The sequence below is a fragment of the Meriones unguiculatus genome, chromosome 20, assembly GCF_030254825.1.
Source record: "Meriones unguiculatus strain TT.TT164.6M chromosome 20, Bangor_MerUng_6.1, whole genome shotgun sequence".
Lineage (NCBI taxonomy): Eukaryota > Metazoa > Chordata > Mammalia > Rodentia > Muridae > Meriones > Meriones unguiculatus.
This window is the reverse complement of record NC_083367.1, coordinates 38,820,259-38,946,743: the sequence shown is the minus strand read 5'-3', so window position 1 is coordinate 38,946,743 and position 126,485 is coordinate 38,820,259. Positions and strand designations below refer to the sequence as shown.

Sequence of the window (126,485 nt, the reverse complement as noted above, 5' to 3'; positions counted from 1 at the left end):
TGCTCAACCAAACTCAAAGTTCTCATAAAACTCAAGCTCAAAGATGATTTTTGGTAAAATTGTACTAAAAATAGAAAACTAATTTCCTGGCTGGTTAGGTTTGGTCAACTGGACACAAACCGGAGTCATCTGGGAAGAGGAAATCACAGTCTATGAGCATGGTCTGTCGGCACTTATTTAATTGATAATTTATGGAGGAGGTCTCAGCCCACTGTGGGATGTACCATTGAACATCAGGAAGGCCTGGGCTGTGTAAGAAAATTAGCCAAGCAAGCCAAAGAAAGCAAACCAGCAAACCAGCAAGCAGTTTTGCTTTAGGGTCTCAGCCTCAGTTTCCGCATCAAGCTACTGCCTGGGATCCTGTCAATGACAGACTGTATGCATAAAGCAAATAAACCCTTTCCTCCACACCCAGCTTTTAGTTGGCATGATTTATCACAGCAGCAGAGAAGTAAATGAGGCCAGCTATAAACGGGTATAAAGCACTTTGGACTGATTCTGAAGATGAGTTGTTCAGTTCAGACATTTTAAAAAAAATGATGATAAAGTTTATATTAACAACTTCACGTGACTTACAGTTTCATCACCATTTAGCATTCCTATAATCTGACACAATAAAATTTTTCTCATTTCTATAAATTTCATAGAGATTTGCCTCCAAAGGTAGAAAACCAGAAGCTTTAGGTTGTAATTTGCCCTGCTAAGAACATATGGTAGAATGAGCTCAAACCTTGAAAGCTGAAAGATTGAAGTCACTTTTCCCCACTCAGCTATTCAACAGGGAGTGAGTTATGTTAACTCCTTGAGCAATATTTTTCTCATCTGTAATAATCAAGACACTAATATTTCTAATTGTGTATCATGTTAGACAAGCTAATAGATTTATAATGTCCCTTTATTATAGTAGACAATAATTACTTCCTTACCTTCCTTTGAAGACCAAAGCGAAGAATGTTTAATTCCAAAGTTAAAATCCACAGCTAGCTAAATAATTGTCCAGTAAAATTTCTCAAATAAGTTAAATATATTCCCAACACAAATGTTTTTATTTTTTGTAATAGGACATTATTTAGCTATTGTCTTCTTAGAATGAAAACCTGTTACTGAATTAAGCATGAAGGAAGCTTGATATTATATTAATTATTTCAGAAACTCATTAAGCACAATGTCCTTTTTTTCTCTCTTTGTTTTTGGTGCTGGAAGTTGAATCCAGCACTCTACCACTGAGCTACACCCCAGTCCTGTACATACTATCTTGACTCCCACAGTTTCTATGCTCATAATAGTTTACTTTTGGACCAGGGTCAAAACTATTTGCCATTATTTAGATTATACTACTACCACATAAAGGTTTTCTTCTGTTCAAGAACACACATAATAAAAATAACTATTCCTTTTTCTAAAGACTATGAATTTTACCATAAGCATCTGTTTCTGCAGGATAAAGCTCTTGAAGGAAATTATGATATAAGATTTAATGGTGACAGTATCTTGATCATTCCTTTAATCTGAAGATTATCTATTTCTTTGTGCCAATTCTTATGTGAAGATTAACCACTAATAATACTTAAAGAGAATAGTTTAGAAATGACATAATTACCCAAGTTACCCTCATAAAGGCACCACCGCCTGATCTACAATTATAATGAGGAATAGAAATCAATGATTAAAGATGCTTTATTCTAACATGATTTTGTAGCATTGGCAGTTGGATCACTTTTTTGATGATGAAATGATGAAACACTGTGGAACACCAAGTCAGACTCAAAATGGGACTCTGGGTCCAGAGCCACAGAATACAACATCAGCACTTGATATGGCTTCTGCAAATGTGACCCCGGGCACCTATGTTCCTTTAGCACTTGCTTTCCATCTCAACAGTCGGCTTCCCACTCACCCTCCTCAGCCAAATACTTCCCTTTAGTTTTTATATGAACAATCACATCAGAGCAAATTGTTTTCACAGCTACTTGCAATTTCAAAAACATTTTACTAATTTCAATATGTCTTTAAAGTATACAATTAAAGCACTATCATTTTAGTTATCTCCAAGAGTGGTTGGGAGAGGTAAACATAGCAAGGCTCATGAAGAGTACAGGGAACCATCTGGTCTACCACATACAGACTCGGACAGACAAAACAGATTTGAGAGCTACCTTAGAAGGAGAGAAGCCAATGTTAAGTGGTAGATGCCGGGATCTAAAGCCTAGAACAATAACCAGAACTTATGAATGAGTTCTCACTTACTGTTTTGATTATCAATCTACTTCATTTTTTTTTTGGAGGGGGGGCTGCACACACACAACACTTAGCCTAACGAAACAGGTATTCAAAATGCAACATTACAACTACGCTTTTTATTTGACCAACAATAAATGTGAATGTATTTTTTCCCGCCTGAGATAGGCTTTTTATCCCACAGTAATCTCCATTATGGAGTCAAAACAGAAACTATTTCTCTGTTAACAGCATAACTTTTAGTGGTAAACAATGAATGCCACAATTGGGCATTTTCAACATGGATTTCTTGTGCAAATGTTTTAAAAGCTTAGTTCATTCTCCTATTATTTATTTAAAGTTTTTTTTATGTGTTCATTGCCTCTTTTTGAAGATAGTTCATTACATCTAAAAATAAAATTATGAGTTTGGTTGTACAGTTAAATATGTTAGAATTGTATGACTCTTATCATCTTAAAAAGTTATAAATGAACTTATATTAAGCTAATTGAAACCAAGGTTTTTCACTAGATGTGGTCACCTGTTGTTACTATTGCTGCTGTGATCACTCATAAAAATAAAACTATCAATTCATATTGCATAATATTGGGCTCTAGAATGAAATCAGTTCCCTATGAATCACAAAGTTCAGTGAAGTCTCTACTGGAGGGAAAGTGACAAGGCAAAGACTTAAGTCCCTAAGTAGTTCAGTTATACATATAGGTAAGAAATTTATTTCATTATATTAGATATCAAATATGCAAAAGAACAATAATAGTCCTTAACAAGCTTATAAAATAGTTTAGTCAGATGTTGGTCTTTTAGAATTCTCTCCCAATCAGGTTTCTGTTCTACTGGCTTGGAGACCACTTACTTCAGTATTTTATCATCGTACCATACCATACTAGATAAACATTTTTTCTCTAACTTAGGGCACTGTTGTAGGTCTCTGAATGGAATTCATGAAAGCCAGTGAATCTCTTGAAGTTGTAAAATAAACAAACAAAAACATTTTGAGTAGATGACCATATGAAGAGAGTCAGATTATCCAAAAGGTTCTGTTAATCTACCCATAAAGAAACACTATAAACTAGAGCAAGTTTGAACCTTGCTTCTCAGGAAACACAATAATGTTTTTGTTTCTGTTGTTGCTGTTTGTTTTGTTTTGGAGACAAGGTTTCCTTATATAACCCCCCTGGCTGTTCTGGAACTGGCTTTGTAGACCAGGCTGGCCTTGAACTCACAGAGATTGGCCTGCCTCTGTCTTTTGAATGCTGGAATTAAAGATGTGTACCACCATGCCTAGCTCAGAAATGTTTTTTTTTTTTTGAGATAATGATTGTGCCTTTGTTGTCAGATATTCGTAAAGCAAAGAACCCTCACTAGTCTTCCATTAATTTATCATGTGCTTGATACACATAACTGCTTAGCATTAGTCAAAAGATTTTTAGTGAAATATTATAGCTCACAAATTGTTTATCATTCCTTTTATAGTATAACACAGCTTAGGTCACTACCTATGAGGTTAAGCCTACCTACTTTTGCACTAAAAGAAGTACAGAATGCTATGTGTGTGTGTGTGTGTGTGTGTGTGTATTGCTAAAGTTAAGCAGCTATACAGTATATAATGCTTATTAGTTCAGGTCTGTCCATATGTTTATTTTTCCAAGCAATTTCTATCCTTTATATTAATTTCTACCAGTAATACAAAATGCTAACTGTTATTTGGCTATAATTTGTATGTATATTGTGTAACACACACAAACACACATATGCATATACACACATATACATGTACAGTACACATGCATACCATAAGAGGAGAGCTTTAATATTTTGGGGGGACCATTTACCCCTATTCTTGACCTCAGGAATGATGTAGCTGCTCCTCATCTTCTCCTTTAATTTGATTACAGCTCCAGTCACAAATACTATTTCACCAACTTAGTACTACTATAAAACAGGCAATGAAATAAAAAGTTCCAAAGCATCAAACCATTATCTATGTCAGCATCCAGTCATTGCCTCACATTCTTTTTGGTGCTAGATCTCTTACATTTTGAACTGTATTTTCAGTGGACTCATTAGCAAGGCAGAAAGTTTTAGTCTTTGTTTATAATCAACTGGCTAAGTTTGAAAGCTTTTTAAAACTGAATTACTTTTTTTGTGTATGAGTATTTTGCTTACATCTCTCTCTCTCTCTCTCTCTGTGTGTGTGTGTGTGTGTGTGTGTGTGTGTGAATCATGTATGGTGCTTGTGGAGATCAGAAAAGAGCATTGGGTTCCCTGGGACTGGAATTACAGACAGTTGTGTGCTGCCATGTAGGTGCTGAAACTTCTGGAAGAATAGCAAGGGTCCTTAATTGCTGAGCCACCTCTCCAATCTTCAGAAACTTCTTTAGCTATTAAACTCATTTATAAAATGAATGAAAAACAAACCTGTGAATCATTACTTTATTGCTGGTACAGAAATTTGTAGATGGGATAAATGCCACATTTTTCAATCAATGTTTGATGTGTGTAGGAATTGTTGAAGTTTACATTGCTCTTTTTCTACATGATAGTGTAGAATTTATAAAATACAATCACTTCAGGAATATCAAACCCTTCTATCTCTGTGTTCTCATAATGCCCTAATAGAACAGTTTGTACTATGTACTAACTTAGTACATAGTACATAGTACAGAGGCTTAAATTGGGGAGACACTTATTTCTTATGACCCAGATACCTCAAAGTTGAAAAAGCATCAAGTATTCTTTTTATCTGAAGAGTATTTTCAGCCATTTAAGAAAAAAAATCTGGTTTCCTGATGACTTTCTTAGTAAACTTACTCAATGTTCACAGTACTTATCAAAATCCACTACCCTTAGGTGTACTCTGTTGTCCTTCTCCCCCATTTTGTTGTAAAGCTCTGTAAGAACAGAACTCATGGCTGGATATACATTCACTAGAATACTTTCAGTATCTTATGAAGAGCGTATGCACAGCGGATACTTACCAATTAGTATTGGGTCAGTAAGAAGAGCACATAAATTGGAAACTAGAACTTACACTGTTCTTCCTGGCTAGGTGGAGAGAGAGCACTAGAAAAACCACAAAACCCGGAAGAACGCTGAAGGATGAGGGATGGTGCAGACCCCTGACAAGCTAAAAGTAGAAACTTCAGGTTTGCATCGGCTTCCTCCTGTTTGTGATTTCAGAAAAGAGGTTTGTTTGGGGAGCATCAGTAGCACCTGCCTCCATTTCTATTCATGCTCTGTGTTCTCCTAAGAGGAAAGAAACAAAGACCACACCTGGGTGAGGTAAGCCCCACATTCTGCCCACTGCTGGCTTGCTATTTGTTTTCAACGGACATGTTCCAAAAGTTCACAGTGTATGTGCCATGTTTGTGTTTTAAGTATAAATAACCATTCATATGTGCCACATAAGCAGCTCTTTGGCTCAGGCCAATAGCAAAGCATGGCCACATCTGATAACAAGTAACTAGACAGCAAAGGCAGAGACTCTGTTCCAGGAGAAGGCTGTAAGACTATGTTCAGAGGCTGGGGTTGTAGCTTCGCTGGTAGAGTGCTTGCCTGGTGTGTATGAAGCCCTAGTACTGATTCCTTCAACAGAGACACAGGGTGTGAAGGTGCCTGCCTGCAATCCCAGCATTTAGAGGCAAGGACATAAGCTTCCTAAGGCCTTGGCTGTCTACTAAGCGTTTTCAAGGCTAGTCTGGTTCTGTCAAAAAAAAAAGTAATTTTGTTCAGAAATAAAGGTAGTTATATTATGTTTCTTTATTACTACAAATCAAATAAGACCTTAGAAATTTTGAGTAGACAGTGAGATAATGTTTAGTAAAAGAAAAAAAAAATCAAATGGTGTCCTCTAAAAACACTAAATAAATGTCAAATATATTTTTAATTTTTCCATAGAGACTATAAAGCTGCTGTTATTATATTTGCTTTATAGTGTGTAAAAATAAAATCAAGAATATAGCAGATAGATAGTTTAGAGAGATAAATTTTCTTATGATTGCTATGTAGAGTTCTGGTTGGTTAGATTCTTTAACAGATAAATAGTTTAACTCATCATCAATTTGTCTTTACATTGTGTGTGTTTCTTTAAACATACACAGTAAAAATATGAAATTTGGAAATGAGTGAGTTGTCACTATTCTTGTTTTTTTTTTTTAAATAACATGAGCTCATTCTTTTTTCTTTTTTAAATCGTTATTATTATTATTATTATTTTACAATTTACTCACTCTGCATTCCTGCTGTAGCCCTCTCCCTCATCTTCTCTGGGTCCCACACTTCATCCCTCTTCTCCCCCTTTCCTCTTCCCTAGTCCTGATAGGGGAAGTCCTTCTAACAACCTATTGTTGCTTTGCACAATCTGAGAGCAAGACCCTATTACTAAAACAACACCTACACAACTCGTAGAACAAGGAGGCGTTGAGGTGATGCCTGCATAGTGTCTTCACCTCTATATTCTAGCATCTTTGGTACAGGAAGTTACTCTGCACGCTACCAAAAGAGAAATGTACACACCAAGCCAGCCACAACCCTTTGATCCACAGTGGTGTCCCAACTTCAAATATGCTAAGGCAATGGTGGCACAAAGCTTGTGCAAGTAACCAACCAATCAATATCTGATTTGACTTAGGCCCATTCACAAACCTATATTTGATACTGCTTGGGTAACAAAGAACCAAAGACTACATAGCCCAGGCAGGGACCTAGGCTAAAACCAGATAGAAACAGGAAAAAAAAAAAAGTAGCAATAAAATGACTCCTTGTGACATTCCGTTGTACTCATAGATTAGCTCCTTGTTCAGCCATAATCAGAGAAGCTTCCTTTTGCAGCCAGTGGGAGCAAATACAGAGACCCACAGCTAGGTATTATGTAGAGAGTAAGAGACCTTGGAATGCTCAGTCCTAAATGAGATGTCTTCAACCAACTCTTCCCTTTAGAGCTCAGAGAACCTCAAGGACAAAGAGGCAGCCATAAAGAATGTAAGAGTCAGAGGGTATGGAGGACCCTAAGAAATAAGGTCCTATAAAGCAACATGATAAAAACTCACAGGAACTCATGGAGACTGAGGCAGCATTCACAGGGCCTGCATAGGTCTAAACCAGGTCCTCTGTTTCGCAGAACTTAGTATTTTTATGACATTCTTGAATATGTAAACTACTGGGTCCCTGATTCCTGAGCCTTCTCTTGGGCTCTTTGTTTGTCTTGACCCACTGTGATGTGATAGGTTTTTTTTTTTTTTTTTTTTTTTTTTGCTATCCCTTAGAAGCTTGTTTTCTAAGGAGAAACAGAAAAGGAGTGGATCCAGATGGGAGAGGAGGTAAGGAGGGCCTGGGAGGAGTAGAGTGAAGGGAAACTCTAATCAGAATATATTATTTGAGAAAAAAATATTTTCCATAAAAGAAAAAAAATAAAAACAAGCAAAAAGAAGAATGTCCTCTAATCCTCCATTTTATTTCTGCTGGAGATAAATTGCTTGGATTTTTTAATTCAACTATCCTTATCTTGATTTTCCTACCTTATAGGTATTTTCATTGGTAATTGGATTCTGGTTTGCATTGGTTTCTTTCAACACTTGAAAAATACTGTGTCACTTCCTTCTCATGAAAGGAAAAGTCAGTACTTGTGTTTATATATTTGCATCAAACATTGTAACAACTTCTTATCCATTTGTATTTTTCACATATCTGCAGTCCTTGAAGTATGTGTTCAAGAACAGCTCCCTATGTCAGGCTAGCTGGGCAACACCTGGCATGCTACTCACATTTGTAGAACAACGTCTTCTTGAAGAACACATAGTGTTCTGATGCTTAAAGCCCTTGCTCAAAGAATTTCAAGTCAGACTCACTAGGAAAAAAAAAAACAAAAAACCTTTCATCTATAAAAAAACTTTTTTTACTAGAAGAAAAATTTCTGTGAGGTGAATAGAATTTGCAATTTACCAAGGGATAGGAGGGATGAACCTTTGGTTCTGATTTTAAATAGGTCAAGTGTCTATCTGGTGAAATTTACTAGAAAAATTTGCAGCCCAAAAATTAAGAGATTTTTTTTTCCTTCCAAATTTTTGCCCATAAATTCACTGCAGATGCCAGGACAGATTGAAGATGTCAGCCTACTTGGTAGCGTGGTCTGTAATCAGCAGCAGATAAACTGTCAAGAAAACTACAGAGTGTACTACAGCTTAGTATTTTATACTGTCATATTTATGTTAAGATATTCAGAAAAGTGAGATAAAAGATAAAATGTAAACCATTTGTTTTCTACTAAGTATGTAAATATTTTAATGAGGTGTGGCTGAGGTGTTTGACTTGAGCTTTGTGGTTCTGTCCTGTTTACCTAAATCTAACAGTGCACAGATATCCTGAGAAACACAGAAGATCAAAGGTTCCTCTCCATTTTCTTCAAAGCCAGTAAAGAGAAAAACAGGAAAATCATAAGAATTAACGTTTTCCGATTTTTAACCTCATTACTGTCTCCTACTTAGTGTATTTTTATATCTTATTTTCATAGTTAGATTAAAAGCCACTTTAATTTTCTTTAGTAAATAAGAGATGATGAAAGCGTTTCCTTGGGACCACAAACTAAATGAAAACATTTAGCTTGACTTAAAAAAAAAAAACAAAAACAAACAAACCAACTCCTCCAGGAGATAAAAGGTAAACACAACATTAAGGAGCTATTTTTTGGGTGAATTATAGAATGCTAGCAATAGAGGTGTCTGAGGAAAATCTGACGGAACATCTCATGTGAGTTACTGGAGAAATATTTCAAAATTTAGATGAGTATTTCTGAAATGTTTCTTAAGACCATAGTAGTTTGCCTTCTATAAATGAATTTTTGTGTGTAAATAAAATCCCGTTGAACTAAGTAATTATTGAATTGTTAAGGTTATTATTCCTGCATGCCAAGCTCCCACCTCTCAGGCTTTGTGCAGCTGAGACGGTTTGGTGGCTTGAGTGAGGATGGGACCTCACCACCTCCTAAGCTCATATGTCTGGTACTGGGTCCCCAGTTGGTGGAACTGTTTGGGAGAGATTCAGAGGTATGTCCTTGTTGGAAGAGGTGCATCAGTGGGAGCAGACTTCAAGGTTTCAAAACGACCAAGACATTCTCAGTTAGCTCTCGTGCCTCCATGCTTGTGGATGAAGACGTTACCTCAGCAGCTGCTGCAGCGCTGTACCTGCCCACTTGCTTGTATGCTTTGTACTGTGAGGAGATGGATTCTAATCCTCTGAAACTGTAAGCATCTTCTATAACTGTAAACTCTTTCTTCTGTAAGTTGTCTAGGTCATGATGTCTTTTCACAGCAGCAGAAAAGTAGCTTAGAGAGATGGGTACAGCCAGTGTTTTCTACTTTATTTTTACCTTCAAGCTATAATACTAGGTGTGCATACATGTGTGTATGTGGTTATATGCAAATATGGAAGCTCTAACTTCTATGGATTTTTCATTTCATCCTTATTAATAAATACCATTGACTTGGTACATATTTTCCATACGTTTTAGCCATAATGTACCATTTCATTTTAGTCTTTCTTTTTCTTGTAAATACTGTGAGACTAAATTTATTTTTAAACCCTAACTCATCTACAACACAACTCCTACAACAAAGGCTCAGAGGATGTCCTAGAAAACAGGGCAGAAAGATTGTAAGAATCAGAGAACTAGAACAGTGACCGCAAGATAGTATCTTCTATGTATAACGGGGAGCGACACACCTGAAACCTTAACAATGTGATTGCCTATGTGAGACCTGCACAAAAACAGCACCAGGTGACACACCAGCATAGATGGGGAAATCTCACAAGGACCGATCCTTAGGTTAAGAGCTACAGGCAACTAATGGCTGCTTAAGACAGGGAGATTATCAATCTTCTCCAGGGATGGTAGGATATCCAATTCCAAATGATCAGCCCTCAACACCTTATGCATGAACAATAGTATATATTAATTAAATATATATAAATATTTTACATATATCAATAATACATGTTATATATTTATCAATAATAGTTAAAGAAGTCATGAATTTGGGAGGGAGTGATATCTTAGTTTGCTTTATATCTGTGTGATAAAGACCAGGACTAAAAGCAACTTGGAGCAGAAGGGTTTTATTTCAGCTTCCAACTCTCATGTCATATAGGGAGATCAAGGCAAGAACTCAACGCAGGAACCTCCAGGGAGGAACTGAAGCAGAGAGCGTGGAGAAAAGTTGCTTACTGGCTTGCTCAGCTACTTTACTTATATACACTAGGACCACTTACCCAGGGATGGTACCGTACCGGGCCGGGCTTTTCCTATCAATCAACAAATGCCATCATCTTACCTAAGCCGACCTGATAGGGCATTTTCCCAATTGAGGTTCTTTTTCCCAGAGTACTCTAGCTTTTATCAACTTAATTTTAAAAACAAAACAACAACAACTAACTAGGATACGTAGGGAAGAGTTAGGAAGGTAGAGTGTGGTGGAAATGATGCATACAGAGTAGATATGCCATAGAAGTTTCAGAGTAAAATGTCTTGCTGACATTCCCTGACTTTAATCAACACATCAATTCTTTTACATACAGGACATTGTTTATTGTATTTTGAAATTATTTCAGTGTCTTGTCGAGCTGACTCATTCAGCTCACTATTTCTTCATTTTCTCTTAATTTTCTTCTCCCAACCTTTTTTTTTTTTTTCCAATTTTAAAGCATTTTAATCTTATTTTTGACAGCTCTATACATGTATCCAACATGTCATGTCATAACCATGGATCATTTCAAACATCACCCTGAGCTTGGGGGGGGGGGTGCCAAGTTCTTGTTTTTTTTTGTTTTTTGTTTTTTTTTTTTTTCAATGCAGTTTATTCAGGAACATTGAACAATCCTCGGACCCCGGGGAAAGCCAGCCCACAGCTTAAATAGCCTCTGGGTAGCCAACCCAGGCGTGCCACGGGGGCAATGCAGATAGGTCCACATACATGGAAGCAAGCCAGATCCTCGGCCTTAGCCAAATGTGTAGTTGTTCGTGACAGAGAGCACTCACCATCGGGAAGGTGGAAGGCGGAAACCAGCTCCATCTTTAAGGAATAGCATTCCGCAGCTCTCTACAGTTCCCTCATTAGCCATTAGGGAAATGCAAATCAAAACAACTCTGAGATTTCACCTTACACCCATGAGAATGGCCAAGATCAAAAACTCAAGTGACAACACATGCTGGAGAGGTTGTGGAGAAAGGGGAACCCTTCTCCACTGCTGGTGGGAATGTAAACTTGTACAACCACTCTGGAAATCAATCTGGCGCTTTCTCAGACAACTAGGAATAGCGCTTCCTCAAGATCCAGCCTTACCACTACTGGGCATATATCCAAAAGAGGCTCAAGTACACAAAAAGGACATTTGCTCAACCATGTTTGTAGCAGCTTTATTTATAATAGCCAGAAGCTGGAAACAACCCAGATGCCCCTCAATTGAAGAATGGATGCAGAAATTGTGGTACATCTACACAATGGAATATTACTCAGCAATGAAAAATAAGGAAATCATGAAATTTGCAGGTAAATGGTGGGATCTGGAAAGGATCATCCTGAGTGAGTTGTCTCAGAAGCAAAAAGACACACATGGTATATACTCACTCATATAGACATACAACATAGGACAAACCCACTAAAACCTGTGCATCTAAAGAAACTAAGCAAGAGAGAGGACCCTAACTAAAACGTCCAATCCCCATCCAGAAAGGCAAAGAGGATGGACATCAGAAGAAGAAGAAAACAGGAAACAACCTAGGAACCTACCACAGAGGGCCTCTGAAAGCCTCTGCCCTTCAGACTATCAAAGCAGATGCTGAGCCTGATGGGCAACTGTTGGGCAGAGTGAACGGAATTTTAGGTAAGAACTGGGAAATAGTAAGAGCTGGAGAGGACAGGGTCTCCACAAGGAGAGCAACAGAACAAGAAAATTTGAACATAGGGAACTTCCCAGAGACTCATACTCCAACCAAGGACTATTCATGGAGATAACCTAGAACCCCTGCACAGATGTAGCCCAGGGCAGTTCAGAGTCCAATTGGGTTACATAGTAATGTGAAGAGGGACTGCCTCTGACATACTCTGATTGGCCTGCTCTTTGATCACCTCCCTCTGGGGGGGAGCAGCCTTACCAGGTCATAGTAGAGGACAATGCAGCCACTTTTGATGTGAACTGACAGACTAAGATCAGAAAGGAGAGGAGAACCTCCCCTATTAGTGGACCTGGGGAGTGGCATGCAAGCAGAGGGAGGAGGGAGGGTGGGATTGGGATGGGAGGAGGGAGGGGCTTATGGGGGGATGCAGAATGAATAAAGTGTAATTGATGAAAAATTTAAGAAAAAAGGGAAAAAATAATTTAAGAACCTTAAATGACTTTCAAAATTGGAGGAAAACATGGAGTTAGTCAATTGGCATGGAGCACGTCTCGCCCCTGGGGGCAATGGTCTCCTGAACCTACTCAGACCTCGGACACCACCACTGCTAGTTCTAGAACTGACGCAGGATGTTCCAACGAGGGGTTAAGGCTTCTCCCAACCTTTTACTGGTACGTATTGGAATGATTAGCACCCCCCCCCCCCACACACACACATACTTTTACCCCTGGTTTATAAGCTACATGGTGAAGAAAAGCATACCACTAATATTTAAAAATTTTTTTAATTAAATTTTTATTTTTTTACATTAATTACATTTTATTCGCTTTCTATCCCAGCTGTAGCCCCCTCCCTCATTCCCTCCCAATCCTACCCTCCCTCATCCCCTCCCATTCCCCTCTCTAAGTCTACTGATAGGGGAGGTCCTCCTCCCCTTCCATCTGACCCTAGTTTATCAGGTCTCATCAGGACTGGCTGCAATTTCCTCCACTGTAGCCTGGAAAGGCTGCTCCTCCCTTTGGGTGTGTGTGTGTGTGTGTGTCAAAGATCCAGCCACTGAGTTCATGGCAGAGACAGTCCCTGTTCCCACTAATTTTCTTTTATTATTATTATTATTATTATTATTATTATTATTTTATTGATTTACTTTACATCCGAATTGTAGCCCCCTACCTCATCTCCTCCAGGTCCCACCCTACTTCCTACCACTTCCCCTAGTCCTCAGAAAAGGGGAGCCCTTCTCCCCTACCAACTGACCCCAGCCTATCAAGTCTCATCAGGACTGCCTGCTTCCTCTTCCTCTGTGGCCTGGTAAGGCCACTCTACCAGGGGCAAGTGATCCAAGGGCAGGCCACAGAGTCCATGTTAGCAGCAGCCCCTGCACCCATACTAGGGAAACCATTTGGAGACTGAGCTGCCATCGGCTACATCTGAGCAGGGGGTCCTCTCCATGCATAGTCCTTGGTTGGTGCATCGGTCTTCCCAGTACCCCTGGGTCCACATTTGTTGGCTCTGTCGATCTTCTTGTGGAGCTCCCGGTCCTTCTATCCCCCTACTCTTCCGAAAGACTCCCTATGCTCTGCCCAAAGTTTGGATGTGAGACTCAGCATGTGCTCCCATGCCCTCCAGGGTGGAGTCTTTCAGAGGGGATCTATGGTAGGCTCAGGTCCTGTTCCCTTTCTTCAGCTGCTTCCGGTCTAATCTAATTGCCCTTCTTTTTTCTCCATGAAGCTGCCTGGCATTTCTCCCTACTCTTCCCTTTCTATTTCCCGTTCATCTTGTTTTACATTTTCCCTGTGTTACGCCAAGGTGGACATTTGTTTATTAACTGTTTTATCGAACAGTTATGTACAGCTAATAGCACAAATGTTAAGTGTATACCTTGATTAATTTTTACAAATTCAATATATATAAAACTACATTTAGGCCAAGATAGAGAATGCTGATAGCAGCCCAGAAACGGCCCTTATATATCTCAGAAGTTGTTATCTCACAGTGAAGCAGCTACACTTCTGTCCTCTGACCTTTATCTCACCTTTGTCTGGTTTCTAACTTTTATACAAATGGACTCAGAGTATGTCTGCTTTTTTGTTTTGTCTTGTTTTAAATTGTAACTCTGAGATTGATCCATTTTGTTGCAGAAACCATAGTTAATTTTTCAATACTGTGTGGAATTAACACTGTAAAATTATAATTTAGTTTCCATTGGGATGGTTATTGGTATTAAGGTGTTACTAATTGGAACCATGAAAATTCTGTGAATTTTCTCTCAATGTGTCTAGTGAGCGTTTGTGTGTATTATTTTAGATCTATTCCTGAGACAGGAACTGATCAATTTAAGCTTCAGTAGAATGTACTAAATGAAATGGTGAGTGATAAACTATTTTTAGTGCAACCTTGTAAACCTACATGCTTTCCAGAAATGCATGAGGATGCCTGTGATTTTTCTCCTTTGACAGTGATCTGAACAGTTATATCATAATTGTTTGTTCAGTTTTTAATGATTATATCACAACTTTTGGTAGTGCCTGTTTTGAATATTTTCTTATTTAAAGATAGAGATTTAGCGAGACATAGTGATAAAGGCCTATACCTCAGTACTTATGTGACAAAGGCAGAGAGATCTCTGTGAGCTGAAAGCTAGGCTGGTCTACATAGTGTGTTCTAAGCCAGCAAGACTACATAGTGAGACTCTTTCAAACAAAATATACACATACAGTCAAGACAATTTTGGACTTAAGAGAAAGCTCAGCAATTAAGAGCAGTTGCTGTTCTTGTTGAGAACCTGTGTTCAATTTCTAGCACCCACCTGGAAGTTCACAACTGTCTGTAACTCCAGTTTCAAGGGATCTTACAACCTCTTACACTTTCTTTTACTGGGCACTACGCACACATGCAGGCAAAACATTCAAATATATATATATATATATATGTATATATATATCTGTAAATATATATACAGAGTTATTAAAAAAGAGTTCATTTATTTATTTTTGGATGTTTTGGGTTGGCTTTCCAGAGACCAGCACTCTCTCCCATCCCCACTTCATTCCTTTGGGACTCCTCAAATCTTTAGCCACCACAGATGATCTACAAACTCAGAATCCTGTCAGCTGCCATCCAGTTCCTCTGTCTGGCCTTAAGATGCAGAACCATACAACACTGCCAGAGGAAGCTTCATTCTTGGCAGGCTTCTTGGCTAGGCCTCTGAAGGCATCATGCTATAGCAGATAGTGACAGCAGAAGAACAGAGGAAATTGAAATCTTAACTCTGCTATGAATTAGGCCCCTCCACAACATTGTAAACACCTCTTCTGAAAGAAGAAAGGTGACATGAACAAAAAAGAAAAACGGCATCAAGGAATTAACCCCATATGAGCAAATAAAAACAAGATGAAACACCAAATTAGTATGTCTCCTCCTCAAAATAGAAATCCTATATTAACACCCCTTAGTAAAAAAAAAAAATGACATGGATGAACTTACAAATATTTCAGTAGAATGATTATAATTATGGTCAAACAAACCAATGAAGGCAAGGAGATAGTGAAATAAAGAAGTTAATCCAATACATGAAAAATAAAGCTTAAATTGTATAAAACCAAAACCGAAATGATGCTGGAACTGAAAAACTCACTTAGACAAATAAAAATTTCAGAGGAAAGCCTCACTGACAGAATCAATCTTGTTGAAAACATAGACTCAGTGATGAAAGCCAAAGTTAGGGGCGTCACCCAATAAATGTCAATGAGACAGGAAAAGTGTGCAGAACGCGGGAGAGTTTGGCGCGCCATGTATAGACTAAACCTCTAAATTATCACCATAGAAGAAGAAGAATACCTTAGTCAAGGAATGGGGAATATTTTCACTAAAATCACAGAAGAAAAATTTTCAAACCTTGTGAAATAGATACCCATCCAGGTATAACGGGGTCCCTAAACACCAAATAGATAAAACTAGAAAAGAAATGCTCAAAGATATAGTACAGTTAAAAACCTTAAAAGTACAAAAATAAAGAAAGGGTATTGAAAACTGTAGGAGAGAAAGGTCAAGTCATTTATAAAAGCAGGCCCTTTGGAATAACACTTTATTATTCAACAGAAGCCTTTAAAGCCAGAAAGGCCTAAAAGATGTGTTCCAAATACCAAAAGATCACAACTGCCAGCCTAGACCATTATACCCAACAAAAGCAGCTTTTAAAATCTAGAGAGAAATGAAAATTTCCCACACTAAAAACATAGTAAAGGAATTTATGACTAGAAAGCCAGGTCTACAGAGGAATCTAGAAAGAATACTTCATTCTGAAGAAAAGGATAAATACACCCAAAAGTCACAAGGAACAAATAAACAACACCAGGATGGTAATCAAAGAGATCTGAGAAAACATCACAAAATGAATACAATGACAAGGATTAGCACACACTTCAATAATAATTCTAATATTAATGACCTCAATTACCATTAAAAAGACACACTAACAAATTGGATTAGAAAACAGTGTTTACAAGGACCAAATATATCTGGGCACAGGGTCTTTTCTGAGACTGACATTCAACCAAGGACCATGTATGGATATAACCTAGAACCTCTGCTCAGATATAGCCTGTGATAGCTCAGTAACCAATTGGTTTCCCATAGTGAGGGGAACAAGGACTATTTCTAACAGGAACTCAATGACTGGCTCTTTGACCTCCCCACCCCCCAAGGGAGGAGCAGTCCTGTTAGGCCACAAAGGAGGGCTTTGCAGCCAGTCCTGAAGATACCTGATAAAACAGGATCTGATGAATGGGGAGGAGGTCCCCCCCATCAGTGGACTTGGAAAGGGGCACGGTGGAGATGAGGGAGGGAGGGTGGGATTGGGAGGGAATGAGGGAGTGGGACACGGCTGGGATACAGAGTTAATAAAATGTAACTGATAAGAAAAAAATAAAATAAAAAAAAAGAAAACAGTGTTTATCTTTTTGCTGTTTCCAAGAAACATACTTCACCATCAATGATAAATACCACCACAGAATAAGAAGATGGAAAAGGTATTCCAAGCAAATGCAGTTAAGAAACAAGCAGGTATAACTATTCTAATCAGACAAAACAGACTTCAAAACAAAATTAGTCAGAAGAGGGACACTTTACATCAACTAAATGAAAAATTCACCATCACGATAGTACAATCCTAAACATACATGTGCCAAACCCAAGGGTACCCAATTTCATAACAGAAACACAGTTAGATCTAACACCACAGACTGGCTCCAAAACAGTGGTATTGGGTAACTTCAATACCCTACTCTCATCAATAGACTGCTCATCTAGGAAAAGAGTAAACAAAGAAACCCAAAGTTAAATGACACAATAAATCGCATGGCTCTAAGAGGTACCAAAAGAATATTTCATCCAAACATTAATGAATATACATTCTTCTCAGCAGCCTACAGACAGTCTCAAAAAAAAAAAAAAATCAACCTCTTTGAACACAAAACAAGTCTTGAGGTAGGTAGAAAAGTTGAAATGACATCCTGAATTCTAGCTGAGCACCATGGAGTAAAGTTAGTTCTCGGCCATAAAAAAGACAGAAAGAACAGAAACTCGCAAAAGGTAAACAATAGGAATAAAAAAGAAAATTTTTAAAAATCTTAGAATTGAATGAAAATGAAAACACAACATAAAAACAAAAACAAAAACAAAAAAAAACTATGGGGCACAAAATACAGTCCTGAGATGAGTTTCTAGTACTAATTGCCTACATAATTTTTTTCAGAGATTTGAAGGACTTTGAAAAATATTTTTTATTATTTATTACAATTTATTCACTTTGCATCCCTGCTGTGGCCCCTCCCTTCTTTCCTCTCAATCTTCCCCCCTTTTCTCCCTCTGCCTCCTCCCCTACTATCTAACTCTAGCCTATCAGGTCTCATCAGGACTGGCTGCATTGTCTTCCTCTGTGGCTTGGTAAGGCTATTTCCCCCAGCTGGGAGGTGATCAAAGAGCCAGCCACTGAGTTCATGCCAGAGACAATCCCTTATCCCCTTACTAGGGACCCTACTTAGAGACTGAGTGTATGGGCTACATGAGCAGGGGTTTTAAGTCCTCTCCATGCATGGTCCTTGGTTGGGGTATCAGTCTCTGCAGGGCTCCCAAGACCAATTTGTTTTTTTTTTTTTTTTTTTTTTTTTTTTTTTTTTTTTTTTTTTTTTTTTTTTGGCTCTGTTGGTCTCTGTTTGGAGCTTCTGTTCCCTCCAGGTCTTTCTCTCTTCCCCTTCTTTCATAAGATTCCCTGCACTCTGCCCAAAGTTTGGCTATGAGTCTCAGCCTCTGCTTCGATACTTCAATCAGTAGAGTCTTTCAGAGGCCCTCTGTCGTAAGCTCCTGTCCTCTTCCCTGTCTTCTCCTGCTTCTGATGTCTATCACATTTGCCCTTGAAGGACTTTTTAAAAGTATAAAATTTAGATCCAATTATTTTGTTAGACATAGGTACAAAACATATTTCCTGATAGGCTGCACCCAATCATCCTAGACCATCCTAACGATTTTCTTCCAAAGCACTATGAAAATGGTTTTTCCTTGAAGGAAAAATGATTGTTTGAAAAGAGAAATTCTAGGCAAGTCAGCAAAATATTGTTCTTGTGTCATTATGCAGGCAACTTACACATGCCTTAATGAGACTGGTGATTCATGACAAAATAGGCAAGTGCTGTTGCCTTTGCAATTAAAGGAGAAATTATTTGCTAATTTTACTTAACCCATATGTATTCTGGACAACTCTAACTGCAAAATACACACTAGCTATCATTTATTTTACATCAAATTAGGACCAATGCACACTTTATTAGCTTGTATTAATTGCACATGAATGGAGTTCCATGTGCTATTCTAACACTTGCACATACCATGCAATATGTGCTCTGATAAAATCTAGTTTCTCTTTATCAACTAGTCTTCCCTCCACATTCAGGTCAACTTTTGTTAGCTTCCACATCTGTGACAAAATGTCTTTTTGTATCTGTCTTATATTATTTCTCACAAAGTCCTCTAGGTTTACCGTCTCTTGAAAAATGATATAATTTTATTCCTTGTGGCTAACAAATAGTCATTAGTGTGAATACACCACATTTTCTATTTACTGGTATCTATTTTGCACTAAAGCCAATTCCTTGGCCTTAGCTATTGTGTTCAGTGCTTTACAGTAAATATGGATGAATGTATGTTTACCTTAGTTTCACTTTGAAAGTGCAGCAAACATTTTGGATATCTTATTAGGTAAATTAAAACTAAAACATGAAATCTGCCGATACTGGGCTCAAATTCTGCCTCCATCATTTATTAGTTGTGTGAACTGAGCCAAGCAATTCAATTTCTCAGCTCCCTTAACTGCCAGAATCTAATGGTGGTCTCCTGAGACCTTTGTGAAGAAAAACAGTACAGCAATCACCTAACTGAGCTTGGGCCCTAAGGAGCACTGGCTTCGTAACTATTACCAAGAAAAAGAATAACTGCTAAGGCCCTCTGTTATTACATTTTGTGACACGTGGGCAATTAAATGTCACGAGTATGTTGTACTTCACTTCCAATGCCCTTTGCCGGAAGTGAGGAGGAGACACTGGTTAGAAGTCAAGATGCTGCTCAGAGACAAAGGCTAAAGTAGTAACTGTGAGCACTGAGAAGTTTGGTCTTCTGAGCTCTGGTGTTCACATTCTAGGCTGAATTCATCATTATGCATATTAAAAAAAATCTCTACAAAGTTATAAGTTAAAAAAATTCCCTTAAAATAGATTATGCAGTATAATAATAGAGCACTTGTTTATTCCCAAGCCTGCTTCTTAGAAACAAGATTTGTAGTAATTTAGAAAAATATTGGTCGATATCTCCACCTACTGGTTACTCCGTACAATAGAATTTCTGAATTAGGGAAAGAGGAACAAAGTACAAGCTCTTTATTTTAATAAATTACTGACAATATTGACAACAACTAACATTTGTTGAACTCTTACATATACCATGAAAAAAATCACAAAATGATAGAGTCACAAAAAATGACAAAATAATAGAACCACAAAATTATATTTTGGCTGGGTTAAAATTATCTGTTGAAGACATTGTTTCCACTGTTTTCCTCATGAAGAATTCACCCATCCACACACAGCAGGATCCGGGATGTGCAATATCCTATGTCTAGAGGATTACAACCTTCTCTGAAGGGAGACTCTCTGTCTTTATTTTCCCCAATGCTATTTTATTCTTCTTTCTTAACAATTTTCTCATGGTGGTTAAAAACAAAACAAAAAATGAGTAGAGTTTAAATAAGAAATTTAACTGATGTATGACAGCTATACATTTTTATAGGTTACAATGTGGCAATCCGTTACATGTACATAGATTCTAATGATTAAATCATAGAATTTGCCTTTTCCACCTCCAGAATCATTTATTTCTTTATGCTATGAGTCTTTTAATGCTCCTCTCAGACTTTAAAAATGAAAGAGATAATATATTGTTATAAATAAAACTCATCCTACTGTGCTATGGAAAACTAGGATTTAAAAATCTTTTATTTAAATATGCGTGTTATCTGTATGGGGTATGTTCACTTGGGTACAGGTGCTCAGTGGAGGCCAGATACATTGGGTCCATTGTAAGATGGAGCTACAGGTAGCTGTGAACTACTGACATAAGTGCTTTCTGGGAACCAAATTCAGGCTTTCTGTAAGATCAGCATGTGCTCTTAACCACTGAATCATCTCCCCAGCAGCAAAAACCTAACTTTTATAATACTTTGACTATGTCACACGAACAAGTGCAGAAAGGGTAACGTGTGAAGACACAGATAGAATGGGGGAAAACACTTCCAAACTCTATATTTACTAAAGAATGTGCAGAAAAGGGAACACCCTTCCTTGTTGGTGGAAATGTAAAGAAATATGGCCACAATAGAAGACTGTGTGGATGCTGTTCAATAAATGAAAATAAATGAACCACTATATAATAAAGCTACTTGCTACTTATCCAAAGTAAACACAACCAGTACACAAAAGACACCTGCACTTTCATGTTTATTCAAACACTATTTGCTATAACTGAAACACCAGATCAAGTAAGTAAGACTTTTTTTTTTTTATGTTCCCAGCGCTCGGGAGGCAGAGGCAGGCAGATCTCTGTGAGTTTGAGGCTGGCCTGGTCTGCAGAGTAAGTTCCAGTACAGCCAGGTACAGTGGAATTTTGAGTTTCTTTAAAAACTCAGTTATGTTATATAAACATATGTTTTCCCAGGTGTGGGATATGGGGCTGCTTTAGATTGTCCATAGCAGCTGACTATTTGCCTCTCGGGGACTCTGAGAGGGGCATGATCTTTCTCAGGTGTGGATAGTTTAATTCTGAGAACTCTGAGAGGGTTATGATTGCCAAAGCCCAGAGAGAGAAAGAAAGGGAGCTCTGAGAATGGAGAAGGCTGCTGCTACTCCTCCTTTGCTGTTCCTGATTGCTGTTTGTTGCAGTTAGATGAGAAGTTGGAGATAACCTGAAACAAAGATTGGACTTTTCCCAATGAACCCTAAGACCCTAAACAGCAGGAAATAGCTAAAGATAACCACACCCCTCTCCCCAAGGCTACGCACAGAAAAACACAGTCTTGAAAAACCAATAAATAAATAAATATGCTTTTTTTTTTTTTTTTAATCAGACAGTGGTGGTGCACACCTTTAATCTCAGCACTTGGGAGGCTGAGGCAGATGGATCTCTGTGAGTTAGAGAAGCCTGGTCTACAGAGTGAGTTCCAGGACAGCAAGGGTGGCTACACAAAGAAACGCTGTCCCAAAAAGAAAAAAAAAGTTTTACATCCACTCCTCCCTTCCTTCCCTTCAATTCCTCACACGCCCCTCTTTCAAATTTATGTTCTAATATAAATTATATATTTATATATACATAGAGTATATATGTGTGTATAAATACTCTGGAACACACCTGTACTGAGTCCATATCCACTGTTGTTCATATGCACATGTGTGTAGAAGATCTGACCATTTTGGAAGAAAACTGAACCACTTTTCTTCTTTCCTCCAGCAGCAGTATATGTAGGTATGATACCTATATATAGGTACTCATTATTTTTCTAGGGTGTCTGTGAATGTGCATCTGAATGAGATATATATTTGAATTGGTAGATTGAAAAGAATAAATTCCCCTCCCCCATCCAGTTTCTCAATGAGTTGTTTCTCCTAGATTATATTCAGATCTCTGTAATGCCATATTGAAAGCTTTCTATTGGAACATATTGTCCCATCACTGTCTTATATCTGCTTCAAGATATTTTTGGGGTATGTGTGTTACTATATACAAAATGGTGGATTTTTCTTTCCACTCACCAATTTTCTCATATTCATTTTTCTCCTTGGCAGTATGAAGTGAATTATTAATAACAAAAATACTGAATAATGGATAAAATTACCTGCACACATATACTATTGCACATGGACATCTCTTTTCTCCACTGCTGCATACATGAACAGCAATAAAATAAATGTAATGAGTTATATGCTTATAGATCTCAAAGGCCTACACAGAAAGATGCCTTGACACTCAGAATAAATCTATATGATTTGTTTGTGACACATAAAAGAAAGGGTGTAGATCCAGATAGGAAGGGAACTGGGAGGAGTAGAGGGAGGGGATTATGATCAGGATAATATTATATAAAATATCTATTTTCAATGAAAAAAAAAAGAAAAGAACCCAGTCTTTCAATTGAATTAATACCTTTACACCCTTGAGTCTGAGATAACTGATCCAACCAATCCCTGAGATTTCCTTGTTTGTTTTTTGTTTGTTTCTTTGGTCACTACCTCATGCCATCATTGTTTCTATATATTGGGAGCTGATGCTTTGGAATGGGGTGGGATGGGGTAGCGGTTGTAGAGGAAGACCAAAGGAAGGTGGAAAGAAAACTGCGCCACGAGGATCAGCATAGTCCCGTGGGGATGGGCACCAAGGGGAGGAGAGAGGAGTCTGCTAAGGAGCTAGGGAGTAGACTGGGGCATCTGAAGATCACTTACCTGCTTCCGGGGCCTACCTGTTCCCATGGCCAGCGTGGCCCGTGGGTACCCCAGGCAATGCCTGCGGAAGTCGGTGGCTGAGACAAGGGGATGGGGTATCGAGAAAGGTTGAAGCAGATCTGTTTGATATGCTGGGAATAAGGCAGAGGTGAAGGGCAGGTGGTTTGCAACCAACTGGGCATGAAAATAGGGGATTGGATTGGGTTTGGAAGTGAGGGTGGAGAATGGATGTGTGAAGGCTGCAGAGTTATGCCCCAGTCATGGCTGGGGTCGCCTGCAGGTTTCCAGGGAGTGAAAGACTTTCCTTTCTCTCTCTCTCTCTCTCTCTCTCTCTCTCTCTCTCTCTCTCTCTCTCTCTCTCTCTCTCTTCTTTTTAAAATGTTTATTTTTATTTTTTATGTGCGCTATCAGATCCCCTAGAACTGGAGTTAGATATAGTTGTGAGCTGCCAGGTGAGTGCTGGAAATTGAACCTAGGTCCTCTGAAAGAGCAGCCAATGCTCTTAAGCACTGAGCCATCTCTTCAGCTTCAATACTCTGAAGAGAGAGAGAGAAAGAAGGTATGGAGTTGGGTCACTGGGGAGTTGGGAAGGATCTGTGAGGAGTGCAAAGAGAGAAAACCATGACAGAACACACTGTATGAGTATGTACATTCATATGGACACTATATATTCATATGCATTCATATAGTGTATGAATATATTCACACATGTGTGTCTGTATATATGTACACACATATTGTTAGGTCAAGATCTTAGGGTCCCCAAATACCACCAGGAGCCGGACCACTTATGCAAGAGCAAAGAGCTTTATTCCGGGTTAAGCTTGGTCTTTCCACCATCACCAACACAGTGGATCAGAGAGGAGAGCCCTGAGCAGCTGCATGGTAGGGTTTTTATTGGGGTTTGAGCAAGAACCCAGACTTCCCAGCTTAGCAGTTACATGATTGGATGGCATTCAGCAAAGGCAAGCTTGTTACAAAGTGATTGGCTAACTAACATAATTAACACTGATCAAGCTATCTATAGACCTGAGGAATGTTAGATATGTGGGCTGCCCAGCAAAGGTGCCCCACGCTGAGGAAGATACTTTCCCATTCTTGTGGTTACCTCCAGGCTATTCCCTGGGTAGAAAATTTTGTGTTTTTCTTATTCCTGGAATTGGTAACCTATGGCCTATTTCCTGGGACTGATGACTTTTTTTGGGAGGGGGTTAGGCCTGGTCCTCTCTCTCTCTCTCTCTCTCTCTCTCTCTATATATATATATATATATGTATATATATGTGTGTGTATATATATATATATATATATATATGAATGGTCAGTGGCTCTGGATGTGTACTGATTACACAGGCTGCATGGGAATTACATTCAGCTCCTCAGTAGCTGCTATAGACATGGCTTAAGGGTCTCAGCTAGCACTCAAGTTGACAGTAGACTGTAGCATTATCCATATGCTTTTGGTTTTGCAATTTTGCAAAATACATGAGTTCCCATCAGATTTCAATGGAAGATCCTGGGCATTCAGTGTACATCAGAGATAGGGCTCCTTCAGGAAATGCCTGAAATATGTGAAGCTTTGAGAGTGAAACTTTAGATCCAGTGCTTCCAGTATGTTGGAAATGCCAGAAATGTCTGCTTAGGAGAGCTTCAGGCAATGCGTAGAATGATGCCAGAGAAAGGTCATGTGGGCTGCAAACAGAAATGTTCATAAAGGCAACTCTTATTCAAATACCTCGTGCCCTGGATGCTGGATATGGAGCTCCAAGATTTACCATTTACCCACCTGGATATGAGACTGTCTCTCACCTCATTCCTCCTTTTTATGCATAAATTCGTCCCTTTCAGGACTAAAATGTTTACTCTGTGACATTGTACATTGGAAGTCTGTAATTCTCCTTCTTGAATAGCTCAACATGCATTGGGTGATAGTTCTATAAGCCTAGAAGAGAATTAATTATTTACATACAAACACAGAAGAGCATTGGTGTAGTATTCAATCGTAGTGACATGTTACCATCATGGTGGAGATACTCAGGACTACTGTGGTTATCTTGTCATTTTTAAGGAATTTACAGCTCCATTCTAGCTCAGGTGTAGCGTTCAGGTGATATTATTCCACCATTTGTTTTTCATATTTATACCAAATTCTACTTCTTTAAGTTTGTGTTGTTTATTCTCTCCGGGTCTGGAATTTACATTCAGACATACGAGATACATTTTCCCAGTCTCCTCTTCTTTCAGTGTTCGTAAAACCCATCCACATTTAGGTGTTCCTGCCATATCCCAGGACTACGCACAGGTGGATGAGAGCTTGGTATACTTATTGTAGGTCAGGAATCCCCTGTATTGAGGTCATTTGGTTGGGAAGATGATACAGCCTTCTTCCTCAGCAAGCCCAGAGAGGTCTTCTCAGTGCAAGCATTAAAGGCTACATCTGCTATTGTAAGACCTGGGGTCTCACAGCTCAGGAGTTCAATCGCGCCCTTCTCAGAAACTCCCCCAGACCAAGACTTCGTTGCAAAAGCAAGAGGTTTATTAACCATTGTACAATGGGGTCACCCCTGCCGGTCAGCAAAGAGTGGCACTGGGAGACAAAGGCCTTTAGGTTTTTAAAAGAAAAATTGCGGGAAATTTGAAGTTGTAGCTTTGGCAATTTAGGATTGGATGAGGAAGTTATAAAGTAAGATAATTGGTTAGTCTTAGGTGTTCAAGCTTGGCCAGTCCTGCCAAGTGTGGATGCAGCTGCAATTGAAGGTGGGGGTGGTTAGCTCATCCTTGAAGATTAGGGACTACAGACTTTTGGCTGGAGGTCAAAAGCTACTCAGAAGAAGTCTAGGTTCCTTGCTAAGAAACACTATCTCAAGGACAAGGGTCTGGTCCTTCTTTTGCTGAGTGAAGGTCATTGCTTGCTTGTCCTTTTTTTTATATCTGTCCTCACAGATAGGGTCACATTCCTTCACTCTCTGAAAAGGTACTAAGAGGCTTTAGCTTAACCTGGACCTAAAACTCAAAACTATAGGCTTTAGAAGACATATAGGTTACAAAGTTAGTCTAACCCTTTCACTATCCTCTTACTTTCTCCAGGGCACAGTATCCATACAGGGTGCATCACAGGTTTGTTGCTCATTGAATGAAATCATTGAGATGTTACAGGCTTCCAGTCACCAATACAATGAACCTTAATAAAATAAGAAGAGGTCATTTTATGACCCCAACTTTTACGTGAAAATTCAGGATTTTATTACATATGATATGCATTGATATTTCACAAGTCTTCATGATTCCAATTGCTGTAGCTTAGATGTTTAGATTCAGTCACTTAACAGTAGATGATGAAATGATTGGAATTCTAAAATGTGTCTGCTTTTGGTGCTATAAAATTACTTTTTCTTTCCATAGGCTTGTAATTATCATTATACCGGAACAGGGTCAAAACAGAAATCACCCTTATGTAAACCTCACTCTATTAAAACCCTTATTTTACTTCATCACTTCCTGTATCAGTGATTGCAATTTCCTTTATTTTATGGTCTTCCTCAATCCTCTCACTGGAAACATTAAGTGAGTACTGAAGGCAGTTGGCAATCCATCGACTATTTAATGGAAACTCGTCAGAGGATAATTTTCCATTAGTTTTCCTCATATGATCCACCAGTAACTCAGATAATGACCTTGATGATTACACCTACTACCTCTGAAGGGAACAGTTAGCTGTTACGTCTCTCATGTGTCCTTTCAAATTTAATTCATAGTTACAAACACATTTGTAATGTGATTAAGTTGTAAAGTAATACTTCTAATAGCTGAGCTTTGCAAATGAAGTTCCTATTACTCACTTTACAGCACTAAATCATAGCTCATATTTATTTCAGGTTCATAAATAGGCTTAAATTTATTGTGTTTTTACATTTTCTTTTATGTTGTCAGTGATTTGCTTCTGTAAATCTGCACAAAAAGAAATTACAAATAGATAAGCCTAAAAGGTGTAATCATATGTAATTATTTGCTTTTTGTGTTAATGTAAATGTTATAATACTTTATTTTGAGTTAAATTAAGACATTTAATTTTTTAAAAGATGACATGTGATATTCAGTGTTATCTATTTTCTGATTTATCTTGCAACATTTTAATATTGTAATATATCCAAACAATATTGTTAAACTTTAATGAAGCCATCAAAATTGATAAAATTTAACAAACCTTCAATTATAAACGAATCCACAGCTTTAGGACTGCATCATTTAGGAGGCTAATCAACTGGCCTTTGCATTTGAAGAATTAATCACAGTATTTTATTTTATCTTATAAGCATCAATGTAAATGTTATCAGTTCCATCTCTGTTTCTAATTAATGGTTCTTCATATCTATTTTAGCTTGGAATGCTTATTTACCTGTTTTACTTTTTTAAAGACACAATTCATATTATATATGCAGCAAAAACTGCCATTTAAAATAATTAAAAGTAGATTTTATCACTGTTCCATATTTTATATCTATATTTATCTTGTCATAGTTTATAGCAAACAATCAGAATTCTTGAAATTTTACTTTTAGTGTTATATATCAATATCTGAAAATAAAATAAAAGTAGATTATATGATGATTATTAAATTACTGATATCACACAAACACAATTAGAATAAACTAAGAATTTTCCACATGTCATGTTCTACATGAAATGTCCAGTTTAACAGTTCACTAATTACCCTTATAAGTGGAGACAGTAGCTGGAGAATGACTCAATAACTTCCTGATATCAAGACATATACTAGATTAAGAACACAAAACTAGCACTCAAGCAATACTGGCAACATGCTGTGATGAGTACCTTGAATAGAGAAATTGTCTAACGGGCCCTGAAGATGTTCAGCACGTGTTCTGGACGGGATGCCACCGGTCTCCTCATGTCCCTGGGATAGACTGGAGTCTGTACTGGGTTGGCTTCTACAGTGCTTATTTCAGTGTGCTGGGTGCAGCATGTGGTCTTAGAGATGCCTGGCATGGAGGACTAGGAGCACAACAAAGAAAGGTGATTACTTTTCCCCACCAGCCCTAACACTTTGCTCCGCCCTGCTGTTCTAAATGAGCACAGTGTTCAGTTGTAATCTGGCTGAAGGTATCCTTTACTAGGTGTTTATGTTTCTAGACTATGGCTCAGGTTGCGACACATTCTCCCCTCCCCCCACCCCCCCATTTTCTGAAAACAAACTTTGCTGGCCTGGAGAGTTAGCTCCGTGGTTAAATACTGGCTCATCTTTCAAAGGACGCAGGTTCTATTCCCAGCACCACATGGCTAACAATCTTCTGTAACTCCAGTAGAGGGATCTGTTGCCCTCTTTTGGTCTGTGTGAGCACTGCATGCAGATGGTCCAAAGACATAGATCCAGACAAAACACCCATTCACATAAAATAAAAATAAACAGGAAGCTCATGTGACCAGTCCTGAGGAGGCCTGATAGGCTAGGGTCAGATAGAAGGGGAGGAGGGCCTCCCCTATCAGGGGACTTGGGGAGGAGTATAGGAGAAGAAGAGGGAGGGTGGGTGGGATTGAGAGGAGACGGAGGCGGCTACAGCCAGATACAAAGTGAATAAACTGTAATAAATAATAATAAAGAAATAAATTAATTAAAGAATGAATCTTTTAAAAACAAAGCAAACTTTCCTTATTGTAACTGAGATGTTTATAATACCCGGAACTATTCTGATAAAATCCACTTAATGGATGGTTTATTAATTCTCAGGTTACTATGACTTTGGGTAATTCTAATGTAGATAGTTCAACTTCGAGAAGCACCAAACCTCTGGGTTATATTACAGTTAACTGTTTCTTCTCTTGATCTAGTGTTTACTTGATTATTTCATTATTCTATTGTTATTTACCTTTTTCTGTCACCGAAAGCCAATGTTATGGAAAGACTAGCTTTCATTCAGCTCTTTCCATGTGGTAAATTGTTCAAAAACGAAGGTATATTGGACTACTCATGTGGTTTTGAGCAGAGTGAGAGATGGGAAATAAATGTACTGTATTTAGTCTTCAAGTACAGCCTGTGCTTGTTCATTATACTCAGTGACAAGGAAACAAGACTAGTCACTTAAAACGAATATTTTTTAAATTTATTTTTAGTTTTTCAAGACAGGGTTTCTCTGTATAGCCTTGGCTGTCCTGGAATTTGCTCTGTAGACCAGGCTGGCCTTGATCTCATAGATCCTCCTGCCTCTTTGTCCTGAGTTCTGGAACTAAAGACTTGTGCCACCAAGCCTGGCTAAAATTCATCTTTTTTAGCTTAGGGAAATTACTTAAGTTCTAAAAAAGTATTACTGACCTGAACATTATATTTAAAAAACAACAAGTTTCATTAAAATTACCAGCAATTTCTCAAATTACGATTTGTCCAATGAGATTACAATTAGCACATTCATATATGAATTCTATGAAATACAAAACATTGAACATTGAGGGGAAAAAAAGCTATAATCTTGTCCTTCAGTAAAAGTTCTAAGTGCAAAGGATGGCTAAGCAACAGCACTAGAAAGCATAGAGAAGGAAACCAGCTCAAGAGTCCACTGTGGACTATGAAATATCAAGAACAGAAAAGGCATATCATATCTGATGAGTTTTTCTAGCTTTAAAGTACAATTTAGGGCTTACACTTGGAACAGCTTGCTCGGTTTACACTCAGAACGCGTTTCTGTGTGAACAGCAGAAGAGACTGCTGAATTCCCAGAGTTTGGGGTAGTAGAAGAAATCTGTATGTAAAAAGTTACATTTTTCCCTGTAGCCAAACCATTTAGGACATATTTCCTAGTGTACTGTTACACTCAAATTGTGCACATGTATCTCTGGGTGCATAAACAATGTAAGAATTTATAAAAAGCAAAGTAGAAAGTAAGGTTCATTTCATCCAGTTATATGCAGACCTACAAGCTACCTATTTTTCTTTCTTTTTTTAAAGATTTATTTATTTATTTATTTATTTATTTATTTATTTATTTATATAGCCACAGTTACTCTGCCTGTATACCTACATACCAAAAGAGGGTACCAGAATCTCATCATAGATGGTTACGAGCCACCATGTAGTTGCTTGGAATTGAACTCAGGACCTTTGGAAGAACAGCCACTGCTCTTAACCTCTGAGCCATCTCTCCAGCCCCCGAGCTATTTTTCAAGGGCTATTTTTGTGTCTATTATTACATTGAGTTTTATACAAACACCCTTTCCTCACCTTTGATTTGAATTTTTCCTCACCTAAAAGCAGAAAGCAAACAAAACTTCTTTAAAACCAGGTGACTGAGTACAAGGCTCCACCTGTTGTGCATAAAGTCCCAGGCTAGACCCTCAGGAACTGCAAACACATGGCAGTGCACACCTGTCATCCTAGTACTTGGAGGTTAAATTCGTTCTTAGCTACATGGTAAGTTTGAGGCTAGCCTGGGCTATGTGAGTCCCTGCATTAACACAAAACCAAACAAAATCAAACCAGGCAAACAAACAACCGAACAAAACCCCAAACCAAAACTTAAAACAAAACAACATGACCACTTCCTTCTGCGAACTGCCTCTCCCACTGCTAAAGGCATGAGTGCTTTTGCTATATAACAAGTCATCTGAATTTTAGTACCTTAAATAAATCGTTTCTTAGGTGACAGCTTTGTATCAGCCATGTAGACTAGGTGGCTTTTCTGTGCTCTGGGAAGCTCTTGCGTGAGACTACGGCCAACTGACTAGAGTCTGCCAATTTCAAAATGGCTTTGTTCTCTATAACCCCCATGTCAGGAAGTTGGCTTTGACTAGTATAATTCTGGATGTCAGGTGCATATCTCCTAAATAATGGGCATATCTCCTAAAAATCTAGCCTGGACAAGCCAAGTGGTGGCTAATGGTCCCCAGGTTTCCAACATCAGCAAGAGCCCCAGTGTAGAAATACTTTTCAGCTCTCTGAATGCACATTTGCTATAGCAAAGTTCAGAGACAAGATGGCAGTGAATTGAGGAGGGTTGGGACAGAGGACACATGAATCCCTTTGAAGACAGTACTATGACAATTAACTTAAATATGTACATGGGACTCTTTAATCAATCTTTCTCTTTTGTCTTCACTTATAGTCTTCCTTACTCTGCACCTTCTTTGTATCACCCGGTTTCCCTAAACCCTCCTTCACTACAATTGAGCTATCCTCTTGACCTTTTCTTCAGAATCTCACTCCCACATTTGATATGTTTCCTTATAATAAAGTAGGCATTTCTGAACATTGAAAAGACTTCTCAAGGTTTGACCTACTCATGCTCCTCCGTGTTTCTCAGTACTCACTCTTCCACTTGCCCATGGTTCCTTACCTCTGTGCATTCTATTTCCTCCGTCTGAAATTCATCTTATATTCAGTTCCACTGTGAATGAATACAAATATTTCAAGTCCAGATAAGTAATAGTCTCATTAAAATTATCACCCACGTGTCATCCGTGGACCGACCCTGCCCTTGCTTTTGTATTCATAACACATGCTGGATCGATCACTCTGCATTTGAGTGCATCTGCCTCCTCTACCATATAAAGAGTATCACAGGTAGAGTAACTGGCTTATTTTGGAATCTGTGTTCTGATAAATTTAACCTTGGGTTAAATAAAAGAGAAAATGGAAGTCTGCCACTATGTTCCATTTTTAAATATTTGTTAGGCATCCACTATGTGCCAGATGACATTAATACACATATTTTGCTTTCCATACAATTTGCAACTTGTGCTTTTCCCATTTTCCCATATGTACCAATGTCAACACTCCATGGGAAACAGTTCTCTCACAAGCACAGCACACTGACTAACCTATTTTCTTCATTCACTTTTGCAAACATACAGTTAGTTGTATAATAATTTGAGAGCATTAAACTATCTTTTTCTGGAAATAAAAATAAGGTATGATGCTAAGGCTCAACAAATTAGCATCCAGTTAAAAATAGAATGTTTCACTTTGACTTAAGTGGTGAATATTCAAATATTTTAAATATACTTTTTCCTCCACTTTTTTGACAGGGACATTATAACAAAAAGCATATTTCTCAACTTTTAAATATTTACTGTGCAAATTTACCTTTCTAGAATTGCACAAATACCTTGTTTGTAAACAACCGGAAGTTAATGTTTACTTAAGATTTTGAAAAGTCGTTAAGCTTTAAAACTTTTTACTTTGAAACAGCTTCAACCTGGAGAAAGGCACAGAGTAGCAAGCACCAATAGCATAGGCTGTTCTGCTCTAGTAATTTTTCTAGTTAACATATCAGATGATAAATGAACAGACTGAATAAGCTTTTCAGGGAGTTCAGACCATGAGGAATTATAAAGGAAGAAGAATGCCTCATGAGATATCTAGTCAGGTACTGAAATACTATGGCTCCGGTCCTACTCCCCAAAGGGAAGTCATTGGTCTGGACTTGAAAGACCTGAGTCTGTCTTTGCAACCATTTCATGAAAGAAGTTGTTATTATTCGTGAATAACACTTGGTAACCAGGTTTGTCCTTGGCTGTGCTGAGTTTTAACAATTATCTGCAAAATTGTTTACATGGAATAATGCTTCTTATTTTCCTGAAAAATAACTTCATTCTGGTCTGTCACTAGAAAATGCTCCTTCTTCCCTCAGTCACCACTGGCATGTGGCATCCACCTCACGTCCGCCTCCACCTCTGTTCACCGCCTCACCGGAACCCGTGTTATATCTTCTTTAGAACCCTCTTTCCTGAACTGTATCCTAATTTATTTATCATTTACATGGCTTAATAGTTATGAAAAAAGAACAATTAAGTACACATCAAGATTAGAGCAATAAATTTGGTTTCCTAAATTTAAATATATATGTGTATCTATTTATATCTGAATAACAGGGTCTCATATAGCCAAGGCTGGCCTTCAACTTCTTATGTAGTTGAGGATGACCTTGAATTTCTGACCTTTCCACCTCCACCTTCCAATTACTGAGATTATAGGTGTGTTCCATTTCTAGCCTGGTCTCTTAACTTCTAACCAATGTATATAGTTTCTATTTATTGACTTCCTAGTTTCATTTTTTTTTTAATAATTTCTTTCCCTACTGTCTTAGTTAGGGTTTTATTGCTGTGAAGAGACACCATGACAAAAGCAACTCTTATAAAGGCAAACATTTTTTAAAATTTATTTATTTATTAATTAATTAGTTTATTCCCTCTGTATCCCGACTGTAGCCCTCTCCCCTCTCCCCTCCCAACCCCACCTCCTTCCCTCATCTCCACCCATGTCCCTCCCCCAGTCCACTGATAGGGGAGGTCCTCCTCTCCTTCCATCCGATACTAGTCTATCAGGTCTCATCAAGACTGGCTGTATTGTCTTCCTCTGTGGCCTGGTAAGGCTGCACCCCTCCTCAGCAGGAGGTGATCAAAGAGCAGAAAGGCAAACATTTAATTGCAGCTGGCTTATGGTTTCAGAGGTTTAGCCCATTATCAGCATGGTGAGAAGCATGGCATCATGCAGGCAGACATGGAGCTGGAGAGTTCTACATCTTGATCCAAAGGCAGCCAGGAGAAGACTGTCTTCTGCAGTGAGCCAGGAGGAGCCTATATTCCACACTGGGCAGACCTGAGCATGGGAGACCTCAATGTCTGCCTACACTGGGGCTCACTTCCTCCATCAAGGGCACATCTTCTCCAATAAGACCACACCTTTTAATAGTACATGAATCTATGGGGGCCAAACCTTTTCACACCACTACATCTACCTATCCCATTCACTCTGTATTTCCCAGCATTTCTCAGTCATCCCACATTTAATACACACAAAGTGAAAACACATAGCATAATTAAGATTGAAAGAAGAAGGAACCTGCTTGAAAAGGAACAGAGGCACAATTAGTTTACCTAACTGTAGCAAGACTGCCACCTGCAGCTGGGCCTGGGCAGGTGCTTTTAAGTTCTTGGCCTTTCTTTTTATTCAGGGAATTGGAAACAGGAGCCCACACAGATGTGTAAAAGAAGCAAATACTATTATTTGGACCTAAGAGATAGTACAGATTTAAGAGGAATACTTTGTTAAGATTGACAATGGGCAACATGAATGAAGATACTCAAGGGCCTTGGATGCTTTTCCAGATTTCCTTTATTAAGTTAAAGAGGAGGGGCTGGTTACTCAGTGATGTAATTTTGAGTGGTTGTCTACATTGATTGATAGATTAAGTCAGATAACATTTCCCCCAGAACATCTGTATCCTAATCTATTTATCATTTACATGGCTTAATAGTTATGAAAAAAGAACAATTAAATACACATCAATATTAGAGCAATAAATTTGGTTTCCTAAATTTAAATATATATGTGTATATATTTATATATGAATAACAGGGTCTCATATAGCCAAGGCTGGTCTTCAACTTCTTATGTAGTTGAGGATGACCTTGAATTTCTGATCTTTCCGCCTTCACCTTCCAATTACTTTTAATCACATGCATGCCCACTTCGCATAGGCATAAATAAGATGGTAAATAGGGGAGTCTCCCTTAAATGGTGTTTGAGGATACAGTTTTGCCTTGCTGTTCATGCACCCAAAATCAGTTCAGGTTGGAATGATTCTTCTACTCTCCCTCACCAGCCATTTTAAGAATACACTCTCATAGACGGTGTCTAAATTTGATCAAATTATCAAGGGCATGGAAACTTGTGCCATTGCTCAGAGACGGGCGTGAGTATAACCGAATGTAGCTGGAGGGCTGATGGGTTGAAAACAGATGCCACTTGCACTGTTTGGAGAGGAATGTATGTGCATAATATGTGCATGTTTGTGTGTGTGTGTGTGTGTGTGTGTGTGTGTAACACCAAACCAAGTGAGGGTCCCAGGGCACTAAATTATCTCCTAGGCTTGCCTTCCTCGAGACAGATAACTAATATTTTAAAAATCAGGAATGGAATGTTTTCCATCTTTGTACATGTCCTTCTCAGATGAAATAGTAATTCTTACTTGGTCAGAATGTAGCAGATTCACAAACTCCTTCTTTGTAATATGGCCTTTCTTGTTTTAAAGTACCTTTCTTTATTGAGTCAAAATTCCCTAGTTAACTTATTGTAAAGTGTACAATTATAGTTTTTATATGTGCCCACATTATTCAACTATCAACACTATGTAATTTCAGAAAAATTTCATTATCTTTTAAAAAGAAAGCTTGTACCCATTGAAGAGAAACTCCTCGTTTCTCCCTACTTCTGGTCTCAACAGTATCATTAATTTACTTTTGGCTCTATGGATTTGCTTGCTCTGATTATTTACTGTGAATGTAATAATATGTTGCTCTTTGTGTGCAGTTTTCTTCAGTTTGCATAACGTTCTAAGGAATCATACATAATTATACTATATATTAGTACTTCATCTTTATGGTTGAATACTATTTCCTTGTATGTTACCACACTGAATTTCCTTATCCAACAACTGATAAGGCATTTGCATTTCATCACCTTTTTGAATATTATACATAATGCTTGTAGTGGACATTTTTTACATTAGTTTCCATTTACTTGAATGGAATGAGAATCTAGGGATGAAACCAAATGGTCAACTTTCCCCCCTCTGTTTATATTTCTACCAGCAGTGGATAAAAAAATACCAATTATTTAACAATCTCACCAACATTTTTTTCTGTGCTTTGTGTTCATAAAATTGCAGCAAACCTTATGGGTATAAAGTGGTACCTCACTGTGGGTTTGATTTGCATTTTCCTAATTTGATTGATCCTCAACATCTCATCACACCCTTGTTTTATATATATATATATATATATATATATATATATATATACACATATACATGTATGTATATAGCTTTGTTTAATATACATACATACATATGTGATGTATAAATATACATAATTTGTAGAACTCATTTGTAGAACATTTTTTAAACTGTTACAGTTCTTTGAAAATGTCATACAGTTCATTTTGATCATATTAACCCCCTCCCATATTAACTTCTCTACCCACCCAACTTGGCATCCTCTTCTTTTTTCTTTTGCTCATTGTAAAATCAAGTTATTTCGATTGTGGAGCCATAAAGGGTTTTATCTATTATGAACATTAGATCCTTATGTAGTAATTTTGAAATATTTTCCTATCGTGTACACTGAGTTGACTATTTTTTTGTTATTCTTCAGGTGTATGCATTCCAGAGAAATTCAGGGTTTTTTTTTTAATTTTTTTTTTTTTTTTTTTTTTTTTTTTTTTTTTTTTTTTAGTTAGTTCTTTGTATCTCATTGTGTTTAAGAAGCCTGGGCCAAATCCAAAATTCAGGGAGATGCATGCCAAGTTTCTGAGAACTGTACAGATGCAGGTCTTAGATCTTTAGTCTAATGATTTCTGTGTATTGTATCTAGTAGGGGTCTGCATTTGCTCTTTTATAATGTTTCAGCAATGTTAATGGGAAAGGTTTTCTTTTCTCATTGGATGCTCTTTCTGCCCTTGTCAAAAAATTTGTGCTGTTGTCCAGATGAACAGAACCATGGTCATGAGAAGGTTCATTGGGTGAGCATATATAATTATATGCAGAAATAGATCCACAATGGCCAACTGCAGGCTGGGGACCAGGAAAACAAATATCAATTTAGTTCAGAAGCTGGAAGCCTCGCCTCAGAACAAAGAAAAGAGACCAACAGCGTAGTGGCTGTCTGAGGCTGTAGGCCTGGAATTCTGTTAGAGATGCATGGTGCAAGTTCATGTACAAAGGATGAAGAAGTGATAACTTAAACATATGCGCAATAGTCCCTGCAAGAAATGCAATGGCTACAGAATGTTTGGGTATGCATATACATATACATACTTGCCTTCTTCTTCTCTTCTCACTTTGCCCCCCTACCCCCTTGGAGGTTTTTCCCACATTTAGTGCCTGTCTTCCTCAGTCAATCTACTTATTCACACATCAATTTCCCCAAGGACACTCTCATAGACGACTTCGAGTATGGACTTTGCTGAGTGTTTCTACATGTTAGCTCTGAAAAGGCAAGCCCTGCACACTAAGCAGGCTCAGAGGCCTTCAGAGGACTTGACAGAGACGAGAGTGCCGAGTTGTCCTAGATAGGGAATAGCATTGCCTAGCACATCTTTACACAACTCACTTTCTGGGTCATGAGAGGGAATGTTGGGATATTGTAAAGTTGGGTTTGGGCTCCATTACCCTTGTTTTTCTTTCTCTTGACCCACAGATGAAAGGCTAGTAAGAGAGAGGAAACAGCAGCACATAAAACATAGGACAGATTGGCTTTGGTTCCATAAGACAACACTGCAGTGGATATAGGGAACAAAAACATAGACAAGAGTCTTATACCACCTACATTTTCAAGTAACACTGGAGATTTTAGAACACATCCCCATGGAAACCAAGGCTATTGAAATCAGACATGGTCATCCAGAATAATGGCAGACTTTGTCCCTATAAAGAAGGCTGGTATCAATTCTTTAAAATTTGGATGCAATTTACTATTGAAGGCACCTTGCCTTGGGATTTTTAATGTTGGAGGCTTATTGATTGCTGATTTAATACCTTTACTGGTTATATTGATAGTTCCTAATTCTGAAGAGAAGCACAAAGAACTCCAATGATGTTTTGTGAAGCACAGCGTTTACTTTAAAATACAGCCAATAATTTGTTTAGGCCCTTACAAGATAATAGTTTGCATTTCCATTGATCAGTTCAGTTGGAAAATTGCCAAATATTCACTTAGTGTCTATATGAATTACATACACAAACATACCCCCCTGGATATCAAGTGGCTTGTATTTTAAAATTAAAGAAGAAATTCCAGTCATTTTCTGAACATTTTTCTCATAGTTATGTGATGTGAGTGGGTAGGTCCCCTTTGTGAACAAAGAGGACTTCCATTACAGACTGCACCTGAGTCACTGTTAGGATAGCACATTGTACACATTAACACGGAAGTGAAAAGCCCTACACATGAAGCAGAGGACCAGGCAGAGAAGACGAATATATCAAGCTGTCCTAGGTGGGGAATAGCCTCAGAACACTGGGTGTGTGGCTAAGTGTATGGCTCCAGCCTGCATTCAGCAACTAGAGGAAGCAGGTGAGAAGAGTTTTGAGACAGGGATGCCTTTTCCAGCAATTGCTGCTAAAATGGGGATGCTACCACGCAGGCACTGTTTGAGCTGCCCTGGGAAAGGCTTCTTTCGATTGCTTCTGAAATTGACTCTTCAGTCATCTGCCACTCTGGGTCTCATTTTGTTTTCTCTGTGTGATTTCAGTTTAAATGCTATTTCTTGCTAAACTCAAGGGTGATATCTCTTTCTAATGCCCCAAAAGAAGATACAGGATTGGCTGCGATTAAGTAATGGAACCATTGCATGAACCTGTCTTTTCTTGAAGGGCCTGTTTGTCAAAAACAAAACCCAAAACCCAAAAACAAACAAACAAAAAAACTTCCTGACTGACTGGCGGTTTCCCTCATTCTATTCTCAGTTTTTTTGACACCTTTATGTCCAACCTCACAGAGGGTGTGAGGCCCAAATGTCCAAGTCAGTGTGAGTGGTGCAGAGCAGTGTGATATGACCGGATCTGACTTCCAGCACCTGAAAAGTGTTCCCTAGTCCTTGGGTTATTCCGGGAATACATCTGACACCTGCTGCTCACAGCCTGGAAAAGACTGCATGGTACTCTGGGTTTTGTTCCCTCCTATCCTATGCTTGAGTCAAGGCTGACCCATCTGGTGAAGTCTCCTGAGAATAGAGATGGGGACAGTTGAAGCTGCTCAATTCCAGTAGGAGAATTAAGCTTTCTAGCTAAGCTTTCTAGGATCCTTCAGGAAGTTTTCCATAGGAAAGCCCTAGAATAAGGCGAGAGAGAAAGAATGAGGAGGAAAGGGCTCTGGCAGGCGAGACTGACAGCAGGTGTGGAAATGACCTGGGAGCAAGCTTCTGCTCCGACAGGAGACACTTAGAAAAAGGCAGTGTCGCCTCCGCCCTCCTCCACCCCGCCATCTGTGCGGTACCTGTTCATCCTGTTCCCTCTCCGCCATCGGGGGGCTCCGCAGCCTGCGGGCCTCCTCCCTGCCCTGCGGCCACAGGTCCCCAGCCCCGCCCCGCCCCGCCCCGGGGCTCTGGGTTCTACACCAAGCTCCATCAAGCCGTGGGCGCCGAGGTCCGGGCGTTGGGAAGGATGGCTAAGGTCCGGGAACTGGGGGAAGACTTCTTGGAGGAGCAGCCTTCGCCCCAACTTCCCTCCGAGATCGCGGATCAGTGCTGCGCGCATTTGCTTGGCAAGGGCTTGCTGGTGTATCCGGAGGACAGTGCGTACCTGGTGGCCGAGGGAGCCGTGGGCACCGGGGGCAGCGGGGAGAAAGGCGGAGACCCCGGGCTGCAGGTGGGAGTTAAATCAGGTGAGTGCTCAGCTGGTCCGGGCTGCGGTGCGTAGGCTTAAAAGGGTGTCTAACAATAAAAAAGAAACACACTCCAAATGCACACATAAGTAGTGTGCTCTGTCGGAACCATTTCATTTCACCAGAAAAAAAAAAAAAAAAAAAAGAAAGAAAGAAAGAAAGAAAGAAAGTTATCCGAAACATTTTAAACTTAGGGCTTTGCTCAACTCCTGCCTTGCTTTCCTCGGGTGTCCCACTCAACGCAAAGCAGCAGGTAGATGTGGAGGCCACGGACTGATTGCATGTTCCCTTGTTCTTTGTCACTCCTTAAACCCTCCCTCAGAAATGCATTTAAGCAATGGTAACTTTTCCTCCGAAGAAGACGATGCGGACTCTCAGGAGAGCAAGACCAAAGCAGCCGACCCACAGCTCTCTCAGAAGAAGAGCATCACGCAGATCATGAAGGACAAGAAGAAGCAGACTGAGCTCACCCTGCAGTGGTAAGCTAGCCCTTGCGCTGCACACCTGCTGATGCCCACCAGCCCTTGTCTTTAGGACCCTGACTTTCCCCAACTTGCTTCTCCTTAAAAATTCTGTAAGTTTAAAAGACCCACAAGAAGTGCATCGATTTTCTTTTCACTGCTTATTCTCAGAGATAGATTCTGACCCTGATGAAAACGAGACTAAAACGACAGGTTCTTCACATGTAAGCCATGATGATTTTTCTGTGATTATTTGCTGTAAAAAAACAAAACAAAAAATAAAACTAATTTTTTTATATATTTAATGCTTTCTAGATATGATCCTTCAGAGTAACAAAAAGCAGAAGGATCTTAACTCTGCCTTAAACCTTATAGGAGGGCAGGTACTATCAGTCAGAAATTAGATGGCTTGAGTTAGAAGTAAAAAAAAAAGGAAAACTCAGTTAAGCTGTCATGATTAAATAACTTTCCATTTTTATAGCATATCACATACATGATTTGCTATAGTAAGACACCACAAATTGAATTTTGCGCCAGATCTATCATCTATTATCTAAGGGTCAGAGAAAATAGAATCTATAAATGCTAATAAACTTTATTTTTGTTTATTTAAACATCAAGTTTTAATTTTTATAACCTGAAATTCTGAAACCTTATGCTTGAACTCTTCCAACATATGAAATGAAAAGCAAATATTACAGTGAAATTACATTTTGGCTGTTGAAATTTGGTGTCCTGATTACTAGTAGAAAATATCCTAGAACTGTAGAAATTATCTAGAATATTTAGGAAAAAATTACTGTCAACAAGACAAATGAAAACATATTTGATTTTGAATTTATTTTAAAGGACTTTGAATGATCACTCCCAGGTTTTCAGTTGAAATTGAGTGATTGGAAAAAAATCTTGAGTTTGTCTAAAATTCATATCATTCAGATACCTAGCTGAACTCAGTATTTTGAAGACAAAACAACGAATATAAAAACAACTACTCAAATAAGCAGATTGTGGCTATCTTTAAAATGCAAGTTTTAAATGGCTATTTCTTATAAGAACGTTCATGTTTTGAAGACTATAAAGCACATTTTTAAAAATATTCCCAATCTTCTAAAAAATGAATGTTATACATTTCTTAAAACCCCAAGTTAATTGGATTTTAAGAAAATTATGAGACTGTAGAATTGTCCTGGGAATGTTAAAAATTAGAACGGAAAAATCAAAGTAAAAACATAGCTTAGTAATTTCAAATTTTATTGTCAATTAGGTATTCAATTTTAGGTAGGCAAGTTTATTTGTTTTGAAATATTATATCCTAGTTGGTTTGGATCTTTTTAATTAAAAGAAAAATTGGTGTCTGAAACTCCTGGAATAGGTTCCCTAACTTTTATTTTCTGTGCATTGAGAGTACGTCAAATCTGGTCTTGAAGGATTTCATCCAATTTTAATATGAATAATACTGCATATTACATTGATCTTGTATTATAAATGATTATGCTTTATTAAACATGAAATTAGTATAAGTACATTTTAATTAAAATAATTTACTGAACGCTTTGTAAAAGACTGGGAATAGAATCTAGAAGCTTTGGTTACTAGACTGTCACTCAGATAATTGTAACACCAATATATTTATTACATCTAGTTGAAATTAAATAAAAATATACCCAGACTTTCAAAGATTTTATAGTAGCATCTATACAACAGAGTTGGTATTGTATATGTTATGCTTGGAGAGTTTTCTAGAGAGAGATTGTCTCAGTTATATCAGATGGTTTAGAGGATCAGAGGTTTAATCACAGTAAAAGGTTCACTATCAATTCTGCTTCGGTGAAGAGAGTTAACCCTGGAGTGTCTCCTAAGCAAATACAGTAGCATGTTTTCTTTTGTTGTTCTGTAGTTTGTGGACGAAAGTAAGGGTGTGTAAACATTGGCAGTCCTTTAATTTCACCGTTCATAATCCTAGATCAAATAGTAAAACTTCTGAACAGTCAAGGTTTATAAAGAAGTAAGACCTGGTATTTGCAGTGGTGGTCTGGAAGGGGTGGTTTCTACCTTAACATCTCGTAGTGACTGTACTAACAGGTGTTTGCTGTGGATCTTGCTCTTCCAAAGTTAATCCTTGTGTCTTGTTTGTGTTTATGTCATGGCACCTGTGTGCTTGCTCAAAACACAAACATATTGTCTCAGAGGTTCTCTGTGTCAGGAGTCGAGACAGCTCACCTTGGCACTAAGTTCATAGTCTTACCAGACAGAAATTAAGAAATCAGTTGATGCTGAAATTTTACCTGAGACCTTTTTTGCTGTTGTTTCTCTAACCTTTTTGCTGTTGGTTATTGAGAGAATTTATTCCCTGAATTGTAGAACTGAGGCCCTCATTTCCTAGAGATTACCTGCCACTCCCGTGGAGGTGGGTCTCTTCAGAGTCTGACATTTTGCTTCTCCACATCTGTAAACAGTGTCTGCTACTACTTCAGCTCTCCCTTCTGTTTCTGACTTCCAGTCATTGTTTCTAGAGCTTTCCAAGTGAAATGGGATCAAGAAGAGAATTTCCTTTCTTAGGAAATTAATTAACACTTACACATAATTCATAACATTTTAAAAGTCCAGTGTTATGTTTTAATTATGTAAACATTGGTAAAGAGTATATCCATCACCATGAACTGATGCGATTTCTTTTATGGAAAGCACGTGCAAATTCCTCTCTTAACAATTTTGAAAAAAAAAACAATTTTGAGATGTATTGCACCTAAGTTTTGTTTATTCTTATCCTGATATTATTTTATTTTAAACAGCATCCAGAACAAAGAAAGCCCATTTATATCTATTCATTAACTTACTTACATAGTCTGTTTTCAAAATGAGCGTTAAGTCACGAAGGAGATGGGGAGGTAATAGTGAAAAGTTTTGACCTAACTCTTGGCCTTTTCTTCCAGGCTTGAAGACAATTACATAGTGTGTGAAGGAGTTTGCCTCCCACGGTGCATTCTCTATGCTCACTATTTAGATTTCTGCAGGAAAGAGAAACTGGAGCCAGCTTGTGCGGCAACCTTTGGAAAGGTATATGACACGTATTGGCTACACTGCCTTATAACTAATACATTATATAGACAATGTGTAACCAAATTCATTTGAAGGAGTTCTCTTAGAAAATGTTAAGCTATTTACTATACAGGCATACATGAAATCCCTTAGTGTTTGTTTGGAAACACTAAGTGTTTATATCTTGATTTTTTTTTTTTGAGTCACATAATACTAGTTATCAGATCTAATGTGAGCTCAAGGCAAGCTCCATAAGTAGCATGTTCAAAGAGGATGCATTCAAGAGGTTGGTATGAACTATGTTGGGGAGTAAAAGCGAATGAAGGTGAACCCATAAATGCAGTCTCCCCTTATTTACATAGTCCAACCCTTTGAGTTTTTGACAGACTTTGATTCTATTCCTTAAGTAGTTGTCCTAAAGCTTTGTTTCAGTTTGAATATGTTCATGACACAGAATTAAGATGAGATTGGTTACATTTCTGTCATTTAAAATTTCTATCATTAGGATGCAAATCTATGAACTTGATGGCTTATAATATATGTTGGTACCATTTTAAGAACTAGGAAACAATATTAATTTCTTGGTAAAGCCTTCATCTTTGAAACCCCTTTCAGTTATCTGTTGTTTGTCAACTTAGGGTATCTTAGTAGAGCTGTAAGAAGCTTGGGTCTCAAATATTTTGGCTCCAAAGTCCAAATCCTGACCTGTAGAAGATTCATTGGCCAGAATTTGAGTGCTATGGTACAGTTCTTCAGGTTTTCTGGGAAGGGACAGAGGCAGGTGGTTTATATAGAGATATATAGCAGGACTTCTCTCTACATACCAGGCTGACCTTAAACTCATTATGCAGCTCAGGTTGGCCTTGAACTTGTGACCCCCCTGCTAAGCTTGTTGAGTGCTGGAGTTATAGGCGTGTGTTATTATACCCAGATTCCCCCTTTAAAAGCCCACTTTAAAAGTGGACCAACTCCATAACTTACAAAAGCAATTTATCTGGGGATAGGAGAGATGCCTCGGTGGTTAAGAGATCTGGGTGCTCTTCCAGATGCACCTCTGTAACTACAGAGGTAACATGCCTCTTCTGGCCTCCATCGGCACTGCGCACATGTACTACATACACATACATGATAAAATACATACACGTATAAAATAAAATAATATTAAAATGTAGTTTAATTAATTTGAAAACATGAGCATGGTACTTGAGGAGCCTAGGATCTAGCCATGCCTGTAATTAACTTATTTTGATACTTACACCCTCTGAAGTTGGGTGAGGCAACTTCTGATGTCCATACCAGCACTACCACTTTTTCTGAGTCTACCCTATGGTGATAATCACTAAGTGGGAATCATTAGAGCACCTTTCAAATCCAATAAAACTAGAAGTAATTAACCCATTAAATTGTCCACGGAGCTCTTTCAAGATCCAAGGATCTTTTCAGAATGATGATGGATATTTAATGTGGGTAAACGTATAGATAGAATTATTATAGAGGAATCTAAGCAGTCCTCTTTTGGGCATAAAGTAAGCATGGTAATTGCTGAATCTCTTATCAATGTGTGCATATTACTTTCCTGTAGCTTAAGTGTTCCTCTTAGTCTACTGTCTACTTTCTTGAATTAGCAGGCTATGAGTGCTTTGCATTAGAACTATATACATTCTAATTTTTTTTCTTTTTAGACAATTCGTCAAAAATTTCCCCTCCTAACCACACGAAGACTTGGGACAAGAGGGCATTCAAAGTAAGAACAGAACAACAGTTTTCTCCTTTTTATTTATAGACAAAAGTAGTTATTGTCTTATCATTGAATGGAATCAGGTATTTTCTTCTTAATGAAGTAGATTCTCATGAATGGTAAGGACTAAGACAATAAATAAATAAGATGTATTACAAAAATGTTTAGAAAGCAAAGTTTACAAAAACTATTCATGATACCTGCCATGCTATCTCTTATAATACATTAAATGAATAGTTTTGTTAAAGTCAGAAGGGTCATGAACAAAAATATTTAAGGCAAAATTTAATGATCAAGAAGACTGATGGCATCCCCTAAAGGACACGGTCAAGAAACAGAAGGGGAGCCCTGGCATGCTTCAAGTTCTTCGTCAACTTACTGCGTGCAGAAATGATCATTTCAGTCATTTGACATCTCATATTCCCCCTTCAAGACAAATGGTGTGCACAATAACCTCCTTGATCATCTCTCACTATAAATATAAAGACACAATAAGCTGTATGCACCCGCCTTTTGGCATTCATGGCTTTTCTTTTGTAACTCTGTAGATTCCCATTAACTTATGCCCTCCAATGATTCCTCTGCCCACGTTTTCATTTTCTAACAGAATCAGCTCTTTCACCCTGAAATAAAACATCAGGTCAGACCTGTCATATGCTTCACCACTTTCTTCTTTTTCTTCTCTTTGCTGTTCCTTGAAAGACATTTTACCATCCACTGCTCCTACTGCTAGGCACATTACTCTGCCAGAATACTTCTGTATCTGGGGAAAACACAAATGCTTTATCTACAATTACTCATTTTCTTGGCTACTTCCTTGCACTGGCTCTTTCTGACAACCCCCTCTTCAACACCGAACCTTCTATGGCTTCCCAGGCATTTCCCAGCTTCCTCCCATCATTCTAGTTTGCAGGCTGTCTCCTGAATTCCAGTGCAGTGCTGACCCTTAACACAGCCTCACATTAGCTTAAAACTTTGTGGTAACCATAGTAAAAAAGTAAAAATAAACAAGTGAAATTAATTTTAATAAAGTTTTGTTTAACCCAGTACATAAAAGTTATTTCAGCATGTAATCTGTATAAAAATTTGAGAAGCTATTTCATTTGTTTTGTTTATACTGATTTTTAAAAATTCCGTGTGTGTGTGTGTGTGTGTGTGTGTGTGTGTGTATTGCACATCTCTTTTCAAAATTACCTATAATTCAAGTGTTTCCTACTTGAACATGTCTAACAGCTGCCTTACACTGGCCAGCTCTGGTCACTTGCAAAACAAATTAAGTCCTGATTTTTGAATTCTCCTGAAGTTGCCTTTCCTCATTCTCGCTTTCATAGTGTCACCATGAATCTGTAGTCATTCAATATAACGTTTCCACACTGACTTCCCAAGTTCTGACAGACTCAGATCCCTTGTATGCTCAGGGACTTTCACAAGCTCACAATTTCAACTCTTAAAAAAAGCATCTATTTATTTATTCTCTCCCTCTCTCTCTCTCTCTCTCTCTCTCTCTCTCTCTCTCTCTCTGTCTCGTGTGTGTATGTGTGTGTGTGTGTGTGTGTGTGTGTGTGCATGTTTGTGTGCTTATATGTGTCCCAGGCATGGCACAGATGTGGAAGTCAGAGGCTAACTTTTGGGAGTCATTTCTCTCCATCTGACATGCATGTTCCAGGGACTGAACTTGCTTTGTCTGGATCGGCAGTGAGCACTTTTACCATCTAAATAATCTCACTGCTTTACAATTTCCACTCTTAAAGACAGCTTCTTACCTTGATAGTCAAAGTCTGTTATGACTTAGTTTCAACCTGCTTTTCTATCTTCTGTTTTACTTCTCAGTTCTCACATTGCTATGTTTGTCTCTAACCTATCATGCCAGGACCCTTTGAATCTCCCCAATGTCTCTCTTCTATGTTAGCTTCCCCTGCTTCAGACACTCTTGCTCCTGTATATATTTTGAAATCTTAGCCACTTAAAGGTATGAGTCCTGAAGCTTCCTTTTTGACTGTTCTCTAATTCTGTTAATTTGTGTAGGTTCTTTGCGCTCTCATTGCTGTTTGTTAGTATTTGTCTCAATGTAATTTTTTAAAAGCTCCTTCCTAAGCAGACAATATTTCAATGACAGATATCCCTTTTATCTCATTCACTTTTAATCCTTCCTGTTTCTTTTTTAGTATTCAAAATCTTTTTTAATTTTTATTAATTACAGTTTATTCACTTTGTATCCCCCCTATAGCTCCCTCCTTCCGCCTCTCCCAATCCCCTCTCTTTCTCCCTTCTCCACCTAACCCTTTCTGTTTCTTAACACTTTATTTAGTATCAATCAATACACTTACATTGCTGATTTTAACTAATTTAAAAAATACGATGGCCTGGGAAAGAAAAATGAAATATCACAGTGGGAAAAGAAAAAAAAAAACTTTTCCTTCTAAGAAGTCAACTTTATGTGAGGCTTGGCTTAGTTGAGTTTGATGATTTCTAAAGTACTGTGTTGTGTAAGTGGAGGTGAGATCAGACAGTGTTTGAAGTCGGAAGATAGGGGCCAAAGAGGCAAAGCAACACAAGCAATCCTCTTGACAGGCTCTACAAGAGGGCGGATGGGCAGGCTGCAGAGAAAGTCAATTAATCCCAGAAGGAGCCATTAGGATTAGGGATGAATCATTAACTGTGCCCATTGTGACACAGCCACATCCAGTTCTGACATTGGTAGAGCAACATTTGGTGACTTCTGGCAACCTTTTTGATAATCAAGAGCCATAGACTTGCTTAAGGCATAACGATTGGAATCTTTCCTGCCTTATTGATATACCATTTGCTTTTTATGGCATGGCTATAACCCTTTTGGATATTTTTATATTGCAAGTAGAAATAATGTGCATTGTGTAAACTAGGTAGGTTGAAAGATATAGGAAGGTACATGTCGGAAATGGTAGTAATTGTTCTTATTCAGGTAACATTCCTGTTTATGTTTCTAAAAGACATCCTCAGATCTTGTTTTGAAAGATAGCACATGTAAGACAGCATGCCTAATGTTTGGAACCCGAATTAAAGTTGGAGAAATCAGACAGAATTCTATGCTTCCATATGTAGCTATGTGACAGTGGACAGACCTCTCAGCCTTTATCAGTAAAGTGGGTGTGTGATATCGTAGATCATTGTTTTGAGAATTAAATAACATATTAATAATATTAATGGATGATAAAACATGTGGATCTATCTGCATTGCCCACGTGGCACGCTGGGGTTGGCTACCCAGAGGCTATTTAAGCTGTGGGCTGGCTTTCCCCAGGGTCAGATGATTGTTCAAGGTTCCTGAATAAACTGCATTGAAAAAAAAAAAAAAAACAAACATGTTTTCAACCTTACAATGATACTCTTTGATAGGAGAAAATTGTGTCTAGAGGCATCAAAAATCAGCAATGCAATGAAAAGTTATTGTTTATTAAACTGTATGTTAGACTCATATATACATTTTCATTAGGTTTAATCCTTCCAATGATGATTCTAGGTAGGAATCATTTAGAAGTTATTGACTTGGCAATGACATAATCTGCTAATAATTAGCATTTATACCAAGGTTCACCTGACTCTAAAGTTTTTGCTTTGTCAAGTAGTAAAAGTAAAAAAACCTACTTGTTTCTAATATCAGTCATATTAATAAAACAATTACTTTATTAAACTTTTTATTATCTTTATCTTTTTAATTGAAGTTTTTACTAATTTTGTACTGCTCAAACAGTTATTAAGATTCATCATTATTAGATTCTTTTTCAAAGACAATAATATTTCATTAACCTTGAATCACTAGTTCTAGTGATATATATTTTATATGAAAGCAAATTTACACCACTAATATACTCTTAACCTCCTAATTTTAACCTTAAGAATCCTCTAAGCAAATAAATTATCTTCCAACTGTTACTTCTGCTAGGTGTTTAGTATTTCATAGATTTAAATTTTATAAAAAATGTTTTATACCTATAATAATATGGACAAGTGAGACAGAAATATAAATAAAGTAATCTTATTTAGGAAAATCAGTAAATCATGCTTATTTCCAGAATTTCAAGTCATTTTATTGTAGTGTTAAGTAAATTTTCTTTTTCTATATTCTTATAGAATAATTAATTTATAAATAGTTTGGGACTTTCATATGGAATTTCTGCTAGGTGATGTCTGTCTTAAACGGCTGTTCTGTGTTCCGGACAGGAAGTAGGTACCATGGTTTCTGAAACTGACTTAGATGTACTTGGGGGTTCATGGAGCAAAGTCACTTTCCATTTCATAGCAATATGTGGAATCTACAGGTTGAGAAACAGTGACATATGTGACCAGGAGTGGGAAATTGATAACAAACTCTACAAATCAAATGAACTCCATTTCTGGTTTTTAAACCTTATTTTCCCAACCTCAATAACATGCTCTGTATCTAGGTAGCCCCTAAGACAGAAACTGAGTTTATCTTCATGTTTCTTCTTCTCCTCTTTGTGATGAGAAAACATGGAGCTGTAGTTTCCTTAACATTTTCAAATTTAGGTTTTCAAAAAAAATGAAGTTCTATAGGCATGACAGAATAAGATTCACGAATATTTCATGATTATGAGTATTTAAGGAGTAATTGATACATTCAATTGGAATTGAGGTACAGTGCTTAGTTCTAAAGAACTTTGGAGGTATAAAGAATCATAAGATATTATCTGCTATAAATGAACTTTCACTATTGATATTAATTAACAGTCATTATATTTATAGTCTCAGTAGTGGCTATTCTCCGGGAATACAAATAAAAAAAAAAAAAAGAACCTGTATGTCTTTACTAAAAATAAATTATCAAAATAAGGAAGGGTATGGGCAAGCTCTTTAATAGATACCATGCACAGGGCGAGCAGTTTGAATCAAAGTTACATTTTAATTTCTGGTAGACTTTGATCCACCAAATCTTGGTTTTTAGACATGATGGGAAAAAGCTATTATCTTATTTATTAGTGGTGATTTAGTGGGTTAATAAAAACTGATATGACAGCTGCTCTTATCACAGCAAGTTATTGCAAGCCCCTGAGCAGCTTAACCCCATCATTTCCTTATCAGTTATCATTTGCCTAGTGTAAACAACTAACATCAGGGCTACTAGCTTAGTGGGAACATATGTTTCAGGAATTCTATATAAGAACTGATGAGTAAAAGAGGCAATATAAGCATAGGCATATGCTGATCAGCTGGGGAAGAAGAATGCTAGACACAATGTGAATTTGCTGGCAGTGAAAGAGAAACATGAGAGTTTTATTCAGTCGACTAAGAGTCTCTTATAGTTATATTATGAGCCCATAAATTAATTAATCATTTCTGTGTGTTCATAACTTGTAAATGACATCAGTCGCTTGACATAAAACATAAGGCAGAGGATAGTTGGTGCTAATGAATGGATGCAATTTTGATAGAAAATTAGGATAATTTTGTGACTTTTTTCTAGAGAGCATAGCTAATCACAATTTTGATGGTATTTACAGGATGTCTCCTATTGTCAAATGGATGTAATCATATAGTGTTAAAGAAGCATGAAATGTTAAAAATAGCCCATGAAACAAGTTAGCAGGTGGAGATACATAAGTCAAAACAGTGAAGCAAATCTCACTCTTATTTAGCACGTATTAGTTCTTTTGTTGTAATATTCCTGGAAACATTTCCTAGCAGAATTAACTTAAGCAGAATCTACCAATGACAAGCTGGTGCTGTAAAACGCTGCAGCGGAGATGAAGAATCCGTGCATACTCTGCATGAACCCACTCCTCCCAGCTTTACGGGGTTTATGTTTAACTCCAAGAAGACAGGGGTTCTCGCGCACTATCTCTCCTTTCTGAAAGACACTAAATCATCACCAAGACGATAACAGGTGCCTTGTTAGACCAAAAGAAAGCTTAAGGGGAAAAGATTGTTTTATTTGCTCCCAAAGAGTTAGCTAGGAAACGCACTGAAGCTTGGCAGTGGATAGAGAAGAGTCCGGAGACTTGTGTTACCAACAGCTTCCTGTCTAAACTTGCTGACCTCATGTCTGTCCTAAAAAATGTTTAAGCATTCAACTTTGCCTTTGTCTAAGTGTTTTATTGGTAACACGGAAATTGACAGTGTCAGGTATTTACTGAAAAAAAATAATTGGATTTAAGTTTATGTTTTATTGGTTTTCAAATTCTTAGGACACAAAGATTTATAAATGTTTGAGGATTTCTTCAAATCTGTGTGCTTAAGCTTAGGACAGAGATACAAATGATTACAGGGATAAGGCTACAATGGGATAAATGGCCAAGAATGGAATTTAGTGGACAGAGAGATTAGTTTTGTCTCAGAGACTACGAAGTTCCGCACACTAACAATATGTCTTAAAGTTGCCTAAGAGAGTATCTTATCCCAGGAAGAAAGAAAGACATTTATTGCCAGCAGAGTTCAACAAAACAATGGATGGAGCCAGCACAAACTCTTTATGGAGACCAAGTAATCCAGGAATAAACAGTTAAGTTTACAAAGTGCTTGCAATTGGGTGAAAGGAGTCAGCAGATTTCCATATATCACATGAGATAAAATATTTTGATCTCTGCCAAATTTTAGATTGTGCACATACGTAATTATATCTGCTTGACCTTAATTGGCAAGCAATTCCTATACGGTCATTTATGACACATTGTTAGTTTTAAAGCTTTTTTCATATAATCATTCAGTTATTCAACAAGTATTATTCAACAACTCCCTGTTACAGGAAGTCTGCAATCTGGAAGGCTTTTATTTACATGTGGAAGGTTTAATATGATTCATCCCAATCAACACTACAGGTCTTAGGGATTCATGATGATTATTTGTGCTACTTTAGCTCATGGTAACTTCCAGAGAGAGTGTGCATGTGTGCCAAAATATTCAAACTATAGTTGAAGGAAGAATTTCAACTGTGTGTAAGCTTCAGATACAAAATTAGTTTGATCATCTGTGTTTTAGTGATGAAAGCCACATGTGCTGTTGAAATAGAAACTATGGCCTTGGCTTTTGCCTTCAAATCCATAGGGCTGTTAAATAACCTTTAAATAAACTGCAGGGTCAGTAAGATGGCACATTGGGTAAAAGCATTTGCCCAGCAAGCCTGACATCTGAGCTTGGATTTTAGAACTCAGGGTGGAGAACTGTCTCCTCAAGGTTGTTCTTCTGATGTCCACACATAGGCCCTCGCAGTTACACCACATTATGTACACACTCATACATCATGTGAATTCCTCCCATAATAAAGAAATAAAATTTAACATAAATCATAGATTTTTTCAAGCTTGATTATGAAATCGAGATAATGTTCTATTTGTAGACTGTGGGCATTTGAAATAATATATGAACAAAGTTCTTTACATTAGTAGGGGCTCAATAAATGGCAACTACTTTTATTATCATTTGCTATCACCCTCTTCAACTGGCATAGCATGTGTTAATTTGGAGTTGCATTTCATCCTTTGCATGATTTCCTGCTCCAAGCCTGATAACTCCTCCAGGGTGTAGACCCTCATTTATATGTCACTGAATCCCTACAATTTAGCACACAGAATACATTTGAAGAAGATTCTTTATTACCATGGTTCCCTATCTACAGGCATGTTCATGAGCTTGCATCGACAGAATAGGTTTTGTCATTTCATCATTCCTAAAGAAGGAGACATTACTAATAAGAAAACCTGCTGCTTCTCCATTGTGGAGGTGAAGGCAACTGACCAAGTCAGATGCCTGGTGTCCGGGTTGATTGTCAGTTACCTTTGATCAGTGAATAAAATTCACAAAAGCTTGACATTGAATTCAAGTAGAAACAAAATCTTCCATTTGTGAACTTTCCAGCTCTAGTGGTTGCAGTGGTAATAAAAAATAAACAACAAAATCATTTTCTAAAAACAAGAAACTTCTGGGTGTCTATGAAAACAATCTTAAAAGTCATAAGTAAGGTAAAGAAATACAAACCCACCTTGAAGGATGTTACAATTTAAAACAAATTCAACTTTCAGGTAATTTTAAAACCTGGGAATACATGCCATAGGGTTGATCAGTGTCAGTATGATCACTACAGCTGGACAGGCAGGCATTTAGCACAGAGGCCATGCACTGGGATAAACAACTGGCCCAATTTTCCATGTCTATCTTGTTCATCATTGTTCTAACAATTGTCCCAGTGGCCAGACATGATAGACATGCTTTGGTGTTTGTTGAATTCATGGCTGCCTCTTTGACTTAATTGGTTGCCATTCACCTGTGAAGGTAATGTAGACTGCAAACCACTTTATGATGGAATAGAATTATTTTATTACAGGTTGAAAAGAGGGGTTAGAGATGAGAAACAAGATGATAGGAGAAGTCTAATGAATGTTTGAAGTGATGCTTAGCATACATTGTTTTAGCAAGGAGCTAAAGTGAAGTTATTTAAACTGCAAAGTATGGAGAGCAAACAGTAAACTTTGTAAAAGAACACAAAGTTATGACGTTTTTCAATTTGCAAAGATTCCCTTGTCTTTGAACATTGCTTTCTTTTAGTGTAGGGACATTGTACTGGTATCTCAGCTCTAAAGTTTTAAAAAGGGGACATTAATGTTTATTTCAAACTCCCAAGCTCATAATATTAATATTAATTCTACTACTAATTAATTCTACTACTAATATTAATTCTACTATTAATTCAATTAATTAATAATAATATTAATTCTACTACTGTATCTGACCAAATGCATAGAAATCTGCTATCTTACTCATAATTTAAGAACTGCTGTTACTGTTTATTAATTATTCACTGTTTAATGATTTCTGTTACTGTATTCCTTTGGCCATGTCTTTATTAATTAAGCATCTTTCTTTTACCATAAACATGTAAAATCAGTTCAGTATTTCTGAGCTTTCATACACTCCCTATTTTTCCATCTTTCTTCATGTCTTAGAGACCTTCTTGCCTCATGTTACATAGCAGAGCTTTTACCATCTATAAAAGTGGAGTAGTTATGGGAATTTTCTGTTCAGATTAATAAGCTACCATTTTCCATTTATTCAAACTAAGAGCTTAAATTTTTTCAGTCTTTTATATTTACAAACATCACTCTTCCAAACTGTTTTTCAAATATAACATCATTTTAATACATATATGCATATATATGTGTATATACATGCATATACATGTATGTATGTGTATGTATGTGTATGTATGTATATATGTATGTAAGTTTTAAAACCACTCTCTAAACTCAAGTGACCTTAAGTCAATAGAAACAGCTTTGCTGCCACAGGTCTTGTGTTTGGAGGCTCTGGACCTGATATCATCAGGAAGTCTATAGTCTGACATTCCTCATCTAAACTGCCTTTTTTCCTTTAGATCTGGGGACCTGCTCCCAATCCTACAAAGGAGGCCATCTTACCCTTCCTGTGTATATGACCCTAGATTATAGAGTGGCTCTGGGAAGCTTTTGAGTGGTGGAAGGATCTGGAGCATGCAGAACCCCTCCTCCACAGTGAACAAATCAAGAGCTGATAAGTGGTGCAAAGGAGGATTTCCTTCCACTACTGTTCTTTCACCAGGACCTCCACGAATATAAGAATCCCAAAGTATTTTTGCTAGGTCATTATGAGTACGCACTATACTATACATGTAATAGCACAGAAATAACTTATACAATAGCTCATTTACTTGACTTATATTTTAAGATATTTTGACATGTTATCTAAACCTTCTATATGTACTTCTTTTCTAGGCCATGGAAATGTTTAAGTATAAAACTACTACATCAAGTCCCCTCCTTTTTCTTTTTTATTGCTAATGACATCAGAATGGCTTGAAGCGTATACCTGCCATTGCTCTATCTACTTTAGACTTATATGGTAATGCCAAAAAGTGACATTTTAAAATACAGTTAGTCTGCAGCCTAGTGGAAATGTTCTCATCTTTACTTCCTCATCTCAACTTCCTGACCTCAGATGCACATGTATGGGAAAACATGGCAGGAAGTTTGGCAGTGGCACTTGACAGGGAAGGTCTTCTGTGGGTGGCAGCTCTTATTGGGTTAGCTGAGTCATTCCTAAGTTTTCTTTCTTTTTCGCTAATACAAAAATGGTTCCTATCTTGCTGTAGGTACCATTACTATGGGATTGGCATCAAAGAGAGCAGTGCATATTACCACTCGGTTTATTCTGGAAAGGGCCTGACAAGGTAGAGTGATAATGTGTACATTTCTGCATTTCTTTAAATATGTGTGATGTCTATTCAATTAAATATCATTGATATCTTGCTTATTAAGAACATGTTTTCTTCTGTTTCTCGAACCTACTCTCAGTTGAGTGTGAACATTATCATTATATAGTTTAGAATACTTGGCAAATTATATAATTTTAATGGTTAATTAAAAAGTAATAGTGAACTAAGTGTCCTCAAGAGATGAGGAGGAGAGTCCAAGGAAGCAGATTTGCCTTTAAGCTGGCACTTATTCAGGTGCTGGAGAAGATGGCTTGAGGGTTAATAGTACGTGTTCTTTCAGTGGATCCAAATTCTCCAACTAACAACTATCCAAAATACCAGGTCAAAGAGAGCCAATGCCCGTCTTCTGGCCTTCATGGCACATAGATATACATGCAGCCAACACCACCTGTACACATAGCATAAAAATAAATAAATCTTTAAAATATTCTCACTTACTCACAAGGTTGAGTCGATTTTCAGGCTGCATTCAATAAAAATAAAACATGATATTTTTGAAGTGATAATTGTTTGAAAAAGCTGAACATTTGAATACCTTCTAATCACACAGCATGTTGTTACAAAAATTGCTTAACACAATCTTTGAGTGCTATCTTACTTATTAAGACAGTAAGATCTGACCGCCTCATTTGAATCTCTGTGACAAAAATGCATGCTACTACAGAGATCGCATTGTTTTAAGCTGCCATTAGATATCAGAAGCAGGATATTAATATGTGAGGTTATAGTCAACAAGACGATTGGGTACACAGTTTTTAGAAAATGCTGGATCATACTAATTAAAACTGTACCTGAGGTTTTTCTTGTGGTGTTGTTAAGAATTACTTATAACTTTTAAGAGAGGAAATCATTTTAATAGTAAAATATCTTAGGGGAAAAAAAACAGGTCGCTTGAGTTACGTGAGATGTATTTGGGTATTGCAATAGCAGTTTACTAGCGACTACATAGAGCAAAATGTAAACACAGGTTAGGGCACATGCAAACCTCTAATATACTGGTTTTGTTTAGCCAGGTGCAGTGGTGTACACATGTAATCCCGGCACATAGGGAAGCAGAGGCAGGCTACACAGAGAAACTCCGTCTCAAAAAAAAAAAGTGTTTTTGTTTACATCAAATTTTATCCAACTTCCGGCAATATTTTTTATTTTAATTTCTTCCCCCTAACTATGTTATAGCCATTTGAGCAGTAATGATGTTGTGAAACAGAGTACTTTTAATGTTCTCTGTCGTTTCTTGCTGTAGTTATTTCTTTCAAACTAATGGAAAGTGTACGATCTTTTTTTAAGGTTTTCAGGGAGCAAACTGAAGAATGAGGTAAGAATGTTTTTCATCTTCCTTTCACATCTGCTCTGTGCCTGGGAAACTCAGAAAATACCATAAATTTAGGAAAGAGAAGCTTCTACTTTGATGATTAGAGAAACTTGAGTAGAGGATACAGAAAAAAATTGGTATTTGAACTGTACTGATTCAGGAAAAACCTTTCATAGTTGTCAAGAAGTTTCATTGCTGTACTGTACTATGGTTCATTCTGCTACTTTGAATACACACACACATGCACACAAGCATGCATACATGCATGCACACACAGGTACATACATACATACAGGCACTCACACACATGCACAAATGCAAACACACACATGCATTTGCATTCTCTCTCTCTCTCTTTCTCTCTCTCTCTCTCTCACTGTGTGCAATCCTTTCCTCTTAGCTTTGTCTCCAACCTCTCCTTAAAAACCAGATGAGCAAACTGACTCTATCTAAATGAGTTAGACTACCATTAGAGACTTCATGGCTAATTAGGCACATGATAAGACCTTCATTATCTTTAGCTTAACTAATGATTAAAACAAGGTGCCACAGAACTAAAGGCACACGACAATGCGTTGTGGGGTAAATCGTAACTAAAGGTAAAGTGTAACTCCATTAATTTGATGAAATGATGCAAGCGCATTATCTTAAGAAATAATAAAAGGCCCTGAAATGACCAATTTCTTTCCATTACTTTTAAAACAGCTAATGGTTAATTACACAATAAACTCCAGATAGGTTTTATATCAATGAAATAATAGCTTTTTATTAAATAAACAATCATGAAACTGCAAAAATATTGACTTAGAAATACACTTTGGTTCGTTAGAGATTAGGTCCAAAGGGATTTGAAGTGATTTCACTCAGCTGTGTTTCTAGTGCGATGAGGTGGCGGGGTTTCTGCTGGATCCACTGATGGGTTGTGTATACAGCATGTCTTAAATCACAGAGCAAAAAGAAAGTGCTTTTGAGAACTACTTTTTCTGCCTTAGCTAATGACATTACTAATTCAGGTTTAGCTAATAAAGTTTTTTTTCTTTTTCTTTTCTTTTTTATTTTCTTAAATTAAATTTTTATTTTTATATTAATTACAGTTTATTCACTTTGTATCTTACCTGTAGTCCCCTCTCTCATTCCCTCCCAATACAACCTCCCTACCTCATCTCCTCCCATACCCCTCTCCAAGTCCATTGGTAGGGGAGACCCTCCTCCCCTTCCATCTGACCCTAGCTTATTAGGTCTCATCATGACTGCCTGAATTGTCTTCCTCTGTGGCCTGGTAAGGCTGCTCCCCCTTCAGGGGGATGTGGTTGAAGAGCCAGCCACTGAGTTCATATCAGAGACAGTCCCTGTTTCCCTTACTAGGGTACCCACTTGGATCCTGACCTGCCATGGGCTACATCTGAGCAGGGGTTCTAGGTTATCTCTATGAATGGTCCTTGGTTGGAGTATTAGTCTCAGAAAAGACCCCTGTACCCAGATATTTTGGTTCTGTTGTTCTCTTTGTGGAGCTCCTGTCCTCTTCAGGTCTTACTATCTCCCCCTTTTTTCATTCCTTACACTCTGCCCAAAGTTTGGTTATGCATCTCAGCATCTGCTTTGATACACTGCTGGGTAGAGCCTTTCAGAGGCCCTCTGTGGTAGACTCCTGCCCTGTCTCCTGTTTTCTCCTTCTTTCAATGTCCATTCTATTTGTCTTTCTGAATGAGGATTGATCATCTTACCCAGGGTCCTCCTTCTTGCTTAGCTTCTTTAGGTGTACAGATTTTAGTATGTTTATCTTATATTATGTGACTAATATACGCTTATAAGTGAATACATACCCTGTATGTCTTTCTGATTCTTGGATACCTCACTCAGGATGATCTTTTCTCGATCCCACCACTTGCATGCAAATTTCATGATTTCCTTGTTTTTAATTGCTGAGTAGTGTTCCATTGTGTAAATGTACCACAATTTCTGTATCCATTCCTCCATTGGGGGACATCTGGGTTGTTTACAGGTTCTGGCTATTAGGAATAAAGCTGCCAAGAACATGGTTGAGCAAATGTCCTTGTTGTGTACTTGAGCATCTTTGGGATATGTGCCTAAGGAGTGATATACGCTGGATCTTTAGGAAGCACTATTCGTAATTGTCTGAGAAAGTGCCAGATTGATTTCCAAAGTGGGTACATAAGTCTACATTCCCACCAACAATGGAGGAGGGTTCCCTTTTCTCCACATCCTCTCCAGCATATATTGTCACTTGAATTTTTAATCTTAGCCATTCTGATGGGTGTAATCTCAGGGTCATTTTGATTTGCATTTCCATGATGACTAAGGACGTTAAGCATTTCTTTAAGTGTTTCTCTGCCATTCTAATTCCTCTACAGAAAATTCTCTGTTTAGCTCTGTTCCCCATTTTTTAATTGGATTACTTGTTTTATTGATTTTAACTTCTTGAGTTCTTTATATATTCTGGATATTAGCCCTCTGTCAGATATAGGTTCAGTGAAGGTCCTTTCCCAGTCTGTAGGCTGTCGTTTTGTTCTGATGACAGTGTTTTTTGCTTTACAGAAGCTTTTCAGTTTCATGAGGTCCCATTTATTGATTGTTGCTCTTAGAGCCTGTGCTGTTGGTGTTCTGTCCAGGAAGTTGTCTCCTGTGCCAATGAGTTCAAGTCTTTTCCCCACTTTTTTCTTCTAACCGATTTAGTGTGTCTGGTTTTATTTTGAGGTCTATAATCCACTTGACTTTAGTTTTGTGCAGGGTGATAAATATGGATCTATTTGCATTTTCCTACATGTAGACATCCAGTTAGACCAGCACCATTTGTTGAAGATGCTGTCCTTTTTCCATTGAATGGTTTTGGCTTCTTTGTCAAAAATCAAGTATCCATAGTTGTGTGGGTTTATTTCTGTGTCTTCTATTCGTTTCCATTGATCCACCATTCTTTTTCTATGCCAGTACCATGCAGTTTTTATTACTATTGCTCTGTAGTACAGCTTGAGATCAGGGATGGAGATACCTCCAGACGATCTGTTGTTGTACAGGATCATTTGGGCAATTCTGGTTTTTTTGTTTCTCCATATGAAGTTGAGAATTTTTCTTTTCTTTTCTTTTCTTTTTTTTTTTTAACGGTTGTTTAGCTTCTGCGGTGGCCTGCTTTTGTTTGTTCATGCGTTTTGTATTATTTAAAGCTTTGCAAGGTCACATATAACAAATCATAAAATCCCATATACTCCCTGTCCCGACTAAGGCATGAGGTTGAAAGTGCTCTTCTTTCTTTCAAACTGGAAAGAGGGAAAGCAGATTCATATGGAGAATTCAAACTCTGTGACAGCACGTTGAGGCAGCTTCTCTTAAGTGATGGCTCTCTCTCAGGTCACCAGCATGTGAGGATATGGGTTTGAGGAGTTGTAGGAAACCCAGCTGTTCTCTAGGATAGTCAGCTTTTCTCAAGTGCCATTTCCAGGGGAGAAAATGCAGTCTTAAGTCCCCAGGTGCCCACTACATGCAGGAACTCTTTTGAATTATAGATATTAGTTACATATTTTTCTCAGAGAAGTAGAAAAATTCAAATAATATTTGATAATACTTCACTTCTCATGGATCTTCTGTTGAAACATGTGGAAACAGTCTGTAGAAAGCTTGAATGGTAGGAACTTAAAGAGTTTGAATAACAGGAGGCAGCAGAAATGTAGAAATATTGAAGAGTAGCAGTCATAATTTTTTTAAAAGCACATACATATATATATACATAAATTAAAATTCAAAGTGATACTACTGTTAGGTATACTAGATATTTTAAATATGCCATTCATTCTAATTTAATGTAGGTATTTTATATTCTAATAGACAGTTCTATTTTAATTAATTTTTGAAAATAATCAAAAGAGCCATAAACTTAGTATAGAAGAATATATAGAGAATAATAGTTAAGAGAAATATAAACTAGAATACTACATAAAAGGACATATGTATTAGAAACTAAGATATTATGAGTCTATGATATGGACTCAACTGTAGTCAGAAATAAAAATGCAGTAGAGACTCAGTAGCTGAGAACATACCTTGGATTGAGTGCATGATTATGGCTGACTGCAATAAAAAGGGGTGAAGATATTTTTCAAAGACTTGCCTCAAGTCCTTGCTAGAAGAAGTTGGGTCATCAAAACAAAAGGTAACATGAGTTATACATGTCTGTGTAAAGCTTGGAGTGATGCTTCCTCGCTGGAGAAACAGTTATTTTTGTTGTTACTGCTTTTCTTTTCTTTTCTTTTTTTACTAAAATGCATAATATTCACCTTAAAATAAAAAATATCTCTTATAAACTTTATTTTATGATAACTAATATACGTGCTTGAGAGAAGAAATGCAGATAATAGTTTTGTAGTTTATTTGGTCTCAAACCCAGAGTTTTGGTTTTTGTTAGATTTGTCTTTTTTGCTTTTTCTTCATTTATGGTTTGAGCACTTCACACGTGCATTTTGTTTTTTATAAAATCTACCCCACTTTCCCCTCTTCAAATAAAGTCTGGTTAGGCAGCATCCCAAAAGATGCTCAAACTGACTCTTCCTCTCCTGCTTCCCCAGCAACCATTAATTACAAAGAGCTCTGCAGCCAGATCGAGACTTTATGACTTCCCATCCATGCTGAGATTTTTGTCTGGCTTGATCTAGTGTATGTAGTCATAGCAGCTATGAGTTCATTTGTGTAGTAGTACAATAATTTCCAGCAAATACTATTTTGCTATAGACATGCACAACTCTGTCACTTATACTCTTTCCACATCCTCTACCATGATGACTCTTAAGGCTGGAAGAAAAGGGATGTGATATAGATGTCTCAATGAGAGTTCCATAGGTTTTTTTTTAATCTTCTGCACATTGGCCAGTTGTAGATCTCTATATTAATAACCATCTAATACAAAACAAAGCTTTTTTGATAAACATTGAGAGATGAACTAATTTGTGTGTATAGCAATATATCATTAGGAGTTATTTTAGTACTATGTCCATTTAGCAGAATGTTAGTATTATATTCTCCTATAGGACCTATGGCATGTCTAGACAGAGATAGTATTTATAGCTATATTCTGGGATATGGTAGCTACTAATCATGGGACACTATTAAATAACAAAAATTAAAAATTTAGTCACACTAGCTCTATTTCATGTGATTATAAGTTGTGTGCACCAAGTGGTTACAGAACTTTAATATCATCATAGAAGTTCTACTGAGCAGCACTGTTCCATGAGATGCGTAACAACATGATACATTAGAAATGTACCAGAGTAAGGTTTGACCACATGTCTCAGAGGTTAAAACTACTTTCTGCTCTTCCAGAGGACCCACTTTTTGGTTCTCAGCATCCATGTCAGGTTGCTCACAATCTTCTGTAGTTCTGGGTATTTAATACCCTCTTCAGGTCTCTTTTGGCACCTGTATTCATGTACATGTAACCACACAAATACAGGTAATTAAAAATAAAAAAAAATAAGAGATCTATTAGACATATATCCAAGTACAGAATAGGCTATTCATATAAAAATAAAAAGAACGACTACTACAAAATGTTGGATACCCATTCTGATTGGCTCAATAAATATTTTGAATACTCTCTTTGTCAATAAAAATTGCTCAGTACAAATATTGGTTAGAAAAATGCAAACCATGCATGTTGGTGCACACGCTTAATCCCAGCACTTGGTACTTTAAGGTTTGCCTGGTCTACAGAGTGAGTTTCAGGGCAGTTAGCGCAAACAGAGAATCTTTGTCTTGGAAAAAAAGAGAAAAGGGAAATGCAAAATTATTAAAAACTATTATGAGTAACTGGCAGACACCTCATGTTCATCTAGTAAAACAGCAGTAGCCTTCCCACTGCCTATGACCTTTCCAGCCATAAACTTTTGAGCAGGTTTACAATAAAAGTTGTTAACCTCCTCCTGTGGATCATACCTCATATTCACCTGTAAAGTGGTTGGTTATCTCCATTAAAGACATGCCACTATTGCACCAGTGCATACGTCTTTCCTGTCTGTAGGTAGCACAGCACACAGGGTCACAGTTCAGTGAGACTGTTCATGATCATTCTCTATTTGCAGCCTTCACAAAACCCACTGGCACCCTTAAAGCTAGTCAGCAGCGAACTTCTGGTTTGCTTTCTCTCCCTCCTGTAAGTAAAATATGTGTACCTTTAGCAATAGGATTTTACCATCTAATTCTGGTGGGCAATCAGCATTAGTGGCAATCACCTGTATTACTTTCAGATCGCAGGGGCATCTCTGATGAACAGCTCATAAAGAGATAGCCTGCTCCATAGCATCCACTGGCATGTTGATTCAATAATATTATGGGTTCTGAGAATAGCTTCTAGAGGTCAGAAAACAAACAAACAAAAAACAGTAGGTGTCAGTCCTCACCTTCCACTTTGGGACAGGGTTTCTCTCTCTGTTTGGCGCTGCATATACCAGGTCATCTGGCCAGAGAGATCCAGGCGATTTGCTTGTCTCCACCTCTCTTCTTCCTTATGGAGTGTTAGGATTACAGAAACATGGTACCTCTTTGAGACTTTGTGAGTTATGGAGGTTCAAGCACTGCCCCTCTCATCTGCACAGCAAGCCCTTTTACCTGCTGAGTCATCTTATCAGCTGTCGAATTCATGTTTCTTCTTTTAAGAATTCTCTTAAACTCCTCATTCTGTATTTTGATTGGGTTACTTTCTTGTTAGCTTTTTTAAATTTTTATTTTTTATGTTAATTATAGTTTATTCACTTTGTATCCCAGCTTTAGCCCCCTCTCTCATCCCTTCCCAATCCCACCCTCCCTCATCTCCTCCCATGACTCTCTCCAAGTCCACTGATAGGGGAGGTCCTCCTCCCCTTATATCTGACCCTAGCTTATCAGGTTTCATCAGAACTGGCTGCATTGTCCTCCTCTGTGGCCTGGCAAGGCTGCTACCCCATTAGCAGGAAGCGGTCAAAGAGCTAGCCACTGAGTTCATGCCAGAGACAGTTCCTGTTATCCTTACTAGGATACCCACTTGGAAACTGACCTGCTATGGTCTACAATCTGAGCAGGAGTTCTAGGTTATATCCATGACAGGTCCTTGGTTGGAGTATCAGTCTCAGAAAAGTCCCCTGTGCCCAGATATCAAAGCAGATACTGAGACTCATAAACAAACTTTGGGTAGAGTGCCAGGAATCTTAGGAAAGAAGGGGATGATAGTAAGACCTGGAGAGGACAGGAGCTCCACGAGGAGAGAAACAGAACCAAAATATCTTGTTTAGCTTTTAAAGTACTTCATGTTCCAAATACTGTTTTCCTGTCAGATGTCTAGCTGGAAAAGATTTCTTTCACTCTTTACTCAGCTGACTGCTTCCTTTGCTGAACAAGGGCCTTTTTGGAATTCCATAAGGTCCCATTTGCCAACTGTTGGCTTATTTTCTGAGCAACCAGATCCCTACTTAGAACCTTCTTCCTTCTCTAGCAGTTTTAGAGTTTCAGGTCTTACACGAAGGTCTGGTTGTTTACAGGTGATGTAGTTCAGGGTGAGAGATAAAGGATCTTGTTTCATTATTTTTTCTTTTTTTAATTCTTTATTAATTACATTTTATTCACTTTGTATCCCCCCTGTGGTTCCCTCCCTCCTCCTGTCCCAAACCCTCCCTTCCTCCACCCTCTGCATGCCAGCCCCTCCCCAAGTCCACTGATAGGGGTGGTCTTCTTTTCCTTCCTTCTGATCTTAGTCATTTAGGTTGTTTCATTCTTAAATATGTAGGTAATCAGTTTTTCCAGCACCATTTGTTAAAGATTGTGCCTTGTCTACAATGAATGTTTTTGGCATCTTTGTCAAAAAATCAGGTAATCAGGTATTCTGTTTTTAATGTGGGTTTTTTTTTCCTGTGACTCCTCTGGTTTGGGGTAAATTTTGTCTCAAACATCTAGAATAACAAAGTAATCCTCATTTCTTGAAATATAATCTCTTATTTTCATACATTACAATGAGGAAAATTTCCCAGTAGCCCATTTGTTTCTTCATATTAACCATTCATGGTCAGTTGAACAATGCTGTATCAAGATTACTCTCAAGCCCTCTCTCCTTGGGATAAGCTTTACAAGTATTTGTAGACGGTTATCATATCCCCTTCTGTCATCACGTAGCCATACTGGGCCACTAATTCCTTTCTTTCTCTTTCTCACCTGTCAGACACTATTACCTTACAATCACATTAGTCTCTCTCTTTTTTTTATAGGGCCCTTCTTCTTTTCTCTTAGAAATAAGATTAATAGTTTACCCACAAATACTGAAGTCATCAGGTGAGAAAGGACAAAACAAAACAAACAAAGCAGAAAATTAAAGAAACAAAGGAGACCTCCACAGCCAGTTTGTAGCACATAACCTGGCATCTCTTGTAGCATAATCATAGCAACAAGGACATGGAAACATAGCTAGTCCTTTCTATTTTTGTGTCACAGAAAATATATGGAAAGCATAATACTATTTCTGACCTTTGCCATCTTTATACACAGTTATGAACACACTCAAAGAAACGTGGTCCTAACAGTTTCTTCCTAGGTTGCTTTACCTCTCACAGGTCTTCTACATGTATTGCTACCTTCAATTACACAAAAATATTACCATTGTGAAAAATTTTAAATATTAAGATAAAAGCATATGCATCGTTCCTTAATATTTTCTAACCTGCTAAGCAATTTTGCTGAGAAATTCATAATACCCCCATACAGAGAGGTACACATGCATGACCTACCTCAGTGACTACAAGAGAAAAGCCCTTTGTGTACCATTCCTCATTTTTCCTCCCTAGTAAGAAAAGGTTAGCGATATCTCAGACACATCCCTATATTCCTATCTCAGCTTTATGACTTATGAATATGTTCCCAACAAGATCTGTTTGTTTAATTTTTGTTCACCTTTACTCTCCATACAAATAGCCTCATTTGACCTGTGAATTTGTTTTTATTTATTATTCAGGTTTGCTATTTTTCAAATGTTAAATATAAAGTTCTAGTTCCTTTATTTTGTACTGTTATACAGAACTTCATTATAGGTAAACACCAACATTCATTTATTTATTGACTATTTAATGAGATATTTTTAAACATGGAATAAAATACTGATAAGGTCATTCCACAGGTGCTCATGGGAGGGATCCAGATCCTAGCATATACTGTCACTTCACTATGCTGCTTTTGTGTTTGTTAATTTTTAAAATAAAATTCCCTTCTCATCTCCTTTTGTGTATATTTTCTAACTCTTTTCTTACTACTCGTGTCATACGTAGCATCCTAACAATGTATCACTCCAGACAGAATTTATACCAGCTTAATCTCAGAGACATATAAAACCAAGTACTTCACATTTATATCCCCATTTTCTTCAGTTGTGTCACAAAAATTACAGTATATACATTCGTGTCCCAAAACATACAGTGATAGTTACTGTTTATGAAAATATACAGAAAACAAAATGTGGAGGTAACAAATAAAAGTTATAGTAGTACTTATGTTTTTCTAATAATTGTTCATTAACTATTATATAGTTTCTTAACTCAAATAGTCTCTTAACTCAAATGAAAACAGAAAATCGAGTTGCAGCTGACTTTTATAATGACTTTGTATTTATTTCCCCTTTTTATTAGCTCTTTATTTCTTTTTGTCGCTTCAGGAGCTCCCTGGCATTTTCTCATTTCAGCCTGCAATACTCTGTAGGCTTTCAGAGTAACCCTAGTGGTAACCGGTTCATCCTGAGTAACCAGTTCATACTCAGTTTTCTGAGTATGTCTTACTTTCTTTCTAACTTTTTAAATTAAATTCTATTTTTTATATTAATTACAGTTTATTCACTTTGTATCCCAGCCATAGCCCCTGCCTTTCTCCTCTCCCAATCTTACCCTCCCTCCCTCATCTCCCCCTATTCCCCTCTCCAAGTCCATGGATAGGGGAGAGCCTCCTCCCCCTTCCATCTGACCCTAGCTTATCATGTCTTATCAGAACTGGCCACATTGTCCTCCTCTGTGGCCTGGCAAGGCTGCTCCTCCATAAGGGGGAGGCAGTCAAAGAGCTAGCCACAGCGTTCATGTCAGAGACAGTCCCTGCTCCCCTTACTAGGGTACCGATTTGGATACTGAGCTGCCATTGGCTACATCTGAGAAGGGGCTCTAGGTTATATCCATGAATGGTCCTTGGTTAGAGTATCGGTCTCAGAGCTTCTGAAAGACTCTACCCAGCATTGTATCAAAGCAGATACTGAGACTCATAAACAAACTTTGGGCAGAGTGAAGGGAATATTAGGAAAGAAGGGGAAGATAGTAAGACCTAGAAAGGACAGGAGCTCCACAAGGAGAGCAACAGAACCAAAATATCTGAGCACAGGGGCCTTTCTAACTTTTAAAATACTGTATTTTATTAAATTCTTGAGAGATTCATACAGTGTATTTCGGTCATATCCACTCCCCAACTGATCCTGCTAATTTCTCCCAGGTCTACCCACTGATCTCTCCAGTCCCTTTTCTTCCCTTTCTTCTTTAATTATTATGGATACATGTACCCATATATATATGTATATATGTATATGTATAAATACAACCTGCTAGGTCTATTTAGTGTTGCTCATATTCATATGTTTTGATGTTTGACCATTTGGTATGGATAATCACTTAGGAGGCTCATCCCAGGGGAAGACTGATTCTTCCTCTCTCTTAAGACATTAACTAATTATAACTCTCTTTAGCTAGGGGTAGATTCTTGAGATTTTTCCCTACCAACCCTTGTTGGCATTGTGCAGTTCTTATTTAGGCAACCATATTCTTGAGATTTCATACTACAGTTTTTCTGTTCTATATAGAAGGCACATTCTCACCAGACATCTTCAGGCTCTTATAGTCCTTCTGGTTCTTTTTATGTACCATCAAATAGTTGATCTGGTTCCATGATGTTCTCCAAGGCACAGGTACTGATAGTTTTCTTAACTAGTATGTGACTTTTGGGAGATCATTGTAACAGCAATGATATAACTCTATTTAAATGATGTCTATGTAGTTTAAATTCTTTAAATTCTTTATTTTCATTCAGTTAGTACAGCTTTTTTGTTTTGTTTTTTCTTTTTTTGGCCTACAGTACCCATCTTTGAGGGTCCACTGACAGTTCATATATGGTAAACCCAAAGCATTGAAAGTCTTTGAAATAGATCTTTAATTATGAAGAATAATTAAATGGAATGACTTGAGATAACTTGAAATTACATCAGTATATGAGGATTATTTCTGTTATCATTAAACTTTAATGTGTTAAACTTTAATACTTATCATACTCGAAAAGGGAGGTTAGAGCTAAAATTTAAAGCAATTACAAAAGTCCGAGGCTTAGTGTAGTGGCACACACCTGTAATCCCAGCACTCAGGGAAGCAGAGGTAGGCAGATCTCTGTGAGTTCAAGGCCAGCTGGTCTACAAGGCCAAAGCTACATAGAGAAACCCTGTCATAAAAAGCAAAACTTTTTTTATTTGCATGTTAAGATTATTTTGGTTTAAATGTTTATATAGAATCTTTCCATATGAAAACAGTGGTTTTTTTTTTTTTTTTAAGTATTTGATGTTTAAAAACTCAAAAGTTTTCCAGCGTTTTTTCTATTTTACTGAGAAAAGTCTAGGAGGAAATTCAAAGCCTAGGACAGGGTAGAAACCCCACCCATTTATGCCAGTAATCAATCTTTAGTCTAGTAAGCATATTTAATGTGAATTGTGTGTGGGGAAGTTAGAAGTAAGAATAAAATTTCATACTCCCCATCTTATACCATATTTGCAATTTTATTTCTGATGGAATCTTTTGATTGCACCCAATTTAAAAATATTATTGTTTTTTATTTTTATTAATTACAATTTATTCACTTTGTATCCCAGCTGTAGCCCCATCCCCATCCCCTCCTAATCCCACTCACCCTCCCTCTTTTTCTGCTATGCCCCTCCCCCACTCCGATGATAGGGGAGATCCTTCTCCCCTTCCATCTGACCCTAGCTTATCAGGTCTCATCTGGACTGGCTTCATTGTCTTCCTCTGTGGACTGGTAAGGATGCTTCCCCCATAGGTGGAGATGATCAAAGAGCCAGCCCCTGAGTTCGTGTCAGAGACAGTCCCTGTTCCCATTACTAGGGAACCCTCTTGAACACTGAGTTGCCATGGGCTACATCTGTGCAGGGGTTCTAGGTTATCTCCATTCATGGTTCTTGTTTGGAGTATCAATCTCACAAAAGACCCCTGTGCCCAGTTCTTTTAGTTCTGTTGCTCTCCTTATGGAATGTCTGTCCTCTCCAAGTCTTTCTATCTCCCCCTTCTTTCATAAGATTCCCTGAGCTCTGCCCAAAGTTTGACTATGCTTTGATACCCTGCTGAGTAGTCTTTCAGAGGCCCTATGTGGTAGGCTCCTGTGCTGTTCCCTGTTTTCTTCCTCTACCAATGTCCATTCCGTTTGCCTTTCTGAATGAAGATTGAGCATCTGAGGTATCCCAGAAAGAGAAAGACACACATGGTATATACTCACTTATAAGTGGATATTAGACATATAATATAGGATAAACATACTAAAATCTGTACACCTAAAGAAGCTAACCAAGAAGGAGGACCCTGTGTAAGATGAGAAAACAATATTATTGTTTTCTCAGGGTTTCAGATAGTTCAAATTGCCTCAGGCTCTCTATGCTTACCTCAAACACCTCCTAGTTCCATGTCTGGGGATGCCAAAGAATGACAGACACCCGAATTCAATGTGGGGGGCCCTGGTGTAGAGAAGTCCAGATTACTACTTTGTAAACCAGAAGTCTTAGATTCTAATAAAGTCCTAGCAGTAATTCATGCACCTGAGGCTGAACAAGTGGCTCCGGTTGCTTATATTACTGGGAAATGTAGAGCTGGGATTCAGCAATTTTTTATTTTCTAGCTAAAATAACTTTAGCAATCCCAGAAGTAGACTTTCTAAAACACTGCATTAACAAATATAAACTTAAGTTTACTTTCTAAAGGTTGTAAAAACTGGCAAATATTCAAAGCAAAGCTCTCAAATGAGAAAATATTTTGATACTGAAGTTACTTAACATTTGGGAGCAAATTAGTTGTGGTATCTGCTCTCTTCAGTTAAGCAGTTTACCCAAGCCAACTGTACACAGTCTGAGACTTTCATTTAAATTTCATTACCGAATTTGGGACCCATAACCATGATATTTCTTTTTTTTTTTTTTTTTTTTGCCTCTCTTAATTACAGGGTGGTTTTACTCGTAAATACTCACTTAGTTCAAAAACAGGAACACTTCTTCCAGAATTCCCCAGCGCTCAACATCTTGTGTACCAAGGATGCATTTCTAAGGACAAGGTATCAATTAAAGACACTTCTCTATTGATTTTCTGATACATTGGCTCCATATCTCCTTCTGTTTAGAATCTTATGGCACTTGCAGGAAGCAGTCAGGAATCTACATTATCACAGAGAATTGAATGATTTATAGGAGAGACAAATGTTTACTGACATTGATTAAACACTTTCCAATTAATTATTTACCATCTCTGTGATAGTGTATAATCAGAGGTGATAAAGTAAATCCCAAAGGGCTAAGGATGATTTTTAATTTAAAATTCAAAATTGAATTTTGGAAAAATACTAGAATGTGTATTATATCCCTATTCTCTACGGTAAGCTTTATGTTTTTAGTTAGATCCATTTTATTTTGATAAGCAGTCACCAAGCATTTCTTTAGGATGTAATCTGTTCCTAGCACCAAGAGGGACACTAAGAAAATGTAAGGGTTACACAAGATGACAAAAGTGAGAAGCATTTTCATTGGGTTCACTCTATAAGTATTCCTCAATATGAATTTCCAATGTTTCTTTAGTAAAGTCTCACATTAACTCTTTTATTTCTGCACTTCTAGAGTCATTTGTTCAAGAATCCATGGCCATTTATTAGTGGGTACCATTATTGAACCAGAGCTTAATGATCTTTATATTTTTCTTTTGAGTGAAATTCATTATATTCACAATGGATGAAAGTGCTTTTGAGACTATTCATATTTTGAGATATGAAAACATGGAGATGTTGGTAATATTTAAGTGAATTATTTTAGCAATGGGGCTTTTATAGAAAGAGGAAGTACAAATAAATAATTTATTTTTAAAATAAGCAGAGATACGTAGTAACTATAGGACACATTTGGGTGGCAGACGGAACTTCAAGCTAAGAATACACCAAGCAGTGAAGATAATTCTCAGATGTTGATACATCCATTCCCTTCTTTTCTCTTTTACAATCACAATTCTCAAGGTTAAAATACTTTTATTTAGATATCATGACTTCATACTAGAGAAATTGCCAATAAATTTTAACACTTGGCAGCTTGTGGTGGTAGAGCTGCGATCAGTGGGGGTTTCACTTCTTAGAGTGATAGTAGTATTGGCCCACCTCTGTGGAGAAGGTTGCTTGCATGCAAACATGCCAGGCTTATGTTTACTGTGTAAACATTCCTGGTGAGAGCCAGAGAGGAAAGTTAAGTGACAAAGGAAAACAGAAAAGTGAGGAATATGTGCCAATAGTTTATTTCAGTTTCTCTGCTGGCCTCCACAGAACTCTAACTTTTCACATTGAAATTCTGACAGATCATTTCTCACTCAAGTGCCAGAGGTCATTTATGAGACCCCTGGCTTCTCAGTTCATTCCCGATGAACTCTTTTATGAGCCTGTCTTTTTCCTGAAGGGCAACTTAGTCCTTTTACCTTTCTACAGTTGCCAAAATCCACACCTGACCAGTTAGCTCCTGGTAGAAGGTTGAGGCTGAAGTCAAGGGCTTGAAGCACCTTTTTCTCTAAGGCACAGAGAGAATGCTCAGTGAAAAAGCTGACCCCAGGAAACAAAGTTGCCAATAGCTAGGCGGCTGCTCTTTCATTGTGTTGTTGTAAATTGTAAGTGGTGGTCAACTCCACTACGTATTCACTGTCCATAATTGAGCTGAGCCTTGCCTTTGTCTGGAACTCTCTAAAATGATATCTAGTCTTGGAAAATCAGATCAAATAATGTTTCTGAAGAATACAAGCATACTATAATTAACATTTAATGTCATAAGGCATGTAAATATTAAATGCACACACAAAATACTAATAATGACAGCTAAAATTTCTGATGAACCGTGTGTAAAGCAGCACAGTTGAAAATATATATAGAGCAACGTGTGAGCTAGAATTTACACCTGTGTTAGTAGATTTTGGACTTCAAATTGTTAATTTTATTAATTTCTGTAAATGGAATAATTTATTGCATTAAAACATTTTAATACATGTTTATTACGTACTTCGATCATATTTGTTCCCAAGTTACCTACACTTTCCCCCATTTCCTCATCTCAGTGATCGCCCTCATATTCCCTAACTGTATCAAAGCATTGAGTCTTGACAATCTTCCCTTCCATCCTTCTTGCTGTCTTTATTATCACTTTAAAAAAGTTTGCCTTGGTGATCTATCTAAAAATAATAGCTTTGCCTAAAGTGTAGAGCAAGTTTCCTTTGTTTTGATGGCAACATCTTGCTGGAGATATCCTGTAGACAGCATAACTCCTTGGAAAGAGACTGCTAGTTTGCTTGCCGTCATTATCCAGTGGCAAACTAGACCATAAAACAGACGCTGTCTTCAGAATGAGGGGTGAAATGAAAAAATGTTAGGACAGGCAATGACGACACCACCATACATATTGCTGTGATTCTAAGAGCTAACATACATAAGTTTTATTTATATATTTACTTTTTTTTTTCAAGAGCACAAATCTACTTTTATTTACTTTTCATTAGTTTAAATCCGGGAAGGATACAGCATCATACAGATTCTGTGTTCAATGGCCTTCGTAGAAAGGTTGCTTTGGAATTTGGTGTGAACCCCATGCCACTGTTTCCATGGGCCCGAGTTACTTTTGCCCAGATCACTCTGGTTTTGTTTGGTTTGACTCCAGGAGTCACTGTATTGTGTTTTGCTTTATACACATAAGCACATCTCTTGCCTACCCAGAATTCAGTTTCATCTCGGGCATAAACACCTTCAATTTTAAGAAGAGCTGTGTGCTTTCTTTGGTTCTGGAGACCTTGCTTGTAGCCAGCAAAAGTGGCCTTGCACCACACAGCCTTCCAGAGATATCTGCTGCTTAGAAGCCCTGTTCCCAGCAGGCCTCCACAGGCGTCAAGATGGCCAAAAGAGCCATCATTAAAAAAAAATAAAAAAAATATATATATATATATAATATCACTTTTCATGTGTTAGTTCATTTACCACTTGTATTAAGGTGACTCTAAGAGCCCAAACCTGAACTACACCACACTGCTTCCAGCATCCAAAGAGTTGACGTAGTCTATGCCAGATATGTGGTAGGGCAGCTTTAATTCCAGCACTTGGGAGGGAGAGCAGGCAGATCTCTGTGAGTCTAAGGCCGGTATGGTCTATATAGTGAATTTCAGGTTGGCCAGGGCAAGCAAGACCTTGTTTCAAAAACAACAAAAATGTTGATGCATTTTGACATCTTACATTCATTTTTCCAATAAAATGTTTTTTTTCTTATGTGTAAAATTAAGATGTTGTTTTGGCCAATAATTTCCTTGATACTACCTTTTAAAATGTTCTTATTATAATCATGGTGAATTATAAAGTATCATATTGTGTCATATGGTGTCAGATCAACAATTTCGCTGTCTTTTTTCTTTCATGGGAAAGCAAGGCCCCCTGCACTGGCAAAAGGCCTGGTTTAAAACATGAGCTTAAAAGTGTGGAATGAACAAATAAAGAACATTAAAAGATCCTCTCGTTAAGCTTTTTCTTCCTTAACATAGGTTGACACTCTCATAATGATGTACAAAACTCACTGCCAGTGCATCCTTGACAACGCAATCAATGGGAACTTTGAGGAGGTGAGCTGATAGACTGCTTCTCTATTACATTACACAAACATTCACATCCCGTTCTCAATAAGCTGAATGTTCTCTTTGCTCTACAACTAGATCCAGCATTTCTTACTACACTTTTGGCAAGGAATGCCTGATCATCTCCTTCCCCTGCTTGAAAATCCTGTGATCATTGACATTTTCTGTGTTTGTGACTCAATTCTTTATAAGGTAAGCTCTGTGTGTCTTAAGCATGAAGAATTTATTTCTTTAAATATCACCCTGAACACTTTTAACATATTTACAATTATTAAAAAAAAAACTTCTTTTACAGTGAGCAAAACCAGATCAACATCTGTTTACAGCTATGAATATCCCAAAAGAAGACATGGTGGTTAATATATGAAAAGACTTATTAAATTTTGTTACCTCTAAAAGGTGTTTGCAGATTAACATAATACAACATTTACTCTTAGGGAATAGCAGAGTTAGATACCTTGAAAATCGCTGGTTTAAATGTGCTAATATGCTAATATCCAATTTTGTCCTTAACCTAATAAGGGTTTATTGACTTCAAAATGGTCACAAGAAGTGATCCCAGAAAAAGTGACCAGGTTGATCTAGCCAAACATTTAGTGGTAGGGGAGAGTATCTTTCACAGTTGAGCAATAAGAAGGGCCAAACAGAAAGGTAAAATAAAATTGCAATTTTGTCACTCTAAAATGAGTTCCCCTGCATTTATCTGCCAAGTTGTCATGAGGAAAAACAAAAACTCTCCTTTGAGAACATAATATGAGTTGGCAAGAAAGTTCAAACATGTTGAACGGGTTAGTTCTTTCTCTGTTCTCACCTTTGTGGGAAACCAGTGGAGACCCCAGCTACATCACTCAGAGATAACCTTGCAAACAACTGGCAGCTTGGCTTGAGGATAAGAAATGCAGGGCCACATTTTCATCCTCTCTTCAGTAGTCACAGAACCAGAGAATGCGGAGCTGAATGTGGAACAGTCTTGCTTTTTCTTCAAGTTCACATTGAAGGACCAGGGGAAGCAAAGACTGTCTCGGTTTTGTTTTTGTTTTAATTGAATAAATGCCAGTATTTACAAAGAAAGGTCCAGTTTGCACTATGTGATTGAAATGATTATCACTTGAAAAAGCAATTGGTAGGAGAGGAGAGCTAGTTCTGAATGAACACAGGGAAGACCAGAGCAACACTGTTGGGGTTACAACACAGTTCTTCTGAGAAAAATACTTTTATCCCTTCCCCTGCCTGATACACAAACATGATTTCTTTTTTAAAATTTTAGTCCAATGCAAAAATATGCTGATTTTAAGTATCAATAGATACATTTGTTTTTATTCCTCAAAATAGAGCCAAGGAGGGATAGAAGGCACAGTAAATAGAACTGTAAACTAAACGTCTTTGAGGTTTCCACCCACTTACAGAGAGCATCCAGTGTATAGTCCATAAAACTGTGCGGTTAGCAAGGCCAATCCTTGTTAAGAATGCCAACACTGAGCTGCCATGGAATGGTTAGACTTTTTAAAAATTAGTTCCCCAGATTTTCTTCTAGAGAAGAAAAGTCATTCAAGTTGAATTGAATTTCAGGATTCACCTCAACCAAGTTATGGAGGATAATTGGAAGTGAGATTCCAATAGAATTCTAATGGTGGATATGTATGTCAAGGTGTCACCTTTGTATCTATCCTAATTCCTACCAAAGAAATATAAACAAATGATGATCAAATGAATGAATGCAAGTTATATTGTGACTAATTTTCCTGTTTAATAAAATATAAAAATTCCAAAAAAAAAAAAGAATGCCGATACTTACTAAGGCCAGGTACAGGTAATTTATACTGAGGATGCTGATTAACTGTCTCATATGCTCACACACTTATCTACTCACACTTATCTTCTCATTTTGGAGGAAAAAATCTTACATTCAGAATAGAATCATGGTGCTCTCTAGGAAAGTAGCAAGTAAAAATAATCGACAAATATTGTATCTCGCATTAGAAATAATAATTTCTGGTGCTGGAAATGCAACTTGTCAAGTTGAGGGATGCCCAAAAATATTAAAGTGTCTTCTCTGTTAGGAAAGGGTCTGGCCTGGATTGGGGCTTCCTGACAGAGAATGGGGTTCTATTTCTCTTGGGAGTGGCTGCAGCCCTTTAGGGTGAGGCCCATGCGATGGGCAGGATGCGGAAAGGATTTCCATGGACTGTTATAGTTTAGCTCTTTTAGAATGGGATCACTGGTGGCAGTGGAAACTTGGGCATTCCAAAGCCCATGGCAATACCAAAGTGTTACAGATCTTGGTTAAGCTGCTGTGCTAAGTATGACAGAGGTGTGGGTAGAAGCCAGTGCTTAGTCAGCTTGCAGCCAAGGCACAGGCCTGCCAAGGCCTAGACTGGCGAGGCCCTAGCCCGCTGGGCCAGAGGGCAGGCCAGTTGAGCCTGGGGGATAAATGACAAATCTCAGGCAGTCATGGTGGAAGGCTGATGGTATTACTTAGTGTGCAACCAGCCAGCAGCACATTTATTAGTAATCGGGGAGTTATAAACCTTAGGCAGTGTGAGGAATTTTGAGGGTAAATGTGTTTGATTCACTGGGGTCAAGGGTTAGGGGTATTTGATTTACACGTAGTAGAACAGTGCCTCATTTTCCTTGCAGTAGCATGGTCCTGTCATAAAAAGGAGAACATAGTACCTAATTATACTATGGGTGAGTGGAAAATCTCATAGTACATTGAAGATCACTGCTGAATACTAAGATCCTTAACAGGGTGGGGTATTTCTAGGAATAGATGACCTAACCCATTTTCTTATTAGGTAAGGGTCTGGCCTGTAACCTTCCTTGTGGGTTCTGTGATGCTCCTCATGGAAGGAGGATCTGAGGTCACACAGTTGGAGAGCAGGGTCTTTTAAAACCTCACTGAGAAAAGGGAGTCCATCATAATAGACCAAGCACAAACAAATGGCTTTCCAGAGATGTCAAACTTCAACATAATCTAGCAAAGACCCACTGCAGAGGCCCTGGTTCAGTCCCAGCTCTGTCTAAATCTGGGTGGTGAGACAAAAGCTCGTTCTTTCAGAACTCCAAACACAATCATTTATGTTAACCCTGTTTTGCTTTGGTTAAGGTTCTTACAGATGTCCTCATTCCTGCCACAATGCAAGAAATGCCTGAAAGGTAGGTTCAGCTAATAAAACATGAGAGTCCCTTTTGAGAATGACAATTTCACCTCATACGCAGTAATAATGGTTAATAAAAACAATTGGTTTGGAACTTTTTTAAACAAGAATACTTCTTTATAGCTTTCTATCAGCTGGAAGGGGTGTGCCTTGATCTTTGTATTTGAGCATCAGTGACTCAAAAGGGTAAAATAAAAACCTCAAGTCCCTTCAGCGTAGGGTCTGCCAAAGAGAAAAGCATTGGTATCCAAGCACGATCAAACTCCAGTATGTGTCAACGGGGACTAGTGTGGGATAGTCAATGGACAATAGAAAATAAGCACAATAAAGTCTATAAGGAAAGTCTGGAAAATTCTTTTTTTTTTTTTCAATGCAGTTTATTCAGGAACATTGAACAATCCTCGGACCCCGGGGAAAGCCAGCCCACAGCTTAAATAGCCTCTGGGTAGCCAACCCAGGCGTGCCACGGGGGCAATGCAGATAGGTCCACACACATGGAAGCAAGCCAGATCCTCGGCCTTAGCCAAATGTGGAGTTGTTCGTGACAGAGAGCACTCACCATCGGGAAGGTGGAAGGCGGAAACCAGCTCCATCTTTAAGGCATAGCATTCCGCAGCTCTCTACAGTTCCCCCTTTTTGTTTTAGACGCATCAGGCAAGAGTAGAGGTCTGATCTCTGATATTAGAAATAAATTGGGACTTTGTACAGATGTTCATTTAGGTGTCATCCACCCAAAGAGCATCAGACCCGTCCGATACCTTTTTCTCAGAGGCGGGACCTGGGGCATCAACCCGCATGCAATCAGACATGCTCTTCTCTGGGTCCAAAGCGGCTGACCCTGAGTGCAGTGCTTAGCCTCGCATCCTGAGCGTAACATTTTAGTTTTTTATGGTATCCAAACATGCTTGGGGAGAATGTCCTGCTTCAATGGCTGTAAAGGCCTGAATGATCATGGCTGCATCACACTGTTGTGAGACTCTAATCTTGCATATATACCACAGGCAAACCAAGGAGACCAACACCAGAAGGCCTGCTAACACTCCCATGCCCGCCCATTCCTTCAGATGATTCATGGCTGCAGCAATCCATGTTGATAATCCTGTGGCTAGTCCTGCGTCCACTCCGGTAGAATTTACTGTGACAATGGCCACTCTCAGCTGCTCCATCGTAGTATCGAATTCTCCAGTCCAATTACCTAAAATATAGCTCGACAATTGTTTAGACAGATTTGCAGCGCAGGAAAAATTCTCATGTTGTATGCTAGTGACACAAAGTCCAGCATACTTTCATTGACAGCCAGGTTGAGCGATTTGCCATAGGGTATCAATTTGCTCCTGCAAGAGGTCAATCCTCTGATTGAACATCATCAAGCTTCCTTTTAGTTGAGCATTAATTCCTTTATGTACAACTAAGGCATGAGCTACATTGGCTAAATGATTATTCAGGGTCTGAGCAGTCTGCCCAGTATGACTCATGGCTAATGCCCTGGTGGTAGCTCCAACAGCCGTCAATGAGATGGTAGTAACAATGGTGGCTGTAGTTCCAAGATCCCTTTTCTGTCTGAAGAGAGTCATAGAGTGAGGGGCATCAATGGGCACAGGCACCCAGTGAGGCATGCGAGTAACCAGGGCATACCTAACTTTACTAGCATTCCAGCATTGGGCAAAAAAGCAAGTATCATTACCACAATTACTTGGCTCTATCTGGCTAATAATGAATAAAAATGGGGGATACAGACAAACAGGTGTGGGCTTATAGGAAATATTATGAGAAGCCTTAACCCCTCGTTGGAACATCCTGCGTCAGTTCTAGAACTAGCAGTGGTGGTGTCCGAGGTCTGAGTAGGTTCAGGAGACCATTGCCCCCAGGGGCGAGACGTGCTCCATGTAAATTGACTAACTCCATGTTTTCCTCCAATTTTGAAAGTCATTTAAGGTTCTTAAATTATTTTTTCCCTTTTTTCTTAAATTTTTCATCAATTACACTTTGTTCATTCTGCATCCCCCCATAAGCCCCTCCCTCCTCCCATCCCAATCCCACCCTCCCTCCTCCCTCTGCTTGCATGCCACTCCCCAAGTCCACTAATAGGGGAGGTTCTCCTCTCCTTTCTGATCTTAGTCTGTCAGTTCACATCAAAAGTGGCTGTATTGTCCTCTACTGTGGCCTGGTAAGGCTGCTCCCCCCCCCCCCCAGAGGGAGGTGATCAAAGAGCAGGCCAATCAGATTATGTCAGAGGCAGTCCCTCTTCACATTACTATGTAACCCAATTGGACTCTGAACTGCCCTGGGCTACATCTGTGCAGGGGTTCTAGGTTATCTCCATGAATAGTCCTTGGTTGGAGTATGAGTCTCTGGGAAGTTCCCTATGTTCAAATTTTCTTGTTCTGTTGCTCTCCTTGTGGAGACCCTGTCCTCTCCAGCTCTTACTATTTCCCAGTTCTTACCTAAAATTCCGTTCACCTGCCCAACAGTTGCCCATCCGGCTCAGCATCTGCTTTGATAGTCTGAAGGGCAGAGGCTTTCAGAGGCCCTCTGTGGTAGGTTCCTAGGTTGTTTCCTGTTTTCTTCTTCTTCTGATGTCCATCCTCTTTGCCTTTCTGGATGGGGATTGGACGTTTTAGTTAGGGTCCTCTCTCTTGCTTAGTTTCTTTAGATGCACAGGTTTTAGTGGGTTTGTCATATATTGTATGTCTATATGAGTGAGTATATACCATGTGTGTCTTTTTGCTTCTGAGACAACTCACTCAGGATGATCCTTTCCAGATCCCACCATTTACCTGCAAATTTCATGATTTCCTTATTTTTCATTGCTGAGTAATATTCCATTGTGTAGATGTACCACAATTTCTGCATCCATTCTTCAGTTGAGGGGCATCTGGGTTGTTTCCAGCTTCTGGCTATTACAAATAAAGCTGCTACAAACATGGTTGAGCAAATGTCCTTTTTGTGTACTTGAGCCTCTTTTGGATATATGCCCAGTAGTGGTATGGCTGGATCTTGAGGAAGCGCTATTCCTAGTTGTCTGAGAAAGCGCCAGATTGATTTCCAGAGTGGTTGTACAAGTTTACATTCCCACCAGCAGTGGAGAAGGGTTCCCCTTTCTCCACAACCTCTCCAGCATGTGTTGTCACTTGAGTTTTTGATCTTGGCCATTCTCATGGGTGTAAGGTGAAATCTCAGGGTTGTTTTGATTTGCATTTCCCTAATGGCTAATGAGGTTGAGCATTTCTTTAAGTGCTTCTCTGCCATTCGGTATTCCTCTACAGAGAATTCTCTGTTTAGCTCTGTTCCCCATTTTTTAAGTGGATGGAAAATTCTTAATTATTATACTTTTACAATTAACTTTAATTTAATCTGCAAAAAAATCAGAAAGCGGTATAATGAAATTATGGCCTTTCAGCAAAGAACTATTATCTTAAATACTTTATTTAAAATATATGGCAAGAATTTTCAAACAGCCATTTCTAGGGTGAAATCATAGAACTTTGTAGTAAAATTCATAATTTTTTTCTTGAAAATAGTCTAATGAAATAATATAAGTTATTTTTAAACAAAGGCAGCAAACCAATTTATGCCCTCACTTAGTGTTTTAATGCATATCGAATGATAAAATATTTATTTTTGACATCTTTTCATGGGGTTATTTATTTTCTTTATATAATAGTTGGTCTTGATCTGATTAATAGTTGCTTTTAATTATCCCTGGTGTATTTTAATCATCTAATCTGTACTCACAGCTAGTTACTTATTATGATTTGGTGTCACAGCCAAATAGCTATACTAATTTTGTGGCAAGCAGATGGTCATGTAGCTACTTAAAACAGCAGTTAAAGCTTATAAATATTAAATCATGGTTCTTCAAAACTACCTGTGACTATGCACAGTTGGAGAACTGAAAATACAATATTAATATTACAGCAGTTCCTCCAAGAACATTCATCCACACAGCAGCATGCTCAACTGTGCACTAGCCTCTCAAGAGACAGCAAACATTCCCAGCATCCAGAGACTACTATGCTTTATTTAATCAACCCCTTCTCATTGAGCGGTACATAAAAGTGGAAATATTATTTAAGAGTTGATATTTAATCTAAAAATTATCAAACAAAGAAGCTGGAAGTGGAGAGAAATTTACTTAATGTCCAGAGGCAGCTAAATCCCAGAGTCTAACCTTAAACTTTTCTTAGACTTTTTCCTATGTCTTATCACTACTCATCCACATACAAACAGTGTATCCCCCACATACATACATACCAACTATGCTTAGTTTGCTTAGGCTTAGAAACATATATGAAGATTGAAAGTTTTAAACATTTATATTTTCTTATATATACTCTTCCACAGTTTACAATTTTCTAACCTGACTTTCTATATTTGGTCACCTTTCACATAAAATTTTATTTGGATGATTAGAATGTAGTAAAAAAAACTGGTATTTAGTACATGAAATATAATGACAATGTGGTATCATCTAAGGAATCCAAATATGGAACACAAAGCTGACACATTTTCCAAGAAATATATTTCACAGAAAATAATTGAGTTATGAATAATAATAAGGTACTTCTTAATGCCATCTTTGTGCTAGGCTCAAACAGGGGCATTTGATATGAGTTATTTGATGTAATTCTCAAAATAATCCAATGACCAGATATAATTTTTAGTCCCATTTAACAGATGAAAAGACAAACTTGAACATTTTGATTAAGATCATATATGGCAACCCCAGGCTGAGTTTGTTTTTGCTTCAAGTTCATGCTTTTGGAAGCACAGACCAAAGGGACCCTCCACTGGATTATGCATAGTCAGTACATTTTTTAACAAAGCAGGACCTAACACAGAGTTTTCTTTGCAGCTTGCTAGCAGACATAAGAAATTTTGCTAAAAATTGGGAACAGTGGGTTGTTTCATCCTTGGAAAACTTACCAGAAGCCCTGACTGAGAAGAAAATCCCCATTTTGCGAAGATTTGTGTCTTCCCTGAAGCGACAAACATCTTTCTTGCATCTTGCTCAGGTATGACGGTAAGCTGAGAATATCAGTCACCTGCATCAGAAGGACCCTCCCGATAAGGATTTTTGACAATTTGAAGGAAACTAAGCACACAACATCAAGATGTAATGTGTAAGCTAGTGCAAATGCTGGATGGGAGAGGATGCACAGATAGAGAATTACATCGGTATGTCTGTAGTTTAGAGCACGGTACAGCACAAACATTAACATCCTGATTTTTGGAAATGGACAGTGCCTTTCAATATCATGTATAGTATGTTAAGAAGCTGGTTGGAGAGCTTTCTGAAATTTCCTATGCTAGTTTGGCAAAGTTTCAGTGATTCAGATTTATTTTAAAATTAGGAAAAAAATAATATCATCGCAGTATTAAAAATAAAATGCCGGCTGGTACAAGTTAAGGTAGTGAGGCTGCATGATTCCTTTTTTAGATTTATCCCTTAAATTGAGTGTATGTGAGTGTTTGCATCTGTGAGGGGGTATGTGCACATGAGTACAGGTGCCTGTGGAAGCCAGCGGCACTGGATACTCTTGGAGCTGGAGTCACAGGTGGCTGTGAACTTACTGATGTAGGTACTGGGAACCAGGCTCCGACCCTCTGGAAGAGCAGTATGTGCTCTTGCCCTCAGAGACATCTCTCCAGCCTGGCTGTGTGACACTTAATGTTCTCAAACCTCCTCTGTACTTTAAACTGCTACTGATAGTCACTGTCAAGTAAGGAGTGGCAAACTAATTCCTACACAGGAATAACACGTATAGTTGTCACTGTCACTGTAATTGTTGGCCTTCATAGTGCAGCAAGGTGTGAAGTGTCCTGAGTAAAAAAACAAACAAACCAAAACACTGAACAAAACCAAAAAACCCTATCACTAGGCCCAGATAAAAAATGTAATATTTAAAACATTATTTTCCCCCTCTCATTTTTATTTTTGTTGTGTGTTTTGGTTTGGTTCTTTGTTTGTTTGTTTGTTTCAGAGACGGTTTCTCAGCATACCCCTGGCTGTCCTGGACCTCACTCTGTAGACCAAGCTGGCCTCAAACTCACAGAGATCCACCTACCTCTGCCTCCCAAGTGCTGGAATTAAAGGCATGTGCTACCACCACCCAGCATTAAAATGCTTATTTATTTATTTTTTTAATTGATTTATTATTTATTACAATTTGTATTCTGGCTGTAGCCCCCTCCCTCATCAACTCCCTTCATCTTCTCCTCCCATGCCCCTCCCCTAGTCCACTGATAGGGGAGGTCCTTCTCCCCTTCCCTCTGACCCTAGCCTATCAGGTCTCATCAGGACTGTCTTCCTTTTTAGCTTAGTAAGGCTGCACCCTTCCTCAGGGGAGGTGATCAAAAAGCCAGCCACTGACTTCATGTCAGAGACAGCTCCTGCTCCTTTACTAGAGAACCCACATGGAGACTAAACTGCCATGAGCTACATCTGTGCAAGGTGTCAAAGACCTCAACCTAAAACCAGACACACTAAACCTGTGAGTAGAAAAAGTGGGTCAGAGCCTTGAACTCATTGGCACAGGAGACAACTTCCTGAACAAAACACCAACAGCACAGGCTCTAAGAGCACAATCAATAAATGGGACCTCATGAAATGGAAAAGCTTCTGTAAAGCAAAGGACACTGTAAACAGAACAAAACAACAGCCTACAGACTAGGAAAGAATCGTCACCAATCCTATATCTAATAGAGGGTTAATATCCAGAATGTATAAAGAACTCAAGAGGTTAAAATGTTTTTTTTAATTTAATTTAATATTCTTTGCTTTGTGATGATGGATTAAAAGTATTATTTTCACTATCAACTCTCCAATCTCTCAAATGAAATTTCAAATCTCTCTCGTGGATGATCATGAGTTTCAGTTATTGATTTTAATTTTAAAACGAGGAAGAAGTTTGAGCAGAGGAGAAAATTCAGTCAACAAAGTATTGGTCCTACTGACTTTAGGGCCTGCACCAATACAAAAGCCAAGCATGGCAGCAGCTCCCACCTGAAAAGCTGGTGCAGAAGAGACTGAAAGACATTGATCCCTGGGGTTTCTGGCCAGCCAGTCTAGTGGAATTAGTGAGTTCCAGGTTCAGTGAGAGACTGTCTCAAAAATTAGTGTGGAGACAGACTGAGGAAAACAGCCAGTACAGACCTTTGGCCTCCACATAGACAGGCGTACAAATAAATACGACTATGTATATATGCACAGACACTCAAGAGAAAAGCTATTTATGACCACCATCTTCCTTCAAGAAACTACTTTTATCAAAGCTAAACATTTTCTCTAGGTAGACTATAACTGATACAGTTAAGTGTCCTTTTTGCCTATGTGCAGATTGCTAGACCAGCCCTCTTTGACCAGCATGTGGTGAATTCAATGGTGTCTGATATTGAAAAGGTTGACTTAAACAGTATTGGATCTCAGGCTCTTCTTACTTTATCCAGCAATGCAGACACGGAGTCCGACATCTACAGCGAACGTGAGTCTGTTCAGCTAACAATAGAATCTCTTAACTTTGACACTACTGAACTCTTGGTAGGAAACTTACCTGGGGGGGAGGAGGGAGACTTCCATGTACTCTGTCGTGTGCCCCTGTCATCGTACAGCCTATGCAACACATCAAGATTGTGTCCCAACACAATTATATTAAAAATAGAGATTTGATCCAGGCTTAAGACTATTTGACAGTGTTAACCAAACCCATGTGTGTGACTATGCTCAGTTCTCAATACCAATGGGTATAGCAGCAGACTATTTTTCCCACCAATTTTCTATCTGCCAAACAGAACTGCAGCTGCCTCTAGGATACGGCACAAGCAACGCCCTGTTCTTGGAGCCTAGCATCAGAGCCTCATTTCTGTTTGTGGAAATTCTGTTACATCTTGTGGTTCAGAAAACCCTAAGCTCTTCAACAGGGTGATAATCCTAGGCTGTCCCCTTAATTTTATGAAAGATGTTGTCTGTGAAAATGGCTTAGTTCTTCAGTGCAGAACTTGCAGAAGTTGTAGAAGATAGTGTCTTTCTGAAAGCAGAAAATCAGTAAGCCCTGTTTGGGCATTAGTTAAATTTCAACTCATTTAATGAGGTACTTTTGTTATATGAAAGTCCTGAATTAAAAGGAATATTCATTATATTAATTATTTCTAATAAGGAAATACATAAATGTACACATATAAAGTATAAAGCTATATTTTAGTATATCCCAAGACAGCTACACTGATGACTACACTTAGCATTTTTGTTACTATTATCAGAATAGAAAATTAATTTATTTCACACATTTATCACCTCCATTCCCCTTTATGCCATAAGACAGCTAATGACTTATATCTTAAAGTTTTATCTTGAGTTCAAAGTAGTTGTAATATATTTTAATTATTTTTATTATTAACTGATAATTGTTCATAGTGACAAGTTTTATTATGAGATTTTCATATATGTATATAATGTATTTTGATCATATATATTCTTAATAACTGCTCTTTATTCCACTCTCATTAATCCCCTTCCTCTTTACAACTCTTTGTTCTCTTTCTGTTCCTCCCTTCTACTCTTTTTCCTTCTCTTCCTCTTCTTTTTGACCCCATAGATGATTCTATCACTGTGTTCCAAGAACTGAAGGATCTACTTAAGAAGAACGCTACAGTCGAGGCATTTATTGAGTGGTTGGATACTGTGGTAGAACAGAGAGTTATTAAGGTATTTTTTTTACATTTTTCATCAATTACACTTTATTCATTCTGCATCCCCCCATAAGCCCCTCCCTCCTCCCCTCCCAATCCCACCCTCCCTCCTCCCTCTGCTTGCTTGCCACTCCCCAAGTCCACTGATAGGGGAGGTTCTCCTCTCCTTTCTGATCTTAGTCTATCAGTTCACATCAAAAGTGGCTGCATTGTCCTCTACTATGGCCTGGTAAGGCTGCTCCCCCGCCAGAGGGAGGTGATCAAAGAGCAGGCCAATCAGATTATGTCAGAGGCAGTCCCACTTCCCATTACTATGTAACCCAATTGGACTCTGAACTGCCCTGGGCTACATCTGTGCAGGGGTTCTGGGTTATCTCTATGAATAGTCCTTGGTTGGAGTATGAGTCTCTGGGAAGTTCCCTGTGTTTAAATTTTCTTGTTCTGTTTCTCTCCTTGTGGAGACCCTGTCCTCTCCAACTCTTACTATTTCCCAGTTCTTACATAAGGTATTTTTAATAGATAATTTAGAAAATATTTTTAACCTGGATCTAATTTTTTTACTGTTGTGGAAAAAGGTCCAGATGGTGAATGTTTAAACCATGTTTTGTGTATTTGTGAAAACTAAGAAATGGGGCCAGCCTAGATAGCCACCAACAGACAAATGGCTAGTGAAAATGTAGTACATACACAAAGTGGATTTTTTTTTTCATTTGTAAAGAAAAACGAAACTTGTTGGAAAATGGGTGGATCTATAAAGCATTGTATGATGTAAGGTGATCTAAGCTCAAAACGATGAAACCATGTCTTCTTCCTCAAACCTGAGCCTGAAAATGCATATGTGTTACAACATAACTGGGGGTAAAGACAAGAAAGGAAGACGAGAAAGGGTGAAAATGGGTGATGAGAAATGATGGGGCAGGGAACAGGACATGTGGGGCGTGAAAGAGTTTAGAGATTGGGTGGATTATGGGGAGCTCAAGGATAGCAGTAGAGGGGCAAGGAGGCGAGGGGAAGGAACATGTACTAAAATATACTTTGTGTAACTATGCCACAATGATATTTAATAGGTTATGTGCTAATTTATAAATTGTAAAATGCTATGTGACGTTTTTGAAGTCATTTCTAATTGAATGACCCAAATACCGAAATTAGAAATATGACTGCTTTGAAATCACTGGACACAAAATCCATCCTCTTTCTTTCTTTCTTTCTTTCTTTCTTTCTTTCTTTCTTTCTTTCTTTCTATCTTTCTTTCTTTCTTTTCTGGTTTAATATGTATGAGTGTAGATTTTTTAATTAATTTATTTTTTATCAATTAGAGTTTATTCACTTTGTGTTCCAGCTGTAGCACCCTCCCTCATCCCCTCCCAAACCCTGTTCCTTTTATAATCAAAGGCTACAGTATACTATTTTCCCCTCTATAGTGTGTAATGTTACACCTGATCATCAGCCTTAGTTAAAGGTAAACTTTGATACTAGAAAGATTTGAGTCTTTCCTTAAAAGCACATTTTCTTAAGAGTGACTGGAACTGTGATCCTATGAATTCGAACTTTTGATTCTGAAGGGTGGCAGTTTTACATTTTCTATTTGGTTCCTTCAGCTCTTTCAGTTAACCTTCAAGTCATCCATCATGAAGAGAGGTATTGAAAACAAATATGTCCCTCACTAGCTGGCTCGAGCCACTCCATATCAAGGAAACTGGTTATAGTCTGGGGACTTTTTGTTCTGGAAGGAAAACAGACTCTTGTTCAGAACCAGAGAAGTCAGTTAATCATTTACAGAAAAGTACAACCTTCACTTTATGCATTACCTTCTGTCCTTCTTAAAGCTTTATTTAAAAAAAGAAGATAAAAATATCCTGCAAATTATTTCATTTTGTAGTAGTCTAATTCTAATAGGAAACCAAACTATAAAGGATAGCGATGTGGTGCCTTTAAAATGACAAAACAATACAGAACAAAACAAAAACAGCCACAGGCTGAAGTTAAATTATGTTATTTGGACAAATCATTTTGTTTGATGAAATAAGTATGAAACCACACCATCTATTTGCTTGTCAGGCAGTTTATCTACTTATTTACCTGAACAGGGCACATGTGCAGTGTGAGAAAAAAAAATGTCACAGCTTCCTTTTGTTCTTTTATTTTTAGACGAGCAAACAGAATGGGAGATCTCTGAAGAAGAGAGCTCAAGATTTTCTGCTAAAGTGGAGTTTTTTTGGTGCCCGTGTAATGCATAATCTGACCTTGAACAACGCATCAAGTTTTGGTATCCACTGTGCTTTATAATAATTGATTTCTGAATGATTTCACTCATTCTCCAGTTTGTCTATTTTCAACATTTCACTACTTATTTCTCCTTCTCAAAACACATCTGATTATCAATCATGTTGAGAATGGTAATTATGGTTTACAGTTTGGGAATCAGAGCTCCTGTAGTGGTGAGGCATTACCTAAGCCAGTCTGAGCAATATTATTTGCATAAAGTATGGGTGTTTGGTAAGATGATGCAAATAAAAACAGTTTACCTTACAGAAACCATTTGTAGAAGTGATTACATAGGTTTTCTGTATAAAACAAATAAAAACAATAACAGACATTCTCCAGAATCCCTCCTCAATGTACAGCATGGGCGTGTTTTGCATCTTTCTTGAGTACCTATATGGCTGCACTTGAGGAACCATGTAACCAAGAAGGCACAGGCTCCTAAGTTTCTGAACTTTCTTGCCTGATCTCTAAACTCACGCTGTAAATTGGGTTGTTAGTTTTTTTTCAAAAATTGGGTATCTACTTTTCCCTAAACTTTCTAATTTTGAACTACAATACTAAACTTATAGACATCAAATTGCCTTTTAACAACTTTTCCTATAGCAAAACAGGTTAGAGTCCCCCATGGTTTCATTTAAGATTCAATGGAATTAAAGTTAGATAATGTGTTTCAAAGTAAAAAACAATGGCCTATCATTGAAAATAGTTTTTCTTATATTTCAAGTTCCTTAACATGCACAGCACTGAAGCCTGACTTTAGCATGAAGAAAATACTTTTGTTAGGAAATTTGTTGAATAGTTTGAAGAAGTTTAAAGTGTCCAGGCCCACTGTCCTCATGAAAACTACTCATTTGCTTTTGTTTTTAAAGCAAATATGGTTCAAGCTCGAAAGACACCTTACTTGATAAAATTTTCAGACAATGTTGGCCACCGTCTAATTATTTAGTACAAAGTCAACAGAAATCAAGCAGAAGAGAGCTCGTTCTCCCCAGGTGACCGCTTATCATGCTCTGGTGTGTGCCCTCTCAAACCACTAAGCCTGTCTCACTTTCATCCGCATTTTCCTTTGATGTAATTAGCAGCCAAAAGGGCTGGCAGGACAGTGCACACAGGGAGCGAGGCAGGAGGTACACAGAAAGATTAGAGACCCGAGTTAAGCATGTTGGTCTTAGCAGGTCATCTAGAGTCCAACACGTGTTTGTTTATTTCAGTTGTTCCTTGTAAAGTATAGTGAGATGGTCACAAAGATAACTTTTCTCTCCTTTCCTTTCCTTTCTCCTTCTCCCCCTTTTCCCTCTCTACATGCCCTCCCCTTCTGTACACTAGGTTCTTTCCATTTGATCCGGATGCTTCTGGATGAATACATCCTCCTGGCCATGGAGACTCAATTTAATAACGACAAAGAGCAGGAACTACAGAATTTATTGGACAAGTATATGAAGAACTCGGGTAACTTAAACAGCCACTTATACTTTTCATATTTTTTTTGTTTAAATCTAAGGTTAAGAATCTATGGGTGCACAAGTGGGTTCAGAGTAGTCTCAGTCTTCCTCCAAACTCAGGACCATGAGCATCATATCTGAACACTGAGGGAGCACCCTCTCTCCTCCTCCCACAAACGTCAGTGAAGGTTCCTCAACCGAAACTGAAAGTTTACACAACTTATGTTCTTAATTTCTGAGGCTTTCAATGATGTTAGAGACAAATCTGCCCCCCCCAAAAAAAATCATTGTAATTCAAGACAATATATGTAGCAATACCAGGTAGAGACACAACAAGAATTTAGAGAAAGGTTAGTCCATTTCTGGTGAAGATCATTTAGCACAGTGTAAATTGTTTAATGCCCTTCATAATGTACCTACCTACAAATATTTAACTAACAAACCTGGGCCATTGTTAACTACCAAAACCTTCCAGCCTGTTTCCTGTGGAAAATATTATGCAGAAGTTTCTAGATTCATTACTGAACCAGGCGCCATTTCCGGTGTCTTTATCTGGGAGGAGGGGGCTGGCCAATGAAGAGTATTGCATAACCTCATCTGTGTTGCTTTAAAATAATCACTCAAGGTCCACTGAGAGGGGCATGGGAAGAGATGAGGGAGGGAGGGTAGGATTGGGAGGGAATGAGGAAGGAGTTTACAGCTGGGATACAAAGTGAATAAAATGTAATTAATGTAAAAAAATAAAAATTTAATTAAAAAATATCTTTCCAGATGCAAGTAAAGCTGCCTTTACTGCTTCCCCGAGCTCTTGTTTCCTGGCCAACCGTAATAAGGGCAGCTCACTCTCCAGTGACACCGTGAAGAACGAAAGCCACATGGAGACATCATATGTTCCTCTCCCAGGCAGCCAGCCTGGAGTTGTACCCCCTGCTATGCACGCATTCCCAGCTGAGAACACGGAGAACATGCCACTCACAGGTACGCAGAAAGCAATAAAGCACACCTTCCTAGGCTTTCCTGCAGATCTCAGAGGACCCGTTCCATCATTTCTTTTAATACTCATAACTTCCACGAATGCCACAAGGAAAAACATTCCATACTATTAAAAAAAACTTTTTTTTTAATTTATGGGTTTATATTTCTGATTTTTTTGCCATTACCATTCATATTTATATCATTACTCATGTAGTTATCACATGCTGACAGTAATTTATATCAGAAGTATGATTAGATCTCTTCATTTAATAAAAGAAAACCTATCTTAGATATGCAAAAATCTTTAAAATACTTTAAAGATAAAATGTGGCTGCTTTCTAGGCATGGCGGCACACATCTGTAAGTCCAGCCCTCAGGAGACTGGGGTAAGAAGATAAGAGTTCAATCCTGACTGGGCTATGCAGCAAAATCCTGCCTTTAAAAACTGTATTGCTGGCTGGGAGCTTGCTCAGTGCTTAAAGGCACTTGTTCTTGTAAAGGATTCAGCACCCACATGGAATCTCACCACCTCCTCAGGCACGAGCTATGCATATAGTACATAGACATACATGCAGACAAAATGGTCATAAAAACAAAATAATCAAAAAACAAACTTTAAAAATGGGTTGCTTTTTTGATTCTGGCTTCAGCACAATTTCTTTTCCAGCCACTTTAGGACAAATATGCAGTACTTTTATGCTGTGGAGCGAAGTGATTTTTTCAGTGATTTGAAATAGATGTCAGAGACTATTTTAAATCTGCTTATTGGCTTGTGGACTTTTTGAAAGTTCCATTTCTTTACATTAATTCATTGGACATGCAGAATTTTAAAACAAGAGGGGCCTTATAATGCCGTGGCTTAAATATACCAATGGAAAGCTGTGGGCCCAGGGAGTGCATCTCATTGCTCATTGGTGGTGTTTGTGTGAGGCTTTCAGCTGAGTCTGAACAGTGGGCATTGTGATGTTAGTGCATTTTTCCATTTTGAAGATCAAATAATTGCCCATTCACTTGCTTTTTGGCCATGATACAGTGTGAGTATCAGACTCCTTTGCCCTTCCTATTTGTGAGGTTTTATTTTTTTAATTAATATTTTTTTAATTAAAAAATATTCATACAATATATTTTGATCAAGTCCTTCCCTCTCCTCCCACCCCCAGCTCCCCCCAGCTGCTCCCTGATCCTCCCTAACCCCTTACCCTGTGGGAAAATGAAACAATGCCAGATTTCCACCTTATCAACTCCGAGTTACGAATGTTGTGATATATATATATAGCTGTGTTGTGACTCTGTGTGCATATATATTTTCCAGTTCATTTATGGAAAGTGGGAGTTACTAGGTTGGAACAAAGGGTTCATTAATAAATCATCTGAATATTTATTTATTTATTTCAATTTATTCACTTTGTATCCTGGCTGTAGCTCCCCCTACCTCATCTCCTCTCAGTCCCACCCTTTTTCTCTCTTTCCCTCTATGCTCTTGCCCTAGACCACTGATAGGGGAGGAGGACCTGACCCTAGCTTATCAGGACTCATCAGGACTGGATGCCTTCAATTCCTCCTCTGAATATTTTTAAAGACATGATCCCAACTACTTACTATACTACTCACAGAATGCTCTCACTCTGTTTTCCAGGTCAAATAGAGCTTTCACAGAGTACTGGTCATCTGATGACACCACCTATTTCTCCAGCCATGGCAAGCCGAGGAAGCGTCATTAACCAAGGGCCAATGGCAGGCAGACCCCCAAGCGTGGGCACAGTTCTCTCAGTTCCAGCACACTGCTCAACATACCCAGAACCAATTTATCCTGCCCTTCCTCCAGCCAACCACGACTTTTATGGGAACAACTCTAACTATCAGACTGTGTTTAGAACACAGTCTCACCCTGCATCAAGCCTCTATGCTCACCGCGCGGAGCATGGGCGATGCATGGCCTGGACTGAACAGCAGGTTTCAAGAGACTTCTTCAGTGGCAGTTGCGCTGGGTCTCCATATAATTCCAGGCTCCCTTCTAGCTGTGGACCGTCCCCCCATACACCAGAGTCACAGAGCATGCCGTTTTTGACCACGGGAAGCTTCAATTTCCTTAGTAATGCAGGAGCTAGCAGCTGCCAAGGAGCAACACTGCCTTCTAATTCTCCTAATGGTATATAACCTTTAAAAACATTTTTCTGGCTTTTGAGAACCTGGCACTGAGTGTCACCTCTGCTGAGCATCATGTCATCCAGTAAAAACTGTAAAAAAAAAAAAAAAAAATCACAGACTCTTAACTGCTTATAGTGTCTGTCTGCCATACCCAAACATATTTCTTATTCTTGTGGTTTTATTAAAATTTATTATACAGGATAAAAAGAGAAACTTATGCTAGATACATACAAAAAAGAATATCCTGTCCTTTGAAAATATTTTGAATGTAGATTATGTCTTTCAGAGAATTAACAGTATATTTAAGAGTTTGGATCTACAATTAATATTCCCTGTTTAGTTAAAACAAGACAAAACCCTTGAAGTTAAGGAGACTGAAAGACAGTTGTATTTATTAAACTTTTAAAAAAAGACTTTCTCCTAAGTGTAGTCTTTCTCCCAGAAATAAGATTCTGTAAGAAGGAATTGTGTTTTGCGTAATAGCACGATTTAAAGGGCTGACAGTACTTTTGTCTTTCTTCATAGACATGCTTAATAAATTTATATAAGGAAAATATGAAAAAGGTATATCCAGCCTCAAAATTAATACTATGTCCGTTACATTTTAACTGAAAAATATCATAGCAAGCCATATTATGTAAAAACAAATGTCCAACTCTCCAGCTAGTAAAAGGAATAATACTGATCACTTGATGTTTTTGGGGCTATTCCCAGCTATATTGTTGCTTTTGCTTTTCCTGGGGTGATTTGGTAACAATCAAATAAAGTATTCTCAACCTGTTCTGTTCTAGGATACTATGGAAACAATATAAACTACTCAGAGGCTCACAGGCTTGGCTCGATGGTGAACCAACATGTTTCAGTTATCAGCAGTGTTCGTTCACTGCCTCCTTACAGTGATATCCACGACCCACTTAACATTTTAGATGACAGCAGCCGGAAACAGAGCAACTCGTTTTTTGCAGACACAACCTCTCCAGTTGCATGTCGGACTCCTGTAGTAGGTAAATTGTTTTCATAGTCATTAGAAGCATTTTAAAATGTGATGGACTTCAGATATGTAGAAGGGCCTTGGGGAAAATGTTCAGGTGAACTTGGCAGGCATGGCCCTAACGTAATTTTATCACTGGATCTGAAGTTATGTTTTTGTGTTTGAATAAGAGTAAATTTTCATTTCTTATTCTTTTTATGATTAACACACATGTGCTTTAAGATATGTCATTTCTTCCAAAAGTAATAACTTATGTTCACTGTGTTTAAAAATTTTAGAATAGCTTGTCAAAAGCATTTAGAATAGTAGTTAACTTTATGAGAACAGGAATGATATATTTTCCTCATTTTCTTATGATCATCATCAGACTTACTAGGACATGTCAAGAGTTACCTCTGGACCCCATAACCTCCATCAGCACCCCACACCACTCTGAATGTTTACAAAAGTGTATCCTGTGGTGGCAGTACCTAGAATTTTCTCAATCTTTTGTAAAAAGAGATCAAATACCCTTGCAAAGACTGTTGCTAGTTTTTATTGTTATATAACATAAAATTCGAGTCAAGGTGAGCAAATCAATGTGCCTGCCATGAAGTCTTCTAGTTGCTTCTTCCAACCTGAGCCTCATCTGTAAAGGGACTAGATGCACCACCTAGTTGGCTGAACAGAAGAAACTTAGCAAACCAATGAGTGATGAAAGAATACAAAATAATCTAGGGCAGAACCCTTGCCTGACATACGTGAAGCCCTGGATTTGACTCCTAGGACTAAACTAACAACCTTAAATCTATACATACACTTAATTAAAAGTTAATTAACTAAAGTGTACTTTAATTAAAAGTTATTTCTAATAACACAGACCTTGAACCTAAAGCTATGTATATATTTAGTTTTGAAATTTTATAATGATGTATCACCGAGAGAGTATGCATTCATAAAGCATCAAAAAAGAAGTGTTAAGGTTTATATGAGACAACTGAAATCTTTAATGGAATTTACTTTGACACTAGTGCAAGTAAGAGCATATGACACCCAGTAGAAGCATCGGGAAAATGAAATAAATTCCATCTCTCATCACTCAGTGTACTTTTCCAATAATTCAATAGGAAGTACTTCTTCCCTTCCTGTGCCCATCACAAATGTGCCCTGAGCAGTCTAGCAGCTCATCTCCTGCTATCTGCTAATAGTCATTGCTTCTAGGTTACTTTAATGAAGCAGAAAATTCCACTTCAGGAAGTTTCCTCACCATCAGACTAAAATGTACTGTGCTGCTCTTGTTACTATTAGTTCTGTTTACTTATAGAGATAATGGAAGCTTTGATGGAACAAGGTTTGGAAGTAGGGTGGATTCCCAGAGCTAGTTGTCAGCGCTGGCTAATGAGCAGATTGCAAGCTGGGTGAAAGAGGAAGGAGGAAGGAGAATAAGTAAATACATACAGTGAGGCCTGGGATTCATTAAGTCCTCATTAGTTATGAACCATGATCCTTAAAGACAGAGAACACACTGCCTTTGACAATGAGAAGGCATCAGCAATGCAAGAAAGAAGTAGACCTCTTGAATGTTTGTAGATCAACTACATATCAGACCCCAGGTATGAGGGTACCAAGGTAATCAGGACGTAGTTTCTGCTTGAAGGAAGTTCATGTTCTACAAGGGAAAGTTTAAGGCAATGAATATACAAATGAATATATTAAGAAGTTAATTTCATCAGAAAGATAACTACCACATACGTGGAAACTGTATTTATATGTCTGTATGTGTATGTGTGTGTGTGAGAGAGAGAGACAGAGACAGAGAGAAACAAAGAGAGACTGAGAAAGAGGCACATTAATATGTATGTATGCATATAGGTCATAAAGGATCATGAGAAAGGAGAAAGAGCTCTTAATAGACATGGAAAATATTTAATAACAGAATGCATGCAATGGGAAAGTAGACACTGGAATTAATTGGGAAGAGGGAACCAGCAGGAGAGGAAAAGGAGTATGGAAAAGGCCAGTGGAGGATGGGACTAAATCAGAACAAGTATAAAGACCATATGTATGAAGATGCTAAGATAAAACTGATTACTTGAAATACTAAAAGTTCATTAAAAGATAATTTTAAGTTCTCAGAAATGTGAAAAGTGGTGGCTGACAAAGTAGGAACTATTTGTGGCAGATATCAGGAGTGGAATCTTAGGCAGAGATCTTTGAATTGAGAGCTGGGAAATCCAGGAAACACTGTGAAAATCTGATGGAGAAGATTCAGATAAAAGAAACAGTCATTAGAGAGTCTCTGAAATTAAATGAAAAAGATGCAGATTTCAGTGAGCAGAGAGAAAATCAATGTGGCTTGAGCACCTAAACAAGTGAGAGAATGGAGCAGAATAAAATTTAAAAGTCAGCTCAGATAGGATTTTATGAATCCTGCAAGGAGACTGGGTTTTGTTCCTAGAGAGTAAGTCATGGTCAGCTGAGAAAAGAGTAGAAACTGCTTTATGCATCAGCACTTTCTTTCTAGCTCCTTGGAGGGTAAGACCCTTAAGCAAGGGTGGGAACATGAAGCTGCTGTATCGGTCTAGAGAAAGATGGTGATCAGAGGTGCAGACAGAAGGGAGAAGTAGACTGGGGACATATTTTAGTGAGAGATGGAATGTGATACTGAGTTTCCCTCTGTCAAATATGTAGAAATAATAATGGGAGGACAACAAATGGGAAAAATTGAAGAAAATAGGATTGTTCTGGTGAACCATGTACACTCACATTTAAAGCTGCTGATTTATGCTAAATGCAAAAACCGTCAGAGGTTCAAAGTGAGTGGCGCTTGCAGAATAAAAAACACGTCAATTTGTTTTCAATTGTTGACTACATTTTCCTTTCCAGCTTCCAACTTGCAAACCCAGATTTCTTCATCTTCATCCCAGTGTATGTATGGAACTTCCAATCAGTATCCAGTGCAAGATAATCTGGACTCCAATGAAGCAAGCAGTAGAGAAATGGTGTCCTCTTTACCGCCCATCAACACTGTGTTTATGGGGGCTGCAGCTGGAGGCACCTAAATGAACAATGTGGAATGCAGTTGAAGCTCAAAATCTCTGTTTCACCAATGTCATTATCCACTCCCAGCTGCCATGACAGAAAAGAAGGTGGAATATGCAGTGGATGAACATTATTTTTTAGGTTGCTGATACTTTATACAACTCCATAGTGAATGGAGATAACTTGTATTGCACACAAATAGGCTAAAATGTGAAGTCATTATTTACCATAACTTTAAAAACTATCAGATGAAGCCAATGGAAATTTGAAGATGCAGACATTTCAAAGATATAATATTTCACTTTCTAATTTATTGAAAAATCTCTACGTTTCTTCATTTTTGGTTTCTAAAACAAGAAAAGTATATTCAATGCCTTCACAATATCTTTAATTTATTTGGATCTCATAATCATTGTTTACTATCACTTATTTGACAAAATGTCAAATGTCTATGTTCTACCTCCTATGGAAATGTTTACAAGGTCAAGACTTAATTGTTTGCAGCCTAGACCAAAGTGGATTGATCTTCTATCCCTGTGCATTAGTGTGATTTCTGTTACATAGCAATGTTCCAATTCTATGTAACTGAATAGAAATGATAAACACTTTCCTTCTTTATTTAAAATGATAAGAGGAAATAAAAAGAATGTGTGGACGCATTTTTAAAGGTGTGATTATTCTTGAGATAGGTGCTGTTTCTGAAAAACATGGGGACTTGCAGGCCAAAGTACTTTGGGTCTGACATGAAAGAACCAATAAAGCTTGCTGTTTACATCACTACAGTTCAAGAGTGTTTCTATATCAGACTCGTGCCTATAAATGTTAAGAAATTAGGTTTAGACTGTTTGAGTTTTCTTGTGTTTAAAAGCAGTTATTTATTGAGTACTTTGGTAACAAATTGGAAAGAAAGAAATTGGAAAGATGATCCTCAGGGATCATCTGGATGCAAAGGCTAGTTCAGAAGGGAATTATGTGTAAGCGAATCCAACTGATATCACCATCTATCTACATCTGCTTCTTTTTCTTTTCCATATGTTGTGGCTCTAACATTCATGGACTATACTAGAACACTTCCATTAACTGTACAAAAAAATCTCTTGTAATCTTATGATGGACCTCTTACTGTTTGTGTAGAGAATTGGGTTATGTATGCCATAGCCTCCAGGTGCATCCTAAGATCTGTTAGGGCCAAATATCCATGAGATGTTGTGGTTTGAGAAAATAAACTGCGCAATTGTTTTCAACAAGAAATAAACAGTTGCTTGTGGACTTGTTGGCATTTGCTTAGTATGCCCACTTAGCAGCATACAATATGATCTAATAAAGAAGCAGAGAAAGTTTGCAGTATTAACAAATTACAAAAAAATATGAAGCTAAGTGTTCTATTCCTTTCAGTAATAATATGGTGTGATTACAAGGAAGGGTGGAACTACAGGCTTGGAATGAAATAACAGCACTACGGAATGTTTGAACATAACTCTTGTGAGTTAGGAACCACACTTTCCAAGGCATATTCAGAATTTTCAGATGCTATGTTATATAACATAGGAACTACAAAACTGAGGATATTCTGCAATACCTTTAAAATATCCTTGAATGGGGATAAAGGGGAAGGCTGATAGAAAATTAAAGCTTAAAGATTTGAGGGTAGAGAAATAGCATTGAATGAAGGATGTTCCCGTAACATCTAGCAGCTCTGTGTGGGGAGAGACAGTTCGGCTAGGGGCGTCTTTAACCTGAAGAGTATTTGGAAGACTACTTTCATATACTTTCCCAGCATATGAGTGCAGACAAAAAGAGATGTGAGAGACATAAGAGTATTTTCAAAAATACATGAGCATACTTTCAGACAATACAGTGTATTATTATTCTCTAGGCTCATTTGCAAGGTGTCGAGTGGAAGTAGCTGACCATGGAGTGTACAGAAACAGACAGGTGAGAAGGATCCCAGAGCTTCCTGTGATCCAAGCTGATACTGATATCCAAGATAAAACACATGACTAACTTTCCTTTTGTCCCAGAGAATGGCGTAGCAGTTTGTTTGTTACATGTGTGACAATGTTTCCCAATCCTGCTGGCATTCACACAAGATGGCTCTGCTTTATGTATCTAGTCTTATTTGTTATACTTAGCTTAAAGTCCCTAGCCCCCAAACATTAAGTTCCAATAGAACTGCCTTCTTGTATCATATTTCCAAATGCCTAGATAGGCAGTAAAGTGATTCAGAGGAGAGAAGCCTTAACCTGGGAGAATAGGAGACCATGAGATGCATATTTCTCTATCTCTGGGTGCACTCAGCATTAAAAAGTTGTTCCTTCATACGTCTAAGGCCTGGATGCTCAAGACATTTTGGAACATATTTTTGTTAATTTTAATTAACATATAAAGATCTTGTGTGGCCTTCAAGTGAACTTTGTGGAAGTTGTGTAGTATTCATTATATTTTTTAAAAAGTAGCCATTCAAGCTATTGCGTGCATAAAATCTCTCTGTCACGAACAATTCCACATTTGGCTAAGGCTGAGGATCTGGCTTGCTTCCATGTATGTGGACCTATCTGCATTGCCCATGTGGCATGCCTGGGTTGGCTACCCAGAGGCTATTTAAGCTGTGGGCTGGCTTTCCCCAGGGTCAGATGATTGTTCAAGGTTCCTGAATAAAGTGCATTGAAAAAAAAAAAAAAAACATTAAGGCTATAATTCCAAGTTTTTTTTTTAAATGCTTCGTCTATAACTCAACTTTTAGGGATTTTCTTTTCACATTGTACATGACTGTGGCCACCGTTAGTTAAAGAAATGTAAGCGTTCCAATTTATTAAGTGAATCATTAACAATGTTAAAATCAAGAACAAGGATAGCTGCTAAAAAACCAGCTGTTTCTTCAACACTGAATCACTGATCAGAATGGACCTGGTTTATTTTCCTCTCTCCAGGTAGTTTTCTACTAGGAAAAAAAAAAGATCACTCAAGTTATACATTCCCCAAGTATATTTTCCAATAAAATGTTGTGAACTTTTACAATTTCAAGACAAATTCCAATGGCAGTTGTAATGCAAAACAAATAAACAAACTGCAAAATCTCTCTCTTTGTTCCTGCTTTAAGAGAGGAGAATCTGAGAGATACTGAAAGCTTCACCCAAATGAGAGCTATGGAAATAGGGTTGGTATGATGTTTAAGGGGCAAGTATGCCAGTATCTAATGCCAGGCCCAGGGCTGTAAATATCTTGTGATGTGTGGGATAGATTTACACATTAAAGAACGGTTCTACTTCAAAAAACCAGGAACACTTTTATGGATAAAGGAAACTAGACTGGTAGACTGTGAGATTAAGTTCCCCGCCAAACTTTGCCTAAACAGAGATTTCTGTATTAGACAGCCTTTAACCAACTCAGTTACGTTCTTAGGAAGGGTGACTGTGCCAACCCAATCCCAAGAAACGGGCAGGTGAAGGTGGAGGGTCACGTAGAAGCTAAGTTCTGAAAGGGGATCCAAAATGGTAAGGTAGCAAAATGTGGGCTCCTTCCAATGAGACACTGAGAGGACATTTGCCCAGACATGCCACAGAACAATGGGACAACATTTGTGTCATCCTGACCAGCATCAAGAATGGCTGTTTTTCTGGGCTCGTAGCATTTGCCTGCCGAGCCCTGCAGGGTGCTGTCTTCGTTCAGCTTTTCAGATACAGCAGCCTCAGTGGTACTTTCTGCCCACTACGGTGTGTAAGTCTTCTGAAAATAAAGCTGATCAGCAGTGCATTTTAGGCTGATGCATTATATTTTTGACAAACTGAATCTGTCCTCATGCAAATACAATACACAATAGTAGGATAAACATAAATGGTCCTAAGTTTTTCTCAATTTAAGTTTATTCTTAACTGATAACACAAAAGGATGAAAGTTGGTGACATTGAAGTGATACCAAATAAAAAGTTTTCTTTATATACACATTATTACATCAACCTCAGTCGGTCTAAACACATATATCTGCTCAAGCATATATCATTATTAATGATGAGAACTTTCAGATTTACTCATCCTACCTCTTCTCACCTGAGTACTAGGGATCGAACGTGGGGCCTTGCACATGAGAAGCAAGAGCTCTGCCTCTGAGCTGCATCTCTAACCTTTTCCCCACCTGCTTGCAGTTCTTGAAAGTCAATCTAGGCAGTTGCATTCTCCTTCTCTGTGCCTCTAAAAATCATAAAGTAAGGGAAAGAGGAGGGAAGGAAAAGAGAAAGAACACTTTTGACATAAATAAATTCTGAAACTCAAACCCAAAGTTTCCAAGTTGCTGCTGTTTGTTGTTTTAAGTAGGAAGCACATGAGAGTGATATTCTTGAACCTCATGGAAAGGGATCTTACAGGACTTCAGTGTTCTATTTAACAAAGAGAGACATTAATTTCCATCTAATCACCACAATATCTCCGAGCTCTTGTTAGCAAACTGTTGACACTGTAGTGTGGCAGTAGATGTATAATCCATGTTAAGTTATAGAAATTTCAGCAAAGACCTTACAGACCAGCAAACAATGGTGACTATGGCAAATAAGACATTTTGTTCTTTGGGAAAGATAAGAAATGATGAATTTATATGAAAGGTCATTGTATCATCTCATTCAATTATTGAACTTTAAATTAAATCTCCAGGTTTATAAATGGCAGAGTACACTCTGTCCCAAAAATACATTGACCAAATGAAAATACTTCTCAGTCCCTCCTTTATTTTAGGGACAAATGGTTTAAAAACATGCTACAAGTGTACTATGATGAATATAATCACTAATTTTTAAGTTATTTAATGTTTAAGGAGAATTTTATTTTGTTTGTCTTGATAAAAGTTTTCCCAGTAGTGTTCTGTGTTCCCAGATTCTTCTATATTTATTTTGAGATAGGATTTTACTAAGATGCCCATGCTAATGTCATGAACCCCATCTTGGCATCCTGAATGCTGGGATATCTGGCATCCACAGTCTTGCCTAAGTAAATCTCTTCAAAAATAATTTTAGCCAATGCAACCAACTTTTAATAAAATTCTGTATTCTATGTATGTGTGCAGGGCATGTGTGCCGTCCTCATTGCATAGATGTGTAAGGGTGCTCATGTGCATGTTTGAGTGTGCGTGTGGAGAGTAGAGATTGAAGTTGGGTATTTTTCACTATTGTCCTCCACTTTGATTTTTTGAGGCAGAGTCTTTTTTTAAACCTTAGGTTCACCAACTGGCTGGACCGGCCAACCAGTAAGCTCCAGGGATCCTCTCCTCTCCAGTGCTGGGATTACACGTACTCATCACCATTTCTGGCTTTTTGTGTGGGTGCTGGAGATCAAACTCGGGTCCTCATATTTTCTGGCTTGAGCCCCCTCTCCATTTCCTACATTCTCTACTATTTATCCACAAGTTCAAAACTAGAGTACTTCTCTTGAAAAACACATTTAGACAATGAAGAGAAACATTCAGGCACACTTTTGGGTATTGCTGGTGTGATTCATACCCTAAAGCTGAAGGTAACTGAAAATGAAGAAGCCCAGACCGAGATCTCTTAGACAATGCGGTGGCTTCACACACAGATTTTCTTAAGATAGTTATGGAACCTCCAAGGAATCAGGGAACACATTTCCAAAAGTGAAAAATTAACTACTCCATATGATATCTGCTCTAAAGTAAAGAGAAACTATTCCCTTTATTAGTCAAAAACAAGGGTGCTGTTCGCACCAATCAATAGTAACCATGAGGGCCAGAGATTTACAGCCTTCAAGCATCTTTAAACACACTGAAGCAAATATGAGCTTTGTGGGCAGTTTGGTAATCAACATTTGTCATTTGGATTTGTGTACTTTAGCTTATTAATGCTCTGCACATGACCTCTATGGAAAATAAAACTGTTCCCATATTTCAGATTACAAAGTGGCAAGACCTCTTGCCTTTGTATGTGTGTGTATGGGGGTGTTGTGTTTGTGCTGTTTGACACACATGCGGTTTTTCATCCATTATTCATTGTGAGGACACCTGTACAATTCATACCATTTATTTTGACTTTCTGTTGTTTGAGGAAACCACTCTGAGCCTACAGACTGTACCTGGAAGTCGTACTTCTGTGTTTTCAAGGGAAGCCAAGTAGTCACTTGCCTGGGGGGTTACAGACTAGCAGAGAAAGCCCTCTGAAGGCACTAGAAGAGGAAATAGCACCTAGTACATAGTACAGCTGTGCTTCTAATATGTGTGGCTGTTCCCTAAAAAAAAAAAAAAAAAAAAAAAAAACAAGAGAAAGAGTCTAGGAACTGACTAGTAAATCCTACCCTGCTCCTCTCCAAGCACAACTTCAATGTTAAAAGGTACAGTGATCTAGCGCTGTGCCCCTGAAGCTTGTGCTGGTCCACTGTAGGGAGCAAGATGAATCAGAAGACGTGGCCAAACCCAAAGTGTTCTGAAGAAAAAGAGCTTCCCAAGTCCTAGACTCACCTCTTCAGTGGCACAGAAGTGAATCCCTGGTTTCTCATTAAGAGATAAAGCCAAAATTGATGCAAGAATACAATTTCAAAGCAGAACAAACACATATAGCTCTTTATTTTTGTTAATTGTTAGTGTAACATACAAAACAATGGGTTTCATTATTGTATTTTCATATACTTGTGCCATTTAAACACAGCAATTTAAAACATGACAGAAGTCAGCAGATCTGCTTTAGGGGTTTCATTGGTGTATGACTAATTAGGTCATTGAACTTCTTAGATGCTCATTTTCCCCATCTGAAAAGTAAGATAATTGAACTAGTTAGCACCATGGTTCCCAACATGTCCAGTCTCCATTAATGCTGGCTGTTATCATTGCAATAGAATCATAGAATCAGTGAGTGCAAAGTGTTCTTTTTAAGGGGAGAGGAAAGGGCTTATTTGGCTTGCATGTCCACATCATTGTTCATCAGAGGAAGTCAGGACAGGAACTTAAACAAGGCAGGATCCTGGAGGGAGGAGCTAATGCAGAGAACAAGGGGGGAGAGTGCCTTCTTACTGGCTTATTCCCTCCTGGCTTGCTCAACCTGAGTATTATAAAGAATCCAGGCCACCATTCCCAGAGAGGTTTATTCACTCTGTACTGGGCCCTTCCTGATTAATCATTAATTAAGAAAATGCTCCACAGCCTTGCCTACAGACCAGTCTTATGGAAGAGTTCTCTCTGTCTCTGTTTCTGTCTCTGTCTCTCTTTCTCTGAAAATATACATTTTCATGTATATTTTCATGTATGCTTTCTCATACAATATATCCTGATTATCCATTTCCTTCTCTTCATTCCTCCCAGTTCTTTTCCACATACACTCCCATACAGATCCACTCTCTTTTTTTCTTTCATTAGAAAGGAACAGACTTCCAAGAAACAACAACCAAACATGACAAAAATAAAACATAAGATGTAGCAAAAAAAATATTATATCAACGTTGGACACAAAAACCTAACAGGAAGAAAAGAGTACCAAGAACAGGAACAAAAGTTTGAGACCCAGTTGTTTTCAAAGTCAAGAGTTCCATAAAAATACTAAGCTAATGGTTATGATATGTATGTAGAGGACCTGGTGTAGATCTTTGTTGGTCCTGGGCTTGCTGTTTCACTCTCTGTGAGCTCATGTGTGCCTTGTTTAGTTGATTCAGAGGGCCATGTTCTCCTGGTGTCCTCTATCCCTTCTGACTCTTGTAATATTTCCACATCCTCTTGGGTGAGATCCCCTGTGCTCTGAGGGGGAGGGATTTGATAGAGACTTCACATTTAGACTTTCTGCATGAAGTCTAGCTGTGGGTCTGCATCTATACCCATTTGCTGCTAGAGGAAATCGGACTGAATAAGACTACTTTAGTGTGTGGTCTTACCCTAGATCTCTGGGCTGCCTAGTCTCTGGTTTTTGTTTACCTAAGCAGTGTCAGGTATGGGTTCCTTCTTGTGGAATCAGCCTTAAGTCAAATCAGATATTGGTTGGCTACTCCCACAAGTTCTGTGCCACTACTGCCCTAGCATATTTTTCAGGAAGGACAGATTTTAGGTCTAAGGTTTTATGGCTGAATTGATGTCCACATATCTCTTTTGGTAGCCTACAGAGCACCACCTTCCCACACAAACTCTTCACTCTTAGAACATAGGAGTGAAAGCTCCATGTAGGTGCCAGCTCAACTTCTCCATGACCAATGAATTCTGTGGATGTTTCCTCATCAGTGGGGCCTATCATCAGTTTGAGGAGAGCGACCCTTTATCTTAGCATTAGGCTCAGTTGTTTGTGTTTTCCATGAGAAACTGTTGGCCAACAACTCAATTGAATGCAACTCAGTCCCACTAATGGCTATGAGAGATGGCCATTAACAAACTGTATTGTATCCCCCATTATTAGGAGTCTTCACTAGAGACTGAGGTTGGATTTCTTATATTGTTTAAATTTGACTTTATCACGAAATATTTTATCAGTCTATAGTGATGGAAAGTTTTGCTGGGAATAATTGTCTGGGTAGGCATCTGTGATCTCTTACAGTCTGCAAAGCATCTCTCCAGGTCTTCTGGCTTTTTGAGTCTTCATTGAGAAGTCAGGTGTTATTCTGATATATCTGCCTTTATATATTACATGTTTTGCTCCCTTTCAGCTTTTAATATTCTTTCTTTGTTCTGTATGTTTAGTATTTTATCATGTGGCAAAAAAACTTTTTTTCTGGCACAATCTATATGGTATTTTGTATGCTTCTTGTATGTTTATAGGCATCTCTTTCTTCATGTTAGGAATTTTTTCTTCTATGATTTTCTTGAAATATTTTCTGGGTCTTTGATCTGGAATTCCTCTCCTTTATTCCTATTACTCTTGGAGTTGGCCTTTCCACAGTGTCCCGGGTTTCCTGTATGTTTTGTGCTAGGAATATTTTAGATTAAACATGTTCTTTGACCATTTATTCTATTGTATCTTCAATGTCCGAGTTTTTCTCTTCCATCCCTTGTATTCTGTTGGTGAAGCTTGACATTGTAGTTCCTATTCAAATTTCTAAATTTTTCTTTTCCTGAATTTCTTCAGGTTTTTTTTTTTTATTGCTTCTATTTCATTTTCAAGTCTTGAACAATTAGCTTGTTTCCTTCAACAGTTTGTATTTTCTTGACTTTCTTTAAGGGATTTATTTCTTTCCTCCTTTTGTTTGTGTTTTCCTGGGTTTCTTTAAGGGGCTTTTTTTTTTTACCTCTGTACTTACTTTACAACCACAACAATGAAAATTGTGCACAATTTTTGTGAAAGAATAAAGCAAAAATGCCAAGAACATAAGCCCAAAAATATTGTCAAGATTTCATCAAGATAACTAAGGAAACTCAACTAAGAAAAATGTGAAGTAAACCAATGTTACCCATGATTGTATACATATAGAAATTAAATAAACACAAATGTCACAACTCCCACAAAAATAACTCGGCTACATTGTTCAAATTACCCGCTAGGTACTACTGATCTTTTTTTCAAACAGAGTCTCCATGCTCTAGACCTCTCTCTATAAATGGAGGTCACCAGTAAGGTGGGCTGTGGCGCTGTAGTCCCTCCTGCCCCCTAGTGATTGCAGTTAAACTGAGTCCCACTGATGCCCATAAACAAAACTATTGAATAGTAATTTTATGTCTATTTCCTGCCATATCTATTACAGCACAGGATGTGAAATCTGCTCCATGTAACTACATAACACCATGAACATTTGAGACAGCTCTGCAGCTCCAAAACTCCTTTTAACCCTGGAATCGAGTTGTTTAAGGGGTTTATTAATTTACTCTTTAAGGACCTTTATTGTCTTAGTATAGGTAGTTTTAAAGTCTTTTCCTCTTTTCCTTGTGCTTCAGATATGTTGGAAAGTTGAGGGCCTACTCTGGTAGCGTGGCTGGGCTCTAGTGGGGCCACGTTTCTCTGGCAGTTATGATCTTACACTGGTCATCTGGATTTGGGATGATTATAAATCTAAGAGCAGATTTCTGGGTTTGTCTTTGTTGGTTAGGTGTTTTGTTTCTTGGTTTCTGTTTTCTCTCTCGATTTTCAGAGAATGTGATGGCTATGCTTCTTATTTTACTGTCCTGCTCAGCTGGGTGATGTTTGAGGTTGGGATACAGAGATGAGTGTGGAAAAGGATGTTAGGGGGAGATGGTCTGTGGGATCTGCAGGAGATGTAGTGGGGAAGGGGTTGCAGCTTGTGATCTGTTGCATCCCTAGTTAGAGACTGAGGCAGCCCTAGTTAGAGACCAAGGTCTGGGGGGAAAAGGGAAGGAGAGAAGGGGTCTGCAGGCACCCTACCTGGCTTTCCTTGCAGTTGTGGCTTGTTTTTTAGCAGGAAGAACCTGCTTGAGTTGGGAGCTGGGATAAAGTGACAAGCAGGGACAGGGATTTTAGGAGGGGATGGTTCTTTGGATCCACAGGAGATGTGTGCAGAGGGCAAGGGAGGCTGCATCTCGTGGGCTGTTGCAGTGCTAGCAACAGGGGATTGAATCTGGGGGAACAGAGAGCAAAGAGAGTCTACAGACAGCCTCATGAACAGTTTGGGTCTTTTTGTAAAATGTAGAGTACACTCTTACTGGAGTTCTCTAATAAGAGACTCTAAACAAGAATTTGTTTTGTGCAAATAAAGTGTAAGATCTAGTAAATCATTAACTTCTGCACGGTCATTCTGGAAAATCAACCCTCGCAGATTAAAAAATGGTTTGAAAACAAAATGACAAACAATATGCAAAAATAATTTGCTTTTATACGTATTTTACTGATATCATTCTATGATATTAATTTTTCCACTACTAGTCATCAGTCATTTGAGGAGTAGTGTCACTGTCTATTTCAGATGGTTTTATCTTCCATAGATATGGAATAAACAGAAAACAATATCAAATTTTTAGTGAAATTTTCTACAAGTGAGGACATATTTTTCCTCCTTTTCAAATGCCATTAAGTATTTTAAAAATTATAACTGATTAATCTGGATGGGAGGGGATGTGGGAAGAAATAGGAGTAGTAGGGGGGGTTGAAACTGTAGCCAGGATGTATTAGGTGAGGGGGAAAATCTATTTGCAATAAGAGGAAATATATATAATGATTAAACAGACAATTAAAAGTTACTCAGGTGCTGAACATTTCTAATGCCTTTTTAACTACAAATTTACGGACAAGATGTGCTCTGTTCTCTTTTTCACAGTTATAAGGAAAACCTTTGCCCAAACCAAAACTCTTCTCCCAAGCCACTAAGCTGCATGTCAGTAGTCATTGCTGAAAATACCCCTAGGTTTTCTGCAAACAATTCTATGTGCACATCACGGACATTTGCCTCCTTCTGGATCCCATTCTCATCATGTGGCTTGACCTTGTGATGCTGTGGAAGTGACAAACTTGAGGTAATGTTAAATCTCCCAGCTGCCCTCCTTTCTGCTCATTTCATTCTTATAATTATGTGTTTGAGCTCACTCACCTGTTTTACATCTCAGGGCAAACCGTCATTGCCTATCAGGGTGACGTTTTTAGTCTGAACTCCATCAGTCCTTCCATCACTTCCCGAGGGATCTAGCTTAAGTACAAATCACGCCTCTACTTAAGATCCTTCACTTGTTCCCCTCTGACCTTAGAACAAGGCCCACACTTTGTGTGTTTAAAGCTTTCCCATAACTTTTCTCCTTGGTGCTAATATTAAATAATGAAATGTATGTGCGTTGGGGGAATTTGTCTGCGATTTGAAGGCTTATAAGAGTTTTTGACAGCAAAGGGAATCACTCTGCTATTACAGGACTTGCATTGTCTGTTGTGGACCAGCTTATTAAGTGTCGGAGTGGGAATGATAAATGGTCAATAGAGCCAGAAGCACTTACAAAAATCAATAACTTTGATGGCTATAAGATATTTCAGGACATTAGCATCTGATATAAACTACATTGAAAAGAAAACATTTTTTAATGGAAGCTTTAGGCTCAATTTGGAGTCTTTGTAATGTGAGGCAAGAAGCTGATGTCTGACCTTGACGTAAAGTCTAAGAGCAGTAAAGTCTAGACGTAGAGTCTAAGACACATAAGCTGAAGCAGAGATGAGAAAGTATACACACACACACACACACACACACACACACACACACAAAACAGGTTATTTACTTTGTATCCCAGCTGTAGCCCCCTCCCTCATTTCCTTCCAATCCCATCCTGCCTCCCTCATTTCCCTGTCCCTTTCTAAGTCCACTGATAGGGGAGGTCCTCCTCCCCTTCCATCTGACCTTAGTTTATCAGGCCTCATCAGGACTGGCTGCAATGTCCTCCTCTGTGGCCTAGCAAGGCTGCTCCTCCCTCGGCAGGTGGGGGGAGGTCAAAGAGCTGATGGGAATGTACACTTGTACAACCACTTTGGAAATCAATCTGACGCTTTCTCAGAAAATTAAGAATACTGCTTCCTCAAGATCCAGCTATAACACTCCTAGGCATATATCCAAAAGATGCTCAAGTACATAACAAGTACATTTGCTCAACCATGATCTTGGTAGCTTTATTCCTAATAGACAGAACCTGTAAACAACCCAGATGTCCCTCAGCAGAGGAGTGGATACAGAAACTGTGGTACATTTACACAGTGGAATACTACTTAGCAATTAAAAACAGAGATGAGAAAGTCAACACGTGAGAATTCGATTAACTCAGTGAAGTTTATCATTCTTCCTTAAGCCTCTCTTGAGCCTGAAGGATCCTTGTTAACATTCTAAACAGAAGTTCTGTTCTCTAAGTCCTTCCTGAAACCCCAAAGCCTCCCCCATAGACTCCCTTTCTAATCCCACGACAGGTATATATATTAAACACATGTTTGTACCTTTTCTCGGGAGACAGATGGTAGGATGTTCACTATTCGGGAAGTGAACACTATTCTTACTAGCAAGGTATTGGCACAATTTAAACTGAGACCAATAAATACATAGAGTTTTAAACGAACAAACATACATCCAATGTAATATTACAATTCACAAAAAAGTAATAAAATCCATATATAGGAACAAAATTAAATTGAAAATATTGACAAAAGAGCTCAAAAGAATCATTTTAATAGTTATATATATTTTTCAACCATAAAAGTATTATTTTTAAGCATATATGTTATGAAAGTATAAACGAGATTGTGCTGTATGTGTATATACATAGCCATGCACATATGCATGTATGCTGTAGTCAGAATAATGATTGCTTTTGAGGGAGGAAGAGGAGCTGGAAAGATATCCCGGTAGTTAAGAGCTCACTCTAAGTACTGCTCTTGCAGAGGACTGGGATTCATCACCACCTCAAACTCCAGCTCCAGATAAAATGAGGCACCCTTGGCTTCTGTGAGCACCTGAATTTCATGTTCACATACACATAATTAAAAGTAACAAAATAAATATATTTTTTTAAAGAGAAGCAAAAAGGAGAGTAGAGAATGAGAAACACTTTGGTTCTAAGTAAATTTTACAGAATACATTTGTTAAAGTATGACTTCAAATGCCCTGATATTTGTTATATTACATCCTTTTCAATAAGTTTAAACATTTCCTATTAATTTTTGCCTGAATAATTTTATTATTTACTGCGGAGGAATATTAAAACATTTCTGTGCTATCTGACAAGACTATTTCAGTCTGGAGCTGCTTTCTCTTCCTTCAGTGAAGCAGTCTTTACCGTCAGTTGTTATTCTCGCCGCGGTCTGTCATCTTGACTCCAAACATGATAGTTTTCTCTTGGTCCAGACCGTCAGATTTTAGAAGCAGCTTCAGTCTGAGGCAAGGTCACTTTCCGCAGTTCAGTTCTCTGAAAAATTCCACCGTCCCCTGAAAATCACAGGCCAGGTGTGAAGTAGCCACATACTCGATTTTTTGGCCAATTACATGGCAACAGGAAGCTCTCATTGAGAAGGGTAGCCTTGGGTGAGTATATGAAATTTAGACGAGGGCAATATGAAGGAGCGTGAGGTCTGATCACCAAAATCAGCACAATAATGAATATTGAACACTAGAATTCAATTCCCAGATGTTCTGAAGAGATGGAGCGACAGTATTCACTCTGAATACCACATTACAAAAGAACAATTTTAAAAACTTAAAAGTGTTGGGGGAAAGGAAAAATTACGAATATCTAAACTGCTGAATGATTCCCTGCTCGTTCTTGATAAACTTCAATCACATCTTCCTAAACTGTTGAATGATGCAGCCCACCCCCAGTTTGTTCCTGATAAACTTCAATCACGTCTTCCTCCTCCATCCCCAGTTCTCCTGGAGTGTGGTTATCAGCAATCCTCTGGCCTTCAAAGAGAAACTTCAGTAAATTCACTGAGACACCCTGTCTTTGACTATATGATTCTTTGAGTTTTTTGAGCTGTGTTGTCATTTTCACTTTGAAGTGTATCTCACTTTTGTCTTGTCCAATAACTCTGACTTTAATAACTTCTTTCTTATCCTCTAAGGCCGCACATGAACAGTTTGCCTCTTGGTCAGGTATGTCCATGGTGGCTTCCCCTGGGAGTCACGGTAGCCGCCACCAGCAGTGGTGCAGCGGTAGAATTTCTGAGGTTTACTATTCCGTGTCCTCACAAGAGTCGGAACAGTGGCTGGAGGAACTTCCTATACATCTTGTATCACTTCCGGTTTGCAGAGGGTTTGCGTCACAAGCGTACCGGGGAGTTGGGTGTGGTAGCAGGTAGGCCGGAAGGCCGGCGCAGTCCCACATCTAAAGCCACAAGCAAGACGCCAAGCGAACTCTATTTCATCTTATTTTTAAATTAAAATTTAAAAGTAATCCACAAGCAAGACGCCGAGTGAGCTCTATTTCATCTTATTTTTAAATTAAAATTTAAAAGTAATCCACAAGCAAGACGCCGAGCGAGCTCTATTTCATCTTATTTTTAAATTAAAATTTAAAAGTAAGCCATAACAGAGGAGAGCTTGCTTAGTTTTAAAATGAAATTTTTTTTTTCAATGCAGTTTATTCAGGAACATTGAACAATCCTCGGACCCCGGGGAAAGCCAGCCCACAGCTTAAATAGCCTTTGGGTAGCACTGCACTCAGGGTCAGCCGCTTTGGACCCAGAGAAGAGCATGTCTGATTGCATGCGGGTTGATGCCCCAGGTCCCGCCTCTGAGAAAAAGGTATCAAACGGGTCTGATGCTCTTTGGGTGGATGACACCTAAATGAACATCTGTACAAAGTCCCAATTTATTTCTAATATCAGAGATCAGACCTCTACTCTTGCCTGATGCGTCTAAAATGAAAATTTTACCCATATGCATTGTTTGGACAAAATAGTGGTGAATATACCAGAATTAGTGCTATTAAGAGTTAAAAAGCAAGTGAAATCCCATTAACAATGCTTTTCTTTCTTGAGAGATCAGTTAGGCAGTAGATCAGTTAAGTAGTAATTAATATGCTCTTAGCAAAGATGGTTAAGAATAAAAACAAAGGAAATCCTACATACAACCACTCATAAAGTCTACACACATGATTTTATTCATAAACACTAATGGATATACAATTTTTAACACCTCTCCGTACAGATTGGTATATACTATTTGTGAACCTTTTTGCTTATATAGTTGATTTTGTGAGACAGTTGTTGGCAGTTGTATAGTCTCTGCATATGAGGATAACTTAACTGAGTCCCAACTACTGTATCTCCCCACACACCCCTCAAAAGAGTCTTACTATTTAGCTCAGACTGAACTTGAACTTACAATCCTTCTGCAAAGAGGGGAAGGAGGTTGAAGACTTCCAAATGCTAGATTTATGGCCAAGCATGGCCAGTTGTGTTTGTTGTTTGTGTGTGTCTGGGTGTGTAGGCTATAGGTTAATGTCAGGTGTCCTAGTTTACATTGATTGTCAATTTGACACACCCTAGAATTCCCTGAAAACGGAGTCTTATGTATTTTTTTTTTTATCAGGTTGGGCTATGTGTGCGAGAGTTTGTCACAAGTGATGTAGGCAGGCACAGTCCCCTGCAAGTGGTACTGTCTTTAGTCGGTTTTGGGTTGTCAAGAAAATTAGCTAAGCATAAGCCTGGAAGTTGGAGAATAAGCCAGAAAGCATCATTTCTCTGTGCTTTTTGCTATAAGCTCCTGCTGGAGTTCCTTTCTGAACCAAATAAACCCCTTTTTTCAACCACATGGCTTTTGTTCAGACTGTTCTATCACTACAACAGAGCATTGGATGTTTCTCCTTAAATGGCTCCCATTGGTTCTGAGACAGGTTCAGCGAAGCTACCTGGCCAGCAAACTCCAAGAACCAGCCTGTCATTGCTTCCCTAGCATGGGGATTACCTCAGTGCTTGAGATCTGAACTCATATCCTCCTCCTGGCTTGGCAGGCACGTTACCAACTGAGCCATCTCCACAGGCCCCGAATATTGCTATTTTTAAAGCAGTTTGTAGTCTTTAAGAATAATAATTTCTTAGCTCACTAGAAATAATAAATAATAATCCCACAATAGTTTTCATTGAACCTTAATATGCAAATTCAAACATAAAATATTCCTCATCACAGGAGCTGTCTGTCTAGATAATGACGTAAACTTCTCAGATATTTTCAGCCTGTGTGATACTCCATGCCTAATGCCTGTATCACCCTGGCCTGCTGTTAGCTTATCATATTGGACATCATATTAGAGGTATGCCTATGATTTTGCCTGCCTACTTTGGAGTTAGCAGAAAGGGGCTCAACATTAAAAATGTTTAAAGCAAAATTTTCAGGATTGACTAATGAATTTCACAATTCTTAAAGAATTTTTTCTAGAATATTAACAGGATAAATTAATTTAATTATCACAACAATAATATTTAACATTGATTTATGCTCATGCTGAGCATTAGAAGAAAATGCTTTATGGTACCTTAAAACTAGATTATTGTCAATACCTTTGTTGGTCTGAATCCTTCTAAAAGACATTCAAAACACGAGCATCTATCTGTGTTCAAATTAACTATGAATATATCTTTGGAGACAGGGAGATCTATGAAGCAATGATAACAGAGTAAGAGACTATGAATACAACACATAATAGGTAGCATGTGTAAGTAAGTAGCAGCAAGCACCCATGCTTATTGAAATCCAGGCACAGGAGAGCTCACAATTTAACCCACTATCAAAGGCAATGTCACAATTCATGCTTTCAAGTTCATTTAGTATTGATGAGGTTATAAACATATGGCTTCCTCCCTTGAAATGATTCCTCCATGCAAACACACCTCTACATAGCCTAGCAACTCATCTGCTTTCTGCTTTCAATGTTAGATGAACATCTCACATTCCCTTAGAGAAAAGGAACTGTCCAGACACATATTCCCCAGACCTTCCTAAGAAACCAAATCCAACTTTCTGTCAAAGGTCTGAGCAAACAATGCTCGATAAATACTTGTCAGAGTCGTATGAAGATAAATCTTTTGCTTGAACTATTTTGCTAGACACAATTTTGTATTCAAGTTTCTACTGGAGTAGAAGAGAATCATAGATCAAAGCCTCAGTATAAAATAAAAGCTGTGCTAACTTTGGTTACTACAATTTCTTGATCAGTGACAAATGTACTACGGTATTGTAGGCATGATATGGTTAAGGCCTCAACATTTGCAATAAATGGGATCAGCTACCCAGCTGTGGTGATGTATATCCATAGTAGCACTAGTTGGTGCTGCCATGGAAGGATTGAAGCCAACCTGGGATACATAGTGAGTTTAAGGTCATCCTGGGAGCATATAGAAAAAATCCAAAATGCTAAAAGTAAAGAATAAACAGAGCCTCTGAATGCAGATGCTGAGACTCTTAATGAAACTTTGGGCAGAGTTCAGAGAATCCAATGAAAGAAGGGGGAGATAGCATGACCATGAGAGGACAGGAGCTCCACAAGGAGAACAACAGAACCAAAATATCTAGCAGCACAGGGGTCCTTTCTGAAACTGGTACTCCAACCAAGGACCATTCATGGATATAATGGTCAGATGTAGCCCATGGCAGGTCAGGCTCCAAGTGGGTACCCTAGTAAGGGGAATAGGGACTGTTTCTGACATGAACTCAGTGGTGGGTTCTTTAACCCTCCCCCCAACCCCAAATAGGGAGCAGCCTTGCCAGGCCACAGAGGAGGACAATGCAGCCAGTCTTGATGAGACCTGATAAGCTAGGGTCAGAGGGAAGTGGAGGAGGACTTCCCCTATCAGTGAACTTGGAAAGGAGCATGGGAGGAGATGAGAGAGGGAGGGTAGAATTGGGAGGGGGCTACAGCTGGGATACAAAGTGAATAGACTGTAATTAATACAAAAAATAAAAATTTAATTTAAAAAACAAATAAATAAAATGTGGACAAAACAAGAATAAACAGAAAACATAAAGAATATTTCACTTATTGAGAAGTAGAGTGGGTGGTGATAAGTAGATGGGGGTGGAGGGTGCCTGATCAGGAGACTATACATGTGATGCTGTCAATCAATTAAGAGCTACAGAAGGCAGTGAAATGCCCCTGCAACAATATCTGATGAAGAGCATGTTTGTTAAAAAAAAAAAAAAAAAAAAAAAAACACATTTTAAACAGGTTTGAGGTGCTTTAGGACTTATTTGCATTCTGGAACTCTTGGGAACTGTAATGGTTGGCATTATACATATGTGGTCATTAAAATGTTTTTTTTTTTTTAAATTATGAGCAGTATCAACCCTACCATTGACATCCTCTGCACATGCAGCTGACTACATATTTTCCTGTAGTTCACCAAGACAAGGCTTACAACACTTGTCCATTGATAAGTTTCGTTCTTCTAAGTCTCCACATGAAAATGAAAATGGAGCAGTGTAGTGAATGAAATAGTAAATGAAAACTGCAATAGTGCAGGAAATTGGTGAGTGAAGGTAAAAATCCACATCATATCTACTTCCTTATTTGATCGATTATCTCTGAATTGCTACATCAGCAATAAAATCATGTAAGCAGATTGCACATCCTCCTCACAGTTCAGTGTTCCTCATCTAAAAGACAAGCCTCATTACCAAAGCAACAACATCACAGACGTCGTAAGACAGAGATTGCAGCAGAATCCAAGTTAACGGGGACATCTCATGATATTCACTGTGTATCTGAACTGAGTTTGAGAGGATTCCAAGAACACATAAAGAAAAATAATTTTCCTGATGAAGCCGAAAGTTTTCATATAGGAACAAGCAGGCTCGATAGCAGACATTAGACTTTTAGGTTTTTTGATTACCCAGTAAAAAGCACAGTCGATTCCCTACCTCCTTGCTGATCTCCAGCTCATCTCTGAGACCCTTTTAATACTCTCACTTACATACATCACAATAAATGTAAAAAAACATTTGTTTTTTTAACAAAATCATAACAAACAAATGTTTGTAAAGTTACTGCTCATGCAAAGTACGTGTATCGGACAAAGCAGAGATGCTGATATCCAGAGGATCGAGTAAGATTTAGACATGTGTCAAAGTTTCCTGTTGTCCCACTACCTCATATATTTTATGGGCTGAAGGTTTAACAGTTTTCCCTTTTAATTTCATGAATGTATATAAATGATGAGAGTATGGAAATAGCTCTATCAAAACAGCCTTGTTAGAGCATGTGACCACCCCAAACTCTTCTCTATATTGCTAAAATGTTCACATTTCTTTAAATCAGTTAACCATCTCAGTTTTCTTTTTCATCTTTCTCCTTTGACATATGTGACTGATACAACAATCCTCTATCCACTCTACCTGACCCATTGCCAATTGTTTTTACCTTTCACTAGCAGGTCTACATTCCTTTACAAATAGATCAGTCAACACATCAAACAAGTATTGCTAATACCAAAGCCTACTAGGTACTCCCTTTCTACTGAACAAAAGGGAGACAGACTTTCTAGAGAAAACAGCTTTTGGCTGATAGACCTCATTTCGCTGGTGCTTGGCTTTAATAAAAACAACTAGGATCTGGTTCGGGGAACCAGAAACAATGCAAGGAGTCAAACACATGGAATAAATAGGTTTATACTATCAGAACTAACCAAAATATCTATGACACTTTATCAATTTTACTGCTTGGGTTGAGAGACATGAAGTATTAATGCCACCCAAATTGCATGTATTCAAATGTCCTAGTCACAGAAATTCTACCATACTTTATACACTTTCTTCATGTGCTTGAAGAAACAAACTAATATAGCCAACACCCAGGGCATCCTGAAATAAATTCACCCCTACATCATCTTCATAAAAGCATAAAAACATTTATTTTAGAAGCCATGGCTAGTGGATACATATCCTGGAGAGTATATAAGCACTTTTTGAAATTTCTTTTTTTTTTTTTTCAATGCAGTTTATTCAGGAACATTGAACAATCCTCGGACCCCGGGGAAAGCCAGCCCACAGCTTAAATAGCCTCTGGGTAGCCAACCCAGGCGTGCCACGGGGGCAATGCAGATAGGTCCACATACATGGAAGCAAGCCAGATCCTCAGCCTTAGCCAAATGTGGAATTGTTCATGACAGAGAGCACTCACCATCAGGAAGGTGGAAGGCGGAAACCAGCTCCATCTTTAAGGCGTAGCATTCCGCAGCTCTCTACAGTTCCCCCTTTTTGTTTTAGACGCATCAGGCAAGAGTAGAGGTCTGATCTCTGATATTAGAAATAAATTGGGACTTTGTACCGATGTTCATTTAGGTGTCATCCACCCAAAGAGCATCAGACCCGTCCGATACCTTTTTCTCAGAGGCGGGACCTGGGGCATCAACCCGCATGCAATCAGACATGCTCTTCTCTGGGTCCAAAGCGGCTGACCCTAAGTGCAATGCTTAGCCTCGCATCCTGAGCGTATCATTTTAGCTTTTTATGGTATCCAACCATGCTTGGGGAGACTGTCCTGCTTCAATGGCTGTAAAGGCCTGAATGATCATGGCTGCATCACACTGTTGTGAGACTCTAATCTTGCATATATACCACAGGCAAACCAAGGAGACCAACACCAGAAGGCCTGCTAACACTCCCATGCCCGCCCATTCCTTCAGATGATTCATGGCTGCAGCAATCCATGTTGATAATCCTGTGGCTAGTCCTGCGTCCACTCCAGTAGAATTTACTGTGACAATGGCCACTCTCAGCTGCTCCATCGTAGTATCGAATTCTCCAGTCCAATTACCTATAATATAGCTCGATAATTGTTTAGACAGATTTGCAGCACTGGAAAAATTCTCATGTTGTATGCTAGTGACACAAAGTCCAGCATACTTTCATTGACAGCCAGGTTGAGCGATTTGCCATAGGGTATCAATTTGCTCCTGCACGAGGTCAATCCTCTGATTGACCACCATCAAGCTTCCTTTTAGTTGAGCATTAATTCCTTTATGTACAACTAAGGCATGAGCTACATTGAAATTTCTTAGCATAAAGCTGAGATATGTGCTCTTTACTTCAGATGCACAGAAGAGGAAAAAAACATAGAATCAAAATGATGCTGTAGGAAAAGAAAATAGTAGATGAACTAGGTTAGCAAACAGGCAGAAGCAAATCTTCCATGGCCTTGTTGAGTCATAGAAAGGAACAAAGGACAGATTTCTAATCATAGGCTGGCAACTCGTACCAACGTCTATCTGAATCCATTTTAAACGTCCTGTTCCTGGAGCACTATCCCCTCTCCTTCTGCATAGCTCTCCCTTCTTTGTGATAGCACAGATGGACTCACAATTGGGGAGAACGCACAAAGATTCTATCAGGCAGCTGAGCTAGGATAGCTGATCTATCTTCCTCTGGGCTTGGTTGATCATTACCTTTGATCAAATAAAAGGCCACATGTTCCAGGTGCCCTTATGCCCTGGTTCCTACAGTGGGAGAAAGGAAGGCGAGAACAAGCCAAACAGCAAATTTAGGGCAAGGTAGATTTGTAAGTTTGTGTATTTTCTTAAATCTGAGCAAGTCATATATGTCCAAACTATTAATTAATTAACAGATATTTAGATGGTGCAGGAATGCCTCCTAATAAGTTGTGTGCTCTTTTTGTAATGGAAACGATAAGCTCATGAAAGGAATTGGAACTTTTGAAATTAGAAAAACACATACAAAGACTTTTTAAGGTACATTGAAACATGAATTATATAAAACACTTAAAATTACATAAAATACATAAAAACACTGGAAGCTTGGGTAGGCACGAAGAAGAAAAACACACGGGGTGAAATAAGGGTCACACAGAGAGAAGTCACTCCCTACAACTTCATATTGAATCTTTGTTGAACACAGACACACAGGGACCACCACCCCTGCAGATCTCGCAGTTGTAGGAACAATGACAAACATGGGACACAGTCTTTCAGCCTTTGGAGCATTTTTATATACAGAATATTGTACTTTTACTGAACAATCTTTTTTGTTTTCCATTTCAAGTTTGGTACGTTTGGTAGATCTTAGACTTACCTCAATACTTCTGCAAACAAACAGTGTATAAAAGTGGATAAGGCTTTCTTTCCCAAATGAGATTTAAGATACATAGAAATATAGATAAATGTGGTGCTATAGGAGAAGACAGTTGAAAAATTAATATATATGATAGCATGTTGTTTCTTTAAAAAATAGTTTGGCATAAGTATAAATGAGAAGAGAGTAACTGAACTCCAAATCATTGATAGTGATTTTCCATTGTGTGGGGAATTACATAGGACTATGTATTTAATAACTTTCTGTATCCATTAAATGATTTACTGCTATAATAATTAGAAAAAAATCTAAAAATATTGTGTACTATAGAGTTTATTTAAAAATTGGTCATTAAATTGTGCTTGCAACATATATCCTACAGAGTCTTGAAATTTTGCTAGTAACCAGATACTTATCAGTTGCTTCTTGAAAAGTCTACTGCTTAGCAAGCTCTGTTTTAGTCTAAGAAGTCAGGGGTGAGGAAGTCAAATCCTGAAAATTTGCCTTGCCTTTGAATAAAGACTTTGCATTAGAAATGGTAGGTATTGGTCAGTAAAAGACATGTACACAATAACTTTGCAAAATATAGCAGGATATATTGACTATCCCAAACCAGAACTTAAATTAGATAAGAGGAAATTATTTGGAGACTGTGCCTATCTAGGTAAATGAATAAACTCAGATGTGGGAAGCCCTCACATCTCAAATATGAGAGTGGTGGCTAGATGGGGTGGGGGGAGGTTGTGGAAAGCTTGAACAAAGCCCTAGAATGATGTCACTGAGTTTGTGATTGCCTGAGCCTTCAAGATAAGTATATCTTCTTTCAGTTTTTAAAGGAAAAAGAAGCTGAGTAGGAGCTCCACTTTTATTCATTAACTTTGAAAGACTGAGATTTTCAAGTCTTAGCATAAAAAAAAAATCTGCAGAGCAAAGCCATTCCGTTAAATGTTTCTATTCAGCCAGTGATTGACTACCTTATCAGTTTACCAGCTCAAATGTGATGATGTGGCCAAGGTTAGCCATATGATACTGACAAATTCATATGCTCAATTCTGAAAATATGATTTCGTTTTTAGACTTTATAAATTTTATTAGGAAAAAAAATCTTGCAAACCAAAACAGAGCCAAAATTAAACAGAGCCCAAAGTCTATATATGTTAGTGAGCTTCTATACAGTTAGAAGAGCCAATTGGGGGGCTGCAGAGATGGCTCAGTGGTTAAGAGCACTGTCTATTTTTCCAAAGGACTTGGGTTCAATTCCCAGAACCCACATGGCAGCTCACAACTGTCTGTAACCCCAATTTCAAGGGATCTGACAGCTTCACACTAATGTACATAAAATAAAGTAAAATTTAAAAAAAAAAAAAAAAGAGAAGAGCCACTTGGAAGATAAAGCTGTGGCACTTTACAGTGGATTCTACATTTGCAAATATAGAATGTATATTAAGATAACTGCACTTTCTGGCAACTTGAAACTATGGGAATCTTGTACAGGATATGCTCATAGTTAGAACTGCGTTCTTCCTTCCCAGAATGACCAGCATAAAAGTTGAATCCCCTCCCTAAATCCTAGCATAAGACAGAATAGGATTTCAGGATTCAGTTCACATCCCTACAGCTTTCTACCATGTGTTGTATTCCCGTTTCCTTTCAGCCGCAGAAGGTGCTGTGGAAGAAGAGAGAGCATGTCTGTTGAGCTTCTCAGCAGAGTTCAGCAACAGCCTTCCTGGCTAGTCCTCTAGTATGACTCTTGTGTTTCGCTGTAGACAATTCTTGTTTAGTTGTTGCTGCCACATTTGGTGGGTCTCAAAAGAGCTGTTGTAACACAGGTAAATGGATAGCTTCCATTGCTGCCACCCCATTTCTAGGACTCCTGGAAACAAGTGTGTGTGTCCCTGAGTAGATAGCTTTCTGTGCACACATGGTAGAAGATAGCATCTCTTCAGAATGGCATTGTCTGAAATCTCTGTCTCCACGATGAGCATCTACAACTGGCTTTGTCAAACAGAGTGAGGTCAGATCAAAGTCAAGCTTTGTGAGACAGGCTCCTGACAAGAAGAGTAGGGCCGGTGGAGAACAATCAGGTGGCCAAAGCGCAGCTGATGGGTTCCCGTGCTCTCTCTCACATCCGATTACCTTCATTCCACACACGCTGATAAGAGCGAGATAAGAATCTGAGCCGGACAAAGACTAGGATATTTTAAATATGGTCACACAAAATCTAGAGAAATAAATAAAAATCCCTACAGAATCTTTGCAATAAATTGTGTTGGCCACATGGTTTTTCCTCCAAGGATATTTTAAGGGCTTTTACCCACCTTCCAAGACTCAGGATGAACAGTTTGTCTGTGATTCAAGAATACATCAAAGATCTATCCCTTCTGGAGAAACATTAAGAGAGGAGGCCAGAAGCAGATTCATAAGCATGGTACTACCCCAGGGATCATCTTAGCTCATGAGAATTGTAAACTAAATGATGTTAAAAGTGCAGGCACTCCCTATGATAGTCAGCATTCTACAAAGAATTTCTTTCTGAACTGATGATAGACTGTGAAAGAGAGGGGTTTGTTGTTGTTTTGTTTTTGTTTGTTTGTTTGTTTGTTTTTAAATTTACCACTACATTTTATTGCTTTAAAATGAGAATTTTTTTTTCTTTTTTCTTTTTTTTTTTTTTTTCAATGCAGTTTATTCAGGAACCTTGAACAATCCTCGGACCCTGGGGAAAGCCAGCCCACAGCTTAAATAGCCTCTAGGTAGCCAACCCAGGCGTGCCACGTGGGCAATGCAGATAGGTCCACATACATGGAAGCAAGCCAGATCCTCAGCCTTAGCCAAATGTGGAATTGTTCATGACAGAGAGCACTCACCATCGGGAAGGTGGAAGGCGGAAACCAGCTCCATCTTTAAGGCATAGCATTCCGCAGCTCTCTACAGTTTCTCCTTTTTGTTTTAGACGCATCAGGCAAGAGTAGAGGTCTGATCTCTGATATTAGAAATAAATTGGGACTTTGTACCGATGTTCATTTAGGTGTCATCCACCCAAAGAGCATCAGACCCGTCCGATACCTTTTTCTCAGAGGCGGGACCTGGGGCATCAACCCGCATGCAATCAGACATGCTCTTCTCTGGGTCCAAAGCGGCTGACCCTGAGTGCAGTGCTTAGCCTCGCATCCTGAGCGTAACATTTTAGCTTTTTATGGTATCCAACCATGCTTGGGGAGAATGTCCTGCTTCAATGGCTGTAAAGGCCTGAATGATCATGGCTGCATCACACTGTTGTGAGACTCTAATCTTGCATATATACCACAGGCAAACCAAGGAGACCAACACCAGGCCTGCTAACGCTCCCATGCCCGCCCATTCCTTCAGATGATTCATGGCTGCAGCAATCCATGTTGATAATCCTGTGGCTAGTCCTGCGTCCACTCCAGTAGAATTTACTGTGACAATGGCCACTCTCAGCTGCTCCATCGTAGTATCGAATTCTCCAGTCCAATTACCTAAAATATAGCTCGACAATTGTTTAGACAGATTTGCAGCACAGGAAAAATTCTCATGTTGTATGCTAGTGACACAAAGTCCAGCATACTTTCATTGACAGCCAGGTTGAGCGATTTGCCATAGGGTATCAATTTGCTCCTGCAAGAGGTCAATCCTCTGATTGACCACCATCAAGCTTCTTTTTAGTTGAGCATTAATTCCTTTATGTACAACTAAGGCATGAGCTACATTGGCTAAATGATTATTCAGGGTCTGAGCAGTCTGCCCAGTATGACTCATGGCTAATGCCCTGGTGGTAGCTCCAACAGCCGCCAATGAGATGGTAGTAACAATGGTGGCTGTAGTTCCAAGATCCTTTTTCTGTCTGAAGAGAGTCATAGAGTGAGAGGCATCAACGGGCACAGGCACCCAGTGAGGCATGCGTGTAACCAGGGCATACCTAAATTTTGTTTGTTTGTTTTTTGTACCTGATGGGAATCCAGGCATTGTCAGGATAATCTCCTTCACCCTTCCTTTCTTTGTGCTGTTTAGTTCCCTTTCCAGCTCATACACTTAACATGGTTCCATAAATTTTCTAGCATGTTTCTACATTAGAGTTTGTATGATGCTGTTACTATATAAGTTTTAGAATTGTTACAATAAATAACTATGAGTTCATATTACCAAATCAAAATTAAAATATACATCTTTTTCTCTCAAATATAAGTAGAACCAAATTTTTAAAAATTTTGCTTGTCTTTAAAGGTTTGTGTTAATTTTAATCTGTATATGTGTCTGTGCCCACTTGAGTTCACACATGTGGCTTACTAAAGCTGCCCGTGGCTTCCACAGGCATCTGCCCTCATGAGCACATGCCCACACACAGATATGAACTCCAAGTGTTTAATTTAAAAGGATAAAAAGCACATTTAAAATAGAAATACACTCATGTTCTCACTTCAGCAGTGCACTGGAAACCCGCTGAATGTCTGCTGTGTGCCCGGGCGCCGTGTACCTGAGTGCTGTGCTGAGTGTGGTGTATGCATCCCCTTAGTAGCCCCATGAGTCTGGAGCCACTGTAATCTCCAATTTACAAATGTGGAAACGGAAACTGTATGATGAAGATAGGCGGTTTAGATATCTAGTAAGAAGCATCAGCTAGAGTTAAAACTAGGTCCCTTGAGATTAAAGCATGCCTTCTGAGGTTTTGTTGGTCTTGCCTAGAACTGGATGTTTGACTTATTGCTATGTACCCTCTTCTTTCCTTACCTCTTACACATTACCCATGGTTGGCTTGTCGTGAGCTATGTAGAAAGAATATGCCATTTGACCTTTTATTGAAAGTCTTCAAATTTACTTAGTAGAGTAGGGAGGAGGAGGAGGAAGGAGGGAGGGAGGGAAGAAGGAAGGGAGAGAGAGAAAGGAGACTTATCGTCATTGCAATTTTCTTCTTAATTTTTCTTGTCTGAAATAGGCATATATAATATATTGTTACTTAAGGTCCATTATTAAATCACATTCCAACTATTTTTTGTTAATGATCTATACTAGGGCTTAAAGATAAATGCCGCAAGAGTTTGTCTTCAGATAAATGAACTTATTACAATAAAGATGGACAGTTTGCTTTGCATCCTAACTATACCAGACAACTTGACACATTATTTCTTGAAGACTTCAAACAAATTAGAAATACAAGTACTTTAATTTTCAGTGTTTCATTGACATGCTTCTTTCTGGGATCCAAGGTAGGGCCTGCTGACTATCAATACCAAACCAATGTATTTTATAACCATTGGTTTTCCTTTAAAGGTTTTCTTCTTTCCTGATAATTCTGCTTGTGTTTGTGAGTCCCTTCTACTGACTCTTACAATTATCTGTAGCTAACACATCCTATTAGATTCTTGAGACCTGAAAACGTATGCAAGAAACATTTATATCATTGTAAAACCTCCAAATCTGTCTTTGACATCACCACATTCATAAACTGATGCTAATAAACTCCTGCTCACACAGGAGAAAAAGATGTCTCTTTGCAAATGAGCTGCAGGTGACAAGGCATTTGTACCTGCAGTCATTTTAATTCTATGACAGCTCCCCTGCTTCCTCTCCAGGAGAGAATTATTTCTCCCCTTTCCTCCCCTCCTCCTGGTCCTATTAGAAAAGCAAGGCCCTAAAATTGGGACTCTGAAGTTAAAAATAAAGGTCACTGGTGGTTTTTATTTTTTTCTGTACCTCAAGGTGAGGGAAGAGTTTACCTTCTTACCACAACAGATGGTTTTAAATGCAGTGATTACAAAATTCTGCAGGTAAAATGGTTTAATTACAAAGTCAATACTGCCTCCAACCTGGGCTGAGCCTTCAACGTAAAAACAACAGACGGAGCAGGGCAAACCTTAGGACAATGTTTAACCAGAGCTGTGCATAGAGAGTGCAATAGGGTTTTCCACGGGGCTTCAGTAAACTGCACACGATTCTGTGTTCCTATTTGTTAAGTAGCCTCAAGATGAAGAAATATAAATGTGTGTATGCATGTTTCACCACGCAATGCATGTAAATAAAAAGAATTCTAATGAGGTCTCTTGGAGCTAAAGTAGGAGCAGGTTTCAGTTTTAGCAAAAATAAATGATTAGGAAAACTCCAGGATATACATAAAAAGACTTTGTCTCAGGGATAAATGTACAATTCTTTAAAAAAAAAAGATATTGTATGTTAGTAATAATAACTTGTCTTTTCTCCTTAAAGCCCAAATGAAAATCCAAATCCTGGTAAGTGATTCAATTGCTAAGCAATTGTAAAGCGTTTTTAGTTTTGAAATCACACAAGACGGACAGACCCAATCTCATGTCTTCCTAAATAGCACGTTTCCAAAACAGAAGAGATGGGAGGATTTTTAAACATTGATGTTCATTTAAAGATTAACTGTCTAAAAGTGAAATAATTTTAACTAAATTTGTAATGAGATTATTTGATCACACTGTCCCTTTTCTTCAATATACCGATGTAAGCCATCCTTGAAAATTAGTGAACAGTACACGCACTTTCCTTAAGGTGCTGTGTTCCTGCCTCCTCGATGCTGAACATTTGGCACAGGCAATTACAAGATAGTTTGGGTCACTGGGCTAGGCAGGAGTGGGAGGGTCTGAGTAGAAGTAAAACAAACATTTCTGATGCTCTTATCTTTGAGCTTTCTGATCTTAATAAATGTCACCAGGATAACCCAAAATGACTCTTCTAGCGGCTCTATGGGGACTTAAACTCAGAGGCCCTTTGAGATTTCTAATCTGTTTAGTTGTTCTGAAAGGAGAATGGCTCTTTCCAGCCGGAAGTGGCTCCGATTACATGGAGATTTGGGTATTGAGATTAAATGTGGGGAAGCACCTGTGTGTCCAGCTCCAGAGGATCCAACACTATCTCCTGGACCCCACGAACAGTACACTCATGCGCACAAACCCACTTGCACATACACATATATACATAATTTAAAAGATGAAATAAGATGCTAAATATATGCTTTAAATATAATTGATTTAATGCTTTAAAAAGCATTAAAATAACAAGAAGACTGACTTAGCTTTTTTTTTTTTTAATTTTCAACACTTTATTCTAAGAACCAACCTTATTATCAATACCGTCATCACTATGAACATCTGGAAAATTATATTTTTCCTCATGTATATTAAGACTCACACTGAATACAGAGGTTGGGTTTTCAAAGGAGAATTTACTTTTGCACTTCTCTTTGAATCTTTGACCAGTATTGCAACACACATATATATACACACACATACACACACACACACACAGTTGAAATTAATGTCTTGCTTATTTGTTTCCTATTATATTTTGTATCAGTATCATAATAATTTATTACTTTGTGTTTTTACTTTCATCTACATAAAACAACCTCATTTTAATGACATTATCTTTCCTCTCTACATCTTTTACTTCTCCATCTTCTTCGTTAGAGGGATACACTAAAGGTCTAAACGTCTTCAAGAATGATGCATGCTATTTTCATACTTCTGAGTGCTATGAAAGTTTTTTATTTGTGACTTTGTGTTAAGATGCAGTTTTTTGTTCCAAAATTCATTTATTAATTAATTTAATTATGCTTGAACCATATGGATAGCATATTATTTCACTTTATTATTATAATTAAAATATTTTATTACACCGCTTTCCTTCTTCCCTTTACTTCCTTCAATCCCTTCATGTACTTCCCTTACTCCTTCTCAAAAATTATTATATATATATATATAAACACACATATGTACATATATACACATATACATACAAGTAACATTATATGAACTGGTAAGGCTGTATATGTAAACACATATATTCACATATACATATATATATATACATACACATATGCATATACATATGTATATATACATATAGGTATGCATGTACATATACATACACATAATGTTCCTTGTTTAGATGACTTCAGGGACAACCACTTGATATCACATGACCAATGAAGGGCTCATCCCTGGGGAAGACCATTTGTCTCACTTTCAGCATTCCTTAATACTCTCTAGTTCTTCATCTATGAGTGGAGATGCATGAGACTTTCCTCTTCCATGTTAGTATGTCTATTGCTGCTGTACTTTCTCAGGTCTTATTTAGTCAGCCATACTGT

General features: G+C 38.2%; 2 protein-coding genes and 1 pseudogene across 2 annotated transcripts; 1 reads left to right on the top strand and 2 right to left on the bottom strand.

Moving 5' to 3' along the window:
* The first annotated feature begins 39,286 nt into the window (after nucleotides 1–39,286).
* Rfx6 (regulatory factor X6) lies at nucleotides 39,287–96,622 on the top strand. The gene is made up of 19 exons (XM_060373297.1): nucleotides 39,287–39,550; nucleotides 39,873–40,029; nucleotides 42,945–43,068; nucleotides 44,733–44,794; nucleotides 54,903–54,980; nucleotides 56,313–56,340; nucleotides 69,595–69,702; nucleotides 73,188–73,265; nucleotides 73,356–73,469; nucleotides 76,384–76,433; nucleotides 81,291–81,450; nucleotides 83,775–83,919; nucleotides 85,030–85,139; nucleotides 87,275–87,392; nucleotides 88,718–88,840; nucleotides 89,605–89,811; nucleotides 91,445–91,957; nucleotides 92,748–92,960; nucleotides 95,813–96,622. Exons 1-19 carry the CDS (start codon nucleotides 39,331–39,333, stop codon nucleotides 95,986–95,988), a joined length of 2,784 nt encoding a protein of 927 aa, XP_060229280.1. The 5' UTR covers nucleotides 39,287–39,330; the 3' UTR covers nucleotides 95,989–96,622.
* LOC110563459 (large ribosomal subunit protein eL33-like) lies at nucleotides 72,163–72,694 on the bottom strand (annotated as a pseudogene).
* A 13,501-nt stretch (nucleotides 96,623–110,123) lies between the features above and the next one.
* LOC110562973 (small ubiquitin-related modifier 1-like) lies at nucleotides 110,124–110,438 on the bottom strand. Its single transcript, XM_060373676.1, has one exon. It carries the CDS (start codon nucleotides 110,436–110,438, stop codon nucleotides 110,124–110,126), a length of 315 nt encoding a protein of 104 aa, XP_060229659.1.
* Between the last annotated feature and the right edge of the window lie 16,047 nt (nucleotides 110,439–126,485).

What these genes read in the sequence shown, in the direction of transcription:
- Rfx6 (XM_060373297.1), top strand. Translation starts at nt 39,331, where the DNA reads ATGGCTAAGGTCCGGGAACTGGGGGAAGACTTCTTGGAGGAGCAGCCT. An exon ending in TAGAACAGAGAGTTATTAAG is followed by an intron (nt 85,140 to 87,274) that starts GTATTTTTTTTA and finishes TTTTATTTTTAG; the next exon opens with ACGAGCAAACAGAATGGGAG. An exon ending in ATGTCGGACTCCTGTAGTAG is followed by an intron (nt 92,961 to 95,812) that starts GTAAATTGTTTT and finishes TTTCCTTTCCAG; the next exon opens with CTTCCAACTTGCAAACCCAG.
- LOC110562973 (XM_060373676.1), bottom strand. Translation starts at nt 110,438, where the DNA reads ATGGACATACCTGACCAAGAGGCAAACTGTTCATGTGCGGCCTTAGAG.